This window comes from Poecilia reticulata, chromosome 2 (genome assembly GCF_904066995.2).
Source record: "Poecilia reticulata chromosome 2, P_reticulata-male-v2, whole genome shotgun sequence".
Classification (NCBI taxonomy): Eukaryota; Metazoa; Chordata; class Actinopteri; order Cyprinodontiformes; family Poeciliidae; genus Poecilia; species Poecilia reticulata.
The window spans coordinates 28,803,167-28,925,062 of NC_088831.1; the positions used below are offsets into that span (position 1 = coordinate 28,803,167).

Consider the following 121,896-nt stretch of genomic DNA (forward strand, 5'->3'; position numbering starts at 1 on the left):
GATACTGAATTCAAACACAGACACACACACACACACACACACACACACACACACACGCACACACGCACACACACATTTTTCACATTCTTATATGCAACAAATTCCAAAAATGATTAATCAGTTCCCCTCTGCTGTATATATGCAACACTTTGTGGCAGTATCATCAAATGACATAACAGCAAGATACACTGAAACTAGAGTTTGTGACACAGGAAATGGCAAAAGTCTCAAACTGTGAATACTTTTGGAAGCCGCTGTAAGCAAGTTCTTACCGCAGCTAAATATAATTTATTTTGTTAACTAACCCTTAACATTTAATGGCAGGACATGGTACTCCAAACAGAAAATATCCTGTTGCTTTTATTTCATTATGCCTTGATTTGACACAAGTTGAATCTGGATGAAAAAATTTTATGCATTGTTTCTCGGAATTGCATATTTGTTTAATTGTCTGCGCTGATTTTCTTTCAGGTGAAGCAATGAAATGTATAAGGGTGAAAACATCTCTCTCAAACGTCCTCTTACCTCAGCTACACAGTCAACCTTTTGTCTATTCAATGATGAGTTCAAAAAGATTTCTCCTGACCTTCTTCTCACTGTGAAAATAGTGGCCTTGTATGTGAGAAAATCTAAGTACAATCTGACATTTTCCCTTTTCTCTCACCACATTCAAAAACAATGCAGCTTTGAGCAAAGAAAGAGGGTGGATGCTAAAGAGACACACTGTTATTGCACATACAAACCACCCACTCAAAGCTAAAGAAACTGAGGGTTGACTGGCTGCTGAGCCTCCCTCTGTGACTGTTAGCAGGGTGGGGTGGGTAGGATTGCTGGCGACAAATGAGCTCTTATGCATTATAGTCAGTGTGAAAACTGACAAGAAAAGAAGAGAGGAAGACGGAGCCCTGAAGCCGGGCAGATATTTAAAGGGTTTCTGGCATATTGTTCCACTACTGTACCACTAGATGGCAATGTGGCCACAGATAAGTTTCAGATGTAGACTGTCTCCTCGTCTCTCTCTCTCCGTCTCTCTCACATAATATTTTCCAGGAGATGATCCAGACTTAATATGCAGCTATGGGGAATTTATCAGGGCAGATTTTCTTTTCTTGACTGAGGCAAACAGTCTTCAGACATAACACATTTTCAAAATCTCTCTTACACTTACTTTGTCAAATGCTTTCACGCAAATGCATGCACACACTTACTGCAGATTATGGAGGGATTTATCCAAGTTTAACAACCTAATTTGGAAGGGAAATATTAACTGATGGCGGTGCTCTCTGGGCTGATTTTAATTTCCTTATCGTCTCCCGAGGTGACCAACATCTCCATATGAATGACTTTTATCAGGGAGAGTGATAACTGCTTCCTTTGTTTTTTACAACAATGCCGTCACTCTCAGACAGCATGTAAATCTCTCTGCTTCTCATTCTGATCGTATCCAAAAGGGGCGAAGACACCAAAAGACAGCGGCCATATTTGCCCATAACCCCTCACAAACAGTGAGCCGGGAAGGTAGTAATGCAGCGTGACAAGTCACAAGGTTGTGAAAAGCGTTCCTACTGAACTCATCATTATCAGGCAATGAAAAAGCATTTGAAGTCTATCCGTTCGAAAGTATTTCCTGTAACTTCTTCAGAATCTTCTGTAAGCCTCCTGGCTGCTTCGCCAATAAATGCTGACCTTGCCTGGCCAGTCAGTTTGGGTCAGGGGTGTCCACAGTATGACCCTAAAACCATTTGCAGTCTCTGGACTGATTTTGTGCAATTCAAGAATGTTATAAATTTGTCCCCGCCAGCAAATGATGCAGATGGAGACCTTTTCATTTTATGAAGGGTAATTTTGAAATCTTACTGTGGAACAACGCAAAGTATTCATCTTTTAATCACCAATGATTTTTTTGCTTTCTATTTGATTTCATAGTAAATAGTACTACATTTATCCAAAGTACATTAATGCACCCACATTTCTTTTTATGCTATGTGTTACACATAAATAGAAAGGCCAAATCATATTTTATTTTTTCTCAATATTTTTCAGTCCAGTTCAAAGTAATTTGCAAACTAGATGCCTTTCGATGCCAAACTAGATGCAAGCCTCTCCTACAAAGTATTTGACATGCTTCATTTAATACATATATATTAATACTGCATGCTCTGATTATTGTATAGCAGATACAAAAAATTAAATAAATACAAATATGATTCGTTGCGATTTTAGCTCTCAAAAAGCTTCTTTTTTTTGCTCCTGTGAGTACTTTTAAATTGGCAATTTTTGTCCTATGTGACAAAATGTGACGCCTCTGTTCAGAAGTGGAGGTGTGCCGCTGTGTCAGATTTTCTGCCTTAACATGACGGACTCACGTAAGGTACTTAAAGCTTATAATGTAACCCAGTGTTAAAGTTCTCAGTAACGTAATTCCTGACCTCTCACATCTGTTGCTTAGTCTTCATAAAGCTATTTGTTCACCACTGTTTTTTCTCATGCAAACTTCTGAGGTTTTTCACAGAATAAATTGAATCCCATGTATCCTTTATCTTCATCATTATGTAAAATCGGCTGCACAGTGGAGCAGTTGGTAGAGCTGTTGCCTTGCAGCAAGAAGGTTCTGGGTTCGATTCCCGGCCCTGGTCTTTCTGCATGGAGTTTGCATGTTCTCCCTGTGCATGCGTGGGTTTTCTCCGGGTACTCCAGGTTCCTCCCACAGTCCAAAAACATGACTGTCAGGTTAGTTGACCTCTCCAGATTGCCCCTAGGTGTCAGTGTGTGTGTGTGCATGGTTGTTTGTCCTGTGTGTCTCTGTGTTGCCCTGCGACAGACTGGCGACCTGTCCAGGGTGTACCCTGCCTCTCGCCTGGAACGTTAGCTGGAGAGAGACACCAGCAACCCTCCCGACCCCACTGAGGGACAAGGGTGTAAAGCAAATGGATGGATGGATTATGTAAAATCCAGATGACCTAGACAGTATGTGTTAAAACAGGTGTTCTTTAGTAAACTACTGCAGACATTGTGAAATCCTGCATAGAAATTGGTTTCTTTTTCCTCAGTCTTACAAAGTACATGGGTTTTTGGAATCATAAAGAAAATGGAAACAGCTGCAGTGTTAATGTCTAGTTTAATCTACGTTTCTTACCAAGACACACCTAAGGCTTAGCACACTGAGAACTCAAATCACTGCCTGTTGTGGATAGAGGGAAGTCAGGGAGTCAAAATATAAACAATAGAACCGTTTTTATACAAAAAAAAGAGTAAAAGCCCATGAGAAACTTCTCCAGTCAAAACTAACACCACTGAGTTTGTCTCTCTGCAGAAAACAAAACTGTAACTTTACTGTAATCACAATTAGCCCTCTGTTTCTCCTGCTTGATAATACACACACTAGAAAATAGGAAGAGGGCTGTGGGATACCAGAAAATGTTTTACCTCTCCACAGATAAAATGATTTTGGCTGGGCTGGTGTTTCTACATTTTTTGTTATTTACTTAGAAAAAAAAATCCATAAGAAAAGTTGCCACATGCAAACAACACTGTTGGGAATTGCTGTCTATTTATCTTTGATAAAAATATAATCACAAGAGTGCTATTTTAAGCCACAATATAATGTATTCATGTCCTTAAATCTTTGCACATTTTTCATGTTACACCTTCAGTATGTTCAATGGCATTTTTTAGAAAAAGAAATACACAAATTTGGATGTCACTTAAAATGGCAGGAAAGAGATACTTAGTATTTTTTTGTTCATATTTTTTACATTGTATTTCGTTGATTGATGTATTTATTAGTCAGTCTACACTAGGCAGTTTGTCAACTGCTTTATTTATAACTATAGTTGAGGTGCTTTTATTGACTTGCTCGCCTTAGATTGTTTTTAAATTGGTCTGAAAATAAACTATGGCCTGATTTGACTGGAAGAGTGTGCTGTGCATTTATATTTAAACCCCTATTCTCTGAAACCCCAAATAAAATCTTGTGAGAAGAAATTGTGTTAGAAGTTGCCTGATTAATTATGGCACTCAAAAGTGGTATTTTCTGAGTTCACCATTGCAGAGCAGTACCTAGCCAAGGTTAGCATCAAGAATGGCTGCTGCACATGTACAATGTAGAAAATGAGGCCGATTATAGCTATTCATTAGGACTTCTGATGGTTAGTATCTCTTTAAAGGAGCAGCCCTCGTCGGTGCTTTAAGATATATGCCTGAACATGTTCCTTTTATGTTTTATGAAAGGAAATTGAGATGAAAGTTCTCGTGTTTTCTGATTAGAAGGCTCTGAACCACGCATGAGGTCTTTCTCACTTCTGAGACAAAATGAACTCAGCATTTGTTGACAGCAGATTCCACCTACACATAAAGAGTCTCAGAGAGGTCTCTGAAAAACATGAGTGAACAAGGAAGTCACATTTGAAAATGGTCTAGTCCATTATTAACCCAAATGACTTTGATGCCATAAATAAAAGCAGCACAATCTACTGTCACAAATAAACAGTCTGGCAAATACAGTCCATCTATGTGTAATTTAATTTCAATATTTCCCGTGAATATTGTTTATGGAACAAGAGTGAACAAAATGAAGACCAAGAAACACAGCGGACAGGTCAGAGATACGGTTGTATAAAGGTTTGGCACAGGGCTACATTAAACAGCCTTAACCCAGACTTTGAACATCTCACAGTACTGAAGTATTGAATCATATATTCTAGAAACAAATGGACGGCACACTTTTAAATTTTTCATTTGCCCAAAATTTGGATTTTCTTTCCGCTTCTACTTTTTAATTTTGTTATCACATAAAATCTTAACAAAATCCTGACATGCTTATAAGTGTGATGTGAGAAAGTTCACAAAGTACGTGCAGTGATTTAAAAATACTCATTGTCCAAAAAGACAAATTACATAACTTGTAACAATAAAGACAAAAAATATTGCTACACTACTTACTGGCATTGTGCTATATTTACTACGTACTAGACAGTTTGGTTAACTTCCACCATATCAAAGGGAAGATTTTGGACCAAAGTAAGATTGGCCTCCATCTTAAAAGTCTAGATTTAGATGTCACTGTAAGAAAAGATTGTAAAGTAATTCCGTCTGCTATTATGCTCAAGGGGGGCTGGGGGGCAGGAATGGCAAGTCTTTTGGTTGCTCAGGTCACCAACCCTTGACCTTTGTCCCCAACCCTTCAATCTCTGACATCTGTCCTGCTTTCCCGCCTTCCCTGCCCCTCCTTGTTCCGCAACAGGAATTCAGAAGTGTCAAAGGGTAGAAATGTGGCTTCCTGATGCCCCGCAGATATTTCAGAAAGATCAAACACCGTTGTTTAAATGATGGCTGCTCGGTGTGACAAATACATGTACACCATACATTATGAGAAAATCAAGGCGTTTGCAGCTGAAAATAGACCTCTTTGTTTGTGTAGTCTGCTTTGTCTGAAAAATAGGTCTTTAGGCTATGACATAACAGTGCGCCACAGAGAGCCTTCTGCTTTTCTAGCTGCTGTAGATGGCTGCAGAGGGGGAGGGGAGGGAGATAGTGGGGGAGGTGTTACATAGTGTACTCACACGCACAAAAGGCTTACTTATTTTCATCTGATTCCACAAGCTTTATTTACACACACAAAATCTCGCTGAAGCTTATTCTTCTTCTTCCTCTGGTCTGTAAGCTGCTGGTTTTACGGCAAAAAAAAAAAAAAAAAAGTAAAACCTAACACCAGACACTCCACTGTATATTCCCCTGCTGCAGAGTGATCTATCCCTGTGGTAAATGACACAACAAGAGGCGTGTGACTGCCAGCGCCCCTCCCCCACCCCTACATATTACCAATGCTTCTCAGTGCTGTCTAGAAAGGCCATGTGACCCTCATCAGCTTCCCCAGTCGGGGGAGGGGAGGCAGACTGAACCTGTTCTTTGTTAGGGAGGTCAGTCCCGGCTGTGTGGCAGGAAGCTACTCTACCGCACTGCATGTAATAGAAGGACAAGGAGACAAGAATGTTTTGGGGACTTAAAAAAAAATTCGAATATGTTGGGATTATTGATAGTATTAGACAGCAGAACGTTAAGTGCGTTTGCAGATGTGGTTCCAGTTGCGCCAGACAGTGATCTCAGACGTTTTTCAGTGGAGTGTGACAAGACTGGTATGCAGGGTTGGTATGAGGCTAGTGTGAAAGTGAGAACTTTTTTAAGTTCCAGAGAAAGGTTGCTTTCTAGAAAAAAATAAAATAAAAAAAATTGGTAGGGTGAAAAAGAAAAAAACTGCCACAAGTGGAAAACAATTCCCTGATCTTGCTGAGGCGTGAAGACAACTTGCAGCAGCAGGAACAGGTAGTAGCTGGAAACAGTTTGTGATAGACTGAAAAATTGTGAATCCAAGACGGAGGAGATGATTGCACACATCCCATCATATGCTTCAGAGAATCCATCTGACAGGAAACACTGGCTAACTGACATGTACATGTCACACTCTCTGTGTTTGTTTTCATTGTTTCTCCTGCAGCTGTCTTGGGAAAAAACTATCAAGACAAAATTGTAAAACATTTGCTAATCTTGAGCACAGAGGAATCATATAGAGATATGAGGATATTCTATATGGAATGTTTTTTTTAAGAGAATATCCAGTAGTGAATTTTTACTAACCTACTTTTGCTCAGAATAACAGCAAAAATGTATAACAAGCTGACAAACTAAATCTAATATCAGGTCAGTTGATCTTAGAGCTCGAGAATACCAAGTAAAGCATGAGATGTGCACTAAAGCTTCAGCTGAAATCTAGAAAGTCAAGAATCCCACATTTTGGGGGGAATAAAAACACTAAAACTGATAGATGACACAATACTTATTTTTAAGATCTATACTACGTTCATACCACTTGTGAATCTTTGCATGGCTTGTGCATCATGTGCACATATCTCGTGCTATTTTTGTCAGATCTGACTGAGAGTTAAGGCAACAATGACACAGCAGTATGCTGTAACACAAGTTCTTGATTTACGGTGTGACATTGCAATCTTATAAACTCTCTAAGGTGTCCGACCTGTGTTGTTGTGTATCAGATATCTTGCAGTGTGTAGGTAATCACTTCTATTTACATTTCTAGCCAATATTTTTTTTTGTCGTTTTATTCCTGCATCTATCTGCCTGAATCTAATTTGGAAAGGCTATCTCTTTATGCAACAGACTTTACTATTTGACATGACAAGTCAAACACACCATTTTACTTTACGTTTACTTACATTCTGCTTACTTGTGAATTTCTACAGAGTCATTACAGAGTCAGTTAAAAATACTTAGGTAAGACTTCTATTTGTATCATGATGACTGCAACTCTATGCAATGCACTGTCTGCATTGTGACTGGCGATAGTGAAGCAGAACAGGACAAACAATGAGCTTACAATGGAATGACACCGGAATGACACATGTACAGTTCATGCAAGTTCATGTTTAGTATCATCTGTTTTGTCTTTACTGAACCATTTTAAAAGAAAAAAACTAACTCTCTGGTTTCAAACATGATGCTCACAATGTTTTATTTGGTTACTAGCCTTGATAATCCTAACAGAAAGGCACAATTAATTTTAGGATGGCAGCAGTTTGGTACTGCAAACAACAGGGAGGAGTTTTGACCAAGTTTTTATAGTCTACATTCAAAACAGCTGCCTAAATGCTCTATTCTGGCCGTTCAACTAGGTTCGACCTGAGAGCAAACTGCAAAGTACTAAAAGATGTCTCCAAAGCTCATAAAATGTTATCACTCAACCTACTGAAGGGTCTTCTTGCTATTGTTGATGTGAGTGTACAAACAGAAATAAACTGCACAACTTTAACTTTCAAAAAGAAGGCTTGCAAAAAGAAGACCTTTACTCTCTAAGATAAAGATGAAGCGCAGGTTAAAGTTTGTCCAAAGAAACATAGATAAAGAGCAGAAATTCTGGAATGACTTTCCATAGCCAAATGAGTCCATTTTTGAGTTACTCAGACAATAAAACAGAGATCACATTCAGCTTAAACCAAATATAACATTCTTTATAAAGAACATCTCACCATAGCACAGATCTAGTGTTGTCAGGGTTTTGGGAGTACCATCAGTTTTACTATATATCAGAAGTAAATTCACCAATTCATGAAGGATAGGAAGTAAATCGAAAAACTGAAAGCACTGGGTTGAGGCACAACCAAGATCTTGAACTCATTGAAATTATTTTGTTTATTGAATAAATATAAAAATGTTAAGTAAAATGCCATTATTTATTTTTCAGAGATAAACAAAATTGCCTGGACGTCGATATGTGAAAAACTTATAACAAAGAACTGAATATGGAATGTGGTTTCGTCATATTTTTTGACTACAAAGGCTAAAATCCACATGTAATACTACACACTCTAAATGATTTGCTCTCACATTACTTTTGTAAGTGCATACCTATGCCACTGCAACAGTAGTGTGGACACTAATGAGTATTGAATTAACAATATTTACTTATTCACATGTTACACTATGCAAATGACCAATGTGCTCACAATACAGTTACACTTACAATAAAACATTTAAACAGAGAGCACATAAAAGGAAATGTTATTTAATATTATTTATTTATTTTTAGAAAGTTATTCTCAGTTAGTCCATTAATTTGCTTACTCACGCTTGGTTTGGCTTAGGCTACTCAAATAAAAGCTTGATACAAGCACAATATTGTGGCAGTAGCACAAAAATGTATTCTGCGCCGCTGCAGCGGTTTTTACGGTAACCGAAGGAATGTGTCACACTGATGTCAACTTGTTATTTACTTTCCAAATCTGAATGACTGAGCAAGGCGAAAGGAGAATTAATCAACCGCTGGTTGACCAGGCAGGCGAAAAATACCCGGGGACTGGGGGAGGGGAGCTCGCTGAAAGCAGGCCCAGATAGGCAACATGCAGAACTGTATTCTGCCTAAACTAAAATATATAATAATGATAAGCTGAAGAAATATTTTGATCAAAAAGCTTAATTTTATTTTAAACAGATGTCTTTATAGCTCAAATGTAATCTGTTTTCACATAACAGGGGCATAGTTTTAAATGTACTTGCTGTAAGGTGAGGTGAGGCTTTAAACTATGTTTTTACTTTAGGCATGTTAACAGAGATTAATTGATTTTATACCCTTAAAGGTGCTTTGAGTATTCAGGTTTAAGGTCAGGCAGCCCTCCTCCTCCCCCTTCCGCGGTGTCTACGTCTCCCCTGCTCGCTGCTTGCTGTCTCTGCGCTCCTGTTTCTCAGTGAACGGTGAAACTCCAGCGGAGCAGCCAGCCTGCAGCCACAGCCGCACTGAAACTCGGGCTTGTTCCAACTTTTACCGCCAGACGAAAGAAGCTTCCCGGTTCGCTCCCCTGCCGAACCGGCCGACTGTGACTGACTCTTAAGCGCGCTGAAATATGAGGGCAGGCGAAATGGGAGGAAAGTGTTTGCTCGCTTACTGAAGTTGTTGGAGGTTCTCCTTGTGGAAGAGGAAGAGAGAGGTGGCGGCGGACACCACGAGTTCACTCTCACAGTTAAAGGTGGGTAAAGGCTCAGGATGCGCTGACTGCTCGGCTCTTTCTGCCTGGCTTTTATAAAGACTCTTAGAAATAGATTATACGGCGTTCAAGCAGGAGCTTGCCGGTGTTTCTTAGCTTTTAGTCACCCCAGTCACTCCACACGTGTGTTGTGAAATTCCTGTTTGCGTCTTTTAATTATTATTGCTTATCCAAAACAAGCCAAATTCACGGCTCTGCATTTTTTGTGTTTTCATTCTCCATGATATCTTTCTTATTTGCAGTAAGTTTTAAGGATTAAAGGTTGTTTCATAATTTGCGACTAAATAACTACACCCCCAGAAAAGCCCTCCCCCATTTGAATGTACACTCTATTGTTTTATTAAAGACTCTATGTCAGTAGTTATAATATTATATTGGCATCCAGAGTTATGAAGCGCATGTGTGGGGGAGGGGAAGACTTTCAACTGTACAACGGACTGCCACCAGTTTGAAGGGACAGTTTGTGTTATTGTATAACTACAATCTAAAGCTGCAGCTGCCAACCTACTGAAGCGTGATTGACAGGTCTAAATTATATACCTTGGTTACCATCATTCTTGGAAGATGGACAGAAAGCAAACAAAATACACTATTAACATGTCTGACCTGGCATTAGACCGTAAAAGTGTTCATTAAGACATTTAGAACACCCTATGTGTGATGGCTTCAAGTCAGTGACCCAAATTTCAAACATCAAGCTAATTTTACAGTGATTGTTGTTACTTTGTCACGTATGGCCTGGTTACTTGTTGTCAGGTCCAAAAGTTGCGGGTTAAAATCTTCTAGAATTTATTGTCATGCCATTCCTACATCTTGGAGTCCTATTTTGAGATGTGAAAGTGACCAGAGATTTTATAAATGGTGTGAAGTGCATAGTAGTGCCACGTCTCCCCTCCCCCACATGTTGCTATGCACTGCCACTTAGCTGGCTTAATCCCCTCTAGATCATCGTGGCGAATTCACCTCAAATGCTCCCGACCTTAATGGAGCCGATGTGGTGCATGTGTGACGCTAATGCTGGCTAATGCATATTCCGCACGTTAAAAAGATCACACTGAAAAACACTTTGGTAATATTTGTGGTCAACAGGGACGACCATGGGTTGGAAGCATAATGAGTGTCACACGTCACTGTAGTCACTTTAATTCTAAAGGTGCTTTGGTACGAGCTGCGTGTTTGTAAAGCTCAAGCCTGCAGACTTTGCTACCAGAGCTGATAGCCTGAATAATAAACCCGCTTACATCAGCTTTTTAGACTTGTGCTGCTCTAGTCTATACAGAGCAGACCCCAAGTAGATAGATATAATATTCTGTGACATAGGGTTATAAAAACTTGTACTGAATTTAGCAAGTGTTTAGTGCGGTTTGGCTTGTGCCCGTGTATCAAGGTTAAAATATTACCATAATGCTATGTGTAATAATTGTATAGTCAATTCTTGTTTTACATTTCCTTGTCTGAGTTCAGTTAAGTTGTTTTCGTAACTAAAGGTCTTGAGAATTTCACTTAAGGCGTTTCATTAGAATTCCTTTATTGGGAGAGCACGGGTTGGAATAATACTTCTTTTATATTAAGTTTTCTTTTCTCCCTCTAATTCCTCTTTTATGGCTGTTGATTGTTACAGGATAAGGACTCACATTGTCTCTAATTTATATGACAAATGTTCAGCCATGTGTAGTTCTAGAGGGAATTTTGCCACCTAACATAAGAATCCCTAATTTAATGAATTCCACCCTCTTTAATAACGTTGCCAGTAGCATGTTTTTCCTCTTTATTTATCATGTTTGAAGTGTTATTGATGCCCCAGACACAAGGTTGACAATTAACACTTAAAGAAGCTGCATGCTTCACCACTTTGTTGTTTTTAGTAGCTGTGAGTGAAGGTTTCACACTTCTTTAAGAAAGCAGGGTTTATTTTAGATATGCATGTTATAATTTACAAATTCACCATGTTGTAAGCAATATTTATGTGTTCCTGTTATTTTATTTTTCACCATAATTTCTCATAACATTAAATATGAGAAAAGTTAACTGTTTAGCAATGGTAACCTGAATGAAATAACAACTTAAACTGCTGAATTGGTTACATTCAAGAGATTGCATGTAGATCTGGTCCTGTTTAAACTTGACTTTTGGTGACGTGAACAGAGATCTCAGTTGTCCCCCATCTTCTTTTATTTTATTGTAAAGTTGGTTAGAGTGAAATGCTTTATGGCGTTATAATGTGTGACATAACTACTTTCTTAAATGCAGGTTGAAATTGTCTGGGAATACCCAAAAACAATAGCGCAGTGTACACCCATGTCAACGTCAGCTTTTTCATACTTATTGCTTAATTGTGTACAACGCCTGCTTCAATGGAAGCAGATGAAATTTGTGGTTGAGATGACTGAGATGTCTGTCTAGGTGTCAGGTTTCAGTTGCTGCAAGACGGAGTGGGAGATGATGAATGCTTTTGCTACTCCTGAGTCATTTGACCCAGGTGTTATGTCGATAGTACCTTCATGTGTTAAAGTCAAATGGCCTTCAATAGGTCTGCTAGTAGGCCTTTAATCGAGTGTCAAAGAAGCTGTAGTAAGCGAGGTATTGCAGATAGTTTGAAAGTATCTTCTGGTTTATTGTTAAAGTAGCTAGTCTTCTGATCGTCTTGTTCAATGACAGTAATGCCATAAGGACACTGTTTTGATTTGAGTGAAATAAAGAACCAAAAACCTACTTTGCCTTGTCCTCCTTGTCGTGCCTTAAATCTATTTTGAAAAGCAAGATTCAAATCTGTTGAGTGTGAGGCAACAGAGCTGAGCCTCTGGGGTGGGTTGAGTTTAAAGCAGAAAGGCATCCTCTGCTAAAAAGTAGGGCAAGGAAGTCCCCGAGAAGAGCTTTGTCAGTCTTGTGGTGCAACACTTCTCTGTTTCGAGCTATCCAAATATTTCTGTAGCAGTATTTATTTATGATAGGCTGTGGGGGAAGGTAAGCCATTTTCTACCCCTAGAGAGACATGCAATGTTCACGGGCTACCAGCCAACTGGTTCACCAGTGGTTACTCTGAAATTATACCTAAAGCAATACGGCTGTATATATGTATTTGGTTAGATTTGAGATTTCTTTTGGCAATTTATTATTGTGTTAAGTTTTGTGTGCATCTTTGTAGGCATTTGATTTGAAATGGGTCCACATGTATGCTGTTAAAGCATTTTAATATTCAGCTATTTAAGAGTTAAACATGTCTGGCTCATTTGTGCCTTGCACTTTTTCCTCATATGTTTTATGTATTTAACATCTATCAAGACTGCAGGCATCTAAGCTGATGTGCCAAGTGTTTAAAAATAGATTTTCAGAAACGAAAAGGAGTGCACTGTAACTGATAATGCTTGTGGTAACTGTTCAGGAAAGAACATGCATGCCAGATTGAGAAACCTATTTAGTTATTGTTCATGTTGCGTTTTCAATGCTTTTTCATCTTTATACACACCGGTATAGATTCTGTCAATTTGGTTCACCTTGTATTGCTCTTAAGACGGATTAAACATATATACGGCTACAAACTGTACTGGCAATGGTAGGGTCACAAGTGGACATTACTGTGCTTCATATCTTTATTAAAACACTTATTGGATTTTTTTTTTACAGTTTTAAATAATAATAAAAAAAAAAATTAAATAACTTTCTTCTAATTATTTTCAAACCTCCAGATAACATCAGTGTTTAAACTTCTCTGTATACATTTCTGTTGCACCAACATTGACTTTGCCTTACAGGATTCTAAATTGCAGGTTTTCTTGAATTCACTTGACTCTTTATGAAACTTAGAAAGTGAGGATTTATATTCATAGTCCAATGAAGAATGTAGAGATGCAGGAACTGAGATGTTTGGACTGAGCAGACTGATGTGAATGGAGCAAAACATGTGTTGAAACTCGTTCTTATCTTGCTGAGCACTGTGAGATTACCATAAGATGAACAAGCTGGATGACTTCAGTGAGAAATTGACAGGACCGTCTTAATGGCAATGCTTCAAAGCGATGAGGCTAAAAGTGAATGCTTTGCTATCGGTGTGGACATGTTTCTGATGGTACAAACAAGACTGAAATAAATCTGAGAGAAAATGATGGGGTGATTTTCTTTTAATTTTGTTTAATAACAACCATTTGGAGGTGTTTTGACTTAGGTTGTTATAGTCATTTTAAAGAGGAGAAACATTTAAATGACATTCCAATAAAACAACACTGCAGCACATTCTTGCTTGAAGGCGGCTTGTTAGCACTAGAACTACCCAGTTTTTTCTTATGAATTGTTGCTATGTTAAAACTAAACAAGGTTGCTGTAACCTTATAGACTGCAGAGCATTGCTTGAGTAGATGTCACTTGTGGCATCTACTCAAGCATTAATACTGCAGCATTTGAAAAATTTGGCATGTAGTCTGAGAGCTGATCTTACTGAGAATGAGTTTTATTTCAGCGTTTCCATTTTACAACCCTGTTCTTGAAAGACACACAAGGCTGTTGACAATGAACGCAAATTGTTATCTGGTCTTGCCTCGTGTTGGAGTCTGTTCTCACCACCCTTAAGAGTGCCTATTTGAAACAAATATAAACATGCCTCGTGGGGTGTGGTTGGCTCTGAGGTCATCAGGTGACATTGGTAGAAATTAGTCACTGGTTGTGCTGCAACTGGTTTCCATTCATCTTTATTTTCTGTGTCAATTTGCAGACAAATTCTTTTACAGGTGCAAGTAGGAAATTATTTGGTTAGAAACTTGCCAATACTGATCTGCTTTTCACCAAAGAGTATATTTATTATTGCCTTTTTGCCACAAGAGGTCATTAATTATTTGTTTTGGAAGTGGAGGCAATGTCACAACACTGCTATATAGCAGTCACTGTAAAACAGTTTTATTAATATTTTAGAACAGACAAAGTGATCATGGAGACATTTTAAATGGTCTTTAGCATCTCTTAAGGGATTAATGTGGTTAGCATTTTCAGAACTGCTTAGATTTTATACAGTACAGTTTATAGCAGTATGTTTATTTTTTACTTACATTTTTAATCCTATACTCAGACATTTCCAAAAAGCTGACATTTCCACATCCAGTTAGTCAAAGTTTATTAGAGCTACGTTATGAAACGGTGCTTTTTTTGTTTTTATTTTTTGAACTTCATTCAGCCTCCAGATATCTGTAGAAGTCTTGCTCTCTCTTGCCCTTTTGCAACCTTTGTAATTTGGTGAGATGTTGCAAAATCCTGGAAAATACAGTTTTCTTTAGGTATGTTTTTACATCTCTGTGCTTCCTCTGACTTAATCTTATACCTCACTGATTGTGAAAGTAACTAATTTAGAGTTTTCTTTAAAAGCGTCTAAATAATGTCGTTGTCAGCATGACCCAGTAGCTCTTGGCAAATGATTGTAAAACGACTGGATTTTAAAGTTTGTTAGTCTCAGATACCAATTTTCTGATTAGGGGAACTTTTTGGACTGATAATTCAATTATGTTAACCCTTTTATTATTTTATCATTTAAATATAATTATTGGCATTAAAAGTGAAATCTGGTACAGGTTCATTGGTTAATAGTGTTAAATTTCACTGAAAAGGAGACTATTAAAAAAGATTTCAAAATTATCCCAACTCATGCATATGTCCCTAACATTTAAATAACACATTCTTGGTTAGTTTTAATGCATTTAATACACTTGGAGATAAATATAACTTCAGTATTTTAGTGATTGACCATATGTGTTAGTAGAACACCAATTATTTTAGGGACGTTTGAATCCATCTCCTTTGTGATGAAATATTGCAATCTACCACAGGTAAACATGGTGCCATCAATAATAAAAGGCTCAGATGGTTCAGTTTTTTATTATGAAATAATGCACACTACTGCGTGTTTGCTTTTATTCTATGCTTATTTGATATGGACTGGGAAGAGGTGAAACTGTGCCCTGTACAAAATATTTATAAGCGATGGGATGAGCTGTTGGTTTGAAACGTGGCTGAAATACGAACCCAGAGCAAGTTTTTCTTTATACTCTGTTTAGATGATGAGTAAATGAGAAGCTTGTGGCTACACCTTAATTGTCTAATTCCCACACATTAATAAACTATGGCCAGACTATTACTTGTATCTCGCATCCCTAATATATCTTAGTCCTATTCACACTGTGTAGATTATTAGCTCATTGAACCGCTTCATGTCTGAAATAGCTCATTCACTTTTTTTTTTTTATCATTCAGCATGACTGTAGCAACTTCGTGTAATTTTACCCTTTGAAGCAAGAAGTAAGATGTCAAACCTTCAAACATAAGTTAAATGTAACTTTTAGTCTTAATCTGCTCATTTGTTATCTGGATTGTGTCTTTTATTTTACTTATAGATTGCTGCTCTGAACACTACGTGCTAGAAAAAAAAAACGTTGATTATGGAAGTGGAAGTGAAAGTATTATGGTTACAGCTGCACCGGTTTTCTGTTTTCCTGAGTTGTTGGGTGTAGAAATACGAACAACTCACTTACTACACTGGAGAGCAATGCGTGAATGTAATCCAGGTGTTTTCAAGGTAGGCTTTGAAAGAGATTACCAAGGCAACTGTATTGGTTGACAATGAAGACACTTTTTTATTGACATGGGCTGTATTGGCCCAAAGCGGACTTCAAAATACAGTAATTGTTACATAGTATGCACACAGACACCCTTCTTTTAAGTGTAAAATAAAATTTAAAAAATCAATTTGTCTGTTTATAGCACATATGTCCACTGCGTATATTGCTTGTGGTATTTGTGCCACTCTGTGTAAATGCTGGCTGGAGACACGGCTATAGTGACTCAGAAACAGGATTGGTGTTTCGTCGCACTTGTCTGCCTTGTTTGTTTGACCCTGATGTCAGATGGAGGGAAAGCGCCAGGAGATGAGTGTGGGGTATTTAAGGTGGCATGAGCAGCTGTTGATGGAAAAGCAAGATTTTCTGCTCACCATAGCAACCGTTGTATTGCCCACACTGGTCTGACTGTGTGTACAGCTTATTTGTACAATTCTCATCTCATTATGAAAGGAAAAAAAAGAGCCTTGCTGAAAAACATTGTATTTTTTTTTATTCTTGCTGAATAAATGTAGAAATATACTTTTGATTCTCCAAAAAATATACATTTGGTCTTTTAGTATTCCACCTCCTACCTAAAGCTATCATTATTAGTTAATAGTTGCTAATATTAATAATACTGCTTATTATGAGAGCAAGCACAAGGTTTTAGATTAAATGTCACATCTGTGTAATAGTTCAAGCTAAGCCTGAAGCGATGACTGACACACAGAGCGGCTTGACAGTGTTTTCTCTTTACAAGAGCATCAAGAACGGCTGGTATATACCAGCCGCCCTTGACCTAAAAACCAGCCAAGTCATTTGGAGAAACCAGATAGAGACACAATGCCTGACAAAGTGTTGCCCCACAATAACCTGCTTGATCATTAAGCTTCTACATTTAGCTTTTTCATCAGTCAGATTAATTCCCCTTTGCCCGCAGTAGCTTTAATCTTACGCTAGTATCCTATTATTTAAGGAGGTGTAATAAATATTTCAAAAAGACAAAATGGTTCACTGCTTTGTACCCTCTATGCTGTCTCATGCAGTTTTTTTTTGTGGTGTTTGTTTTTAAGGTCATCTGATGTTGAGACCTGAAACACAAGGTTTTTCACTTTGATATAGGCAAGTTGCTTTACACACAGATAGAAAGAGCCCTCCAAGAACTGCAGTTTAAATAATACATGAAACCCGAGCCACCTAGAGTTAATGAATTTGTAGTGAGTTAGATGGATTGATTGTCCCCATCTCTGCGGTTCATCTTTGCCAGTAACTTTCCTTTAATGTAGAGTCTTGCAGAAATATTAGGTTTTTCACATTTTGTTTATCATGTCATGATAACAAACTTTTATTTTATTTATTAGAAATTTCCAATTTATTAGAAATTGTTGCATTATTTTACATTGCGGAGTTTCTGTGAACATTAGTTTGAGTTGATCTATCACATAAAAACCCAGTAACATTTTTTTGAAATTTGTATTTGTGGTGTGACAAAATAATAGAGTTAAAAAGGGAAAATATGTGGGGTGTATTGTCTGTAGTCAGAATAATATAAACTATGGGTTGATATCTTTATTTTGATAATGACACCCAGATGAAATATTTGTAATGTTTGCACAGTATCTGACAGCTGCTGTACTTCAGTTTCTACCTTAGCAACAATAGTCTGGAGGGAGTTGGTACTTTTATTTGAGGTCAGTGCGTTCAGCATGAGAACATGAGATGCTTGACGTTTGAAACATGTCATCTTCCCCTCTGAGATAAATATGCACTTCTTGGCATCTACTTTTATTGTATAATCTTACTAAATTGACATAAAACTGTGCAAGGATAGTTGTAAGTTAACTTGAAAAAAGCCTGTCTGATCCATTAGTCTCTTATATGTCTGCTCATGCTGGGATTGTTGTGATTCATTCATTTTATATTAAAGGTGCATGTAGGGTTGCAGTGCAGGAAGTCAGAAAACGGAAGCAGCTTTCTTGTGTAAAGGGTATTTCTGGCAAGGCAGAAATATCAGAGGTGTGACGTCTCAGTGTCATGTTTGCACACGACCTATCAACCGGCTGTTTCTCTGAAGACACAGTTTGCAGCTAACTAGCAGGAACCTGCGAAACGTCTGTGAGGAAATGTCTGCTCTCTATATTTGTATGCCTGTCTGGAAAAGCAGGGAATTTGCTTTTATCCGTTTCCAGGTCTGGATAAGTATGTGAAATGTCGTTATTGTCCTGACCTTTTACTGTCCGATTAGGTGTTTAGGACTATGACATGAGCCCACTGAAAAATGAATACTAAAATCCAAAAATCCCAGCAGTTTCATTTGTTTTGCGCAGCCTTGTTCTGGTACAAAATGGTGCCACCTACCCTGGGACGTTTTGAAATAACCACGCACCAATTTGAACTTGCCAGTCAAGGGTCTAGTGCCTGCTTTCACAACCAAAAATTGTCATAATCTCTTATTTTTTTATAGAGTGAACAGGCTCAAACAGCAGATGGAATCAAAACCGATCAAATAGATTAATACAAAGATTTTCAGATATTGATAGACTAGGGAATTAGCTTTATGTGACATGCCACGCTGCGTCACAGTGGTCGACCCCATTGACCTGGAGCTCTTTGTACCACAGCACCAAATCATAAAACAACTTGATCATTGTGTTGTTTCATTGTTTCAAGAGCATAAAAATAAAATAACCCCACCGCGTTTGTGCTTACGCGGCGATTTTTAGGAAACGGGACAGGAATTTGTGTGCAAAAAGTACGAGAAAACCGAGAAGGGTTAGGAACTGAGCTTTGTTTGACTGAACGCAGGGCAGCTCCTCAAACCACAAGACCTCTCCACATGCATAGCTTTTCGTTAGCTGTTGATAGAGCCAACAGATCGGGCCTGCAAGGTCCAGTTTTCTGCCATTCACTCGCCAGGTTTTCATTTCAGCGGATTAACTAAACGGGTAATTTCACGTCTGAGTTATTGTACTCTGAGAGGATATCGGTCTGTGGGTGGAGCTTTAGGTTGAAGTGGAAACCTGCATACTATTGTATCTGTGGGGCACAGCTTGTCTCTGCTGGTAAACACTAAGTGTTGCCACCCAAAGGAGCCGTGGGAGAAGTGTTTCCCCTCGCAACTGAAAAGGCTTCCCATCCCCCACCGCTCGCTGACCTACATTGACTGTCACTTACCGCCTCACCGACAAAGACGGAGGACAATACACAAATAGTTGTTGTGATTACCTGTGTGGAAATCATTATTTATCACCTCGACTCCCAATCCCACCTCCCACCCCCCACCCCACACACGCACTACCTCCCACCACTTATTCCCCTCCCCCACACTCACTCACTCACTCACACACACACACACTCACTCACTCACTCACTCACTCACTCACTCGTTCTGTCTCTTACACACACTTCCCTCCCTCCCCCTCAAGACTGCAGCCCAACCAGAGGCTTCAAAGGCGGGTTTTACTCAGCAGAGCAGTTCAAGAGAAAATGGCTGCTGTTTCCAGGTCTTGTTTGCACATCTGTCAGGAGGTGACCGTTCAGGAGAAAATGGGGTCTGTGGTATGCAGTTTTTTTTTTTATAACATCATTGTACTCAAAACTGCATGCGTAGGAGACGACGGTTTGGTTGGTTCTCCTTGCTTGTGTGATTTTTGCAGCCAAGTGTATGCAGAAGGAATTTTATTTGGATTCTTGTAAAGTGTAAATGCTTTCCATGATAACCCTGCTTATCGGCTTTTAAATCGTGTTTCGAGAATGTCAGGCTTACGGATTTGAGTTCTGAATCTAAAATTATCTTCGATGTATTAAATATGATTAGAAAAGCTGATGCTGTTCTCCTTTGTTTTGTTTACATTCTCTGAAATTCTTAAACCCAAATGCATGTTTAGATTACTTTATGCTCTGATCACCTAATTGGATGATTTTTTTTTAACATATTTTAATTTCTTTAGTCTACTCGATGTTGTAGTTTTCATGTACAGTTATACAAGTCTTCCTCTAAATGTCACACATAAGTACTTGATCTTAATTTACATGGTTTTTGTTATCCTCAGCCATCCCCTCTTGAGAATTGTTAATGGTAAATAACACAAAATGAATTTGTCATAAAACAACATTTTCTTAAAGTACAATGACTAGATGTTAAAAACTTAATTCATTTTATCACAGCTGGTATAATATGTCCCCTTAGTAAGTACTAATCCACACCGGGTTGGTTAAAAAGTTCACATAAGACATTCTTTTTTGAAAAAGAAAGATACGAAAAGACCAAAGTGACAAATGCCGAAGAGGTGGAATGACCTGCACCTGTTGCAATGCCCCTACACCTAACCTGCAAAGGTAGTTTAGAGCGTGACCAGTTTTACCCAAGTCATGCTGTGACCTTCAGGTCAAACTTGCTTTCCTCTTAAACTGCCTTCAGTTTGCAGGTTTAGTCCGTACCACTGCCAAGATTGCCGTGGAAATGCTTCTTTCTCTATTAAACACTGAATCTTCTTACATGGTGAGAGTAAAAGTCTTCCTAGGTCGCAATTGTGGTTTAAGGCCAAATAATATAATTCAAACTACTCTGCTATTGTCGAGTTTAGTTGTAAAAAAAAAAGGGAACCATGTAAGCTGAAGCACAGTCTCAGTCCCCATTAGCTGCATATTTTGGCCACAAATGGATTATGCTCTGACAAGATAACTGTTGCATGATTTTAACAATTGTTTTGCCTTTCAATCATACCAGATATTTCCTTTCTTTTTTTGTGTGAGTTAAAACATATAGTTACAGCCAAAGGCAACTGAAACCTCTCGGAAGATGAGCTTTGTAACCTAAGGAATCTCCAAGGTGTTGACATTAGTCTGGATTATGGAGGATGTGTTGAAATCTTTTCTCGTAAGAATTGCTGAATCAAATTATTTGGCTAGTTTAATATTATTGACTGGACAAGATCCCAGAACTACTTTGTGACTACCTCCCTTGATTGCTCAGAGATGCAACAGCGGTGGGTTAACTTTGACCTCCCCCCAGTCAGTATCGGTCATTGCGTAACATGCACAGATGTGTGCAGAACACGTCTAATTCCTGCCTTGAAAATGTTCTCCTGAAGTGGCTTCAAGTCTGAAAGCTGTTAGGCCTGGACAATGGTTATTTGTTATTTCCATTTGTATGTTTTGAACATTTGGCCAATTAAGATGTGTACTGAAAACCTAATGCAGTAAGATTTAGGAAATGATACACTAAGCATGACTAGGGCTAATTTGTTGAAAGTTGGCTTGGGCTGTGAGGCGCAAAAACAGCTGTGTATTAGAATAGAATAGAAATGTCATTTTTGTCCCACAAAAATTGCACTTGTGTTAACTTCTAATGCAAGATGCCAAAGACATATTAAAAACATCTGCCATATTAACAAATGGTTTTGATGTTGCCTGTGTTAACTGAAATAGATCACAACAGAGGTTTTATTGTTGCTCTGCTTTTATTAAATTTATTGAACAGGAGTTTGAATCATCTAATGTCGGTACCAGATGACAAAAACTTAATAGGAAAAAGATCAGACAGCTGGCAAAATACTGATTGATTCATCTCTTGTTTTTTCTCTAGACAACAATTTAAGCATGAAAAATGTAAACCTGAGAAAACATAGCTCTCAAACACATTATACGGTTGCAGTGACCTTAAAAGAGATCGTTGTCCGCTTTGAGTAAAAAAAAATTTTCGCATCGGAGCAAATCTAACCGCTTATCAGCAGCACCAAACAAAGCAAGGACAGCCCACATCCTAAATTGCTCCTCACATTTTAGACTGCCCCCAATTGGTTGTAACATGGGATTACATTTTGTTTGCAGCTGTGACCACTGAGCACACACACAAATATTTTACAGGGCCATTCTTTTTGTCCAGTGTTCCTGCAGAGAAGGGGCGGCCATTGTAAAGTAATTGCCATAAAAGTGCAATAAACCTCCTAATGAGCCCTATATTCCCAGCAGGCATTCTCATCATTGACCCATTAGGTGTTTTGTCAGTTCTGGCTATTGTCTTTCCATTCTGAGGGGGCCTTTATGTTAAGCAATATTAATACTATCATGAATATAGGGGTTTTATTTAGTCTTATGAAGTCTTGTGACATCATATGTCACTGCATAGAAGTAATTCTCATTACTGACTAAAAACAGGAGTCAATTTATTATTTTGTCCTAGATTTTAATCGCTTGGTGTTTAAAAATGTGTTGTTTGGAATTTATTTAAGGTCCATAATGTATAGTTTTGTTACTCTGTAATCTATGCCGGTTCTGTGCCTGTCTTAGTTGACTGAATGCAGTGAAGCTGCTTGATATTTTGAAGTTGTATGGCTTTGGATTTCTTTACCTGCTGTGTCTCGCACAATTCATATTGCTATAGCAACCCAAGCTTATGAGGATTATGTCTAATTCAGGCCATTCAGGTTGTCTGCCATATGCCCAATGCTCTTGATATTTAGACTGAAATGTTAATCCTTATTAACTTTATAACGACACCTCTTGTCAGTAGCAACTTTGCAAAAGTAATTCTTAATTCTTTCCCATGCTTTGTTGTCATAACAAGTTTCACTGCCATTAAAATAGCAAATTTGGCCACTTTAAGATCATTTGAAGAAACAAACAGGAAAGGAATATAATCTTGCCTCAAACATATTTTAAAAAGGGTAACAACAGTTTCGTGAGTCTTAAACTATTGGAAGGATTTTTGCTCAGTGTAGCGTTAGCATGTGCCAGTAAGTTTTTATTGGCATGGTAACCTTCAATAAAAATATAATAGTACCATAGTATTTGCATAGAAAATAAAAAAGATGTAATGTGAAAAGCTTACTTTTATCAAACCTGTTACTTCTACTTCTGTTAAGATAACATCATACATTATTACAGTTATAGTAATGTAGTTTATACTAATATACATTTTATGTTGAAACAGGAAAACAACAGCATCTGATTCAGGTTTGATTATGAAAGCATGCTAGATTTAGAACAATAAAATATTGCATACAGTCCAGAGTTATTTAATAATAATTAAATAATCTTTAGAGTTGGTACCGGTAGGGTGCCGTCAAGCAAACTCTGTTTTGTCAATTTTTTTTGTGCCCTCAACAGCTGATATTAGTCCAGTTGTGGAGTTGCCACAAAACATTTGAATTGTCTCCCTCTCTCTCTTTTCTATATTGCATACCCAAAAATACGTGCTGAAAAACAATCAAGACTTGGTGCAAACCTTTAAAATGCTTTTGTATTCATATCGCAAAGGATCGTTTAAAACTCAAGTGTCATGAACTTGCACTTTTTTTCTGTTGATGCAATATTTAGCGAGTTGGGCAGTCGTAACGGCAGCCGATGCTCACACCAGACACAAATAACACCACCAAAAATACCAAAAGTCAGAGTGATGGCAGCATAGATGAGAACAAGGGGAAAGTATACACATGTTGCACCTGATATTGTCATGGCAGTGGTTGTGCAATGGGTGGTGTCATCATGCATTCATCTGATAGTGATTATTTGCTGCTGTCCTGCACTGATGGGACCTGAGCCCCTTCAGGCTGCCTGTTAATTACATCTCCAGCTGTATGTTATGTAGCAGCAGCCGCCGCTTTAGCTTTGATGTGGCCAGCCTTCCCTATTCCCTTGTGTGAGCTAACTAACTAAAGAAGCAGCACTCGCTCTGGTTAGAACAATAACCGATGCCTTTTTTTTTTTAATTTCATTTTAAGTTTTGGAAATTGACTATTGTGGATGTTTCAGTTCTTACGCCGTGCCTTTTGTAAGCTTTTATCTACTGTTATCCTTCACATGGTTTTCATAGCGCAGTCAAGGTTAACTCCATTTGAAAGAACATACCAAGGTGAAAGAGTGAATAATTCATTATGTGCAACATGTTCAGCCCCTCTGGCTAAATGCCCACTGGTAATTGGGACAACACCGTTCCACGTCTATTTAGCTCGATCTCCCCTGTTGCTATGCTACCAGAGGAAACCTTGAGTGGGGCCTGTTTAGTGCTTGGAATGACAGCCATGTGGTTTTCATACCTGACACGAACCCTTTCTATCTCCATACTTCTTCTCTGCATAATAGCGTTGCCATTTGTTCCTAATGCGAGACGCAGGGAAACAGTTTTACACCTGCATGTCTCAACTCATTCTCCTGTCTCAGTTTTTGCTTTGTTCTTGGCAAGCCATTCTCAGCTGGATGTACATTTGGGTGTTTTTTTTCTTCTTCTTTTTGTAATTTTAATGTTTGCAGCAGCTCTCTATCTGTTGGGTGGGAAAAGAAAGGCTTGCCTTTATTATCCTGCTTGTGTTATAAGAGCTTTTTTCCCCCCTGCTGTATTTAACTAGGTCAATTAGAAGCAACTCTGGATTTACAAAGATTGTTAAATTAAAGCAGAAAATCTGCTCCGAGACAAGAACTGGAGCGAACATGTTGCATCACTGAGCACAAGTCAGGACAAGCTGCCCTCTGCAGAATGCGGTTACGTTTTATTTCGTTTTGATAGAGATTAGTTGCTTAATGCCACACAAGATAATATCTGAGCACTTCTGTAACCACCATTTGCCCATTCACATATTAAACTGTGTTTTCTTTCATTATTGTAGGAGTGAGCTCAGCCTTCCAACAAACCTCCCCCCTCTCGCTGGGCTAAGATGAGTATTACCAGTGACGAAGTGAATTTCTTGGTCTACAGATACCTCCAAGAGTCAGGTTTGTCTCATGAAAGTCTTGTTTACACAGTGAACTGTTTCTGCTGAAAACCTATTAATATATCTAATATTTCCATAGCAATAACCTGCAAGGTGTATATTCAGTAAAAAAAAAAAGTGCAGTTGAGACAAAGCACATAATCTGTTTACTGAGCATACTCTAAGAGATATTGGATAAATGATTGAAATCCTTGCTGATGTTTAATTGGTGTTTACAGTGACTGAGACCAAGCAGTTTTGTGCAAATATGTTCACATGCTATCAGTGAAAAAGAAATGTATGAATTCAACACCAGGTCTTTCAGGCCTCTTTTCTTTCCTAAATTACATAACATGTAAGTTCACATTTATGTTCAGTTAACGTGTTTGTCCTTGAGTCTTTGTGCTGTGTGTTTATCTTGTGTTTTTTTTCTTCTTTTTTTCCTTTTTAGGTTTTACCCATTCAGCATTCACCTTTGGCATTGAGAGCCACATAAGTCAGTCGAACATCAATGGAACACTAGTGCCCCCTGCAGCCCTCATCTCCATCCTGCAGAAAGGGCTTCAGTACGTTGAGGCAGAAATCAGCATTAATGAGGTGAGTGCAGGGACCTGGAATGTAACAGAATTGAAATGTTTTGTATATTTATGGTTATTGGAATTCAATAAAGGTCAATATTATCATGGTTTTGTGAACATTTATTGAAAATTGCGTACTAGCAGATTGCTGTTAGGAGCAATAGTGAAAGACTGGTCGTAGTATTTTTTCCATAACTTAAACTTGTCATGTCTTATTTTCTATCAGTTGTATTACAGCTATATTACATACCTGTGACATAGTAAATGTCTCTGTGTAAGGTTACCTTTAAATGCAGATAAAGCGTACGTTTTCAAAATTTGCACTTGCATCAAATAAACAGATTTGCACAAGAAGTGTGAGGAAAATCACATTGTCCATCAGCTACTGTATATTAAGGGCAAAAATGTAACTTCTGCCTGCTGAGCACTAATTATGCACACAGGACAACAGAAAATGTCTATTCTCCTCCAGAGTAAATGAATATAGTATTGAATGTCTTTTTCTTCCTGACAGGATGGTACCGTCTTTGACGGTCGGCCGATCGAGTCCCTGTCGCTTATCGATGCGGTGATGCCCGACGTGGTGCAGACGCGGCAGCAGGCCTTCCGTGACAAGCTCGCCCAGCAACACGCCACCTGCGCCGTCTCTGCTTCGACCTCAGGAAACCAGTCTATTGCACCAAAGAACGGAGAAGCCACCGTTAATGGAGAGGAGAACGGCACTCACACCATGAGTAAGTCGAATCAAAGAATTAGGTGATTGGATGGTTCTGTGTGTATGCCAAACTGTGAAAGCCCATAAAGACTAATCAGGAATAAAAATTGCATCCTCGTGTTATTTAGTCATCTGTTGTTTGTCCTAACAAAAAAGGATAAACATTTTAGCTCGTCATAGATCGCGTTAATGATAAGTAGTTTCTGTTTAGTTCTTTTGTGAGGGAAATCAGACAGTTGGAGATCAGGTGGACAAGTGGAATAAGAAGATAATGTTTGGATCCCCTTGGAAATTAATTTGCAGGTGTTGATAGGAACACAACTGTGTTGTGACTAATGTTACACTTGTGGCCAGAAGAGGCTCCAGTGTCGTTCAGGGCTTTTAATTAGTTGTGTGAAGGATGGGATCATTTTACAACACGTTGCTTAACAGGTTTTACTGTGGAGCTTTTTTTTTTTAATTCACTCAGGTCCAAAATTATACACACAAGCTCAAATGCATGCATACTATTTATACATAATTATATAATCTATATTGATGAGATAATAAAAATTTGAAGTTCCTCGCTTTATGTATTCTTATAACTTTAGCGATGGAACTTTATTTTAACTCAAACCGACCCTTATTTGGTGCTACCTCTTTTTTTCAAACAAATTTAGCACAATTCAGACTTGTTCACATTGTGATGGGTCTCTTTGGAGTTTCTATGCAAATTGAGTTCTATAGTAATATCGATTATAGTATATGTGTGTGTATCTGATCGCATTTTCTGCTCGCCTGGTCTTGCCAGATAACCACAGTGAGCCCATGGAGGTGGACGGGGACGTTGAGATACCAGTCAGTAAGTCCACAGTTCTCCGAGGCCACGAGTCCGAAGTGTTCATCTGTGCCTGGAACCCTGTCAGTGACCTGCTGGCTTCAGGGTAAGCCAGCACATTTCTCCTGACGTGGATCCCGAGCGGAGCTGGGACAGATTAGTCCACAGTGGTGCATGCACCACCTTGTGTTTATAAAATGCCCATCTTACCATTGAACTGTCTGGGTGTGTGTGTGCGTGTGTGTCCTGTTCAGCTCGGGCGACTCCACAGCTCGGATCTGGAACCTGAACGAGAACAACAGCTCCAGCTCCACCCAGTTGGTTCTCCGCCACTGCATCCGAGAAGGCGGCCAGGATGTCCCCAGCAACAAAGACGTCACTTCACTGGACTGGAATGTAGGTTTCAGATCGGCTATCCTCATCGTCTCTCTTGCTTCCCTGCCATATGCTACACAGACGAGTTAACAGTTGTTTTCTGTCTGTCCAACAGAGCGAGGGGACCCTCCTGGCGACTGGCTCGTATGATGGATTTGCCAGGATATGGACAAAGGACGGTGCGTCCTCCATCACTGTCACACATTGTGTTTCTCTGGACTTTAGGTTTATTGGATCATTTTTGTGAACAATCCAGTTTCAGACATTTTAAAGGTACCTTTTATCCTGCAGGAAATCTGGCCAGCACCTTGGGGCAGCACAAAGGGCCCATATTTGCACTCAAATGGAACAAGAAGGGGAACTGTATTCTCAGTGCTGGCGTAGATAAGGTACTTTTAAAAATCCCACAGCAGTTGTTTGAGCTTTTTTAGCAACGGGAGCCTTCCAAAATTTGTGGTTCACTTCTGTTTTACATATATTCTGCTCTACAAATACTTGCACAAAGTTGAGTTTAGATAATAAAACCCGATGCATTTTACGACTGCACACATTTTTAAGTTTATAAACGGACGTGGTTAGTCACTCAAGTCCGAGATCTAGCAATAAATCTGTGTCGAGTTGGACAACAAGTCAATTTTCTGTCTAATTCGAAAGAATTTGTTGCTGTAGATTTCCTTCCCCCCCCCCTAACTTTTAAATTCGATCTTTACTTTTTCAGACGACAATCATTTGGGATGCAAACACAGGAGAAGCCAAGCAGCAGTTTCCTTTTCACTCAGGTCAGTGTGGGCAATTCAAAACATTTAAAGTCTTTCCAACAAAAATAATACAAATCCATCTGATTACAGGAGTAGATTCAAGTATTTTAACTAAAAAAAATGGTATAGCCTCAGTACACTCAGATTTATATACAGAAATGCTATTTTATGTCAACATAACATTTAAAGTCAACAGTCTGACTTGTCCAGCAGACAGGTTTTGACACCCTTCACAAAAAAGTCACAGCTTAAGTAGCTTGCTGTTATCCAAGCACATCACTGGGAAGCTAAGTGGAAGGACAAAGTGAGGCTAATGACAGGGGGCACAAGCAACAAGAATAACCACAGGCTTGGGGGAGATTGACAAGTAAACTCCACTGAAATGTTTGAGGGAGATTCATAAGGCGCGGTTGGAGTCAGTGCTTTATGAGTTAACCAAAGCAAACACTTAAATATTTCAGTCCGAGTGTCATATACCTGAATTTAATTACTGAAAGAAACTTAACTTTTCACTGATTTCACTCGGGTTTTATAGCGATGTGCCTGTGGGCAAGATGCAAACTGTTCCGCACTCTGCCATGGTGTGAGATCACCAACATGCCAACCTCTAACGATTATGCTCGCAAATGCTTCACAGCCCCTGCGCTGGATGTCGACTGGCAGAACAACACCACGTTTGCCTCTTGCAGCACAGACATGTGCATCCACGTGTGTCGCCTCGGCAGCGACCGGCCTCTCAAGACCTTCCAGGGTCACTCGGTGAGCAGCGTTTCCCCGTGTTGCTTTCCTGACCTTATCTCCATCTTTCCTAACGAGCGTTTTGTTTCCCCGCAGAATGAGGTCAACGCCATTAAGTGGGATCCATCAGGTATGCTGCTTGCCTCCTGCTCAGATGACATGACCTTAAAGGTAAATCCAGTTTTCCCATGTTAGTAGCTGCAGGCAACAAACGTGAGAGATAATTTGCATTCATACGTTGTTTGCTGTTGCACACAGATCTGGAGTATGAAGCAGGAGTCCTGCGTCCACGACCTCCAAGCTCACAGTAAAGAAATCTACACAATCAAGTGGAGCCCCACCGGGCCGGGCACAAATAACCCCAACTCCAACATCATGCTTGCCAGGTAACAAAGAACACCTGCACATATGCATATATATTTATATACATATTTTATTTTATTTTTTTGTAGGAGTTCAACATATTGAAGCTGTAGCACAATCTACAGCCTCTCTGCATTGGATTTATAAAATTGTCAGGAAAATTAAACGTCAAAGGCCAAAAATTGAGGTGTTGTCACAAGAAAAATGAAGAAGCTTTAATGCTGCTCTCAGACGTTTATGTTTTATTCTCTCCCCCACACAGTGCATCTTTTGACTCAACAGTGCGACTCTGGGACGTGGAGCGAGGGGCTTGTATACACACCCTGACCAAGCACCAGGAGCCTGTCTACAGCGTGGCCTTCAGCCCTGATGGCAAACACCTCGCCAGCGGCTCCTTCGACAAGTGCGTCCACATTTGGAACACCACGGTAAGTCGGAGTGTGGTAAGACGGCAGCTGAAACTAGCTTTTTTTTTCTCAGACCGGTTTGTTCTTATTCGTGATGCTTCTGTTTCAGACTGGAGCCTTGGTCCACAGCTACAGGGGAACCGGTGGCATTTTTGAGGTGTGCTGGAACAGCACCGGAGATAAAGTTGGAGCCAGCGCATCAGACGGCTCGGTAAGCTTTGGTTTTATTTGAAGGGGGCGTGTCAATAAATTTCAGTGTTATTGGAGCCTTAATTTGTCAGTAGTTCAATTCATAAGTTAAACTGATGCAACATTCATTACACAATGAATTTTGCATCACAAAGTTCATTTTTTAGTGTCAGAAAACGAATACATCGCCTGAGTGCAATACAGAGAAATGTTGTGTTTCTGCCTTTTTATGACCTACACACTTCTTTGTATGCTGCCTAGCACACATTCACCAACACCCTCCACAAGAAGGTTAAAATCTAACAGGTAATTGCAAAAGTGGATTGCTTTATCTAAGCAAGATTAAAGGAACATTAATTGAAAGGAAAAAGGTACAAAAATGTGATTACATTTCATCACTGTGTATAACAAAATATCCTTTTAGGCACCCATCCAGGCTTTGGTTCGCTCTTTGTAAATAAAATATTTCCTCAACGCCGTTTTCATTGTACCCGATTCTTCCCCCTCTTCAGGTTTGTGTTCTCGATCTCCGAAAATAGCCCTCCTACTGGGACGACGAATCCCGGAAACCGCTGAGATTTGCCTTCTTCGGACATCAGCAAACGCACTCTCCTCGCTCAAGAAGGGCTGTAAAGGTGGACTGAAATGAACCCCTCACAGGACCTTAACCAGACGACAGCAGCAGCAGCTCAAACACCAACTAAATTCGTTGCACCTTAATGTTTGTTGATGCGTGTTTTTTTCCGATGAGCCTGAGAGAGGATGGAAACTGGCTTAGGAAGCCCTCAACGTGGATCTGACTCCCTACCGGGTGAATCCATATATTAAAAGGTTTCTAACGAGGACGTGCTGGGGTCCCTGCAGGCTGGGTGGAAACACAAAGATGAGTCAAGTTTTCTACAAAAAGAAGGGAAAATGAGAGACAGGTGTTTGGGCTGGGAGAAGCAACAAAATGCGAAGGGAAGGCGTTGGGCTAACAATTCCTTTTAGGAAATATAACTCTATGTCCAGATAATCGAGCAGGCAAGAAGGATGACAGTTACCGATTATCATCACTGCAATGCTGCCACTGTCAGGTGATGGGGATGCATAACTTCTCCTCTCGGAGGAGGAAGTTTCCACAGCACCCGTTGCTTGTTTGACATTATCCACAAGACGGACGTTTGAGAGTCAGATTGAATGTGCAGTTACGAGGTAGATCCTAGTTCGTTTTTAACAGCAGGTCAACAAGAGGAAAACTTGCCAAGTAATCATCCTGACGCCCTAAAACGGCCTGTTCTCTTGAAATGAATAGATTTGCATTTTGTTTAAAAAAGAAGAAAAAAAAAAGATGTGAAAATTGTGGTTTACAAAGAGAATCTTTCTCCCTTTTTGGATGTAAATTTCAAGAATGTAAAGATGTGTAAATCAGATGAAAACACAGACTTATATACTGTGTATATATGTTTATATACAGTACACTTTATCGTTCTCTACAGGGGCTCTTCTTTATCGGCGAGAGCCGTCGCATCTTCGCTCTCAGTTTGTGACAACAAAGTGCATGTCGGCCTCTTTTATTACGGTCTTTCTCAACACGGTCAGCTATATATAACGACTTCCTTTTTTAATGAGGTGGAAATTGATATGGTGAGATATATGAATTATCCTAATCTGTCTTTTGCTGGTTGCCTTCAGAGGTTTTAGCTTGTCCGAAATAAGGGAGGGAACAGTCACCAGTCTCCTTTGCTGATTCAGCTTATTTGACACCTTACTGCCAATAAATCCAACTAGTTAGAGAATCAACCTGACCTAAATGAGTTATGACGGCTTGATTGGCATCATCACAGTTCCTCAGTGGCACTTTAAAGCGAATTTAGCAACTGACTATTTGGACAACATTTCCACCAGATATAGTAGAGTACATGGGGTTGGGAGTCCTGCTGGAAACAAAAGAGCCTTTTTATTATCGTTATTTTACACCTGGTTAAGTTTGGTCATTTGAAATTCCTGTGACGTGGATGGCGATTCGATACCGCAGAATATTCCTCTTCTTTTTGCCTTCTTGTTATTGATCTTTCACATTGTTAGCATTTTCTGCTACATCGACATGAAGTGCACTTTTTGTGATGGTGGATTCGGCAACTGCTTGGCTTTGGTTGAAAGTGCTCCGGTGTTTATTTTCTTTTTTCATTTTAATGTCTTTAATGACTGGATTGTACAAGGTGTTGCAAAGCTTTTTTCTTTTTTTTGTTTTGTTTCTGAGAGCCATTATTGTCTGTGTCAGACTGAGAAAGGGGCTGTGTCTGTGGGGGGGGAGAGTGATCATTATTGGCATGCCAAGAAGCCCCAAAACATTGGGGTGACAGCTATTTTCTCTCTCTTGTACCTCGATCAAGGGTGCTGCTGTCACCTGTTTCCAAGACAAAACTTTGAAGTCATTCATTGTTTCAAATAAATTACTATATTTTGATATTTGACAACATGCCTGTGTCTTTTTGTCTTCTAACTTATGAAGGTTGTAGTGCACACAAACACATTTTTGACACTTCACCTACGAGAACTGCTCCCCTCCCAGGCCCCCTCAAGTTTCTTCAAATAGTTTCTGTCAGACCACTTGTGTAGTTTGTCCCCAGTTTCAAATTATTATACATATATTTATTTTCATACTTTGTAGTTGGTTCTAAATAAACCTTGACCGTGGGAAATGTGCGGAAACTCGATGGAAAGGTCGAGGGTCCATCCTTCAGGTTGGTTTTTGATTTGTTTACAAACTAATATAATTAAATGTTCAGCTCGTCTACAATGCAGTCTTTCACAACCACTCATAGCAAACAACAAATCTACAAGGTATTTAATACGACATAGATTTGTGCAAAAATACATAGACTGATGGTGTGAAATACAATAGCCTTTATAAAAAAAAAACACTGATAAGCTTAAAGAATTTGTAGTGTCTTTTTAGCTTATTGATGGGATCCATTTTACAAGATCAGTGCATTGAACTGAAAGAATTTGCCCGTTGGAAAAAAAGAAAATCTTCCAGCACTAAAGGTCAATCTGTAACTAGATAACAAAACAAATGTCAGTTTGTTTTGCAAGTTTTACAGCTACAAGAAAAAAAAAATATTGCTGGGGCTGTTCAGCTGATCGGCAAAAAAAATAAAAACCCTATAAATACTGCTGAAGGTTTAACATGTTTAGAGGTAAAAAATAAAATAAAGGTCTTAAAAACAGAAAACGGAATCTACTGTGTCAGAGCAGCTTTTTCAAAAGCAGTTGCCATCATAACACTTGACTAAAACTACGAAGGTCTAACTTCTAAAAACTAATACGTTGTAAAAGGGGAGGGAGTTGGAGTGTGGATGAGGCCAGCTAGTGTCTCTCAGAGTTCTCCAAGGACTCTCCGTCAGCGTCTACGTCCCCTTGTAGCTCGCTGGAAATGTGGATTTCAACTGTACTAGACTCTGAACCTAGCAAGACAAAACAGGGGCAGATTACTCGTTGCTGCAGAAAACACTTAAAACGTATTACACAATATAAACCCTGCATGAAACGTAGTTAAAATTCAAGTATTGTTTGTTTTTATTATTACTGCATTGGATGTTTAGCAAATGAATGAAAACCATAAGTCCTTCAGAAGAATAACTTTTATTTTTCAAAAAGATGTCAGAGGTGCTAGTGACAAGACAAGGCGCACACACAGAACTGTAGTGTTGGAGTGAAAATAGCATAGTTTTCAGTAGACTCACACGTACATACACTACAGTGGAAGTTCACAAGGCACACCTACAGCTAAAACTGATGCAGTCCAGTACAACAAACATGCCTGAATGTGGTAGGTAACAGTTTATACCACTTAAATGTCAGTCAGATTTTGCATCGCATCCTCCGCTGGAGGATTTTTTTCTCTTTTTTTTAACCGATCAGAAAGTTAACAATACAAGCTTGACAAATATTTATCACAGGATTGTTGCATTAGACCGCATTAGTTCCAGATATGGGAATTTTTTTTCCTGCTTATGTGCATATTTACCATTGCTCTCTGCTAATCATCTGATTATCTGTAAATAATGATGCTTAGCAACCCTGAATGGAAAGTCACAAAGTCACTGATTAAATTACACAATAAACAAACACGTCTCTCAGCTGTGTATCCACATACCAAATAGACCGTTAATGTTTCATCCACTTCAGATCATTATTTACAGACAATCCATAAAATCCCCGAGGAGTGTAGTTTCACGCTACAGCTGCTCTACGTTGAGGTCAAAAATAAGACGTTGCATAACAGAGGTCACCAACAACACTGATGATGTAAAAATGAAAAAAATAAAATGAACTACTGTCTCTTGTTCTGGTGAGGATCGCTAAAGTGTAACCGTTTACGTTCTCTAAGCGAGGATGTCTGTGGTAGAAGTGCGTGTCGTGAAGCTGCGTGCACACGATGCGCATCACCAGCCCTGATATACTGGCGAGCTGCTTGCGCCACTGGCGAGCCAATTACCTTCAGAGAGGACACTGATGGCGTCCGAGTGCTGCTGTCCGTTTCCTATCGTGTTCTTTTGCACTTCCTGAACGTGACTCTGGTACAGCAGAGTCGTTCCCACCACCGGGTTTTGTCCGGCCGCGTTCGGCACCGAGGTGGAGCCCGAGTCCCAGGCCAGCTCCCTGCTCCGCTGCGGGTTGAGGTCCACGTCCCAACCCGTCCAGCCGTGGAAGGCCAGGGTGTTGAGGAAAGCCTGCATCGGGTTCAGAATGCCCTGAAAAAAGTATGATGCAAAAATGAATAAAAGTCATTAAATGGTCATAGAAACGGCGTCTGGCGTTGCCGTTCAACCAACCATGATGAACCATGTGGTGAGGGCTGCGTTCCTGATGTTTCTCAGACTGTTGTCGGTGATATTTGGCTGCATCTCCAGGTAGAAGAGGAGGCACTCATTGATGATATTTGGAGCCCAGCTAAAATAATAAAAAAAAAAAATTGCACCAACGTGAACGAAGATCCAATCTTACAAAGAGCCATTCGACATAAAACAAATAACCAACAAATATTATGGAACGTGTTCTAATCAACTTAACAATTATAATGCTAATTATGTCAGATAATAATAACCACGCTAATACTGACTGTAATTATTCCCACTTATATGCTTTAAAACACTAAAGGAACATGATTACAAAGCAAGACTGTATCTTTGGGTCAATATAATGCTAACTGCTGACAGGAAAACAAACTATTCATCCCTTCTAATTGGGAAAGTTGGATTTGGAATGGATGTTATTGGACCTGAATGTAACTGGGTAACTGGATTGCATTAGGGTGGGCAGGGGTATCTCAAGATAACCGTACAATGTTCATTTAGACATACAGAGGTGAAAATCAGAGTGGAGCCGTAACTTACCAAACAAAGAACACGAGCATTATTTTAAAGAAGCGGATTTTAATCTCGTTAGCCAGCCGTCTCTCATTTTCAGTGTAGATTCCTTGTCGTCCTTTCAGTAAAGATGTCACTGCGGAGAGATCAGAAGGTCGCCTTTATTTGTATTTATTTTTTTTCTTGCAAACATATGCCGCGATGCACTGCCACTTGTGCGAGAGTGAATTGGCAGAGGTGAACCGACCTGCAGAGACGGTCCGGCTAAAGAACACGGGGTTGGCTATGAGGACGAGCAGCATGGGGGCGTATGTGGTGATGTAGTGGGGAACAGCGTGCTGGAGGCCTTGTTCACAGCTGCACCAGGAGAGGGAACATGATTTATTCAGCAGTGGGATAAATAATTCGTTTTGACAAGTTGCATTTAATCTGACGAGCTGCTTCCAGAACAATAAAACGTTGTACACAGCAAAACACAAATTGAAAAATAAAATATCAATACAAAAAGAAAAAAATAATATAAAAATCGGAATAAAATGACTCCAGTGACATTCTGGTAAGAAGAAGTGGACAAAAACCACATATCAAATGCAATAGAAATGCAATGTGCTGTAGAAATATATACGATTCTAACTCAAGGCTGTACAGTCTAGTCAGTCTATAGTTGATTTGTTAGAAGAGGTAAAAACCATGATATTAATCCAATAATAAAAAAAATTATTATTTCTAGTAATCCACTAATTTGTCCCCAGAAATATTCCCTAAATGATGAGAGTGATTCCAAATCGGCTATTTGAGATGAAGTGACAGCAAGCGGTCAAACATATGACCGGGTTTCAAAAGAACTGCCTAAAAGAAAAACTGAGATGTTCTTGATTTACAAGAATCTTATTATTAGGGCAATAATCTAATCTAATAGAGGTATGTAAGCCTAATTTCATTCAGGCCCTGTCAAATTTAGATTTAGAATTTGTTTTATTTCATCAGGCATCTCTCAAAGATAATAAAATAATGTGAAAAGAAAATATCTGGGAAATTCCCCAGTTTATCCCTCAGGCAACTGAACGTTTTTCAAAAAGGCTCCTTCAGAAATCCTGCATGAATGAGATTCTACACTAGTTTTATTTTGGAAAGAAGAAGAAAAATCTGGTTTTATTTACATTTTATTGGAAAACGGCAGGCCAAAATGTTTTTTGGTTTTCTATTCCTCAACAATCAGTAGAAAAATATTTATTGACATTTCGGGAATTCACTTTTTCTGTAATTACTGAGCCGAATTGTGCATTCTTCCACTGATGATTTATCTTTTGCGACAAACATCAAGTCTTCAAGGTTGGAAGGCCTTCTTGCCGTCATCCTAAATTTTAGCTCCATTTTTAGATCCTATGATGTCAGTCACTAAAAAACAAAAACAAAAACAAAAAAAACCATCACCAGTCAGATTTAAATCTGTTAGTTGGGACGCTCTGATCAACTGGAGAAATCCAATAAAACCGGAGCTGTGAAATCTTTCCCTTGTGCTACCATCAGAATGTCACTGCCGTCATTTTATGCAAAGCAGTTCGTGTGGGAAAAAAAAAAAAAAGATTAGAAAAAAACATCCTGGATCATTCAATCAGTAACTTTATTGTTCTCCAGGACAGAAAGATTGCTTGATAAACGATTCTCATGGCTTTCAGCTGCGACACTGAAAGGGGATTTTGATTTATCTTCGGGAAAACGGAAAAGTATCTTACTCAGAGATGGATGGGTAGTAGAGCATGGCCACTCCTTCAACACACAGCAGCATGGCCAGACCCCACGTAATCATGTGGTAGAGGACAATGGTGCTGAGGGGGGTGGGGAGGAGGAGAGAAAGTCATGAGACTCGCACTCACAGCAGCACAAGCTGAAAATCTGTTTCTTGTGGATGGTATTTCTTTTTCCTCTCTTCTCATAGAAAAAAAAAAACAAAAAACAAACATGCCGCTTTGACAGGAAGAGTAGAGGAACATGAACAGCTATTATTGTGTCATCAAACAGCTCCTCACTCAGAGCCAGGAGTGAGAAAAAGGGACAAAATCTTCACATAGAGCTGAAACTAAATGGGTTCTTCTCAGTTTTGAATTTTTTATTTTTTGCTTTGTCCTGTCTTCTACAGGAGGAAGGTTTGAGGTAATAATGAACTGCGAAGGAGAAGAAGCGAAGCTCAAAAGAACCTGATCCCAGCAGAGGTTTTCACCACCAGGAAGACGTCCACGGCGTAGCAGAAGGTCCACCAAAACGAAGCGCTGAAGAACAGCTGGATCCACATCTGCAGCACAATGAAATGGACGATTACCAGCAAAATTTGTGGTTTACGAAGCACAAAATCTATTGTATTTGGTGGCAACTGGCCATAAACAAAGCAGGCCTGAGCATGCCAATGTTTAAAAAAGGTACTGATAAAGCTGCCACTCATAAAGGTCATGAGGTTTAGTCTGCTTTTTTTCTCTAGATGTTCGAAGCATAGAGAAACACAACACTGCCCCACCCCCACTTGTTGCTTACACATTTTTTTTCCCCCTTGTGCCCAAGAGAGAAATATTTGGTTGTTTGGAAACACTTCCCATTCTGGAAATTTAGACATTCTCTGCCTGGAAGCTAAAACAGAACAGCAGATGCTGTCAAGCTAACACTGCTAGCATGTCTGCCACACAGTTGACTGCTGAATGGCCACCAGTGCAGATCGACCAAACAATTAACCACCTCCGATTTGACTTTTCATCTCAGTGCTCCTCTCCAGCTCCCATCAGACTTTAGATCTAGCCGAACAAATTTCCACAGTTGAAGTCCCAGTGTCTCCCACACTTGAGTGTTTTTATAACCTCAACCAATTGATCATGTTATTTGGTTCATTTAGAAATTTTTAAATAATCCACCATTGACCAGATCTTGAAATATAAAGTTTAAACCAGTCTTTTATCGAGTGAAATGATTACAGTTTTACATCTTTGAATGTGAAAATCCCAGCATAAAGAAACGACTCTTGCCTTGTGAGATAGTTTTGGAGTTTAGAGAGGTTTCTGAGTCGAAATGAATCGCTTTAGAAAAAAAGTACAATGCATTTTTTTTCAACTGGCCGTATCTTAATAAGACAGATCTCTCATGCTTCTCAGTTCAGTTCCTGGCGCTGGTATCTTTTTCTCTCCACTCTGAGATTAAAGTGGATATTAGGAGTCAAAACTGGGTTCAAAACCCAAATTCCTTTAGGCATTCAAAATAACCTCATAAGCTCCTGGTAATTCTTAGATTAATCGTTATAATTAATACTTTTAATCCCAAATTGAAATTTCCCCTTTTAATTAGTGTGTAAAGCAGTGTTGGTGTGGTATCTTTGTTTTTTTTTAAATTATTATTTAGTCATCAGAGAATTATTTTTGGTAAATGTATCCTGAATTTAATATTTTTGTGCCATTGATTACTAGCAGTTTTTTTTCATAAATCTGATGCTTTCTTGCTCTTAAATACCTTATAATGTTGATAAAATCTCAGATATCTCATTATTTCTTTAAATACACAACAGAGAGTTCTCATCAGAACGACAAGAATCCACCCTGCTGATTGATTTTGATAGATTATACCGTTTTGTACATTTTGTGTAAACACTTTAAAACGGTGATGTGTTCACTCGAGATAATCATACCACAAGAGTCACATGGAAGCTGGAAACCGAGACACAATTTTCCCCCCACCTACTCTGATTCGAGCAAATGACCTCCCGTGACATCTACATTTTCCAGAATCATGCGTGATTATAAAAAGAAAAAAACAAACAAACAAACAAAAAAAACCCCTTCCTTGTAATCTTTCAAGCATAAACCAAAGACAAGATGTGTGGCTTGCAGTGTAACTGAGCTGCTTGACCACATGAAGCTGTTCAAAGGAGCATCTTTTACACTTACTGCGCTGCCAACACAGAAGGCCTCTGGCAACACGTCCGTGTTGTTGGTCACAGAGATGCCTTCGACGATGCTCGGCAGACCCAGCCACACAGAGGACCTGACAATGATCCCTGAAACAGAGAGACTCACACTGAATCTTAAACTGGAGGAGGAAAGAGGAGTAAACACAAAGGGCCCATGTGGAAATTACCTGGCTTCAATTAACGTTTCAACACGTGTTTGCTTTTCTTAGCTGTTTTGGTTCACTGCTTGAATGAATTACTGTCAGTCAGGGAGTCCTTTTAATAGCTTGACATCATGGAAATATGAGCTTTCTAGCGGATGTATTTTATTGGGGGTGTTTCCATTTCCTTTGCAAAACTGGAAAAAAATAAATAAATAAGGAGGACTCCTGGAACTTCCACGCAACGCAGAATGCATGCGGCTCCGTGTTTCGTCTGTGTGCAGCTCTAATTCCACAGCGGTGACTGGATCTAGCCGGACGTGGAAACACATGACTTCACCTGCTCGTCTTCTTGCCAGGAAAAGTGATGAATGAACAGTTCAGGTGTCAGAGAGCTGTGCTTCCTCTGCATGCTGAGCAACAGCTTGGACCGGAGACATGAGCGTCGGAGTCTCCTGGTGTGATAAGCTTTTAGTAAAAATCAAGGTATTAGCACTGATATTTGAAATCCTAAATGATTCCAGGATAGGGCTGAATTAAAAAAAAAAAAAAAAAAAAAAAGCAAGTATAATTAATCATTTTATTGCTCACGTGAGAGAATGATGACTTTTGCATGAAAGCATTGGATTGAGAGCTTTTTTTCCCTCTTTAGGAAGCCTAAAAAATTGATTGTTACACGCATTTTTGTGTGGAAAAGAAATCTAAAATAACATGGGTGCTTAGGTTGGAATTGGGCTTAATTTGGTTTAAAAAATTTATATTCAGGATCTCTAAATACAGTTAACTTTATCCAGGATTTCACCAGGTCTGAAACAGGCAAAACCACATGAGGGATTTGATCTCAAGATCCAGCATGAATGACTAGTTGTGAACGTCCCTAACTTTCTGATACAGACTCACAGTTTGCAGTCCGGATCGGTCCTGGTCACAAAAATCCAGGACAGACATGGTACAGAAATGAAAGCAGTGTCACCCATCACTTTTATAAAAGTAAAGCTACGTTAAGCAGCAAACTCCTTAACGTAGCATCTGCTCTGCTCTGCAAGCAGAGCAGATGATCCAGCTTATTAACCAGCCAATATCAACTTGCTATACTAAAGAGACGGATGGACAAAAATTGTCATATTTGAGAAAATAGAGTTAAATGTAGTTTGGTTAAGTCTTTGTTAGAAAGCAATACATAAAATCTGTAATAAAATTGCAGCAACATTTTTTTTTAAACATATATTTGCGACTGAACATGATTTGCTGTTTAGAAGTTCATTGCTTGTGTCTAAAGCAAAAAGAAAATTTGATTTGGAAAGAAAATATATAAATATCTAGGATGGAATTGGTCAAAATTTGCCTGTCTTCATTGCTCCCTCTTTATTTACAAGTTAAATTTAATTGCCTCTTCATTTTGTCAACATTTCCAAAGGGATTCTGGTGAAACACAGCATTAACTTTAACTGTTTTACTTATTTATATATTTTCTGCTGGGTTTTGCAATCTGCAGCTCCTCAGCCACTCTGCAGGGACTCGCCGTAAATCTGACCTCATGGAAATCTAATAATGCTTATGTCTATGATGGCAATAGGAAAGCCGAGTTTTACTGCTTTTCCAGCTTCATCCAATATGTGAACGGAGTTTCCACAACAGGTACTCATAATACAGAGGGAGCAGCAGGTGGGTTTGGCTGCCTGTAAAAGAAATGATTAACAGACGTATATAAACTACTACAAAAACACGGAGTTCACAGCCTCCCAGCACTAAATGAGAGGATATTTCATTTTTATAACTGCCGAACAGAGATACGGGTTCAGGATCAGATTATTTATTCCTGAAGGAAGTGATATTGTTACACTTGCTCAGTTTTAAATGCACGTTGGAAACACATTTCCGTCCTCCTGGCAGGCAGCGTACCCTAAGTGTGAAATCCAGCAGAAATCTAAACATTTTGAACGTATTAGTGGCAAATCCCCGTTGTAAAAAAAAAAAAAAAGCACTAAAATAAAAGCTGTGACTCATTCAAAGAGCATTTACAGCAATAAACACTGATATATTAAGTTATACCAGATCAGTTTGCTGTCTACCCTACAGGGCCTGTGGCAAGTGGAATGTTATTATATATAGTATTAATTTTTAACAAATGTTGCCAAATTGTCTCCAGAGGAAAAAATAGTCTTTGCTGATTTAACACATTGAAATAGTGTCAGAATGCATTTATGCTGAGTTTATTTGCAACTTTTATCATTTTTACAAGCATGGCGAGAAGATTATTATTATTATTATTATTATTATTATTATTATTATTATTATTATTATTATTATTATTATTATTTCTCATAAGTTGCTCATCTTACACTTTTTTTTTGTTGGATTTTAAGCAGACTAGAATTCAGAAATGAACAAACAAATAGAAACCATTTTATTTGATCATTGTTTCAGAATATAACATTTACAAATATAAGTCGCTTTACTGGTTTGTCATCAAAAAGGATGATGAGCCCGAGTTGGAATCCTCTTAATATCTAAATAAGATGTTCTTAAATGAAACCAATCTCTAATTGCTTCATGTTCTGAAATCCTGCACACCCTAATTTGTGTATGGAGTATATCTGGTGAGGGGGATTTTCAAAATCAAAGTCTTAAAAACCGCTAAATCCTTTCTAAATACTTTACTTAACAAGTGTGCTCCTAAGAAAATGTATTGGAAACTCAAACATGTAGGTAGTACAGCGCTATTGAAGTGTTTGTATAAAACAGCGCCTCCTACTGGCATATATGATGGTTGACAAATATGGTACCAATTTTGGAATAAATGCATTTTTTTAAATATACTTTGCTGCAAACAAATATTTTCTACATATTTCTTTTAGAATAATAAAAAGAGGCAAAAAAACCTAACTTTTTAAAAAAATATAATTTACTTAATCAGTTTTTGACCAAACAAAAAAACAGCGGTTTTAATTACAATTTTTCTTTTGTTCTGTTGTTTTTCTTTACTTTCTTACTTTACTTTCTTTTTTTTTTTTTTTTTTTTTTTTTTGCTCAGTTTATTTTCGATAAACTAGCGACCTATCCAGGGTGTTTCCCCGCCTCTCTCCTGTTGATTGTCCAGTTTTTCCACAACTTATTTCTGATGAGGAAAATGCTAAAAGTAAATATCCTCAGACCCTCTGGGCTGCGACTAATTAGCCAAAATTTCAACTTAATTCCAGACGTTTTCAAGTCCTCTGTCTTTTTGTTGAGCAACAAAGGGGTTAAAAGAAACTATTCATGTGCGTAATCAAACCCAGAACCACGCTGTGAAAAAAAAAACAACTCCTTCACCCCCCCCCCCCCTTTTTTTTCTTTTTTCTTCCTTTGACTAAATTAGGAGAAAAAAAAAGATACATAAAAAGTAAAGCAAACTAAATCGGCTGCTTTTGACGATTGATTTGTTTACCTGTGCATCCCAGTATGTCACATATACTGATGATGAACAATATTCTGGAGGAGGAGGCGGGCCTCGGCAGAGGGTACTGTCCCAGTCTCCTGTATCCTTTGCGCTTCGGCAGAACCTGCAGAACAGCGAACACGAGGCTCAGAGCGGCGCTGCCCAGACTCAGAGCCCCGAACAGGACGGGCTGGAAGGAGACCGCGAACTCCGTGGCAGCGTCCCGGTTCGGGCAGCAGAACGTCTCCAGCCGCGGGGAAGCCATCAGGGACTGCGGGGGCGATGCAGAGGAGGAGAAGGAGGGAGAGGAGGAGACGGTGTTCGGAGGAGGAAGAAGGGGAAAGGAAAAGAAAAAGGAAATGACTGAGTCCATGAGGCAGCTCTCCTCCACAAATCACGGGGTTGAATCATCATGTGCTTCTGTTTAATCCCTGAAGTTGTAGCTTAAGTCTGCCGCACAATGCAAGGCGCCGACAAAGGGCTGTTGTATGAAAGAGACTGATTATGTCAGCCGGCAGAAGCAGACTTAGAGCGTTCTTTTTAATTCTTCGTTTCACCCCCCCCACCACCACTATTTGGGGGGGTCAAATAATAACATAGAGTAAAATAGAGTAAAACAGTCACAAAAGTGAAACCCAACTTTCTCAGTGCACGCATTAAAAACATAAATAAGTCACAAGAATCTGCACGGTGTCCTTTAAATTCTGAATTTTCTCCAGGCGGGCCGCACTTTGACTGGGCCATTCTAACACGTGATCTAAACAGTTTGGTTGTATTCACGGCTGAATGTTTAGTACCAACCTGCTGAGAGGTAAACACGGCTCAGACCAAAATCTCAAGTCTTTAGTTTCTCCCCTCCCTTTTAAAGTAAAGGCATCTACCCAGCATTATACTGCCACCACCATGTTTCACTGGTCATGTGCAATGGTATGGCCTCATGTTGTATTGTACCAGATAAGTTTGCTGTGCACCCTGCATGGCTTGTGGGGCATCTGACTACTTGTTCTCCATGCTAAGGTTGTCAGTTTAAGTGGACGACCGTTGATTAGTAGATCTGCAGCTGTGCTAAACAATCATCAGATGAGGACTTGAACATCGCTCCTGAAAACGTTCTAGTTTATATTTTAGATTAGATTAGATTAAATTTCACACAAATGCACTCTTCAACAATTAAGTGAGTTCTAATTTAAGTGCAATTAGAGTTAAAAGAGCTGAATGTGATGACACATTTTTAGAGGATTTTAAGATGAAAACCGTGTATTGTTTAGTGGATATAAATACTTTTGTGGGAAGACGTACATTTGAACCGAATGCCTTCCTCACCTATGCTTCATAAAGGCTCATGTATTCTGTGTCGTCTTGTAGTGTTTGGCTAAATAAAGCATGTCTGGTATCTGACAACTGCACATTTCAAGCCCAGACATGAGCCTGCAACATTTCCTGTTGGGAACTGAATGTTTTTTTGTTAATACACTCTAAAAATTGCTGGTCTAAAAACGAATAAGGTTCCAGATCTAGGTTGGTTTAACACAAAAAGTTTGGTTTATGGGTTTGACGCAGCATACTGAGTTAGATTAAAGAAATATTGGGTCATATTTCTGACCCAATATTTGCTTTAAGACAGGATGGGATGTCGTTGTTGTCACTATCATTCTAATTGAGTAACAACAACAATTATGCAATTTGGCTCAGTAAAACATACAATAAATTCAGAATTTAATAGTTAGATGTAAACTGAAAAAAAAAACTCTATGTAGCCAATCAGTTTCTCTGCCTTCCTCTCTGGGGCTGGGAAGCTGCTGAACCATGCAGTAAGTCAGGGCACTCTCAATGGAGTGTGGTAGAAGGCTAAGAGCAGCTTTTGTGGAACATGTTTTTTTTTTTCCCATGAAGACCCTCAAGAAGTAAAGTCTCTACTCTTTGTTTTTCTGCAGCTGCTTGGTATCCCCCCCACACCCCAGAGCCGATCATCCTCCAGTTCCAGAAAACCGAAGACTGAGAGAACCCCTCCACCCTGGCAGACCCTGTTGATCACAACCGGATGGATGTCCACTTTCCCCAACTCGAAGTAAATAACCAGCTCCTTTGTTTCGAAGCAGAGCGCTTCCTCTGTTGCACTCAGAAAGCCGTTTGGTAGCTTTGTTTAGTTTTGTCCCAGCAGCATAAACCCAGCATTCGGGTCAAAGAAATAACCCAGCAGTTTTTAGAGTGCGGCGGAGAATTAATCTGCTTCAGTGTCTGCATGCCCAAGCATGGGCCCATCGTTTTTTTTTTTTTTTTTTCTGTTTGTGTGGTTTCCATTTTTAAAAAGAAAAGCAAAACCTGTGAAATGAGAATATCACAAAAGATTTGAGGTGACAGACAAGCTGTAGATGTAGAAAGTGTTGTTCTGCCGTCTTAAACTTACTGTCTGTTCGCTTTTCTCCACATACGGAAAGCCATTTTGTTTTGAAACATTAATATTCGTGATGTAAAAAGTTAGAAATAAGATGGCACTCCCTTCATCAGAGTAGTTAAAATAAGGGCCACTTTGTAGATTCATGCTTAAAATTGGATAAGAACTGGGCTGACACATGATCACTTTGCGTGGGGATTTGTGGTCATGTGAATGTGTCATATGTGCAGCAAAATCATGTGCACATGCAGGGCTCTGGCCTATACATAAATGCAGCCAAAACACTATTCATAAGTTTTGTCATCCTCATGTCACTCAAGATCAATAGTTCTATAAACTTTATTTTGACTACGTTTAGAAGAAACAACGGAAATCTATAGCGGGGAAAAAAAAAAAGTAAATAAACCCAAAATGAACCTTAACATGACCTGAGATATGCATCGTCCCTCAAAGAAAAAATATTAGAAATCCTTACAAACTACAGGCTTAAATTATTTTAAAAGATTGCAAGGATTTGTTTCATCAACATGAGCACATGAGAAAAGTAAGGATGAATCTAGACTTTTGCATAGTGCTGAATATAACTTATTTTGAGAAGTAGGAGCTTAAAAAAAGTCTATAACTTGACAGGAAGTTGTAAGTAAACTACTACTGCAAAAAAAAAAAAAAAAAAACCAGCAGTAAACAGTAGTTCATGTAGTATGTGATACTCTCAAAATGAAAAACACATGTAATGTTGACCAGAATAATAATAATAAAAAACAACAAAACATAAAGCTAAATTAGGTTCTTCTGTTGTAAGGGTGAACATTGGCTGCATCCTGCCTGCTAAGGTCAGCTTACCCCTGCATGTGTGCATCAGGCAACCTCACACCCTGACCCGATCCAACAGAAGTCAGATGTGCTCACTTGGCTGGAGAACTGCAACAAAGCAACAAGGACCTTCAAAGATTCGGTAAAACAGAGAGGGCATTCATACACTTGGTACGATTTTATTCTAATCCATACCTTCCCTGACACGCCACAGAGTTAATTGTGTGTCTGGCTTTGCAGCCTGCTGCCGGGGATTAACAAACCCCCCGGGGGTAACGCAGTTAGACTTTTGACTTAATCTGAACATTTGCTCTCTGTGGCTGCCCTCTGCTGGCCTGCATGCACTGCAATGTTACAGAGGCACTAAAGAACTCTTGAGTGCAGAACGCAAGGCAATAATGGTGAGAATATTTTACATACAGCTAGAACAAATGAAACAGAGTCTGCAGTCTGCTGCGTCTTCAACTGGAGGAACTCTGGCAGTTTTTATTTTTTCGTGTAGAGCACAGAAAAAAATAAATCAACGTATCGCATTTAATTAACATCAAGATTTATGTTTGTTGGACTGCTAACAAACATAAATGAAATATTATTACAGAATAATTATACATTTTGTATATTTCTTTTGTTAAACTAAAAATGAAGACTCTGTCAACGTCTTGTACAGCCAAATTTGGACTCAGAACTCAGAGATAAAAAAGAAAGTATGGAAGACATTTCCAAAAATGCAAGTAAAGTAGTTTGAGTGTAATCTAGGACATGTTACTAAAATCCTGTAGCTATTGAACAAATTCAACCAAAACAATCAAATGACCAGATGCGCCTCCATTTTGGAAATTATATGATGACATCACAAACTCAGATAATTTTGTTATGACTGCATGGATGGTTGAATAGACGTTCAATTGGGTTATAAATTGTTAAAAAAAAATATTCCCCACCATTAAAGGTTAATGTTAAACTAGCGTCAGTGTGGGTCTTAATCAGTAACTACTAAGTACTAACCTAGCCATTACTGCTAAGTCAGTCATGGTTCCCTTATCAAAACAATGATGAGGGAATCAGAATCACTGGTTTCTGCTGATCACTAAATATGTTGTGTTTCAACTTGAAGTGTCAGAACGCTAAAGCAAGTTACTCAAAGTAAAAAAAGACAATAGAGAACTGAAATTTCTGTACAGGAAATGACTTTAAAATCAGAAAACAAACGTACAAAAACTAAAAAACAACACTATAGTTTAACATTTTTACTTACCTAAACTGATCCAGTTTACCTAAATTTAAAATCTTCAGTCAAATACAACAGACAAAATAGTCACGTTACTTGCAAGAGATAATGGGTGTGGATGTGCGGTGTCAAATTTCAACAAAAAAAAATATTACCAACAGGCTTAACTCGCTTCTCCTTCTCCATCTGCCCTCCCATTGGTCAGAGCTGAGTCATTACAGTCCTTCCTCCAGGAAGGAAATGGCATGAAAACATCAAGAAGTGCTCTCAAAATAGGACAAAAACATATTCCAGTCTGACAAAAGGGCAACTCGAACATGAAAACAGGTGAAGAATGTCTGCTGGAAATAGAGAGACACAGAAAGAAACAGCATGTCCAGGAGCAGCAGCTCCTTATTTCTCCAACCCTTTGATGAGTGGTGAGTTTAACACTTTAAATATGTTATTACAGTAGACATGTCTATCACTTCAAAGTCTGAGCAACGTTTTGCTTTTCACACCAAGATGTCGAAGCCGACTGGTCTCCGATTCACGACGCAGCCTTCAATGGAAACGTTCTTTGTCTCAAACGACTCATCGCTCAGGTAAAGTTTAACTTCTGGAGTTAAAAAGTTAAAATTCTAATCAGGTTCTGCTGCATGAGATTCTTAACAGGACACACGTTCCTATTTCAAACGTTAGTTTGTGATGATGCTGTGTGAAGCTTTAATGTTTTTCACTAGTTAGAGTGCCTTGAAGTGCATTCTTATCTTTGATCTTTTGCATAATTTTTCATGTTACAGTCAGAAATAACAGTGGGGACTTACAGAAACTAGTGCTATTTTTCTATTTAACATTTCTATTTAAAAAAACAAACAAAACAAAGGCATGCATTTTTTTTTTTATCCAATGTTTTGTGATGGACTAACGCAAAACATTCCAATAAGATAAATTGACTATTGTTGTGTTAATGTGCCAAAAGTAGCATGAATACTTTTGCAAGGCACGGTCAGTGCAGCCACTGTTCGGGAGTGAATTTGCGTGTCCTGGTGTGTTCACAGGGAATGTGTGTAAATCTAAACACACTGGACCAAGTCTCTCCCCTTCATGCAGCGTGCCAGCAAGGCCACACAAACTGTGCCAAGCTTCTGGTGGAAAACGGAGCAAATGTAAGTGATTTACAGCCCACAGAAATGAAAAAGAATTAAACAGAAAGCACCGTCAATTTAAAACTTCATGACTTTATTTTGGGGGGTGGGGTTAGAATTTCTTTAATAAAGCCTGTAATTCTTGCATGTTAACAGCAATACATAATCACTGAAAACGACTGAAATGAGTGAGAAATTAACCAAAAATACACATAGCAGCACGCAGGCAATGTAGCTTTTAGCAAGCAAAATGCACAATGCAAAGCAGAGGTCAGGTGTACTGTTCAAAGTTTTCAGGTGTTGCTGTTTTTTTTCCCCCCAACTTCAGGTTAACCACACAACTGTGGACGGACACACTGCATTAACAGAAGCTTCTGCCAGGGGCCATGTGACCTGCGTCTCTCTGCTTCTCAAGCGTGGAGCGACCCCCCCGGGGGAATCCGGCCCGTCCAGTCCTCCAATCCACTCAGCTGCAGCCAGGGGCGGAACTACTGGGGTGGCAGATGCCACCCCAAATGAGAGTCTTCCACCTTCGTTGCCAAACCAGCTGGCACTATGAATTTAATAAATAGTTATGGTGTTCTGACTATCAGTTGCTACCTCATCAGATTTTCCTACCGTAGCACGGATAGATAGCCAAGTCTATCTGTGAGTGCTATGCGTCCAAAACTGCTACCGTTATGTTTTTACAAACAGAAAACTATAGCGGGTTATGTTAATGTCAAATGGATAACATTATTTGAGTGATGGGACTGAAGTGGAAGCTTAGGATGCTTAGCATAGCATTGGAACAATTTGTATACACAACGAAACCACAAGAAGATCACTTCCTTTATCTGAATATACTACCCGTTTAAAATGAAAAGCTATAGATGTATGCGCTAATACTTTTACTAGAATATCCTGTTAAAAATATATATTTTAAATACAAAGGTATTTGTAAGAATAAAACAGTATCAGACAGGGGAAACACGTTTTTATTGGAATTAAATTAAACGCAGACAAATACAGATCACTGCAACTCTTTTTTGCGCATGAATACGTTGTATGTCTGTTATCAGATGCAGCGCAGCCACAATGTGTCCACCGAACTGCGCAGGTTACTGTCCTCCTGAAATGATAAGATATGATACACTAATAATACACCGCTATTACACAGCTTCAATCCCACATAACATCTGTACCAATATCCATTTAGCAAGGTTTAATAATAAAAAAAGAGTGTAATTAAACTAAAATATTTTCAAATGTAGGGACAAAATAGCCCACAAAACAACGTATTTTGTCCTGATTAACCGCCAAACAATGACTTGTTTACAGTAGTAACGACATTGCAGACGGCAAACTAAAGCTGTCTGTCATGTAAACTAAAAACATAAAGTAATACAGCAGCTTAATGAAAGCCAGGTATAAACTAAATTAAATAAAGCTTAACATAATCTTTGATGAAATAAAACACATGAAACGATACTTCCACGACTAGTAGGACGCATTTATAAGAAATACAAGGTGGGATTGATTTACGGATAGTACACATAAACAGAACACCAATACCTATTTCAAGGAGTAATCAATAATCCGATTACAGTTACTTTTTCAAAGTATCTATGCCATCACACACAGAGCAAGAAAAAGCAGAATGGGTTCTTTGCACGTACGGCGCTGATGTCACATCCCCATGAGCGAAATGCGGCTTTCTTGTTTCCGCTTTGACTTACCATTATAACTAGAAAAGATAAAGTCGTATTTCATACGCAAATAAAGCAATACTATGAACATTGTTGTCTTCCTAATATGATGGGTGTTTAAGTTTTCATGGATTTCCAAACGATACTGAATTAAGAAGACGGTGGCTTGTAAATATTCGCCGCTACCAGTTAAAGCTAACTCAGCAAAGTTTGCAGCCTTCTCTTCACTCCGGATCAGCTTCAGCCTAAAACTACCGGGGGAGACGGATGGTAAATAAAGGAGCCGTTCCTGTGTTATTTCCATGGAATCACTTCTGTATTCAGCCCGAAAGAAAGAGTATATGGGAACGAGTAAGCAGACCAGAGCCAGACAGCCGAGCAACTGATCCGCCTTTACATTGCTGTAAACACCGTCCTATTTGACCTCTTCACAAGAAGCATGCAAAAGTAACAAAATGAAATAACACGGAGACCTTAAAGAACACGGTCATATTTTTCTAAAAGCAACAACTTTGAACCTGAACAGCCAGCTGAACTCGAACTCTGACACCAGAGCTGCCATACTGTTAGGCTATGGGGCTTGTTGAACTTCCTCATGCCTCGGAAGCAAAAAGTCCGAACTGTAACCTCCCTCTGTTTCACACTAACGACAATAAACACGTAATATACTTGAAAATAAGTACAAAATAAGATAAAAACATTGTCCGTTAGAATGGATTAAAATGTTTAGATACTTAAATAGCACATTTTTACAAGAAAAATGTCTGAGAATAAAAGGTGAGAAAAACTCACCTTCGTATCTGTGAATGTTTAACGAGGCGTACATCTTAAAACCTTTCTCCAGCTTACTTGTTGGGGCTTCGGATCGATGTTCATCATTAATTGTTACCTTGGCCAAGCCTTGCAAGCACCTAGTGTTAAATACCATTCTCAATAGACCGGAAACGACCGAGCCGCTTTTCCCCAAACACGGAAGCTGACGTGCAAAGAGCCATTGTACCTCTATTGTGATGCACTGCAGCTGCTGCATTTCCTAAAAGTTAAACAAGCGACAAAAACTGACCTAATTCCCTCCTTTATTCGTAAAACGTGGTGATATTTATAACAATCATCAAACTACGGCTCCTGCAGCATATTTAAAATGAAACGATTTACCAATATAAGAAAAATTAGCCCTTTCTTGCATCTTGGCAGGATTAAAAGAAACCAAACTGTTTATAGATTTATATCAGGGTGAACTTATGTAGCACACATCAGTTTTCTCAGCTTTATTTTAAATGGTATTTAATAGATATATCTGATTATATATGATGGCGCTACTAATATTTTCGTGAGATTTCTGCTCGTTCTGCATTGGAACTGAATAGTTTTCTGACACAACTCAATGCATCATATAATTGTCCAGTCCAGTAACGCATATCAATTAGCAGCAGTATGAAAGACGTAAAAATAATCAACTATACTACATTAAGAAATTATATTTAATCCTCAGCGCTACATGAAGCTTATTTTGAAACAATGCAAGTTAAAAACAATATTTTGCAACAAGTAAGTCAAGTAAATTAAGTCCAATGTTAGGTCTTTGTAAGCTAAACATGAGAAACGAGACATTATGCTGCCACCTGTAAAAAAATCCTTGCCCCCCTCTTGCTACCCCATAGATATTTTTCTAGCTCCGCCCCGGGCTTCAGCTAAGGGTTAGAGGTCACATTCCATAGCATGTGCTAGCATAATCTCTGCTGAGCTTAGTCAGTGCTAGCAGAAATAGAAAGAGAGAGAGAAATGTATGAACGCAGGAGTGTCAAACATATTTGGAAAACTGATGGTCTCAGTTCTCGTTTTAGTGACTGTTTCTCTCCCCAGGTCACCCTGAGAGCATTGAAGCGCTTGTTCAGTGCAGAGCAGACGTGGATCAGGATATTGACTCGTTAGGGTCTCCTCTTCATGTTGCTTGCTCCAATCAGCAACTGAGCTCAGTGAAGAAACTCCTTCAGCTCGGTGAGGAGGCGTCGGGTTTCAGCTTTTATCCTCACAAAGATTCATTATGGCTTTAGACTGATGATGGACCGAAATAATCAAATTCAAACTTGTAAACTTGCAATGAGGCAGAAAGTTTCTCTTTTTGTTTTTTTGTTTTGCATTTGAATTAGAAGGTTTCAAAATGACTCTGAATGATCTCTTTCAAAGTTATCAAGTAACTTTCACTTAATTTCCATCAGACATGTAACCATCAATGAACAATTACTCTCCCTAAACAGAACGAAAAGTTTAAGTGAAATGGACAGTATCAAAAGCGCAGTGTGCATTTACATCCAGCCCCACAAGATAGGAGAAATTGCACTGTATAAAAATTGTAAACGTGTGGGAAAAAAAAAATAAATCAAAATGCTACAAATGGAAAGCAGCGAATTATTTTAAACTCCTTTCCTCTCTCACTACAGGTGCCGATGTTAACAAGAGGGCTTCAGGCGACTCTCCCCTGCACATCGCTGCACGTCTGTCCAGCCCTGAGTTAGTTTCTGCCCTCCTCCACCACGGAGTGGACCGGCTCATGGTGAACTCGGAGGGCAAGCGGCCTCTGGACCTGGTTCCTCCTGACAGCCCAGTGGGGCGACTGCTGAGAGAGACAGGAGGTATTCAGTTCACAGTTACAGAGTGAGCTAAGAGAGATGGGTGGGCGTCCAACGCCCTTTGTATTGCGATGCTGGAACTGTAAGCACATAATCAAACCCTCTCTCTCTGACGACCCCGGCAGAGTCTCCTTTAAAGCAGCTGTGCCGGATATGCATCAGGAAAACTGTGGGGAAGCAGAGGCTGGGTGGGATTCCTGACCTTCACCTCCCCACAAGGCTGATGCCATATCTGCTCTACCAATCAGAGCAGAGGGATGCTCACAAACACTGCAATCACTTCCATCTTTCAATCCCAAACTCTGAGCACTTTCACATTCAGGCCAGCAGGGGGAGAACTTGCACAACCTGGCAGGATAATTCCACTAGGAGAGCCTCAAGATAAGCGTGAGCTGATTTATTATGCAAATAAAGAAACTTCTTGTTGGAAGATGCTTTCATAAAATATTCATTAGCAATAACACATATCAAATGAAAATAAAATCAAAGCACACAGACCTCTGAAAGACTAGCTTTAACACAACATATGAATCCTCATTAATGGTGCATTTCTTTCCATGTTGTAAATAAAAGCTGGGTCATATAGACGTATTAAAATACACGAGACAAATGTTTCTACCAATTTATTTTCCAGTTAAAAAAGAAAAAAAAACAAATCTAACAATTAAACCAGAATACACAGAATACCTTAAATAAAAGTTCCCATGTCTTGGGTGGTTTCATCTGGGTTGGAGAAAAAAATTATTTAAAATCTTTAATGTTTTATTTATTGTCATTGCTGCTTGAATTGAACTACTTGAAAGCAATGTTTCCAATTCTGTTCTCTTTTAATTTGTAGTGCTTGTTTCCAATGTGTTTATTTTTCCATTTCAACCATTAATAAGACATGACTTGTTTTGCAAAGTGTTTCAAGATGACATTTGTTGTGAATTGGCATTATGCAAATAAATTGAATTGAAGATTCATCTACTGCTGATAAAAAAATATCGCCTTTAACACACAAAATGCACCTTTGGCACAGTGCTGCAAGGCTACACACACTGATTACGCAAGGCAACGGAATAATCTCGTTTTTATTGCATTGTAAAAATGAAAGCGTTTAGGTTGTATGTTTTTATCTCGCAAGATAATGTACTACAGCAAATCAATGTACAAAACGACAGAAAACAGCTTTAAACAGGATTGAGATAGTACTGTGCACCTGCTATTTTACGTTATTCAGTGTGGCTCTCAGTAATGGGATTCAATGAGTTATTCTGGTGTCCGTGTTATCTTCATTTCCCAAAACGCAGCATTGTGGAGTTATCATTTACTGTAATATACAAGGAAATAATATTTTGATTTGACGAAGTCTTCTTTAGCTTGTAACAAAATCCTTCCTCCTCACTGACCTCTGATCAGAGTTTGTCATAATACCAGAGGGACTGAAAGTAGAAAGCAAGTTTATAATTTGACTGAAAGAAAACACCCAGGCTTAGCAGCATAGCAGATGCTGTCACTGGAATAAACTGGGTTTTAAGGTGCTCCTTCAACTTTTTCACATTTTGCTATATTATAGCCAGTAACTGAAGTTTTGTTGGCATTTTATGCAATAGACCAACAATCAGATCAATTTCTGTCTCAATACTAAGGTCTGATCACCATCAGACCTGTAGAATCAAGAAACTCTTCTAAAGAAAATCTGACCTGGAGCAGGCTGAAAGGTCTCAAAAAGCAACACACCATGGCCTGATCAAAAGAATCTCACAAGCGGATGGGAAACAAATCACTGACATCTAATACTTTGTGATATCAGTGGTCGGAAAAGCACTGTACAAGTTCAGTCTATTTACTGTTTATCATTTATCAGTCTGGAAGGATTAAGCTCAGTGTTGAGAATGTAGCAATAAGGAACTCTATGGGGGAATTTTAAGAAAACAAATGAATGACTGCTGACCAAAGAGAACACAAAGGTCAAGCTTCATATTCCTCCCCCCCCAAAAAAAACCATCTTGATAACTTTTGGGAAAACATACTGTAATAATAAAGACACACAATTAATTGGAAAAAAGTGGCGCATAATGAAATGTGTGTTCTGTTACATCTGCTGTTTTACCAACAGCATTTCAGAGAAGACTATTTTATTGAGAGTGAAACAGTGGTTGTAGTGTGATAGTCTGGGGTTGAGTTGCTGTAACTGATGGAATCATAAAATCTGCTCTTAACCAGAAAATTCAGGAGAAGGATGTGCAGGCAGACGTTGGTGACCTTAAACTCAAGCAGATTTGGGTCGTACACCCGGGCAGTGATCGGGATGACAAGCTGGACTTGCTTTTTCACATATGAACCAGGGTTATTTGGATAGCCATCCATGAATCCATCCATCCATCCATCCATCCACCATTTTCTTCCGCTTATCCGGGATCGGGTCGCAGGGGCAGCAGCTTCTGAAGGGAGGCCCAGACTTCCCTCTCCCCAGCCACTTCTTCCAGCTCCTCCGGGGGAACCCCAAGGCATTCCCAGGTCAGCCGAGAGACACGCTGGAGGGACACGCTGGAGGGACACGCTGGGTCTTCCCCGGGGTCTCATCCTGGTGGATAGCCTACCTTAAAAGCTAAATGCATCTTTTTGAAACTTCATTTAAATTAATCTAGTTAATTCTGTCTAAAATGTACATTCGTTTGATTGACATTGAGTCTGAGTGGACCATGTTCCGTGCCTCCATTGCCGAGGCGGCTTATCTGAGCTGCGGCCGCAAAGTTGTTGGTGCCTGTCGCGGAGGCAAATCCTCGAACCCATTGGTGGACACCTTCGGTGAGGGATGCTGTCAAGCTGAAGAAGGAGTCCTACCGGGCCTTTTTGGCTTGTGGGACTCCGGAAGCAGCTGATGGGTACCGGCGGGCGAAGCAGCATGCGGCTCGGGTGGTCGCTGAGGCAAAAACTCGGGCGTGGGAGGAGTTTGGAGAGGCCATGGAGAAAAACTTCCGTACGGCTTCGAGGCGATTCTGGTCCACCACCCGGCGTCTCAGGAGGGGGAAGCAGTGCAGCACCAACACTGTTTATAGTGGGGATGGTGTGCTGCTGACCTCAACTCGGGACCTTGTGGGCCGGTGGGCGGAATACTTCGAAGACCTCCTCAATCCCACCAACATGCCTTCTGTTGAGGAAGCTGAGCCTGGGGACTCTGAGTTGGGCTCTCCAATCTCTGGGGACGAGGTCGCCGAGGTGGTCAAAAAGCTCCTCGGTGGCAGGGACCCGGGGGTGGATGAGATCCGCCCAGAGATACGGGCTGTCAGGTCCCTGTATGACCGGTGTCAGAGTCTGGTCCGCATTGCCGGCACTAAGTCGGGCTCGTTTCTGGTGAGAGTTGGACTCCGCCAAGGCTGCCCTTTCTCACCGATTCTGTTCCATCACTTTCATGGACAGAATTTCTAGGCGCAGCCGAGGTGTTGAGGGGATCCGTTTTGGTGGCCTTAGGATCGCATCTCTGCTTTTTGCGGATGATGTGGTCCTGTTGGCTTCATCAGATCGTGATCTGCAGCTCTCGCTGGCGCGGTTCGCGGCTGAGTGTGAAGCGGCCAGGATGAGGCTCAGTACCTACAAATCCGAGGCCATGGTCTTGAGCCGCAAAAGGGTAGAGTGCCTTCTCCAAGTCAGGTGGGTCGTCCTGCCTCAAGTGGAGGAGTTTAAGTATCTGGGGTCTTGTTCACGAATGAGGGAAGAAGGGAGCGGGCGATCGACAGGCGGATTGGGGCAGCGTCTGCCGTGAAATGGGCCCTGTACCGGTCCGTCGTGGTGAAGAGAGAGCTGAGTCAAAAAGCGAAGCTCTCGATTTACCGGTCGATCTACGTTCCCACCCTCATCTATGGTCATGAGCTTTGGGTCATGGCTGAAAGAACAAGATCACAGATACAAGCGGCTGAAATGGGTTTCCTCCGCAGGGTGGCTGGGCTCTCCCTTAGAGATAGGGTGAGAAGCTCGGTCATCCGGGAGGGACTCAGAGTAGAGCCGCCGCTCCTCCACGTCGAGAGGAACCAGTTGAGGTGGCTCGGGTATCTGGTAAGGATGCCTCCTGGCAACCAGGTGTTCTGGGCACGTACCACCGGGAGGGGAAGACCCAGGACACGCTGGAGGGACTATGTCTCTCGGCTGGCCTGGGAACGCCTTGGGGTTCCCCCGGAGGAGCTGGAACAAGTGACTGGGGAGAGGGAAGTCTGGGCCTCCATTCTGAAGCTGCTGCCCCCGCGACCCGACTCCGGATGAAGCGGAAGAAAATGGATGGATGGATGGATGATTGGCTGAAATGTGAAATAAGTTTCACAGCATTTTTTCTTTTTTTAATAAAAATCTGGAGAAGTTGTGTAAACAACTTTTAACATTTACCACATATTCCCAATGGGATTTGGGTCTAGAATTTGATTGGCCCATTCACATATGTTTGATCTAAACCATTTCATTATATCTGGGTATATTATAAGTGTTGAACCTTCTCTCAAATCTCAGTTCCTATAAATCCTCTTAATAGTTTCCTTCCAGCATTTCTCTCTATTTGGCTCCATTTCTGACCAGCTTCCCCAGTACCGCTAAAGAAAAGCATCCCCACAGGATGATGCTGTCACTGCTTTTTACAGTCAGAATGGTGTAATCAGGGTTTTGTTTTTTGCCCTGAACTCACTGCAGCACTTTCTTCTGCCACTGAATGGCATCTGGCAAACTGAAAATGTGACTTCCTCTCATACGTCCTCTCGTAAATTCTTCCTCTCACGATTTGAAAGGATAAATTTAACTAGGTTGCGCATTGTAAGCATCGATCTAACTAGTTCATTCACAGTGATGTGTATGGAGCGAGCTCCTCCATGGAGATTAACATCCTTCCACATGGCGACCAAAGCGAAAGTCACTCAGCTCGCCCACGTCCGCCTAGTTAAATGCAGCTCTCATTATGTTTGCATTGATCCCTTTGTTCCAATTTGCCGACCAAACTAAATCATCCCCTGCTTTCCAAATGCAGCACAAGTGCCCAGGAGTCAGAAACACACTGTGGCATGTTTCGATTTAACCGGTTGTTTAATGTAAAAATCAATTTCCGTGGAGAAGCCTCTGACTCCTGCAGCTGCAGGGAAATGCATATTGTAAACACTGCTCAGTAGTTAGTTGGATAGTGACAAATCGGCAGGAGGACCCTGTCAGGGAATGGCGGTCACGTGTCCATTTGAAGAACAATCCACTTCAGTCACGATTGCATTTCCGACGGAGGGTGCTCCTCGTCCTCGCAGTGCAGCCTGATGTTTTCCTACATTTAGCCAGGTACGCCGCAGCACTCAGCTGCACTTAAAATCAGCCTATGTATGTGTGATACCAAAGCTTTTACTAGTATTCTCCAGAGGAACACACTCCATTAACCCCCCCATCATTTTCCTTCCTTCCTTCCCGTTTCTCTATATACAGTGGCACTTTCTACTCCCCAAAAAATTTCCAAATGGCCATTTTCGTGAGGAATTGAGGAGAAACTTGCACACAAAAGGGCAAGTTTGCATCTAGTGAAAGCGTGTTTGTCATACGCTCATCATCTTTCTTTGACAAACTACAGGAGAACTAGAATACGAAGATAAGGAGGCCGCTTGCATACACAGAAACAACAATGCTTACAGAGGCCTTCACATCCTGTCAACTATTTTGCATTACAAACTTTAATGCATTTTAATGAAAATTTGTAGTCATCCCACCTGAATTAATGCTTTGTAGAACCAGCCGTCACTTTAACTACAGCTACAAGTTTTTGGGTGTTTTTTTTTTCCACACTAACTTCATACATAGAAACTGGATATTTTGTCCTTCTTTGCAATATATCCTAACCTCAGTCAGACTGGATGGAGAGCATCACTTTTCAGCATAGATGTTTAATTGCTGCCACCGATTCTCAATTGGATTTTGACCTGGACTTTGCTTGGGGAATTGTTCAACTCACGCTATCATCTAAATCTTCTTCCTGTTGCCCCGGCTATGGGTTTCTGGTGGTCGTGCTGCTGAAAAGTGAACTTGTGAATCAGTCTTAGAACCTGCTTCCACATCCCTGTTAAACACATTGCCATATCATGATGATGCCTCCACCATGTTTCAGTGGGGATAATCAGGGTGGAGTGCAGTGCGAGTTTTCCTCTACACAGAGAGTGCCCCTTACGTTTGCAGTTACCCATAAATGGCTTATGGCAAACTGCAAATTCAAGTTGACTTTCATTCAACCAGGGCTTTGCTCTCATCTCTTTCCAAATTTTAATTAAGGCTTGGATCTTTACAGCTCCTATGGAGTTACCACTGGTCTCTTGCTTGCTTTGCAAAAATTCTGCCCTCTTGTCCTTAAGCGAATTAAGGGGAAGCGAGTAAAGGGGGCTAAATATAATTGCACACCACACTTTTCAGATTTTTACAACCAAAAAAGTTGAAAACCGAGCAGCATTTCTTCCCACTTCAGTTACGCAACAACTTCAAGTTGTTCAGTTACATAAAATCCTAACGAATAAACTGATGTTTGCGGCTGTAAAAGGGGTCTGAATACTTTTTCAACGTACTGTAGCCTGAAACCTTCAAGAGTCAAACATTCAGTGGTATCCAACGATAAAGTAGAATGGATTTTTTTAACAATCAAAGCAGGATTAGCTTTCTCACGTTAAGCGAATCACTCCAAGTGGCAACCACCCACCGCAAACAAACGGCGGTTGTTGATTCCAGTCATCTCTCGGGTGTGCAAACATCTAATAACGAGCTCACTCCTCACACCCCGACTTGCGTCCTGATTGCTCCGAGCTGGATCTTGTTACCGATATCAGCGCTTCCCACTAAGATACAAGTGGGTTGTGCCACGTCCTTGTGCTCTGCCAGTAATTGCTTTGGTATTTTTAGTTGAGTTTAGTGTTGGGGTAATTAAAATAAAATGAGGTGGTGGAGACGCAGTTCTCTCCTGGGCTCCCGGGTCTGAGCGTGGAGAAGTTTAGTAAGGTCATTCGCTGCAATGTTTTCAATTACAAAGCTCCGTTTTAATGGGAGCTTATTAAAGAGAGGGAATAATTTTGCATAACCGGGCAACTTTAGTGGCTGAAACAGCTAGAGCTGAAGAATAAGGCGGGTATTTAAATGCCATCTTTAGATTCATAACAAAGACTTGACCAAAAAATACAAACAAACTAAAAAAAACAGTAAAGGTTGAATAAAAAGGGTTTATTTTATAATATGTTGGTTTAAATAGAATTTTTGTAGATTCAGACATTATATATATATATATATATATATGAATATATATATATAAAGCTCTACATAAACCTTATTATGACTAATCTTTCAAACAAATTCTAATAAATGTTATTAATTTAAATTATGTTTTCATGATCAGCCACAACAGAACCTATCAATCCGTTACATTAACCTAGCAGGCAGCAGAACAATCTCTTAGCTCCGCATGGACCGACACGTCTCGATAGTCAGCTCTGCTGCTCTTCAAGACGGCAGCCAGTGGGACCTGGGCGGGTGGAGCAGAGGACCGGCGTCCCATCACGCGGTCAACTGTGGCCCGGCCAGAGCCGTCAGCGCCTCCCGGAGGGCTGACAGACGCAGGTGGAGGTGCCGGCGGCAGGTCAGCTCGGCTGCTGAGCCGTACCCAGCAGGTAGAGACACAGCAGGTTCAGCGCTAGCAGGACCAGCACCAGCCCAGTGAGAACCTTCTGCACCCACAGACACGAGTTCATTTTCTGCTCCAGTCGAGAGTTGCAGGCCATCACTCGCATAAGCTGGTAAAAAAAAACAAAAAAAAAAAACAGCTGGAGTTAGGGTTGGGACTGCGTTATCACAAATTTATCAGCAAAAAAAAAATATTGCTTGCATATGAGTCGTAATGCATTTGTGCTTTGTATGCAGGTGGTGTTTGTTAGAGGAAATTAAAGCGTTCTGCTGAAGTCATAAAGAGTCTGTGCTGCCATGCAACCAGGAGGTTTTACTGCCACCATACCAGCTGAACCATGTCTGTTCTTTCAGGCAGGAAGTCTGCCGATAACAGGAAGTCTACAGCAAAGTCTCGGTTTAATCCAACTGAGCTCGTGCTGAATTCAGAAAATTTGGCAGCATCAAAACATTAGAGTTAAGGTGAAAATCTACATTATGCGGTGAATTAACCCTTATATTAATACAGATGATGCTAAAGTCCGTCAAATGTCTATACAGTTTGTCTCGATAGTAACCAGAATTTTTTCTTTTCCCCTCAATATAAATAATTGACTGCCTCTGTCAGGAAAAGGCTAGAAAAGTAAACATTTTAAATGATTATGACAGAACAGGCTGCAGGCGTTTCGTTTGATCAAATGTGACTTACTTCTGGGATGAAACAAACAGCAGGCTGACGTCATGCAACCTTTGACTGTACTTGGCATTAATAACTTTGAGCGTCATCTGAATGAGCTGGAGCCTAAGTCTGTATGTGTTCTTGGTAAACTGCAACGGTAATGGCACCTATGCTTTTAGCTTACGCCCAGTGATGCACGCATAACGGCAAAGTGGTGACATTCTGAAAATCCTGGCATCAGAACTCACCGCCGTGCTTAACTCCTGCTGCCCGTTGGTCGATGTCTCCCCCAGGCTGTCCCTATGAGGGACGGCTGCCGACTTAACACTGTCCAGAACATGACAACGCAATCTGCAAGGAGGTCAGAGTCCAATGAGCAGATGTGCAAAACCAGCCCCACTTGATCATAAAGGCAGTTAGAGATCGACATGAAAACATGTGTTAAATGGAAGTTCCTCTCGAGGAGAAAGGAGCAGTAAGTAGAAATTTGGATTCAAATCAACTCTCATATATAGACTTAGTATGATTCATTCCTACTGAATTAGTCAACTCTGACATGCAAATACAGCTTAGTAAATTAGAAAATGATCAAAAAGTTAATTTATTAAAGGAATTCACAATGGACAAGGTCATGCTGCTCATTTATGGATGGATGGAAAGCATACATGTATTAACTGTTTTCATTTTCATGTTGGTTGGTGTTTTACAATGATGTAATTGTCCTTCACTGTCTACTTCGCATTTTATCAACAAGAGAAATAACGGAGAAATAACGGATACACACCGGTGCTCCATCACTTTGTTTTTTTGGACATCCTTCCAGAATTGAGTGAGTTCCTGTGATCCAGTGTTTTCCATTTCTGCAGCCATGATCAAAAATCTATCTTGTGGCGAGGCCTGGGAACCTGCACAAAGCCCATCCATAAAACTATTACAGTAAACTATTATGGTTGATTTCGTAAAAAGTTGTGGGAGCGGATCTTGAATATCATGATTTTTGCTGGTAATATAACTTTTAACAAACCAAAGATATCCATGAATTGTACTGTGACATTAAATGTGAGAATTACCTGGAAAGTAATATAGATCAGTGGCAATAAAACTGACAAATTACTGTTTGAAAAACCTTTGTAAGGAAAAGAAGAAAAACAAAAAAAAATCTCAAGACAGCATAAAAACCAAGGTAACAGCCAGGTTTGCTGATTCACCAAGATATGCTCAGCACATCAAACCTCAAACTGACGTGTCGGTGTTTGAAGGCTGCACTTTGGTTCAACTCTCTGTCAGCTACCTGACTGTTTTGTTTTGGGAGGGGGAGATTCTTTTATCTCACCTGAAATATGCATGTCGGGCAAAGAAAAAGTGACTGCCTGCACTTTGGGGAAGGTAAAGCAAGGCAGCGTTTGATTATTCTAAAGCTCAGCTGCTGCGCATAGCGTGCAGAGTGTTAAGTGCTGTACCTCCATGCAAGGACACCACTATGTCCACCGAGGCCCCCGGTTCACAGCTGCTGCTGCTGGGCTTCACCCGGTACTTCTCAGGCGCCGTGGTGCGAACCTGCGCACGCAGAGGCACGGGGCTCGTTAATTAGATTAAACGTTTTAATACGTTACCAAACGCGATGGTGTGATGACTCTCTCATGACGCCAGAGTGAAATGATTTTGCAATTACCTTAAAAGCCACCTGATTTTTGGTGACGTTGCTCAGAATAATAAGGCATTTCTTCTCGTTCTCACCGGAACCAAAGCTGAGCTCCTCAGAAGGACTGAAGGAGAAAAGAGATGGAGAAAAACAAAAGGGGTTTTGTTACAACTACAGCACAAAAACCCCCCACAAAAAACATTTGAATCAAAACCAGAGGCTCACATCTTAGAAAATGTGGCAAAAAAAAAAAAAAAAAGCATCGGTTTTCATTTGTCACTCCACACGCTTTGTTATTAAATCTTATTACATTCCGTTCTGGTGCATTTCTCTTTCCTTGGCGTCTGTGAGGTCTAATTATCTGGGGATATGAAGCTTTTCCTACTAACCACCATGCCTTCCCTAAGGGACAGTTTCTGTGGAAATGTGCTATAAAGAATAAAAATGGAATTTTTGTTTATATATTGGCTACAAACTATATTTTTTTCCCTCCCTGTGGAGGGAGGGAAAAAAATTAATGGATCCTGACTATTGATGTGTCATTCAACATTCAACAAATAAAGACGTGAAGAAAAAAAAAATCCTGAATCTTAAACTGGTATGGTATTTATAGCACCCTCCATATGTATTGGCCCCATGGCTGACGTGTTCGAAAAGTGGTACAGTCAATTTATTTTTTATTAGAGCAACATAATTCTACACTAAAAATGTTGTAAAAATGTCACCCTTTGCTAATTGGACCAAAGACATCCAAAGACTATCATACAAAAAAGAAACACTTGAGCACAACCCATTTATTATACTTGGACAAATAAAGCAAATGATTTGTTTAAAAAAATGGTTTATATTCTTTAAGAGTTTTTCTCTTATATTCTTAAGAGAAAAACTGAAGCAAAACAGAAAATATTTAACCATACCCAAGGTAAAGTGTCTTTCAACATATTCATCTTCTTCTCGCCAGAAACAAACTCAATGGTGAACTTGGTTTTTCACTGCAGAATTTTTTCACCACTCAAATTACAATACTGAATTTTTCAGTGTGCGACTATACTACCGTGATAAAATAATTAACTCACCTTAAAGCTGTTTTTGTTTCACAAAAAAAAAAAAAAAGAAAAGATAATTCAAAACAAGACTGCTGGGTATAAGATAAGTCCATGAGCTTTTTCTAGTGCTGCACTTAGGTTATTGGTTGTTGAGCCGTGGTCCAGTTTAAATTAACAGGAAAAAAAATAACTATGTGGGTTTTGAAAAAGTTCACCAACAAAATTAAGTTATACATCAAAATAAATTACATAAGTGATGCAACTTCCATGAAAAAAACAACAAAGAAACACACACAAAAGTAAATGTTCCCATTTTAATTTCTGAACTTGTCCCAATGGAGAGTTTATTAACAGATGGGTATTTTTGTTTATTGGAGCAGAAAATCAAAATTTGGTATGAGATGACCTGCCAACAAAATAGAGCAACAAATTTTATAGCCAAAAGGAGATAAAAAACCCCAAAAAGCACAGTGGTTTATAATTTAGGCATGACGTTCTTTTTTGCTTTCCTTGTGATGAGGAGCACCTAATTTGTCCTCCAATCAAGTTTACAGCAGTCCAATTTGCAGGGCATGTGATTAGACCGACTTGGCTTCAGTGCACAGTGAACACCGGGGACCTAAGCTTTGCAAACAAGAAAACCAGTATAGATTTTAATATTTTATTTAAATGCAGCCTAGTTATGTTCCATGGCCTAAAACTGCCAAGAATAAAGCCTTTTTCCCCTCTCTTCTTAATGGCCTTGTGTATTCTTTTCTCCCTTCAAACAGCTGTAGAAACAGGCTCAGAGCGAGCCTAGGAACCTCTGGCAAACACAAGATCAAAGACCACTACTCTCTTCTGAAGCCCCCAGCCTTGAATTAAAAGCTAACAGAGCTCCGAAGTATAACTGCATTTAAGGCTCGGTTTAATCGGTTTATCTCTATAATTCACAGCTCAGAGCAGTCAGAAATCCTCACTTCAAAAGACGCCACACAGTGGAAACAGAACTCGGCTGACATTATTCTTGAAAATGACATCATACAGTACGAGGTAAAAAAAAAAAAAAAAAGTTGCAGCACTTGAAACAAACTGATCTGAATGCGAATGAATATTGGATTCAAATTCCTATGAAAATGCTCCGTTTTTTTAATGTTTTTGCAATATTACATGTTGTTGCAACACAAGTTGCTCATTATTGTGAAATGGTAGAGTGCTTTTATTAAAATATGTTTTTATTAAAACAAACAAAAAAAAATATTATTTTGAAATCAGAATAATTTTCCTCCACTTGACAATCGCAAATAAGACATATTAAAGTTTGTGGTTGTACTGTGAAAAAATGTTTCAAAAGGTCAAAGGGTAAGCAGACTTCTGCAAGGCTTTTTATGAAGGACTGTGTGCCGTGAAGGAAAAGAGGATCCTGGCTCCCCTGTTGAGTGGTAATTAATTGCTTGCCTGTGTTTCTCAGTAGAATGGGTTTCAGTGTTTGATTTACAACACAAACTCATTTTTAATCAATGAAAGATCGACTGGAAACATCCTGGATTCCTGCTCACGTCTTACAAGATCAATCAGGGCAAAAAGGCAGAAAAACATCAATAATGACCTGAAGCGTCAAGTCGATGTGTGAAAAACAAAACTTTTTGCAACCAAAAGAGAGAGAAAAAAAAAGAAGAAAAGTGCAATTATTTTTTTTGTGTACTGATTCAAATTACAACTATTTTACTCCATCTACGTATTCTATAAGGCACCAGTATATCAATTTTATTATAAACATTTCCTTCAAAAAGTTTTAGAATGATAATATTTGGCTACTGGGAATTTCTTCTTCACATGTTGTGAACAAAGAACAAAAAACAAAAACTACTAACGTAATAATTAGCACGGGGATAATAGAATAAAACAATCACATGGTAACTAAGATGGCTACCCTGGCTTCAGGTCTTACAAATGAGTTTTAAATCCAGCATAGAAGCACATTACAACACAAGCTGGTTACAGCTGGAGATAAGATCCAGATAGGTGCTATCATGCCTAACCGTTAGTGCTGCTAGGTAAAAGCAAACCGATACGTTCTGCCCTATTTGCGCTGAAATGAAGCTGCGAGGAGAAATTCTGCAGGGGCCAGAACAAACACTCAGAAATAGGTTAAAACTCACAAAGGGATTGTGCAGTAATTGTGCGCTCAGCATGTACCGTTTCAGGTTTAGGTTTAGGCATGTGAGCCCGTTTGTTCAGATCATCTTCTGAAAGATTTTTCAGAAGACGACTACAACATGGTCAGATTGGATAAATTAATATGTCCCGGTCATATTTTTTTAAATGTGGACAAAGCTCAATTATAATTCCAGCTGACTCACACAGTTAAAATCAACATCACCAAAGCTATGCAGAAGTGTGGACGTTTTTTTTTTCTTTTTTTTTTTTTCTTTTAAACAAACAAAGCACTTCCCCTTTTGTTCTTTTTCACTCTCCAGTTCTTTCATACCTCCTGCTACAATTACTGTCATATTCATCTACAATGAGCACAGTCATTTTCATATACGACCTTCATTTGTATAGCAACGGCGGGAAATTTCCGTGACAGTTTTGATATCGTCATGCTCAAACGCGGACGAAAAAATGGTCTTTGTGAGACTTCCTGCTTTAGTTGGTGTGATGAAAACAGTTTGATGTGTCGATAGTTGTGCACACGGAGTCACGAGTAAAGCTGGCTTGGCCGCAAATATAAATGGAGCAGCTTTTCTACGTCATTTACATGTGCAGCAGATATGAAAAGTGTAACGACTGTTGAAAGGTCAGATCTTAGGGACTCATAAAGGACAAGGACACCAGAGGGAATTATTTCAAAGCTTCTTTGTCTTCAATGTAACATCTATCTGGTAAATAAATACTGATGCTAAAAAAAAATCTAACAAATCTATCAGGAGGGAAAAAAAAATAAGTGTAGTAACTGGTTGCAAAAGTGTTTGCATCCTTTATCAATACTCCAATTAACTATTCATTCAGTTTCAGCAATCAGAATATTTTATATCCACTGTATAGAAATATGGATTAATATGCTGGATTGACCAGCTGGAAAACTAGCAGCAGCATATTTATATTCCCACATGGGTCCATAGCTTGATGATTCAGAGTGACAGACAGCTACGCTCTCTGATCCATCAGTTTCTTGTCAGTCTGCATGACTTCACACTTACTCCTAAAGGACTGTTTGTTAAAAGGAAGGGCAAAGACGGAAAGGACACAAGCTAAAAAAAGAGAAAACAAACAAACTGGTTTTTCTTAGGTAAAGACCAGATAAACTAATCTTGAAGTAAGCATCCAAAACACAACACTTTGCAGCACTTTAGACTATTAGAAGTTGATGAAAATTACAACATTAAAACAATAAAAATTCACCAAGAACAAGGTTTAGCCCATCTTTAAAGATCTAAACTTAAAAGTAAAGCAAGAAGACAAAAAAAAGCTGCAGTTCGTCCCATTTGGTCTGGGTTTTTATCCATTTAAAATATTTATACACATCTATGGCACGCAACCATTAACCACCCTTGATAACTGATGTTTTCAAGGCTAAGAAACCCAATACCTTAAATGAAAGTCTTTCGACCAACTGATTTCCTGAATTTTGGGAGATTGATACTTACATGTGAATTTGATCTTATCCCCTGATCTTGGCTACCTCAAAATAAAATCCTAAAGAGGGAGGTTTGACTGACAGACTGGCCCACCGGGGCATGTCTGCATGTTTGCAGTTAACAATAGTCACCCCACTGTTGCCAACTTGGCGACATTCTTGTCTTGTCTAGTTAGCAACATAAAAAACCCCCCAAAAAAAACAATCGGTATCGACCAAAACTGGAATCTGAAGGTCAGGCTTTTTAAAGATTGGTAATCGGCGATCAGCCAGAAAACTACATCGGTGCACCACTAGTGATTACACATGGATTATATCCGCTGGTCATAAAGAAAAGATTATATCCAATCAATTTACAGTTAAGATATTGTTTGTTTAAGACAGGGGTGTCCAAAGTCGGTCCTCGAGGGCTGGCATCCTGCATGTTTTAGTTCTCTCTTTAGTTGCTGAGAGAGAACTGACTTGCTGAGGAGGTTGTAGTAACAACCTCCTCAGCAAGTCAATGTTCTCCTTTGGCCTTCTAACGAGCCATCGTTTGATGCAGGTGTGTTAAACCAGGGAGAGAACTAAAACATGCAGGATGCCGGAAGCTCGAGGACCGACTTTGGACATCCCTGGTTTAAGATATTAAAAAGGGGTAGTTCTAGTTCTAGAGGCCTCACAAAAATATTTACACCACTGGTGCCAGGTTTCTTCATGCTCCAACCACAAACTCAAGTGTATTTTATATGTCCTCCCAACTCCCAAGGGACAACCCTGTATTTAGTTGAACTCATCTCCCAATCAACTCTGACCAGTCCTCGTTTCCCTCCTGAGGAAAAGCCAAGATGCTGCCTCCTCCGTGTTTCAAGGTGGAGAGGACGTGTTCAAGTTGATGTCCTCTCTTAAGTTTCCCTTGCTATTTATCCTATGGGAGACTAATAAACTATCTTATAAATAATATACACAGAAAGTGAGGAGATAAAGTGGGGCCTACCTAACATCTAGCAGAAGACCTTTGAAGGTGGTGAGCGGCTTCCTGACTCCTTTCACTCTCACGGTCGCGTCTCTTTCACCGTCCTCCGATCTTAAGCTTTCTTCCAGAAAATTCACCTGAAACGGAAAAGGACCACATAGTTAGAAAACACACAAAGACAAAGAATGTTATCATCGAAACTTCGCCTAGCACCCCATCTTATAATGAAACGTTTGACCTTTGGCCTCCAAGTAGAGGTCGCTATGAGTTAGCACAAGAAATCACAGTCAACTTTAATTAATAAGCTACTCTGTTAAAAAAAATGATGAAATGTCATCGTTACCAGAATGAAATCCTAATAGAGAAACTTTATTTTTATTTTGTGGATGTACTCTCAATCCGACTCCTGAACTTTGTTCCTGGCAGCATCCAGAGGGAATGGAAAAATAAAACCAAGCATATCCATAAAAATAAAGAACTAGCGTAACCCTGCAATCTCATGACTTTTGACATAAAAAAAACAAAAAAAAAAAACCCTCATGAACCAAAGTAGGTTATTCGGGATAGAGTCATGAGATACCTCACACGGGGGAGCAGCAAAAGGCTCACGAACTTTGACCCAAATCCTTCCCAGACAGAGCACAGACCACACAAAGGCTGACTGGACAGGCAGACGTGTTACATGACTGGGTAAGCATTTAAATATATGGATGCTTGAGCCACAAGGAATGTACAGTGGATGGGACAGTGAAAACATCAGGAGACGGTAAACGAGTGTAAAGGAAGGAGCCAGTTGGGGGAAATACGTGAGCAAACACTGCTGACTCAAGGGGGAAGTGTGTATTCCCAATTCATAAGCTAAAAAATGTGCAAAGTTGTGTCTCCCTTTCTTGCAACTGCATAAAAAAAGACATCAGGAGATTGTCAGCTTCCAGTTTGATTATTTATTGAATTTCAAGAGAAAACTCAACACAATTATGTAAGAATCACATGTAAAGTGATTTGAAAAGTATAACAACTTCAAACTATAGGGAAAAGTAAATGCTTAAAAGGAGATTGCACTTTATTACAGATACTGGAATTAAAAGTACATTGTAGTGATGAGAACAATCATTGGCCCCATTTCTGACTCCTGTAATACAATTTCAAAAATCCATTATAGATTAATAGGGAACAAAAAAATAGAGGGCAATCTAATACGAGAAACAAATTAAGAGGCTATAGCAGAATGAAGAAATTAAAGATCATTATAAAAGAAAGACATTTAAAATGTTCTTTCCATACATTGCACAATATATGAAATGAAAAGACAACCGACTTGTATTTGAAATGCACTTGGTCAAATATCCATCTTTGTGCAATACGAATTAAGGCACACTGCAAACATTGTCAACACTGTTAAAAACTTTCAAGTTTCAGACTTGGCTAGAGATAATATCAGTTTGTAAGGCACACAAGGCTTACATTAAAAAAGCAGCTTCAAATGGCAGGTTTGATTAAGGATTAAGTGCTAGGGGTTAATAAGTTGGTCTACTGTAATAAAACAGTAATTATCTTAGTAGTTATTAATCGGGAGGTTAGATGAGACAAATAATGTGAAATATTTATGGACATCAGGGAGTGTGCTGACCTTTTATAAGAGCTAATTAAACCGTGAAATGTGCGTCTCGCTTACATCAGCGTTTCCGAGGCGTGCAAAAAAAACAAAAAAACAAAACAAAAAAAAAAACAGCCTATTAAAAAAGGCATCATCCGGTAATCACAAAGACGCAAATTTGTTGGGGCCAAATTGGAAATGTGAGGTCCATGATGGGCGAAGGAATGGACTCGTGTAGGAGTGGTGGTGGCAACTTGGGTCGACCTTAGCGGGAGGCGTACTCATGTCACATGAGCACAACCTGCCTCTCCAGCCTGCAGAGATCTTCCAGACATGGAGCTTCTGCTGTGGTTGTGATCCTAAAATCGCTTTACCACAGCCACCCCTTGTTTCCGCAACCAGAAAGGAAAAAACAAACAAGAAAAAACAAAAAGGAAAGACAGAAAATTAGCTTAAAGAAGCTATCAGCTCAGTGCTTCTGGACCTCAGAGGACTTTGGGGGCAGACAGATGGCTGATGTGGGGAAGATGGAGGAGTGTCTGAAAGAGACTTTTATTCATTTAGATAAGATGGATAAGAAGGAAAAGAATTAAATGCTGTGCGGAACGTGCTCAGACCGGCAGCCTGTTGTAACAACACAGAACCACATGTTTAGTCACACTTAGGGCAAGAAATACAAAAAACAACAAAAAATCCCCCGACACTCTACATTAATACTTTTATGCTAAAAAAAAAAAGACCAACTAAAACCCTAACCTGTCAGTCAGTCAGCATTCCTATTCCTTCACCAATCTTTCATTTCAACCTTATCTGATCATCCTTGTTTTAAATCAGGGGTGCTCAATACGTCGATCGCGGAAAGGTTTTGAGTCGATCTCGGCAGGTGACAAACTGAACGCCGCCAGGACGCTGAGTCCAGCACTTCCTCTTCCGATAGGCTTATCAAAAATATTCACTAAGATCCTAAACGTTTGTAGCTTCATTAAAAAAGAATAATTATAAAAAGTCAACGAAACATGTTCAAATTAATAATCTCAGTAATTATTGTTTCAACAAGGTGTTGCGCAATTCTGTGCGTTTCGGTTCCATTAACAGAAAAAACAAAACAAAAACAAAAGCGACTCAAAGACCGACTGACGAACAGAGCAGGAGTTTAAATTAGCTACTCAACCACCGCTGTGTTCATGAGGCTTATTAATAATCGAGAAATAAACATCAAGCCTGGAAACCTGATATGTAATGGACTGAATGTTGTGTTTTTAATGTAATCTTTGCTTGGCTTGCGGGGGTGCAGGCGGTTGCCACGGCAATCGGTGTGCTTAAACGACAAAGAGACCGAGAGTAAAAAGGTAGGAGATGTTTTCAGTTGATCGTCTGTTCGGGTTGTTTAACCTTTGTTTACCTTTGCTGTGGCTCATTACACCTGCTGTAGTTTCTGAATATTCAATAAACGACAAACTTGGACTAATTACCTCGTTCTTTGTGAGCATACGTCACAACAAACATCAAATAGGACAAATATATTTCATTAAGTTTTAACAAATTCTACCGCGATAATTATGTGAAATTAAATTAATTATATCCCGACTTCAGAAGATTTGCCTTTACCTATATTGGGCTCTTTGGTTCCTCCCATCAGTCTGTCTTTTCTCATACTGAGATCATCAAATCAAATTTCAGATCTACCATGACTGACTGACACCTGCCGGCGTCAGGTTTGCAACCAGCTTCTGACTGAGAAACCAGTAACCAGCTCCCAGTATCAGAATCTCACTGAGGAAGAAACTGGATTAGGTTTTCTGTCACTTTGTTATTTCTGTTATAACTGATGTATGTTCGCATATAAAATAAGTCAATAGAGTTTAATTTGCTATTTTCATGTCTTTGTGTCATGAGGTGGATCTCCAGCGGCTGGAGAGAGAAAAGTAGATCTTGCTCTCAAAAAGTTTGGGCACCCCTGTTTTAAATACTTATATCACTTATAAAATATGGGTTTAGGTATGACCCTACAAAGTACCAGTCACGCAGCACCGCCCCACTGCCGCTGCCAACTGCCAGTCAGCTGACTGAAAGAGGCTTCTGCACTTTCCTCTTGTTTTTCCTGCCTGTCTGGAAAAACTCCCAGTATTGAAAAATGCACAGAATCCTGTTGTGGAAACTAAAGAAGAACCTTCTCTACTATTGGAGCTAAAGCCGTTTTAAAGCTACTGTTGCAAGTAATGAACAGCACATAAGTTCTAAACGAGTAGATGTATTAATTAACAAGCTATTATTAGCTTGCTTTACTTCTATTAAGCGCAAGGACAAAATGCATACGATTCTCCAGAATAAAAAAAACTGAAAGCTTTAGATAATACTGCAGCTATAACTGAGGACGCTTTCCGCCAAGAGGAGGTTGTTAATAACTGGGTGGCCGTAATTTGGTGATGGAAGCAGCTCAGACTACTACTGTAAATGGTTCCAGTTTCTCAGGCAAGCTGCTCAGTGACTTTTCACCCTGAATATTCAGGAAATGTTTATTAGATCATCTGACAGCCTTATTTATAGCCTTCCTTCTGACATGCACTCGGGAACTTTGTTTCTGAGGAGTTTCCTAAGAGTGATTGTGTAACTATATTTTGACAAGCTAGCGAGAAAAACATCTTCCTCTTCCTGGCATGGTTGACTTAAATAGTCTTATGCGTGGAGGACTATTGTGCTTTTACATAAAATAATTAGTTCAAAATAGCCTTCTGTCAAGTTGTACTCCTATTGTGTACCCATGTACTCAACAGTTGCTTTTTGGTTTATGTCTCTTGGTAGTCTGATAATTCTGATAAATTATGGAGATAAATGGTCATAAAAAAGACTGAAATCTCATGTACTATTTAATAATACTGTGTGCATTCTTTGTCAAATGTTTTCCATCCCATTTTCTTTAAATGCGGTTCTGATTCCTGTTTGGATCAGTCAACTTATGAAATGTTAGAGATTAACTCTGAGGAATCTCCTGCTGGCAGAAATTATTCAATGGAGTCAAATAACTCGGTTGTCAAATCAAGCATGAAAAGTACAAAATGAGAAACAAACGGGGTTTCATAATCCATGTGAAACGTCTCGCGGGAGACAGAGACTTTCTGGACCAAAAAGCCAGGAAACAATACTGTGAAAGTAGAAAATGGCACTGATAACTCAAATAAAATGATAATAAAAAATTATTTAAAGACAGCAATGTAACTTTTAAGACAAATAGGATATTTTCCTCTACAAAGAGCACAACATCAGCTTGAACCTCAGCCTGTAGATTACACCTGGGCTGACAAGTAAATGATGTGGCTTGCTTTAAAAATCTTAATCTCTTGTGAATAATCAGTGGCAGCTTTTCAACAATCGGATCATTGTTTGTTCAGTAAAGCTTTGTGGGAGTAGCTCTGGCTAATGCGGTTCGTCTCATGTAGACTGCAGCTCAACCTGCTGCTTGTCCACATATTTGTGGACATATTACAAAGCCCGACTCTCCCTTTGTAATTTGAATCCTCTAAGAAGCTGGATATAGCAGTCAAAAACTTACAGAAAAATGAAAGAAGTTTAAGTTAAACCTTTTTCAATTACTACAGCGTTGTAGTACTCGCTTGTGTGTTGCAATTCTAGATTATTCCAGACTTGATTTTCCAGAGTTCCTTGCAATTTTAGCCAATTTTTTAAGTGTAAATACTTTCCATACGAGTTTATGGATACACATAGATAGATGAATAGTAAAAATGGTTGGACAAAATGATAATTAGAAAGAGGAATGATAAACGATAGAGTGATGGGCGGACAAATGGATGGTTGGATAAAAGATCACTAGAGAAACATACAGACTGATGCATGAACACAAATCTTAAGAGAATGAGGGAGAAAAAGAGAAAAAGTCTGGAAACAATGTTTTTTTCCCCTATACTCTCATTATACTTATTCCACATTAATCCAAAATTGGAAAAATCAGAATCATATTCCAGAGTTTTACAGCTTGTGTAGAAACCCTGTAAATGTGTCCACCTTATCTTGTTTATTAATTTACGGTTTGTTTTCATAAAGCATCTTTGAAGGAGAAAACCGCAAAAGGAAGCGTAAAAATATCATGACAGAAAATCTGGGTAATCCTGACGGGGAGTCAGAAGAGAATTTGTGACATACATGACACGAGCTGCAGGCTGTCTACATCCAGGGTGTAGCACTGAGAAACCATACTGAGAGGGAGGCGACAGCAGCTTTAACATTTCCAGGCTGCAAGCCGTCTCAGTGATGGCGCTTCATGATGCGGGGAGGAGGAATCTTTTGACAGCATGGAAGAGCTTAAGTAACAGACCCTCTGTGGACACCATGAGGAACTGAAGAGCAGCAGCGTGCCTGTGAAGGCTTAGCTGGATTTAATGAAAGCCAACCCCCCCCCCCAAAGAACAAACTCAACAGACACCATGAAAAACAGCTTACTGATAATCACATAGCCGGCCTGATTACACTCTGAAATCTGGAGGTACTAACTAAAAACAGCACAAGGGGAGTTTAAAATGTGCAAAGTCACAACCTGGTCACCTCTGTCTGAAATGAGTCAGTCTAAAAAAAATTAAGCCGGGTGCTGCTAAATGTGTTAGAGTCAAATAAATCACACTTCGTTCTCAATCATATAAGACAATAAAACTCGGACTCATCCAAAATGTAATTCATGAGGTCCAAAGCATAATTCTAGAAAACACATGGTGCGACTGAGTCTCATAAGTATACTTTTGCAAGAAAGTAAAATAATTTCTTTTTATCATCATTTTGGGTTTTCATAGCAAAAAATAAAAAGATTTATTCGATGTATTCACAAAACAATTTACCTTTTTGGGCTTTGCCACGATCTCGGAGTTGAAGCTGGACTCGAGGGTGTCTCGGCTCTCCATTTCACCCTCTTTGCTCTCGGCGTCGTCCTCGCCGGCCATCGGCCCGTTCTCGCACAGCGGGGTTTGGAAGTCATCGTCCGGAAGAGGCGGGTACGTGTACTTGAAGGGGTCCTGGAAGAAAGGGGGCACATTGTCTTGCTTACTGCAAATCTGGCATGGAAAGTGCAACTGATGGGTTCCAATTTATAATTATAATATGTTATGTCTAATTAAAACAGAAAGTTATTAACTTTAAAAGTTAATAACTTAATAAGGATAAAAAAATTCAAAGGGAAGAGGTTTTATGGTGTAATGAGGTTAATAGATTCACAAAAACTACATGACCCATAATTTTTGTCATTTTAAAGAAAAATACAAACTATCAGTTTTTAGCAATTCCTAAAATATTTTATCATAGAAAAACATACAGAACCTCACATCACTAGTTGTAGTTATTGAATTGTTGGTACTTTTTCTCACATTAAGACCACAAACCTACACAAACCTCTTTTTGTGCGATTGCATACATCAGAGCAACATGAAGCAGGACAAACCTCAGCCTGTAGATTACACCTGGGCTGACAAGTATGGTTTTCATGGTTTTCCATGGACAAAAATATGCCATGCAGTTGTTTTTTAATTGTATGTCATTTCATCTCAGTATAAAAGAAGCCATTCTGTGAAAAACCTCAGAGGTTTGTTAGAAAACATCAGAGAACAATTAGCAATATGAAAACTAAGGAGCACAGCAGACAGGTCAGATGTAGAAATTATTCAATGGACTCAAATAATTTGGTTGTCAAATCAAGCATAAAAAGTACAAAATGAGAAATAAACGGGTTTCATAATGTATGTGAAATGTCTCGAGGGACGTTTCACACCGAAACGTCAGGGAGAGAGTTGAGAAAGTTCAAAGCAGAGTTGAATTACAAAACAATATTCACTGAGCACTGTTCAATCCATCATCCAAAAGCGAAAAGGATGATGCACATCTGCCAACCCAATGACAAGTAGAAAACAAGCTATCCTGACAGGACAGGCAGGTTATTATTATTAACCAGAATAGCAGCGAACCAGAACAACCAAAACATACAGCCAAAGATGCAACCGAATGTTTAGAAAGCACATTAAAATGGCCTAGTCAAAGGTCAAACCAAAATGGCCTAGTCAAAAATGGCCTAGTCAAAGGTCAAACCAAAATCCAATTGAATATCTGTATATATGTATACAAAATAAATTCAGTGTCTATATGTGCAGCAGTAATTGCAGCAAAAAATTCTACAGGATATAAATTTGACATATTAGTAAAAATGTAAAACCCTTGTATCATTTTCCATCCACATCCCACCAAAATACATTAAGGTTTGTTTTTGTGACACATTTAAAAATGTGAAAAGGTTTAAGAAGTAAAAATACTTTTGAAAGGCTAATTAATAGTCATTTGATATAATGGAGTTTCTCCAAAATATAAAAAAAATATTAGCCGATTCTAACATTTATTTTCTAAATGAAACAAATCCGAGAATTTAGCACATCGAAAGGGTGAAGAAAAACATACCGATCCACCCAGATGAGGCGGCAGGTGCTCTGCACCAATATATGTGTGAACCTCAGCTTTGGTTGCAAATTTCAGCTTTGCAATGGCTTCTGGTCCCAACCAGGACTTTATAATCTTCCATGCAGCTGTAACCAGGACAAATGTTTAAAAATCATGTTTTTAATGAAGTCACAGTGCAGCAAAAATCATCAATCAGACTTATTCTCACCGTTCATGATCCAAGGCATTTCCACTATGATCATTTTAGCTGAAAAAAAAAAAAGTTCCTTGATAAAACTACTGTAGCTGCAAAGATCACAAGCAATCCGTAATTGGAATATAATATCCTTGGTATGTCATAATATCTTTTAGTGTTATGTTACTTACATAAAAACTTTGGATAGTATACTTTGAAGCAATTGATGACATACTTCACAAAGTCCATGTCCTAAAACAAACAAAAAAATATATAAATTAAGAGACTCACAAAGGAAACAACCTCAAAAGTCTTAGTATAAAGTAGCACAAAAATATGCATAAGAAAATTATTTTGACAAGAGGATGTTTGTTCTCATTTGATCGCCTCTAGATCTGAAGTTACTCACTAAGGATTAAATAAAAATTAATCGCAAGTCCTTTTGAACAATTTTCAATACTTTCCAACACTGATAAAAGAAGAAGTCTCGGGTCTCTGCTGTTTATTGAACTATATTAAAAAAAATAATTTAAAGATTTCTTCTGCAGCTTGGCAAGTTTCATGTGGTGGTTCTTCTTCTACTGTCTATATTAACTGAGTTGATCAGACAGGCTGTCCAAAAGGCCTACAGGATGGATCTTTAGGCCTTGGCCAGGCTCCATAATAGGCTTGAAGCCTCACTCATTTGCAGTGGACTCACTCCTAAGCCCTAATTAGATCACACTGACTGGCTCTAGTGCAGCTCATCGTGGGCTTCGAAAGAACCCCACCTCAAGTCTCTCTCATCTGGTCTTCTAAACAAATAACAGTATGGTATGTCATGTGTCTATAGTTGCTTGTGTTGGGTAATGACAGATTTAACAGTCCTTTCTCTAGCAGGGGCGTCACTGACTGACAGAAAGTGAGCGAAAGGATTAGACGGTCAACTCGAATTGACCGTCAGGATTTAAAGGCTACTTTAATCTTCAACGTGTTAAAAACCACTGAAGAGCTCGCCGCCTTGCTACATCCCCTCATAAATGCCAGGAGATATGACCATATGAGATGTTCTTTTTCATAACAAAACTCCAGCTGAGCTGAAAAACAATAAAATTTTTTTTTTTTTAAAAAACACACAAGGCTGGACTTACAATATTGCTAAGGCCGGACTCCGTCATATCAAACACCACGGTGAGCGGCATCCCGGGTTCCTTCTTTGCGTATCGCTCCAGCCAGAAGGCGACGTACTTCTTCTTGTCCACGACCGTTTTTGCATCCTTGGTGTGCAGCTTCACCTTAAACCAGACTGTATGCAAAGAACAGGATCTGTTGTATTTCTTAAAACAAGTCAGAAATGCTCATAGATGTCTTTCATGAAAACATGATGGCTGAGCCGTCAGGGCACTAGGCATGTGTTGGCAACCAAGATTTTAAAAAGCTACAGTCTCTAAATGCTTTCCAGCAAAGTGTGCCATGATTTTAATTCCTTTTCATGAGATGCAAGAGGAAGTGGAAGTGCAACAGAGACCAAAGTTTTTTTTCTTAACGGTATGTAGCATACAGCTAAGTAATTTAGTAATTTAATTAATTTGGTAGAGAAATTAACATTTCTGTAAATGCGCCAGAATTAGCCAAAAGGCTATTTTGCATCTATCGTCTCTGGACAACAAACCACCTGTTGCTGTGCACTGGCGGTTAGAGTTGTTGGTTAAAAGTAACATGCTGCCATTTTCCTTTACTTGCAACAAAGACAAGGTTAGATGTTTGAAAGTGTTCTAAAAGTAAAATATTGGCAGGTATGGGATTGAAACTAAAGGACCACCACCTGTCACTCTCAATAAGGCAACACCATATTAATCTAACAACAACACTAATATAATATGAAACAAAATTCTTAGTAATAAAAATGTCTATGTAAAAACTACTATTACATTTATTCCAGCTTATTGCTCAAGACAAAAATAACTAAAATTAAGAGATAACCATGTCTTAAGTGTAAATATGTTGGAATATTTTATCTATAATAGGAATAATTGTTGCTATTCTATTAAAAACAAATTAAGATATTGATGTATTTTTTTTATTTAAAATAATAAAAAAATATATAATATAATATTATGGCATAAATAAACAGCTTTTGTGACATAGCATAAATACCATGGGACTTCTACTCAAAAATTACAATGGGAAAATTCAAATCGTTCCAGTGTGTGTGGGACAGGCTGTAATAGAACGTGTGCGTACAGAGTTTGTTGCCTTCTCTGTCGTAGCCATGGAGGAAGACGGCACCGCTCTCAAACATCCACCTGGGAATGGTGCCCTCGCTCACGTCTGCAATGAAGACAAACAAATGACTTATGATGGGGCAATTATCAAACAGAGATACAGGAGACATGACAAGCAAGCAGCAGAGGCAGTCCGGATGGTGTTGGTTCCTCAAAAATTCAGATTTAGGGTCATAGAAAGTTCATTAGTTTTTTTTCCTGGATGTACTAAATATAAAGAAAATTTAAATAAAAATTAAAAAAATGCTCCCTACACTCCTCGCAACATCCCGGGGACATAAAGCTGCACATTTATCAGCTCTTTTTAAAAGTTGAAGCAGAGAACTAACAGCATGCCATGAGTCCTGCATCCACATCCCAGTGGCCTGAGACACTAATGACTCAAATAAATCACATTTCCTAAAACAACTCGGAGAAAAATAGAATTTGCTGGATTAAAAGGCCAGCAAACAACAAGTCTTTCAAATTTCTCCGGAGAAACAGAGTGCATTGTTCTCTGTGGTAACTTATGCATGGAGATATGGCTGTTTAACACACAAAGAGACTCTGTTTTTCCGAGATAAGCACAAGGGCAACCACAGATTTGTGTTAGGAGCTTGCAACACATATGCCAATGTCAACATTTCTACTTTGAGCAAAGCTGGATGTTGAACTTCAGTACGTTTGAGCGCTAGCATGAATGCCGTCTACCACAACCTGCCTTTATTGTTCCTTTTCTCCTTCATTTAATTTCCTCTAGAGTTTCTACATTTATACTTTACGTCAGGAAGCTGTGATTTATTGAATGAAATTTCAGATTCCATGCTTTTGCACACACTCTTGGTCAATGAAGCTGATTCTGCTGGCTATTTCTGTGAGCATTATTAATGTCAGATCTGTAATACTAAATTTAGCATCTCCAGATTTGGGTCCAGTTTCTTTTTAGAGAAAAACTTCCGTAGTGCTCAAAAGTGGGTTGCTTAGAACAAAGAACTTGTACATTGCTCAAACTTTAAACACTACAGAAGTGCCAGAAACAAACTTTGTTCCATTTCAATAGAAAACTAAAAAGTGAGTTTGAGTTTTCTGGCTTTAGCACCAAGCAAAAAGTTTGGCATTTGTTTATTGGTACAGATAGGAGGTAAAAAAAAAAAATAGGTAAAAAATGAAATTATCCAATGGCAAAATAGAAAGACTTTGAAGTCAAGTAAATTTCTTTTTACTTTTTAATTATTCTGGCTTTGTGTTTTTTTTTTTTTTGTTTTTTTGTTTTTGCAAAGCAAGTAAAACAAGGGATGTAAGTTACCACTAAATTTAAGCTTTTAGAATGACGTTGCAGTTTTAAATTTTAACATGCCTGCCTAACTGACCTGTGCATCATTTCAAAAGCATTGCAATGCCCATTAAAATAAAAATGACGTTTCTTTTGACATGAAACTCTTTTGACGATTAAAACAGTTATTCCAGCATCTTACCATTTATCCCAAACTCTTTTCTCCAGAGTAGACTTTCGTCTATCATCTTCAAGGCGTCATCAACAACATACATTCTCCATGTGAGGTAGGCTTCCACCAGAGCATCCTCCTGCTCAATCCTCTCCACATCCCTGGAGTCATACTTATCTGTTGAGTCTACAAACAAATACTCAATCACATGACGTTCAAGCAGGTCAAGCAGCAGGTTTCACTTTCAAACACTCACTGACTTTAACTGTTTTAAAGCTTTAATTGTTCATGGGAATCCATAATAAACCATATTAAAGTCCCACGGGAGGTCGGAAATGCTGTATATCTGGGGTGTGCAGAACTGGGTTCCAATTAGAATTTAGCAACTTTGTTAAATTCTAATTGGAGCCCTTCACGTCCTTGTTGAAGCTTAGCTGAGCTCTTACTGCTAAAGCAAATAAGCAAAAATACGAATAAGTGCAAACAAAAGTAACAATGGGACAGACCCAAAAAAAAAAAAAAATCGTCTGAATGTTGAGTGAGTGAGTTAATATCCGCTTATCCACAATAACCGTATTACCTTTGAGTAACTCATTCTTGAATCTCTGCCTGATCTCCACTATTTTCTTCTCAAGGTCCTGTCAAAACAGAGTTTGTTCGGGTTAGATTCGGGTTTGACTGTTGCGGAATAAACGGTTAACGGTCATCAACTACCTGCTCTCCTTGATGCGGTTCATGCTCTGCCATATTCAGCTGTCCCTCCGCGGCTCTGTGGAAGTTCCGCGTTGTTGGTTTCTTTTGTTGTTGTTCAGGCTGCTAAGTTAGCAAATTAGCTGCTCTGAAGAATCACTGCTAAAAGTGTGAAGCTGGGATCCGGATGGAGCCATTTTGGCTCCATTCGTGGCCACGCCTCCGAGGGTTGTTTCATTTATGCGTGCGGAAAAGAGTTTTAGAATGGACAGTTCTCACTCTCTTCGCTGACATTACAAATATTTCCGATAAAGGATGAAGCATAGCTAACAATTATATCATATTGTCGCAAATTTTGCTTTATCTTGTGTTTACAGAAGCTTACCCACAATGCACTAGCATTGACAGGAAGTTTAGTTCCACCGACCGGGGTGACGCTGAAGTCAGCTTCCGAATGGAAATTGGTCAAAGGGCAATTACAAATTTGTTGATTTGACAAGCTAATTTTAAACATGGTTTTTATCCACAAAAATATTTTAGTATCCATGATTTCTAAAACCTCTCATCTACAAATGACATTAAAAATAGCTAAAAAGCCCTTTACAGACTGCTAAATCTAACGACAAATCGGAAGCTAACTTCAGTGTGAATATGGCGCGCTATTTTGATATGATAGGCCATTGTTGACTGTACTTCTAACGCCGGTGTGAAAAGTTAAGTTGCGTCTCTGTTCTCTTTACACTGATACATTCAGCATACAGTTATCGCTTTATTTTCAGCAGCTCTGCCACGAAAGCAACCGGCTCCAAGCTGAAGGGAGCGAAACCGACAGGAATCTTCACATAATGGAGAAGTTGCCATCGGATGATTCGAATCGAAATGTCCACGGCCTCTCACACGGTGGCAAGATAATCCTATTCACCTGCAAACGTGATCCAGCCGTGAATGTAAGCGAAAGAAGCGGCCTGACGTTCCGTAGTTTCTACTTTGAACGTGAAGGCAACGCGTTCCTGAACGCAACAGAGGGAGCAACTGCAATCAGTAGGAAACTATCAGCTCATATTGACATTGTGACGTGTAAATGCGCAGTAGATGTTCAGAAAAGGGTTAAAACTGCGTTCGTTTTGGTAACAAAGAAGAGTGAGAAGGGAAGCAGCTTTAAGTACAGCCTACTCGCACTGAGAAGCTCACACCGGCTGGAGCCCTGCATTGAGTTCAAGCTCCCCTACCAAATGAAGGGTAAGGTGTCCATCCTTCAGGGCCCCACAGTGATGTGGAGCCATGACAACAGTGTGTCTTATACATCACCTCTGGCAGAAGGCGTGCGAAAAATCCCCATTCAAATGTCAAAATGCCTTTTTGGAGAACTTCCCATTCAGAAAGGACAACTTTTTGCTCTTGGACTTTCAGAACCACCTTTAGATAACCATTCCCCAACACTTGGCTATTTGTTTGAGGGTGGACAAGCGTTTGATGGCTCTCTGGTTTTACCACATCCCTACATTTGCATCACACAGTGCATGCGGGTTCTCACAGCTGACAGAGTGGATGGCGTGCTGAGATGTGCTGTTATTGCAGCAACTTCAAATCAGCAGCTTGTGCTTTTTGAAAACGGGACAGTAAAAGACACATGCGAGGTTCCCTTTGGGCAGGCTGAGGACATTCAGATGGTTGACACGGGAAGAAACGGATATCTGTTTGTTGTATCCTTTAAACAGGGCCATGTTTGTGCCATATGGAAGGAAACATTTCAGGTATGTATAAACTGGAGTCTGCATTGTTCCACAAAATGATTCACGTCCCTTTTTAAATTTTTCACATTTTATCAAAAAAAAAAAAAAGTTTAAGCTATATCAATTGAATGTTGTGTGATCAACAAAAAACATTGGTTAACTGTAAAGTGGAAATTTGGTTTCAAATTAGCTTACAAATAAAAATCTGAAAAGTGTGGCCTGCATATTATGTATTCAGCCCATTTTGATCTATTAATCTCTAGAAATCCATTATTATTAAATAAGATCAAATCTTTTCCAGATAGCCTCCTGTTGGTCAGATGTCGACTCCGCACACGTGGATGATTTCCTTGGATGTGGAACAGAACAGATTCTGTTGATCTTTAGAAATAAAGGAATGTCCAGCGGGCCACTGAAAAAATTTATCATCACTGACCTTTGTGGTATTTCTTACTCTGTAAGGCTTCTGCAGTTACTTCAAGCTATATTAATAAAGTTCCCTGTTATGGATAATGCAGTGTCTAATAAAATAAATAAATACATGTTTTAGTGTGGTCAAGGCTCTGAAGTACTGAAGGCAAGCCCACCTCCTCAGGAAAACTCACTCCTCACTCTTCAGGCTTTGGAATCCAGATTACAGGTGAGACTGAAACACGTTTTAGAAGAACACCCAAAAAACTAGTATTTGTGTTAACAACCTGACAGTACCACTCAAATGTCTGCATATTAGATGCATAATTCATAGGAAATTACTGTGTATACACTGCCTGATAATCGTGTGGATACTGCTTGAATTTTGCTGGTTTACCACATAAAATCCCAATGCAAATACTCTTAACATGCGGTGTTGTAACATAATAATATGTGAAAAATTCAAGGAGTATTTTCTTTTTTAATTAATTTAAAAGCCATTTCTAGGTTCTGTGTACTGAAAAATAGAGTGCATCATATTCATGTTAGGGTATGTCTGTGAGGTTTGAATATCTTGACATTGACCTCTGTTCATTCATTCGGTGGTTCATTATGCATGCTGCTTGTAAGGATTTCTCTCAGTCAAATATTATTTGTAATTTAGAGTGGATTGATCGTCCTTCAAGAGCTTGGAAGAGAAGTGAGAGTGAAGGACAGAGTTCTGCAGCAATCAATCCAAGTCCTCACTGATGTGCTTTCAGGGAGGGAGACTGTTCTCAGCCAGCCTGAGGAGGTACTGTTCACGCACTTGATAAACTTTTAAAAACTGGCTGATTGCACAGGCTCGCTAACTAGCAGTCATCTAATTAACAGCTATTTGTGTATTCATGTTATACTACGCATGATGTCACTTAGGAATAATGCACTCTGTAAAATGCTCTCAGAATGACAACTGACCAAAACAAGTAGCTTTTTGTAATACTGTTTAATTTCCACATTATTGTGAAGCTGTATTGATGAAAATGTATATAAAAAATGACATTACAGTCACAGTAACTGACACCTCTAGTAATCCCTAAAGATTAACTGTAACTGGATGAATCATGTCATAGATACTTAGCAATGCTGAGTTGATTTTAATTTGGAATCCAGGATTTCATTTGTTTCTCGAGGTGTAAATGTGTATAAATTATGCAAGATGAAGGGCCGTGTCTTTGAGGCTCTCTTCTAAACGGGAATGACAAGAAACATGCTATTTAAGAAAGGCCCACATGTCTTGATCTTAAGGCGGAGTTCCTGTGAAGACTGGAAAAGTGCAATTTGGAATATGTGATCATGTCGGTGTATAATGTGTACCTGTGGAACAATATTGATATATTGCAATCATGATACACCTGCAATATGTTATGCAGCTCTGACTTCATTTCATTTTTCCTTCCTTTTTCTTGTTTGTTTGCTTGCTTTCTTTTATGCCCTTCCTAATGCTTGTCCGTCCGTTTGTCCGTCCATCTACCCCATTCATTAAACCTAAAATTAAAAATAAAGCTGCTTTTTATTTTTAGTCAATTATCTTTAGCTAAATTTAAAATTAATCTGATCAAAAACACATATGTGTGACAAACAAAAAGCAAACAGAAGAAATCTGCAGGGGTGTGAAAACTATTTTTCACAGCACTGTATAACACCAAAGGCCTAAAATGTGGGAGCAGTTTCTTGTTTTTGTTCATCTGGCCTTTCTTAAAAACACAGAATGGGCTCTGTAAATTTGGAGATGCATGTAAAGCATAATACAACTTTGCTTTTATTATTGTGGAGAACATGTATTTAGGTGTAAATATATTTAAGTATCAACATAGCTGAATAAATCTTAACATGGGAAAATAGTGGCTTAGTTGTAGGGTTAAGGAAATTTGGAAATTTTGCAAGGGCCACAAACGTAAAGTAAAAAAAACAAGTGAAAAAAAAATCACATTTGAATAGTATGTAATAAATAGGTTGTTATGCCGGAAGAGGTTCCTTTGAATAAAGCAAAGTCGAAACAAGAAAACCTCAAATATTTTACAATTGCAGTAAAATTTATTCAGTTAAATGTCTTCAAACAATTTTTTTTTTTTTGTGCAGTCTTTATCTTAATATTTCCAAACTTTTGCCCCATCCTCATTCAGGCCCAGTTTCAAGAATAAATCTGCTTTTAGTTGAAGGAGGATGTTTTATGTATGCGATGCAATGTTGTAGAGTTATGAGGACAGTGTCAGTTTCTAGACAGGAGTGGTGAGAAAAATATCTTTTTTATATCCTGCACATTGTTTTTTGGACAGCTTCCCCACCCTATGAGACTGGCATTTCTTCTTGGGGTGCAAAGCCTTGAAGGGAGAGTAGTTTTTGAACAACCAGTCTTCCAGCCCAACCCTTATGTGTAATTCATGTAATGTCATGTTCATGTTATGAGCTGACAAAGATGTAAGATGGTCTTAAATTTCAGATACATTTCTTATGTTGCCTTTTTTTATTTTTATTTTTATTTTTTTGGGATATTTTTGCAGTCAGGAAATAGAATTAATTCATTTTTAAAAGGTCCACTATTATATGATTATTCTCTAAGCAATGTACTCTGACAGATATTTGTTCTGCACTGGGTGACAGGTAGTTGAAATTGAATTAAAACTTGTCTGAACAAGTACTTTCTGTCACTTGTCCACCCTGTTCAATGAACAAAGGAAAACGGTGTTACTGAAACAAAGAGCTGGCAAACGGTTTTGTTCCCTTCAACCAGAATGTTTTAGTGCAATTAGCTTGACTGGCTGAATTAAAGGGATAATCTGGATATTCCGAAGCCGTATTCAGGGCAGCTGTAGAACGGAGTAGAAGTCTGCAGCGGTTAACTTGACTCTCCAGTGATCATCCAGAGTTGTACATATTGCAGACTGCTCCGAGGTTCTCCTCAGAACACTATTCCAGAAGACCTAACTGTAGTAAGGATGTCGTTACCCACCTTTGTCTTTGCACAATTGTCAAACTATAGTATATATACTCGAGGACCAGCGTCCTTCAACTTTTAGGTGTGTTTCTTTGTCAACACGCCTGAAACACATAATTTGGTAATTAGCATGGCTGTCTAATCTTACATGAGAAGGTAATTTAGTCCTTTGAATCAGGTGTGTTGGACTTGGAAACATCTAAAAGCTACAGGACGCCACCCCTCAAGATTGCCCTCCTAGATTGAGTTAGAAGTAGAAGTAAAGGTAACTTAGCAGGCTACATATTTAACCTATCTTCTTGTATTAAAAATGGCAAAGCTCACTTAATTTAGTACTTTTCCAGGGTTTAAAGGATTATTTAGAATTGTTTAATAGGGTTTAGATTAGGACCTTTCCAGCAGCTTAGCAGTATCCCGCTTTGACCATTCTAAAATCTGTTAATGTGTGTTTGGAATCATTTTACTGGTGGATCATCTAGCTGGATCATCTAGTTTCCGTCGGATGGCTATTTATTTGAGGTCAAGATGAATAATCCGCAAGGTAGTTCTTCTTCTTTGATCTATTTTTTTGCAAAATGCACCAATAACAAATTGCCCCTCTGCAAAGAGACACCTTGACTCCCTCCAACCTATTTCTTGTCATTGTTTTCAATGTGGACAATGTTTTTCTCAATCATTGTCTCGTCTGACCATAAAACATTTCTCCTGACGACATTCAGGTTGTTTGTACCTTCGGTTTCAAGTTTTAGTTGATATTCTAGGTGTTTATTTTTGGAGGAGGAGCTTCTTTCTTGTTGATGTTAAACTCCCTTTACAGTAAAAAGATGCATAGTTGGTTCCAGCAGTTACTGGTTCCTGCGTCGTTACTGATTCACCTAACCAATTTCCTTTTATCTGAGGCTGGCAGTTTGGGTCAGATGCCTGAAACTTTTACATAAACAATATTATGATCTGCGTCAGGAGAAGAACCAAGATTTCTAACACATGGTGATGTCAGAGTTTTTTTTTTTTTTTAATCATTGCTGAAGCAGGAGTTCACAACAGCAGATACATGACATGTTTGGCTGATGCTGAAAGTAGCATGAAGTTCTTAAACTTTGCTGGTCAGCTCAGAGGGTTTTCCCAGAATATGCACTGTTACACCGACATATTCAAAGGTGTTAACCATTTAGCATTTCCCAATAGATACTCATCAACATAAAACCTAATTAGTAAAAAAATAAAAAAAGTCAAAATTAACTGATAGAAAAAACATTGTAGTATTACATTGTTTCAGTTTTGCAGCATTACTCTTTAATTTCATATAGGGTTGAGAAACGTTTACTGCGATTGTACCTAAAAAGCTAACTGAAATGTTTGACATGAATTGCTGCTGCTAGTTGTGTCACCCATCTGTCATTCTTGGTTACGGTCTCTGTGCTCTCTGTCTAGGAAGGCCTTGTTGCCCTGTGGGACAGTGATGAAGAGTCCAATGATGAGACTCTGGATGACAAGTTGCATGAAACGCCAGCCCTGTCTTCCAGACCTAAAATTGACAAGCTGTGGCATCGGATCACTGAGGAGCAGCTGGTTGTTGGACTGATACTAACCGCTGACAGTGCCATGTAAATATGATTTTCTTTTTTTCATGATGTTGTACATCGTGTAGATTTGTCTGTGGCTGGAAGAGTATAAATGTACAAAGCACTGACTGGATTATAATTTCCTCTAACCTGTAGTTGCATAGCATTTTCTGGGTTGACTGTTTTTCCCAGCATCCTGTCAGATTAAAGTTGGCAGGGCGATTGTCATCATCTTGTGTGGAAACGAGAAACTCTCTGATACCTTCGTCCACGTGTTCTTGCGTTACTTTGAGAAGATGTGAAGAAAAGCTCCCCTTGGCGCGACTGCCTCCGGCGCTCGTGCAGTTTTGTTTTTAATCGCCAGTCTTTGCAGCTGATGCAACCTCACCAGCTTGTTGGTGTTTAATCAGTCCACCAGCTGCGCTACATTCCCAAACATGCACACACACACACACACACACACACACCGACTCCAACTTTGTGTTTAATTTCCAGTTTGATTGTGGGCTATCTGTGTGATATCTGATTGTTCATGATGGTGTTATTTTTGTTCCAGACCAGCGAGCGGTGTGAGCTTATCCCTCCTGACAGAGCCGGGCCAGAATTCGACGCCTGCGGTAATCCAGACCCGGAGCCAAGTGTTCTGGCTGCCTGCGCGCGTCCCCTCAACGCCGACGCTCACCTCCCCATCGTCTGGATTTGCGTTCTCTGAGCCCGCAGCCAAAAGAAGCAGGCAGCACATCGCCAGCGATGATTTCAGTGCGGGCAGACTGGCTGTGACTGCAGTGACCAAGCTGGCACCTCTGCTGACCTCTGGCTGTGTCAAGTGCCGTGCCATGCTTCATTTCGCGGAGAAAGCGGAGGCTGTTTTCCCTGGGAGCGGCCCAACAACAGCTGTACTCCACTGTGGGGAAGTTTCATTAGACATTCGTGATCTTTGCCAGAAGCCGCTTCTGCAAAACCCTCAAATCAAAACAGGTAAACTCCAAAAAACTCGCAAACTCAATCTTTTAATCATAAAACATTTATTGCTTATCATTTTCTCCTTTTTATTTTCAGATGAGGTTAGAGAAGACCTTCTGAGTCTGTTGACAGTTCTGGATAACTCGGTTTTGCGCATAGACTCTCCAGATTACAGCCTGGGTGACATAGATGGCTGGATCAGGAGGAAAGAGGGTTTTAAAAAGATAGACGTGAGTCCCGAGTATCTGCTTTTAGATTCTCCAGGATCTTCAGCTCCACTGCTGCTGCGCTGGCATCAGATAAGCCCTTTCCAAGGGGATTTATCCATCCACGGCAGGTAAACCATTTCAACTGATTGATACAATCAAGAAAGCCAAATTGCTGCCCTCAGGACAATGCACACACTGTAGCATTGTCGTGCTGGAACGTTAACCTTTGCCCCATTCCCAGGTCTTCTATCACCTATTGTCCCAGGATTGGCCTGTATTTAACTCCATCCATCTTATAGTAAACTTTGACCAGTTTTAATCATTATATTCTCTTTATTTGCTAATTCTGAGCTACTTTGTTTTTGTCTATCACGTTATATCCAGTGAAGCATGTCGTACCATAAAAAAGCTAAACGTTATATAATACAAACAGAAAATTAAGAGAAATTGCATTTTCAGAATATCCATTGGTCTAAAATACCAAAATCCTGCTAATGTGATTTAAAGCTATAAAATATCCAGAGTAGAGATTTCTTGTTCAGTTGTCGGCTGCAGTATCTCTACTGTGAGTATTAAATTATGCCGTTTTAGTGGATGGATACAGAAAGGTAGTTCTGCTGAATTTCCATAAACACGTTCCAAGTTGACAAGCCTTTGAAGTTGGCTAAGGCGTACGTATGTGTGATATTCTCTCGAATATCAAAGAGATTTTGGTGCTCCTGCAAGCAGTGCTCTTAAAATTACAAATCCCACTAATGAATACTAGGTAGGTCTCTGGGAATCAGCTGACACGTGACGAAAAATGATAAAAAGGCTGTATCACTTTTTTTTTTTTTTAATCCATCGCTGTGAGTATATTGTTGTAACATGCAAAATCTGTTTCTATCCCTCTTTTGCAGCCAATTACAAATGCTCCAGTTTTTGGACTCCATGCTGTCGTACCTCCCTGATTCCTGCTTCGTCCAACCTGTCAAGCGCGCGAGAAGTCAGAGCACGGCTCAAAAATTAGCTTCTGCTCTGGAGAAAGAGGTGCTGTCACTCAGAGAGGGCTTATCCTCACTTCTGTGTGTCAAAGATGAAGAAGAGAGAAACGAGGGGCGCGCTGGACATGGTGAAACCCCTGACTCTGGTTCTGCTGAGGATCTCGTTAGGTGTTGTAGGGAGGCGTGGCAGCAGAACGTGGAGAAGAGCCGGTTGCGGCTGAACCCCGTGGTGGACGCCGGGAGGTATCGTGAGATGGTCAAAAGCATTTCACAAGTCAAGATGGATTCAGATTTGGCCGCTCTGTGGGAGCTGAATCAATCATAGGGACGGTTTCTGGCCTTTTGTTACCTGTTTTGTCCCCTTCAAAACTCTAATAAACACAGATATAATAGATGTTTTTGTGTTTGAACTGGCCATTAAACAAAAAGGAGATGATGCTTCAGAGCTACTGTGAATCTTCACTGATATTTTGACTACTTGATTCATGTGATAAGTTCCAAGTCTTTAAGGCTGGAAAGCCTCCGTCCCATCACCCTCATCTTCTGCTCTCTCCACTGATTCTTAAGTTGGGACCTAGGCTGAACTACTCCAAAAGGTTAACGTCAACCCAGTCGGAAAAAAAAAACCAAATGCGTTGGTAAAAATGCAACATTAATTTCAACCTAAATGTAGAAGGAATGTAAATTGTTTTAGGCTTAACTGTAGGCCTGCACTGTATCTCAAATCTATATTTTTACTCCACTTCTCTAATTATTTTCTGCGTAGTTCCTCTCATTCATTTCCTGTTTGTATTCCCTTCCTTTATTGACTCGACTGCTCTTGTGAGTCAATTGGACATGAACTACTGTGCCTTTAAATTCAGTTATGCAACAAGGAGAATTCCTCTTTTCATAAGGCATATGTTTCACACACATTAAGGCAACCAGAGCCACCAAAAACTACTTGTAAATAAAAAATAAAACACTAAATTGTGAAATAAGTTTACTCGGATTCTTTAGGTTTTCATTTGTCATTCTCTTTGGCCGGGTGTTCAGTCCTCGTCTGTTGGATCACCTCATGGGACTCGCAGCCCTAATCGGATACTGTCGTGATTCTGTTCCCTTCTTATTCGTTGCACATCCCTTTAGGCCGTCCGTGTTAAAAAGGCTTCTTTAATATCTGTAGCTGCTGCCTCTGCTGTGTGCTACTCTGCAGGGAATAAAGACTAAAGTTAGGGACAGCAGGTCGTGGCAGGGAAAATCTTTATTTTCTGGCTGGTTGTATTTGTCCAAAAGCTTTTAGTGGTACTTTACCCCCATGGTCAAAGTATTTCACTCTTCACTGATTTAATAAAAAAAAAACAGTTTTTCTTTTGATGTCGTGCAGACCATCCTAACCGCAGTAATATTCAACTCAAAACAGGAGTTGGATACATAAGGTCAGTGTCAGCTTGACCAGTTTGGCTTTAAAGGATGAACGTTTTTTCTTTTTTTTTTTTTTTTTTGAAGTTTGCATTTGCCTTTAATATAATTTCCATTGTTGTTTTGTAAGATACATATTTTATTGCTGTTATAATTTGTCAGATCTGGATTAGTATGGGGAAAAGAAAAAAGAAGTAAGGAAAAAACACAAATAGCTTTCAGATTTCTTTTTCTGAATCTGTGAATGTCTTTTTTTCCTTAATAAAGTGCTCTGACATTCTTAGATTTTTTTCCCCACATAACCACTTCAAAATTAGTTCAACTCATTGATTATTCAGTTTTTTATTTACTGACGGAAAACCCAAGAATAATTTCATTAACTCATATTAAAAAAGAAAAAGGTTTAGCTGCCAAACAGCATTGAAACTGCAGTTTTCACACACTTTGCTTTAAAGAAAGCTCTGTACTTACTTACCATCCAGATTTAATGATTTTACATTTTACAGACTTGATGTAGAACTAGTCCATAATTTACTGGTCCACATCGTCTCTATGTGGATGCTTTCTTTTTCTCCTTTTATCCCACGTATGAATAACACACTCGCAGCTCTCTTTGGTGTGATAGTCACCTCTGTCACTTCACACAACAAAGGACAGAGTTGAAATTTAGCAGTAAACAAAACCAAGAAATATCCCGGGGGGAAATGGATCTCATGTGGAGAAGAAATTTGGTCTGAATCTGTGCTCCCTTTATGTCTTGACTGCCATCCAAATGAAATATTTGCTTTGTTTTCTGATTATCGTCTGTTAACGTGTATTCAGTCTGAATGGTAGGAGGATGCTGCAGGGTTTTCACCTGCTGAAACCTCCCCACCTGCCGGAGTCTTTGATTGTTTTGTACGACTCATGGGAGTTGTTGCAAGCGGTCAGTATCTTACCTGTAACAAATAGCCCTCTGGATGACCATCACTTCTCTGGCCAGAGACTTAACCTGGTCAGAGTAGGGCATATTGCCACATTACAAGAACAATTCTGCAGCAGTTAATGTTAATGATGATATTTTATTTTTTGACATATGTGGTTCCTAAATCCCAACTTTGTTTTAAAGTATTGGTTATAAAGTATATGCAAAGTATTGTACTTTGCATTTTGCCCTGTCCGTCTTCCTGCCAACTCTGACCCGTTTCCCTGTCTCTGCTTAAGAAACTCATCACCACAGCATAATGCTGCCACCACTACTTTTAACCATGTGGCTTGAATATTTATGGTGACATGCAGAATTAGTTCCTACCCCTATCTAGAGTGTTACATGTACACCATAAAGTTACATTTTGGTCAAATCTGTTTGGAGCGTTTTCTTCCGTATGACTTGTTTCAAACTTCAAACTGAGCTTTCAGTCGCTTTCATTCAGCAACGACTTGCTGAAAGGAGGCAAATCATTGTTCAGTGCTAATGGAAGAGGAGGACAAAAAATTAAAACTGGTGCATTTACATGAAGGCACTAAACGGCAATGGACATCTTCTTTCTTAAATACTACGCCATAATTTCATTCAGTCAGCTCTACATTTCAACTACAATTTCAAACTTCAGATCTTCTCCCTGAAATTTAAAATCGGTTGGTTTTTTTTTTTTTAATTGTTGCGTTGGAGAGACTTATCAGTTCTTATCCAACACACATACAGTATATATCCTATAAAAATATCTTTGCACATTCACCAGGATTTAATTAGGATGTTAAGATAAACTGAACAGAGCAGTCAGAGCCCATTAATTAAAATGCTATGCAGTGAAACGGTCAGTTTCTTTGTTCTTTACTTGCTGTCTGGTATTGATCTAGATCACATGGTTTCCACTCCTGTTGACCCTGGATCTCACTGTGTCGGTCAAATAGAAACAGAATTCATTGATTATACCTACTACATATCGCTGATGCTCAACAAGGCTGTGTATGGGATTCTATGAGCACAGAGCTCCCATGAGACAGAAATACTAGTGCTTCTATACTGTCAACAGTGTTTCATCTATACTAGACATTCGGATTTAGCTATCTTCATGTTTAATGCAAAATAATAAAGATGTTTTCATTTTTATTTTGTATCATTACAGACAACAAACAGCACATAAAAGATTAATAATGCTACTTTGATATGCCAGGCAGCCATTTTCTGGTCCACAGTTTCCATAGATGTGCTTGAACCCAGGTTACCAGAAGCTTCCGGCCTTATATTTCAGTTAGTCGTTGGAGCTTAAACAAAGCCAAAAAAATAAATAAATAAGTAAATAACTCTGCAGAAATCTAGTGAACAGTTTTCCACTTTGTCCACTGTATGACATACTGTACAAGTTTTCTTTCCTCCAGTTTAGAAGTTGAAGGAATGTCCCTCAATGAATCATAATGTATTCAATCAGTGGCAAAGGGATTTAATATAGTTCAATATTTATGTCTAACCATCAGAGCTAGTTCTAGTGAAGCCGTGCACAAAGTGCTCTTAACGACATTAATTTCCAGCATTTCTCTCCCACCAGTCTAATCATCAAACGTGCAGCTACCATGGCAACCTTCATTTCCAGCTTCTCCGACACCTCAAAAAGCACTCTTAATAAACCTTATGAATGAGGATAAACAGGATTCACGTTAAACGGAGTTAAAATGCGGAGGTGCAAGTAATTTCTTTCTCCTCTAAAATGCTTAGGCTGTTAAATTAAGCCTTGCATTTAAAAGGCCTATAACTGGCATCGAAAGGTTGGTGTAGAGTGAGACTGCAAGCATGACGATTGTTTCAAGTGACATGCTAACACTAAGTTACTCATTTTTAAGTCTTGCATCTTGAGAATTAAAATAGCAGCTGCATAATGCTGCCAGTACCTTGCTTCGCAGGGAGAATGTTGTGTTCAGGGAGTGTGTTTAGTGTTATTGTCCTGCTTTAAGGCAAACCTTTCCTCCTTACAGCTTCCCAACAATCAGGAATTGCTTCCCTGTCCCTGCTGAGTAAGAGAATGTTCACAGCATGATACTGCTACCACCTTGCTTCACATGGTAACTTTCACTTTCTGAGCTTTGGACCTCTGCAGCTTTTCCTCTTGGACCTGCTGGCTGCTTCTTTGTCTTTATTGGAGAACTCCAACGTTCTCTAATAAATCTCTGATGTTTTCTATTCACAGGACAGTTTCCTTTATACTAAAATTAAGCATCCCATAGGTGGAAGTAGGCTTCTTCTGAAGGCAATTTAGATGCACCAGCCTTTATTTTAGGAGTAATATGAAAAGAAAGGTCTGCTGTCCTTCAGTGATCTTCTGGGTCTTAACCTTGCAGAGTCCTTAGAGCTGTTTGGTTTGGATGCATCTATTATCCGGGAACAGATGACAGAAACTTCACTCACATTTGCTGGGTCGTAGAATCCATTGAAGAAGTGAATAAGGTGACAAAAGTATTTAGGTTTGTGGAATTTATACCAGAAAACAGAACTTTGGTCACCATTGCTCAATGCTCTGGGTGCTTCTGCATCAGTGCAGCATGCAATAAAAAAAAAAAAAACAACAACAAAAAAACAGTAAAGCTGCTCTTCCTGAGATAGCTGCGAAGGTCAGTTCATAAAGTGATCAGGCTGTTGGAAATAATTGCACATTGACAGCTATGTTGAGTAGAAAATTACCATGATTTGCTGTGCAGCCGCCTCTAATTACAAAGGTGAGCGCACATTTGAGTGTTAATCTGAGGAGACTCATCATCACCTGTCTACACAGATGTACTAGAGTGACATGGTCAGAGAAGTCATCCTGTAGCTTGTTGCTCACAAGGGAGCAGGGACAGGTAGCCTGAACTCTAACCCTGTGGCTGTCGGAGCATAATGCTCTGATCCTGGGAATCAGACATTTTGGAAACGATCTCCATCAGAATGACTCCAACAAAGGAAACCCAATTCAATATGTTTCATATTGAATTGATGCAATGCTTTCATCCTTGTACGGTGCCTTGCAAAAAGTATTCATGCTCCTTTTTCACAACCAACCAATTTGATGTACTATATTGGGGCTTGATTTAATGCTCTCCAGGTACTCTGACTTCACAGTCCAAAATCATGACTGCTGGGTTAAGTTGTTTCTCTACATTGCTCTTAGGTGCTAGCGTGCGTGTGCATCGTTGTTTGGCTTGTCCTACAATGAGATGAAATGTAAAGCGATTTGACTACTTTTGCAAGACACTGTAAATAAAATAAGGATCTTTATGATTGTTTTATGATGTTTACCCCCCCACACAGGATAAGTAAAGCACAATGCATATTTACTCTTTGTTTAGTAATTCACCACATTTATGAGTCTCGGTTGAATTATTCCACACCCTTCAAATCGAGCAAACGCCTTTCCTGAACACATGGTATGGGTACTATGAATCATTGAGGGCATTTCTCCATTGTTTCCTCTTCTCGATTTGCCAGTCAGGCAGCAGTCAAACACAAAGTGACAGAATCTTTAAACTGCAGTGTGAAGTCCATTATCGTTACACGTTCTTTGGATACCCGCTGTCAGATCGCATCTTCGTCACCCGAGGCCACCCAGTGATCCATCACTCACGTCGTCACCCTGACTTATTGGCCCGGAGATGAGAGGAAAGCCTTTCCCATATTCCATGATATGATTCTCTACCTTGCCTTTATGACCAAACATTAATAATTATTAAACTTGTTCGTAATTTTTAAAGTTTAGTAGTTGATGATTCACATGCCATATAAATCTCCCAGCATTTTCATTTGGCCCCTACAGGCTGGAAACAACAGACTAAAATGACTAAAGTTCTACCATCTTAAAACAACTCCGGTCTCTACACTTATGGCCGTTTATGCTAATATTTTTAAGTGAATGTTTGCTGTTTGCTTTGGGCAGTTATTTACACTGAAATGGACTAGGATAGGAGGCAGTGCACCTCTACTGATCTTCCTTTATAAATAGACATAGTTAATTTAATTGTAAGAAACTTACAATTAATTATTTGATTAACCAGGGGATCAAATAATTATTTCTGAGTATGTTGGCGATTTTTGCTTTGATATTTTGTACTTTTTTATTTTTGATTGCTTTGCAATTGACTTTTTACGTACAAAATGGGGAAATCTATCGATGGACCTTTAATAATAACACTACATCAGATTGTACTGTTCTGCACCCACTTTGCCAACTGTTTATTTACAGTGATTTTCTATATCCTTGTCATAGTCTTCTGTAAGAAAATATGGCATATGTCTGCAACAAATAGCAGCTACTATCGGGGGTCACTTTGATCCACTTTGAGTGCTAATATGTCAACTTGTTCAAACTGGTATTTTAACTGAAATCAAAAGAGAGCGAGTGTAGCACCAGTGCCTACCTCCAGCTGTCATTGGGCGAGAGGTAGTGTGCACCCACCCTGGACATGTCACCAGTCCATCATAGGGCGACACAGAGAGACACAGCAAAAACAACCATGCATACCCACATTCATACTTAAGGGCAACTGACCTAAAAATTATGTTTTTAGACTGTGATAGGAAGCTGGAGTACCCAGAGAGAACCCATGCATGCGGAGAACATGCAAACCCCATGCACAAAGATTCAAGGTCTGGATTCAAACAGGACCTTCTTGCTACAAGCCAACAGTGCTACCAACTGGCCACATTTAACAGAACCTCACGTTCAAAATTTTGAACTACTCTACTACTTTCTTATACATTTCAGGAGAGGATAAGATAAACATGATGCACAGTCAGTTTTATTGATATACAAGCCAGTAAATCATCTTTCTTCATGAATAACGTTTAAGAAAAGATATTTCCCAGGAGTGCAATTGCCATTAGCTGCTCTGTACTATGAATGTTGAATGAAGACTTGTTCTTCACTGCTGATTGCATCCATGAATACTCAAAGTGAAGGAAATAGTCTGCAGTGGAAGCTGAATAGGTTTACACAAAGATATCAATTTTATAAACATAACCTTTGAGTCGTTACAATAAATATTTCATTTAGCTAAATCTACAAAACAGAGTACGAAATATACCTGGAGTAATTGCCTGGGGTATAAATAAATATGCATATGACAACACAGAATAATGTACAATCAGAGTTTGCTTGCCCAGTTATACATTTGTTTAAAAGTCAGTCTGTGACAGCTTATTTAGTAAATCACTTCAAAAATGGAAGGCAGAAATTAAAAACACGTGAACAAATTTCACAACTTTGTGTGACATCAGTTATCCGTGAATACTTGTTAGATAGAAGCGTGAAAAAAATACAAGAGCATAGCACTTCATCCAAACCAAATCAAATATCTAAGGCTTCAGGTATTTCATAAAAATGGAATCTCCAGGCTCCTTCCCCAGATTTCCATCTCCTTCCTTCACAGCCGTACCTGAGACATGTGCAGCTCCTTAATATTTAATACATCTATACATGCTCTGCTTGCTTAGAACTTATTTTAGACAGAGAGGAAGAAGTGCCAAAAAACAATACTACACTATAAAACAGTTTGAACATCCTCAATAAGAAATTTTGCATCAAAAAGGTCTTTGAAGGTCTAAGCTAGCTACAGTCACAAACCCATGGAATGTTTCCTTCGTTGTAGAGATGCCAGGGCTGGGCGATTCAAGGGGGTTTTGGTCCATCTTCTCCAGCAGCGAACTAAGTCTGCATCAGATATTATGCAGCAGTACAAGAACAAACAAAGCATCTTTTTTCTCAAGAACCTTCACCTCACCAGATACAATAGCATTTGATCTTTATGACGCATGAACATTGTACATTATCCCTGAAAAAGCATCTCCATTGTCACCGTGGTGCCTCTCGGCACACGGTTTCCCGAGCATTTCTCAATTTGAGAAATGGGAAGATAAAACTTTATCAGCAGAGGGTTAAGTCATTACTGTTTGTGAACGTCTTCGTGTCGGATGATTTTATATGTGATCCAGTAGAAGACGTTGAAGATCAGAAAAGCCAGCGGGAAGGCCGCCCTGGAGATTGTGTCTATCCGCTTGGCTCTGTCCACAAACTTTTTCCTCATAGCGTCTATGTCCTTTGGAGTTGAAGGCTGGGGGTTCGTGGCGGGAACCGCATTCTTAACAGCCGAGCCATCCTTTGTTGGCATGCACTGGCTCATGTTGTACCCAGTTAAATTAAATCGGCCTTCATCTTCCTGAAAAACAAGGGAATATGTGGATGATGGCTGTATGTACGGCTCAAGTGTCGCGCTTTGCGTTTCAGTGGCCAGAGGCATGCATTTCTGTAATACAGTGATTATACATGAATGTTAATCACAAGATGTTACAAACTCTTCTAAATTAATTAGAATTCACAGGATAACCAGATGCACTTTAATGAAAAAGCAATGGTATGACTGCTGCAGGGGTTGAATCTTAATTTCAACCAAACAATATTAGCGCAACGCATCTCCCATTTCACATTTACCTGCAACTTTCTACAGTTGTACTAAAGCGAAGAATGGAGGCTGAAGGGCATGTCAGTAGCTTTCTAATAATTGCATATGCTCAGTGTTTATTTTAATGCCTTCGGTAAACACAACCCTCTTTCATAGAGAAATTAAAAGTTTTATGATGTCATTTTGATTAATATTTGAACGTCTGTGTGAACTATACACACTCACAATAAAGACACTGATTTTAATTTATCACTTACTTGACAAGTTTTGAATGCTGCATAAGGGTGTATAGAAGGGTATAGAGTTCACAGTGATGCTTCATTACAGCAAAGTAAACTTTGACATAACTCTCCCTTTTCCCTTATTTATGCTTAATAATGCCTAGCTATCTTGGGCTAAATGTCATAACCTCTCTGGTATAGGAGTGTATTTAAGTGTTTAAATAGTTCTTAGCTAAATTAAAGTCAGTTTAAGTTTATTTTGCAGGAAGCTCTTTAAAATGTCTGAGGCTTAGAAGTTTCCAACTTTCTAACTCTAAAAGTTTGATGTTGCTTTTGCTTATATTTATTTCCTGTTATTAGCGCCCCCTATTGCTCAGCCTTTACCTAACCTTGCAAAACGCTTTGTATTTACTTCACAAAGAAAAACATTCAATTTCAAGCACAATTTACTCAAGGTGTATTAAAGCAAATAATTACTTTTTGTCACAGAATTCTAAAAATATTCCCCCAGTGGAAAAACACTACATCAGGAAAAATCTAAATGCATGCGTTAATTCCAATAATATGAAAGATTTCACAGAAAAAGCCAAATAAAGAAGGATGACAGATCTAAAGTTGGTTGTGCTAACTGAACTAAAGCTAAAACTGCTATCTTAAGTTACAAACTTCTGATTAGAGTGGCAGGCTTCAAGATAAACTGTTAATTAGACAAACAAAGGTGTAGCCTTATTCAAGGATTATGTTTTTAAAAATAAACAACAAGGTGCTTTTGTGATTTATTCAAAAGGTCTTATTAAGTTCTGTACATAAATCACATTTTTGGGCCATTCATTTCCATGTAGCGTCGTCAGGGTGCTAACCTGATTTTTGGTATATTGTCTGGTAAATTTGTACCTTTTTGTGCTACGTAAACCTCTTCTTTTTGTAGCAAAATGGGATTGGCCTGCTCTTTCAGGTGCAAATACAAAACCTGCAGTCGTGTTGTAGCTGCTTTCGAAATACTTTTTCTTACTTTTTGAAGGTGATTTTGGTATGTAGATGGAAAAAAAAAACTGAGCCACAAAGTCAAACTGGTGTGCTCTAAAAGTGTCCTATGCAAACAGCAGCCTTGTGAAATCTTTGAAACCTTACCTTGTGATTCCTTCTTTGTCTTCGCCTCAGGCGGAGGAACTCTTTCTGTTGCCTGGAGACAAAATTAACCCCAGCATATTCTAGCAATGCAGCAAATACAAAGAGCAGACACACAGCCATCCAGATATCAATGGCTTTCACGTACGAGACCTGAGAGACAAAACAGATTTTCTTTGTTAGTCCCAACAAGGTGACAGCATCAACTCACAAATCAAATGCAGCATGAATTTTTGATTTCACTTCAAACTGTGATCCAGCTATGAAACTTAAATCAGAGTTTAATTTATATATTCACTTCATGCGCTGCAAAGTTTATTACAGATTTTGTTGGCTAAATGTGTCATTCAAATAAAAATAACTAAGCGTAGATATCTTAAGTGCTAGCTTGGAAGGTTTGCCTGGTTGCTGTTAATGTCAGTGTTAGACTGGCACATAACAATAGAAAAATAATCAGATATACCTCTAAATGCTGGTTTTGATCTGTAATTTTTGGAAAGTCTAGCATGACGTTTGCAGTTTTTCCTTCCCATCCCTGAGACCTCGCCTGTTCATCACGCTGAACGGCTTGTTCAGAAAGCAACTCAGAAATCCAAGGACCCTTAAAGGCACACTGAGTTATTGTTTCCACGAGTCAAAGCTCTCAAAAGCTCCTCTTGAAATGCTTATCAGCACGTCTGTGTTTTTCATGTCTTTCATGACGCCGGCTGTAGCCTTTGATAATGATGAGATTGATTGATCGCTGAGATCCAACTCAGTGTGCCAGAGGACTCTTCACAGTGAGTGTGTTGCCTGTTTTCCATAATTGAAAGTAGGCATTTGCAGTGTTGCTCTGCTGTTTGTAATGCATACATGGTCTCTGTGACAATCATCCAAAACCAATTATGATGTTGACTTCAGGGTACATTGAATGAGGAGTACAATCATTATAGTCTTGTTTCTGATTAACGATAGCCGTGTCATTTAAATAGAATATACATTTATTTGTTTTTTTATTGTGTCATTGTGATTGTATTTGCGTTTGTGTTTGAGTTGAGTTAGAGCATCTCTTCTGAAACATTGCTGCCATAGTTTTAAGTGTCATCAATATTCACTTAAATCAAGACAAAATGTGGTGAGTGCAACTGATCTATGCATTACAGACTTAAGTTCACATGCAGCAACTCCATGTTTTTTTTTTTTTTTTTTTGTTGAACCCTTTAGTGAGGTTTGTCTTGAAAGGTACTATATAAAAAAATGTTTACTTACTCACATATTTTTTGTAAAAACAGAACACTCATAAAACATGAGTGTTGCTTGATTGGTAAAATTCAGTGATCTGACATAAACACCCTGGAAAGGTTTCCATACGCTTATCACGACCACGACTGTCACATTCCTTTGACTTTTCAGTGATCAAAACATCAATGATCTTCAATTATTTTTTAAGCACATGGACTGACGGTACAAATTAGACTTTCACTTCTTCAATTTTCCTTCTCTCTTCTTTTAGACAAACCATTATTTCATGATGTGTTCAAATCTTTCCACGATGCTATGTAATCAGCTTATTCTATTGACAAGTCAGACAAGGAGAGAAGTTAATCAGACAAGCAAACAAAAGGCCAACTCTGGAAGAGCTGCAAAAAATCCTCAGAGGGGCAAGTGTGGGGGTTAGAAATCAGTTCATATACAACTATTGCTTGTGAAGTGTACAAAATTGGCTTTTGCAGAGAAGTGGTAAAAAGAAAGCAAGAAGAAGTCCGCCTCTGCCACAAGCTACGTAGGGAGGACAGCAAGCAAGTAGAACGTGCGCTAGTCGAAAGACATCCAAACGCAACCTTTTGGCCTTAAATGTGACAAAATGTAAACACTGTCCATTAACTTGAACACATTATTCCCACCATGAAACATAGTGATGGCAGTAGCATGCTACAGGAATGCTTTTCTTGAGATGAATGGATCTAAACACAAGGTAAGGAGTTTCAGGAGTATGAAAGGAAGACGATGTACTACAGCCACATGTTCTACTGGAAACCTTTATGTACCCCTGAATGACATTTTGCACTAAAATAAAAGATCTGCCACCCTGCATATTACTTGTGATGGTCAAAGAGAAAAATATAATTGTACCTTTGGAAGAGAAGCTCGAGAGCCAGAGCTTTGAGTGGTCATCGTAAGCACAGTGGTGATGCCCAATGCCACTCTTGCAGGAGCAGCATCCATATTTATCCAAAAAGACACCCATGAGAGGATGACGATGAGAAGTGAAGGAATGTACATCTGGATCAGGTAGTAGCCCATCTGTCGTTCCAGGTGAAATTTTACTTCGATGCAGGTGAATTTACCTGCAGCGTGGGAACAAATGTAATTCGATTAGACAAATGCAATTCAGAGAGGCTAGGTTAATTAGACAAGGTGTGCTTAGTTGCTTTCTGACCAGTGTTGTAATGCTTAGTGCAGTAGCCCAGCTCTTTCTCCTCCTTCATAATGAACTGAGGCAGGGTGAGTCCCTCTGACACCTGCACCGCGCCGTTCTCCAGCCACTCAAAAATCAGGTCATTCATGGTGTAGCCAACTGAAGGTAATAAATGATGGGAGGAGTTAAGATAAAGAGCAGATTTTTCATCAGAAGAGTCCAGAAAAAAAACAAAAAAAAAAACATAAGAAAAACATCAAATGCTCACAACTTTCCAGCTGCATCGTACAAGTTTGAACGTCCATGGGAAAGTTTTTCAGATCCATCGGACAGGACAGAATGAGAGTCAACCTGTGATATAAGAGAGGGACGTATTATAAAACAAGGTGGGTCCGGCCGAATATGTTTATGAAACCTTGAACTGGGGCCTCAACACATGATTTGACAATAGATTGAAGAATCACATTACTGTCCGTACATTTTTTTTTTTTTTTTGCAATCTCTGTATTGGGTCCGGTGAGAACCTCCGTTGTATCTCGTAAGATTCCCTTCAACGGGTTCCCATCACACTTTCATTACTGCAACTTATTGTTTCAGTGATGCATTGTGGTCGGCAGTCTGCCCACTCTGTCATTTCTCTCCTCTCCCCCCCAACTGAAGAGTGTGGTTAACCACCTTTCATTTCTCTCATTCACCTACTCTACCGCTGCACCTGTGCACCACGCAGCGCCGAGCTGCTCGCCAAATGGACTCAAAATTGATCCATGTTCCATTGCATCTCTGCTGAAAGAAATTGAATGGTGCATGTGACAGAGGTTGTATTGAAATAAGAGGTAACCTGTTTTCAAGTCTTGTACCTGGACTATGTTTACAGTTAAAGCCGAGAGACCCTATAAATGTCACACACACACACAGTGTAGTCTCTAAGCTTTTCTGTGCATACAGGCAAAAATAAAGGGGAAAAAACGTCTTTCTTTTCTTTTCTTTTAGATTTCCATCCAAAGCCCCTGACATGAGCTTGCCTTTTTCAATCTGAGCTCTTTTCAATGAAAGAATAATATGAATAAAAACAGCCTTAGAAATCCACTGATGTTCAACATATTTCAAAGAAGTGAACATAACAGATAAGATCAATTTAAAATGACATGCTTTACATCTTAGAGTCTTTGAAGTCTGAGGAAATTTAAGAAAAGCAGTAACTGAATGTCTTCTGGTGGAATGCACGCTGTGGAGGTTTTGGTTTATAAGGGATTGGATCATTCATTATTTCACTCAGAACTCTGAAACTCCAGCTAAAACTTAAATTAGTTGTAACTGCTAACAGTTCATCAGCTCTTAGGAATAAGAGGTTAAAATATGCAGAAATCTGTAATAATGTCTGAATAAAACAGCTATATACTTTAACTCACTAGATTCTCTTCTAAGGTGGAGGGGGCTTCATGTGGCCTGCAGGTTTTCATATTCTTTAATCTTTTCCACATTTTGTTACATTCAAACCACAAACTTCAATGCTATTTGTTGGTATTTTATGATTATGATTGCCCACATGAAGTGTATTATAAATATCCAATGGAAGAAACATGTATAATGACTTCTATGTTTTTCATAAATACAAATCGAAAATATATATATTTTTTTTATTTACATTTAGGCTCCCTCTCTACATCCGACTTTCCGATCAGTTCAACTTGCAAGCTTATATTGTTTCTAGCTCTGCACATTCAGAAACATCTTCCTTTGCAAAATAACTCCAGCCTTTCAAAGTTAATAGAGAGAGTCTGTGAACATCAGTGTTTATGTCTTGCCACACATTATTTGGATGATGACTGAGCTATTCTCCAGTCTCAAGTCTTGAGTTGGTTGATTTATCACATAAAATCCAAATAAAACTCACTGAAGTGTAAACACAGCAAAATATGAAAAGTCAAGGTGTGTGTGTACATGTGTAAAGCAATGCAGAGTACCTTTTTACAGCTCTGATATTTAAAATTGCTCAACTTCACCTGATGCTGTAAAGCACAGTTCCATCCTTGAAGATGCGCAGCAGCTTGTTGTCCGTGGTGACGTCGTGGAAGTTGGCCCCCTTCTCGTTGGCAAAGAAAAGATCTGGCTTCCATATGGAGTCCAGCATGGAAGGGTCGAGGTCGAGCGAGGAGTCTGGGTATTTACTATACGCCAGCCGTGGGTCATTCCACTTCTGCCGCAGGAAGATGTTCACTCTGTAATCCTGCAGAGACCACAAGCAGCTTTGCATATTTGCTGCGGAGCGATTTGGGGCTGAGAGAAATGCATGCTGGCGGTGGAAATACCAGTCGCACATTATCTTGTTTTTAATGTGCCTCTTTTTCAGCTAGAAAAATTATAATAATGATAATAACATAATAGTAGTTACAGTAATTCTGTTTTCAGATGCATAAAAATTTGTTTCTATCACTGATAAATAAGGGAATTTATCAAGAAAGCAGAACATTGTACCAAAGATTATGCATTACTTAAACTATGTAATATGTAGATTAACACACTCTGTCCACATTTACATCACAAACTCAAGAGCTTAATTTAAAATGTACACATACTCAAAACATACTTCAATATATTGTTTGAAAGTTTACATGCTATGATAGAAAATTATCTATTTGGATCATTTTCCAGGGTGGAATCATTTTTGTGAAACATGATGTTTGGGTTCACAAGTTTAGATTTACAAGTTATTTTCTCTAATCTACCCAAGTTAAATATTTTTAAATATATATGTACATTCACTGAATCATTTATTTAGTTAGTGACCACGATTGGAAGCCGCAGATATTTCCTCACTAGTACAATAAAAAATACTGGTTAGTCCAATGAAAATAACAAATGGGAAAATCTACGGAAGTGGTAGCTTAATTATGAAGGAACATTGGAAATTTAGAAATTCTTTTTGGAAGCTGTTTGTAATTTGGATATGCCATTTGGATGTACCAAGCTGAATCAAGTCCGAAAAATTACCCAAATATTAAACAAATTTGTTGAGGTGTTGTGGAATAACTCATGAACCAAAATGGATCAAATGTTTTAATCCACCGTAGACAAAACAGATGCGTTCCGAAAAAAACAACATTTTTGGGTCAAATGAGAGGCTGGTTTGCTTAAAGTGAAACTAGTTCGTCATTCAATGTGAATAGAATAGGAAAGAAGGAAAATTATCTCCAGATTCCTCAACTAGACTTTAAATGAACAGCCAGATGGTTGAACTTTGGACATCAGGAGGTATTTTAACAAGACAGTGGTCCCAAACTAACATGTTTGTGAAAAGGACTAGCAATATAATTGAGGAATAGCCAGAACTTCTATCTTTTTTATCAATTTGCAGATGATGCTTAAAACCTTATTCTGTGCCACAAAATCAACCAAAAATAAATTAGGTACAACATTTCTACTAGAAAGACCGGTCCTCCTGACTGCAGTTTAATCTTCAAGAATATTCAAAGATACAGATAAAATAATACAAGCTTGTTGATGGCAACAATACTCTTGTTGTTGAGGGGCAATAATTTACCAGATATTAACAGCAGTGTGTATTTATGTTTCAGTCTGCCATATATGGCTTAGACAAAGCCTTCAATAAATTCAACTTGTGAACCCATGGATAATGATCCCAGCCAGAATAAAGAACAGGTTGAACATTTCACTGAAAGCTCAATATTATCATAAGATTCATGCAAAGTTGGCAGATGTCATCATTTATCATTCATCATCAAGCAACAAAATAAATAATAAAATAGATAATTTCCACATTAACAAGCACACGTTTTAATTTAGTGAAGCTTAGAAACTTACAGTATTTGCCTCTCATCAAACACAGTTTTGCAACATCGCAACACAACACTGGACAATTAATGGAAAGGTCGATGAGTGAGCATAACTCTAAAAACATGTTTTGCATCAGAACATCCATCATCGAGGTGCCCATAGAGTCTTAATCATCCAAACATGTCTTCTCTTGATCAGATAGTGTTACAATTTGACCTAAACTGACCTTTTTCCATTGGTTTCTTGTCAGAATTAGCATTTATAGAAGGTAAATAAATGATGGATTAGTACAGCTGGATGAGGGGAGCTCTGATACTACAGTAAGTAGTATGAACTGTCAGAAAGCTCAGTTGCTCAGAGTAATTGATATGTCATGATGATGAAAAGCCCTTATGTTGTTTGACATTTCATCAGCATATTGGCGGTTCCAAGTATTTGCCATGCCTGTCTGAGGCTGTGTAATTCCCTGGCAGTTGCGCGTCTTCCCGCTCCCTGCACAAATTAACATTTTCCATTTATTATCTAAGTGGTTATTATCTCTCATTATGCGTCCTTTGATCTTGATTAGTTTGCATGTTCTCATAGATGCTATGTTTTTTGTTTTTTTCTCCCCCCATTTGACAAACGGATGCTTTAGTGCAAAGTTTAAAATTCCCTCTACCTCCTGCTGCTACTTATTGACTACGCTCAAACTAAATTACTTGTTTCAGTTTGTTGGAGTTCAGACGTGAGCAAACATGTTTACAAAGGGCCACATGGGGACAGAAATCAATACTTAACCCGCCAATTGAGTCGGTGATGATCATAAAAGATGCATGAATTAAATAAAGTAGGAAACAAAAGAGCACTGGGCAAAAACAGAATGATTCAATCTGGATTCCAGAGAAGAGGTCAGGGCTTCGCACAACACGCCACTCACCATAGTAGTTTCTGCTATTGAACCAAAGCTGTTGATAAATATGTTGCAGGTAACATTAACTGGTGGACCTGCAGGTTGAGGAATAAATAACACATTCACAAATCGGACAGGGAAGACGTCAATATAAAATCCAGAAGAACTCACCATCGTCGTCTCTGTGACAGAGCCGAAGCTGTTGATAAAAATATTGCATGTAACGTTTACAGGAGGACCTGTGAAATGGAATGACAATGACATGACAGGGGGAAACAAAGCCTTTAACCACATGTTTAAGCAGGGCCTTTGAGGTGAGAGTGAATTTCGGGCTGCTGCTTTGCCGTGTATTCAAACATGCATCAATACAACAAGCAGGCTTCTGTATGTCATCGGGGCGGTGGTAAGAGTTGTATGTGAAACTACTGCATCTGCTTTTTGGCCTCAATGCTTGACAAGAGCAATTAAAATGAAACTTAACATTATGATTGGTTATTAGCATTGGCTTAATGATGTTTGAAATGATGTCTAATGGAGGTAATCCTTTAGGGGTAATTTGTCGGTAACACATTGAATAGAGGATTCATGCACAGAGTCAAAGACATGCAAACACACAGAGTGGTGTGTCAGCTGAGGAATGAATTATCTGAGCAGCAAAATTTCCATGGACACCAAAAAGAAGCTGTTCTTATAATACAGAGGCTTGCAGTAGTATTCACACCCTTATCACATTTTGTCACATTATAACCACAAACATCAATGTATTTTGTTGGGATTTTACGTAGTGGATCAATACATAGATGTGACGTGAAAGGAAATTGATACATGGTCGTCCACTTGATGTTTCTATGAAAACACAATACTGTCCCTTTGAAGTGGTGTGCAGAGACAATTTTGTATCACACATACATGTAATATACATGTAGGCCACAGAGTTCAGTGTTGGTCTCATCTCACAAGCAAACCCTCTTCCAAACATTTGTTTGTCCACTTTATTGGCTTGTAAAAAATAATAATAATAAAAAAATACTTCAAAGGGACTTCTAAGGACTTTTTTTAAACAACGTATTTCTTCTTGCCTGTCCTCCGTCAGGCCCAGATTTGCTGAGAGCATGATTAGCAGCTGCCTTGTTGACAGAATTTCCCTCCTGAGCTGTGGATCTCTGCAGCTCCTCCACAATTACAGTGGATCACATGGCTGCTTCTCTGAATAATGCTTCACTTGTTGGGCTTGTCCAACAAATGGAGATGAAAATGCAAACAGGTGGACTCTGTCTGCTGATGAGATGGCTTCTGAAGGCAATTGAATGTAGAGGATGTTATATTATCAGAGGAAAGGGGGCTTAATAAGAATACACACCAGATTTTTATTTTTATTTTCTTTTTAGATTTATGCAACACATTTTGAACTATGAACTAGTTTTCTTTCCGACATGCTGTCACGTTATATCCAGATGAATTGTATCCAGTTTGTGGTTATAGCATGAAAAAAGAATACTTGAGGTACTCCTTGGTGCTGCAAATATAAGTTGGGGTTATGATCAGTAAAAAAAAAATCATCAAATATATCAAAATCACCATAAAATGTTCATTTGTAGTAAATTAACAAAGCAAATGCATTTGATAGTGAAAGGTCATGCTTCAATTCTAAACCATCAAATAAACATATTCTCTACAACAGAATAAGGAAATCTATCCTATATACTCCAATAGGGAAGGTAGTTTTTCTCTGAAACTCCCTGAACTAAAATATCTTTGCAAGACTTGCATTACGAGTCACAGCAAATCTTTCTCCCCAAGCTGATAAGTGAAGTTGTAAGCTCTTCCTACTGCCTTTCCCCTGTGTTTTTCACATCAATATTTCATGGTTCTCTGTATTAATATTTGCCTCTGTTTGTTGTCAAGTTTCCACATTTTTACAGCAGAAAGAGGTAACTGGCAGCAGCTCCTCATAACAAACTCGGCATTGGAAATCTAGGTCAGCCTCTTTAGAAACACGGTTCGACACTCTTCAAAGTACGTCTAGCAGTTTCATGAGCAAAAACTAACTGTTTACAGCACAGCCGCTTAATGTGGATTTGTTGGTTTTCTGACTGCAACATGTGAAGCTCTATGTGTTTAAAACAGAGAGAGAACCCCGCTCTCACGTCCATGCATCTTCTAGCATTACAACAACCAGGTTAAAATCAGCAAAATTGATGTTTTATGTATCAATACTACCTAAAAATATAACAATTCTTCTTATCGTCTCATATGTGTCACAGAAATCTTGACATGTGCCAGATTCCCCTGAGAGACAAAGAATATATGGCATACAGGAATTAAATATTCATACCCTCTTTCATGTTTTTTTTTTCAGTTAAAAACTTTGACTCTTTTTATTCAGAGTTTATGTCATACACAAACACAGTGCAGTGGATAAAAGTCAAGAAGAGAAACAAACAAGTAAAAATCTGAAAACGTGTGATATCATTTAGTGAGTGCTTAGCTAGCCTGAGTTATTACTTGGCAAGACCAACTCACTGCATTTACAACTGCATATGTTCTGTTGTACCACCAACAAATCGGAACATGTTTCCACCATATTCAGAGCAGAATAGCTAAGGCTCAGTTAGTGTTATCAACAAATTTTAAGAGATTCTCTATTAGAAGTAAATCTGGACTTTGAGTAGCCATATTAAAAAGCTTTTATTTAAACTAGTCCATTGTAGCTCTTAAAGCTTGCAGCTGTGAACTTCTTCACAGTTTTATCCCTGAGCAGTCGGATATATTCCTTGTTCTTCATGATGCTGGTTGCTCACAAATGTTCTCTGCTTGACCTCTGAGGTCTTCACAAAACAGCTGCATCCATGCTGAGATTAAATTGCATGCAGGTGGGCTCTATTTACTATAGTCGGTTGAACTGAATTGTGTTAAGTAGCTTTGGATTAAACGGAAATAATTTTTTTTTTAAAAAGAGGACCACACTATGTGGATTGTATAATTTTAGTTTCACCTCAATAATGTGCTACTATATGTTTGTCTGTGACGTAAAAATTCCAAGAAAAATGTGAGGTTCTATATTGTTGTGACCCTGTGAAGGGCTGGTGACCATGTCTACACCACCTCTTGCCCTATGACTGCTGGAGATAAACACCAGTCCCCTGTGACCTTGCAAGAAAACCGAGGTACAGACAATGGATTGTGCTTTTCCCCTTCCTGTATTTTCAAGCTGCTTTACCTACTGGAGTCCATGGACTGTAACAAACAACATCCCAGGTGACCCCAGAAGCTAAGAGTGGGCCTTAGCCCCCCCCCCCTTAAGTGAAAACTTTGCTCACTCAAAACCATTCCAATGACAGAAACTGTGTGTGTCCTCAGCATCAAAGCAACAACAGCAGCAGAGCCTGCAGTCTAGCCACTGGGGCACCATCAATCGTCTAGCCAGCATCCCTGTCTGAAGTGAGAATGTGTCTTATTTCTGTGTTGCTGGGATATTTCCAGCTCCTGATTCTGATCTCACATTTAATAAAGGTGGATATTGAATTTTAGACAGCTTTCAGATAAGAAAACCATCATTGAGTGGCACAGTGTGGACTGTGATTAAATCTAAGCAGGGTCCTCGCTGTTACTGTTAATTGAAGTGATTGATTGTTGCCTCCGAGTTGCTTGAAGCCCAGTTCCTTGGCAACAGATAGTATCCAGTACGTAACTGGTTAAAAAGATTAGTGTTTACACTTACAGTGGCATTTCTGTGGCTATTTATAGTTCTCAAAATGTGGGAAGTGAAATGTGTGTGCGTGTATGGGTGTGTGGGGGTGTGTGTGTGTGTGTGTGTGTGTGTGTGTGTGTGTGTGTGTGTGTGTGTGTGTGTGTGTGTGTGTGTGTGTGTGTGTGCGTGCGTGCTTGTGTGTGTGTGTGTGCGTGTGCGTGGAGACTCATTTGGTTGCGAACAAACCTTTGAAATTGGGTCTAATTCGTGCATCATACCCGGACGTGCGACCCATTAAGGAGTCCAGAAAGTCTGATGGAGACATGTTGGAGGAGGACCTGGAATCGTACTCCTTGGCGACCACAGCTCTGGAAAGCACACATGGTGAAGGGGAGGGGAGGAAAAAAAAAAACACTTGATCAGAAAGAAGTCGCAGCTCAGAAAGCAGGTGTTAAACCTTATCGGTGTAGCCCAGGAGCTGCCTGGGAGTCAGAGGCGCTCACAGAAAACGTGTGAGTTGCAGACACACACGCACACAGACGTATATTAAGCTATCAGATGTGATTTCCCTTCCGAAACAGGACTAATCTGTTCATAACACGAGATTCCCACAGAGATGCATAAACGTGCAGGTGGAAGCGGCAAGAAATTTGCAGCGATGGCTCAGCAATTAATACAAGCACAAAAAACAATTCTAAATATTTTAAAATTTAAAATCAAATTAAACAAAAATAACACTATTTTATGCTTTATCATTTTTAGTTCGTCAAATAGTTGAGTTAAATTGGGTTAAAGAAATAAATGAGTCTAAATATTTCAAATAATTACTGCCTTTTTTTTTTTACTTCAAAATAACAATAACAATAAAACTCACTCGCAGTGAAAAACAAACAAACAAACAAACACACACACACACAAAAAATCTAATTTCTTACCTGAAGTTGCTCATCTCCAGGAAGTATGTGAAGATAGCTGCTAAAACCTTAAAGAAGGATTGTTTCATTCCCGGTGGTTTCCCCATGTGCTTCACTTTTCTATTCTATTTCTTCCATATGGTTCACATCAGTCAAACACATAATCCAGACGGGAACAGCGGCGTTCTCCTCCTGACCAAGTCGTTGGCGTTTGGGCTGTCTCGGGTCACGCAGAAACGCGGGAGACATTCCTCAAAACGGCCAAAGATCATAGTTCAGTTTCACAGAAAAACTCCAGCACACAAAATCAAACTGCTCGAAGCAAACGCGGGGAGAAACATCAGTCCTTGGGGTGGGAGGGGAAACAAAAAAAATAAAAATAAAAAAATAAAATAACCGTCGAAATTATGTTAACTCCAAGACGCGTCAACTTGCAGCTCCTCTTCAGGCGGCGGATTGAGATCTAAAAAAGCTTCGACCTGCTTCCAGGCTTGCTGGCATCTATGAAGTGAAACCGTTTTCAGGTGAGAGGGGCTGCCAAGGAATGAGACAGGAACGCCTCGTTTTTTCCTTCTTCTTTTTCTTCTTTCAGTTCAGCACTTGGACAGCTCCCGGATTCTTTACGCGCAGGCGCAAGGCATTTAAAAGTGACGAACGTGAGTTGAGTTCGGATAAATCTAATAAAGGAGCGAGGTAATCACCAGGAATATATGGGAACTTGCCTCCAGCGTGTGTTTCACGGTGATTGACGCTCGCACTTTTAAATGCTGAGTTCCCCCCCCTCCTCGTGTGATTGCTTTGAAAGGGAAACTCCCAGTGCGCGCAACCGCGTATCAGAACTGAACGTCTTTCTGAGGGAATATTTCGCGTTTTCAGGTCAAAGTAAAGATACGAATTTTTGCCGATTCTGAGTGGGGATTCTGTCGATTTCATTTACAGTGTTTGTATTTCAAAGGTGCAGAGATTGAATGGTGAGTTATTGCTCCCAGGGGGGTTTCACTGTAACAGAGGATTGACTGGCCGCGCTCTGACTCCGTCCTTGACTGTGTTTTCTACAAACCGTGCATGTTCCCCCCCGCCCCCTCCTATATTGGAGTGTTCAGAGATTGCAAAAGGTTTCACAGAATTTCACTTGGGAGCCCACTCCCATCTTCACTCCGCACACTGACATTGATCGAGATTTATCTCATTAAACTTGAAAATGATTGAAAACTAACATTACATTCAACAAATAGAACTCAGATTATGTAGATTCATTGCACACGGGTGATATATGTAGTTCCTTTAAGTTAGATTGTCAGAGTTTACAGCTAATGAAAGCAAAGAATTCATATTATCAGAATATTTTACATTACATAAAACATTCATAGAAACGATTTCATACACAGAAATGCTAACACTGTATGTCCTTGTATCTTACTGTACGGAATATGCACTCACAATCAATTATAGTTAATTCATGATTTATTATAAGGGGCAATAACTTTTCTACATTGGGGCACGTTGTTCTGGGTAGCATCAATAGATGCAAATAATTCAAAACTATTGTTTGTATTTGATCAGATTGGCTTTTCTTTATGTGATATTACAATTTACTTGATAGTCAAAAACATGTAAGGGTCTCAAAACAATAAAAGGAGAGATCTTCAGTGTAAATTCACGCAGAAGTCTCACCCAACCCCTCACAGACAAAGTTAAGACCAAAATTATTCATACCTCTGGCAGATTTAAGGATAAAGTGATCTTGTAATAGAACCAACATGTTACATGTTTGAGTTTTCATAATTGACTTTTTAAACTTAAAATGTTTAAGTTTATATCTTGCATATCTTGCATATATCTTATGCAAGATATAGGATTTTGACATAAAGTCAATTCATTCATTCATTCATTCATTCATTCATTCATTCATTCATTCATTCATTCATTCATTCATTCATTCATTCAGATTTAGCTCCTTTCCTTTGACTGATAATTTTTTAAATTAGTTAATGAATTTATAATAGTTCTATTTCATCCTTCATGGAAATATGCATTTGTCTTGGCTTGTGGCCCTTTTGTGCTATGATTCAAGGCATCCTCACAGATCTATATACATGTGGTATAAACAAAGAACACACCAGTGAGAAGCCACTCTGAGAGTATTTGCTACTCCAGTTGCCCTGGAAACAGATTTCCAACGCACATCGCTGAAAATGCTAAAAGGTTGGCCTCCCAGAGTGAGACGGCGGAGAGCCGACTGGCTGTCACTGATGCAGACGACAGGAAATATGCAGAAGCCTCAGGCTGGAGGAGCTCAGGTTTAGTGGGCCACCATCACAGAGACTCAGTAATTTTTAGTCCTAGTTTGTATGCATGCCAACCTGACGTATCAATACAGAGGTTGGGGTGGGAGAGCTGACAGTTTTCAGAATATGAGTGGGTTTCAGAGGCTTCTTGGACCACGGGCGTGAATGAGTCACTCCACACAAACGCGTATGTGCTGTGGAGGAAGCAGCTAAAGTTACACACACAATGACGGCTTGGTTATTTCTTCAGCCCAAATTCTAGGTTGATGTTCGGCTGAAGCTGTCTGGACAGGTGTTGGGTATTTTAGACCAAATACTCAGTGTTATCAGTTTTCAAAAAAAAAAAAAAAAAAGAAAAATCTTTCAGCTTAGTAGCAACTATTAGCTAAAGGATTGGGTCAGTATAAAATTTCACAAAATTTCACAACATCATAACATTCAGTAAATATGCCATATTTTTAAAAAAATGTACAACTTTATGTTCTTTCTTGTGTCTCATTCTCAGTGCGTTTTGGTTTAGACTTTTAAGTTTAAACCAAAATGCGCTTTTAAGTCTGAAAGACTTAAAAGTATTTCAGACTTTTAAGTCTTAAATAGTTTTTTCTGAAATAGTTTGACGTGTTTCTGTTCAACCTCTCCTATTAGTCATCCTTCCCTCTGATTCCTGCTTTCTCCTCCAGCTGCTCTGCGTTGTGTTGACTGTTCTCACCTGGTTTCTCTGCCTATTATCACTCCTCCCACCTACTTGATCTCCATGGTTTCATTGCTCATCGCTGCATTCTGCTTTTGTTCTCAGCATTGTTTCTGTTTGTTTAACCTTTGGTTCTGTAACTTCCTCAATGTCTCCACAATCACACAGGCCACAGGCCTCTGTCTTGCTGAGTCTGCAACATGTAAAATGTTGATTGACTCAATTGATCCATTTGACTAGTCTTTAAATTTGCTAGCGTTTATAGGTTTTTTAAATCGTGGATGAAAGATTGACTTTTTTTATTTTGTTATTCTCTCATCAAAAACATACCTGGAGTGTTGCTTTGATTCTTTCATGCTTGTTTGAGAAATCATTGAATCTCCCTTGGCAATCTGAATGGTTGCCAAGGGAGACCTGAAACGCTTGCTGTCACAAAACTCCTCCTTGGCGCTTCAGTCTCCAGCCGAGCTTTCACCTCACAGAGCATCTCTCTGCCACACGTTCGCCAGTCAGCTCCTTCAGACTAGCAGCAGCAACAATTACCAAACACCTGGTGGAACTGTGAGCTTACATTAGGAACTGTACTTCTTAAGAAGAAGTATAGTAAATCAAGAATAAATTGTTCTTAAGAACGATTTAAAGGGTTTAATAGGGAAACATTTTTGCACTACAAATACAATTGTTCATAATAAGTTAGCTAAAAATAATGAAAAAATTTTGTGGAGGTGTAGTTACAGTTCTTGGCACACATACAGAGAGACTCTCCTACAAGAACACAGAAGATATAGAAGATGTAACAATGAATATTATTTGCTTATGAGTTCTTGTTTTCATACCATTTTCTGCTTGATTTAATGTTAGTCCCTTTAACCTACCTTTTAGTATTAAAAAATAAAACACTGAGCTTAAACAGATGTTGAAACAACTCAGGAAACAACATAACCCAAGTTGAATTGTTTTTAACCTGGCAGTTTATAGAGAGAACTGAGGGGGAAAAAAAAATAAAAAAATCATAATTTCATTCATAACTACCCATCCACAAGCATTGTGCTGTGAGACTCCTCTTGACACCTCTCATGCTTCACCGCTGCCACATGCCCCAGGGCAACATTACGTTTCAGCCTGATTCTTGGTTATTGTCCAGTTAGCAGATCATCCCTGCCTGAGGTGAAGTAATCGTCCTCTCTCTGACAGAATTACAAGTGTCAGAATCGCTCTCATGCTTGAAAATGTTGGATTTTTTTTCACCTGATCTGGGGATATAACATCTGTGTGTCAACAGAAGCTGTGTGCATTGCTCCTTCTAAGGCATGTTCCCGAGCATAAATGCTTAATGCCGAAGTTAATTATTCAACAAATTCTTTGCTTTTGATTAAAAAAACAAACCTTATTTTGCCAGTTATGTGGGGCAGCACCGTCACCATCTTCTCGTGCGGACGGCTCAAATGTCACGGTGTCGGGACGGTGGCAAAAATAACATATTTAAAACCAGAAATCTTCTCTAATGAGTACATTTCTAGCTGATAAGAGACAGTCATCTTTGCACCGAAGTGCCTTATTCTCCTTTCTAAGACAGCTGCAGTTGGCACATCTTTGTGTCATGACAGCCCACCGGCGCTTCAATTGGCCATTAGTTTCCATGAGGAAAGACTTCAGGCCAGGTGGGTCAAATAATTAAAGAAGAACAAGTTGAATCTGTGTGTTAATGAGGGCAGAGATGGATGCTTGCCTTCCTATTTCTTTGTGAAAGAAGGGAATAAAAGCACAACTATTCTTTCAACTGGAAGTGCTTGTCTGTTCTCACACAGCTATTAAAATCTTAGCATGTTATGGAGCTGCCCACACGCCACAAAAAAAAAAAAAAAAAAGGATCGGTAATTTGGCCACACAATGCGGTGGCTTGGTAAAAGTGCTCAGGCGTTGAGAACTTTTTGTTTAAGTTACAACCTCAAACTTCAGTGTATTTTTAGAGTTTATGCAATAGGCCAACACAAAGTTGTGCATGATTGTGAAACAGGAGCAAAATGACTAAAATCTGAAATTTGTGACAACTTGTGTTCAACCCCTTTACTCAAAACTCAAAGCTGCCAGAAGTCCCCTAGTTGAACAGGAAACATAAAAGTGTAACTTAACTTTATTATTCATGATGTGACGTAACAAGATCAATTAACCAGAGAAGCAACCCAGAGGTCTATGGTAACACTGGAGGAGCTTCTGAGAGCCGCAGCTCAGGTGGAAGAACTAATCCATCAACTAATCCGCAAATTAGTCGATGGATACAAAGTAATGTATTAATATTTCAAAACATTGGTAAAAATAAAAAAAACAAAAAGCAGAAAAAGAATGAATGCTTAAGACGCTGCACAAAACATGTTTGTTGCAATAGAGTGTTACTATCACAAAAAAGTAGTTTCAAAAGTTACATTTTAGAGGTTTTGTTCTAAACGTTTAAAATTCACATTTTGAATGCCAATAGCATAGTTCACCTGTTGCATTTAGTCTGAATGCAGCAGATTCTCACACCTGAACAGAGCTAAGATACTAAACGTGGCAGGACATTACAGTTGTAATTGTAGTGACGTAAGGAAAAAAAAAAAAAAAAGTATTTCTCACAGCAGAAATCATCCCAGCAGCTCCTTTTTGAAGAAAATTTATCATGTGCTGTACGTACAAAACAGCTGAGCAGTCATCGATCCCTGCTCAGTTTCTGGGAGGTTGTTGATGGACCGCAGAGCTCACCTGGAAACAATAAGCAGGCTTTAACACCCTGATGCTCCTGTGCACTGGACTGGAGACAATTGAAAGCTGCAGAGAATCCATTGCTCCATCGATTCCTTGTATCTTTATCCTACTTAATGAATTTTTTTTTTTTTGCTCTATAACTCAACTCGTGGAACTGGTCCTAGGCCTAGCAGGGATACAGAGCAGTAACACGTGGCGGAGGTGGAATGGATGAATGTGCTGGATTTAATGAAGGAATTTTTAAAGAGTCGGGGAGGATTTGAGAATCCTCCAGCGCCAAAACCCCCAATGCAATTATCATAAGCTCTCTGTCGAGGCAAAAATGAAGCTATTTTCAGGCACACAGGAGAACGATAAACTCAGTTAGATTGTACGGCTCTTACATCATAGCTGCACCAGAGACGTATGTTCAATATTTTTTGATTGTTTTCTAGATGCAGCACTGAAGCAGTGAGGTCGTGGAGAGCACAAGGTGTACGCACACCCAATAAGCTTATGGGGATGCTGGTGCTTTTTTTCCCCACTGTGTTCCTCCTGGAGGCTAAGTGGATGGGAGCAGTGGTGGTCTTCACTGTGGCTCATCTGCCAATCACAGCTCTCCCTTATCAGTGGGAGCGCTCTGACAGTCACAGAGCCTTTCCTCATCACCGAGCACTGAAAAACCGCTGATCCTCTGTCTAGACCTCCCATACATCCTGCACACCCACCCAGTCTCTGCACATTCCTGCAGCTTAAAAAAACATAAGCAATGCCAAAACAAATGCAAAAAAATAAATAAAAATGCCTTATACACTAGACGATTTTGTCCAGCTTTTTAAGCAATTACTGTTCGAGCGACAGCAAACTTGTCACGTTTCTTCATGTTGGGACGTCTCCCCTGCTGCCGTGTCTGTGCAGTCGCCCAAACCCCAAAAGAAGCACAAATACACATCATTTTTTTCATATCCAGCCAGCGTCTGCTTCCATGTTGACACTGGCTAACAGTTTATCTATTTGTAGCTTGCAGGCTTGTCTCGCTGTGCAGCTGTCAAAGTGATGCAGGAATACATTGAAGACTGAATGCAATTCAATTGCTTAACTGGTTTCCATCAATTTATTTTGCCCCTTTCAGAGGAGCTTAGATGTGTGTTTTGGGACCAATTACTCGCAAGAGGGACACTAGCTGTGCAGCATTTAAAAAAAAAAAAAAGTACATATATTAATGGAAAAACTAATCTCCAGAATGCAGAGTGCGCTGGTAAATATTTATAATTGTTGAATTTACGCATCTATATTACTGTGGTGAGGAAAATCATCTCACGAGTAAAACTTTCAAATATAAATGGTTCCTTAGCCAACGAGCTGTGTAAAAACAAGCTGATGGACATCATGGTTCATATCATCCAGTGGAGTTTGTGCAGGTTGAACATATGATATGTTATGTTTGCATGAAATTATCTAGAGTGCTGCTTGTCTAATGAAGGAACACATTAAAGCTGGCTATAGCAATCAAATGAAGCTGGTTTAATTTAAGAAAGCAGCTGATCTATTCATACAGAAAGTGGCTTGGTATCCATCTTAGACACATTTAATTCATTAAACATTTTAAATGGCATCTTTCAGCTTTCTGGCTGAGATGTGGTAAATATCTGTGTCTCGTGACTAAATATGTGGCATGGATCAACTCTAAAATAGTTCACACATTTTTATGCCCTTCTATGCTAAATGCATTTGGGTTAAAGGATATTATTTTGTTGCCTTTTCTTTTTATAAAGTGATGTATTTAAAAAAAGAATAGGAACACTGACAGTGAAAAAAACTGACATTATTCTACCGTGTAATCACAGAGTTTAGCCACCCAAAGTTGCTCATATTCTGCTAAAACTAGTATTAGTATTATCAGACTTCCACAAGAAAGTATTATTATTATGTCCTATGAATAAATATTTATATAATTACTATGGAGGTATAAGTCATGACACACATATTTCTTCCAGCTTTGCATTTCTATCTAAAGTCTAATTTCTCCTCAATTCTTCTTTGTAAAAGAGATTAAGTTCCATAATTTTGGACAGAGAGCAGATATGAACCAATGCTTACTGGACTTTGACTGGGCCAGTCTAGCAAATCATCTAGTGTGATTCTGGCTGTATGTTAAAGGTTGTTGGAAGGTGAACAGTCTCAAGTCAGGATCCAACAGTTTTTAAATAGTATCAACCTATATTGAGCTTCAACTACCTTTCTTTTTACTCTGATCAGTTTCCCTGCTCACGCCAAAGAAGAGCATCCTCACAGTGTGATGCTTCTACCACCATATGTCACTTTCAGGGCGGTCGGTCATGGTAGTTTTCTGCCACTCACAGCATTTCGCACGAAGGCCCAGAAGCTCAATTTTTGCCCTACATTGTCAATGCTGTGACTTTCTTCAACATGTTTGTTTTGTCAGCAGAACCTCTTATAGTTTCCCTTTAACAGTGACTTTCTTTTTACCACCATACCAGTCGTTAAAAACTAAGTCTTTCTGTTAACAGGTTCTCCCACTTGGGACTCTCCTCAAACACATAACCTCTTGTTTGCTTCTGTGATTAATATTCTCCTTACCCGGTCAGTCAGTCTGCAGATGGCCATGTACTGCATGGTTTTCAGTCTTTCCGTTTTCACGTGGCATGTTGAAAAGTGCTCTGTGGGATGTACAAAACTGACTTTTTCAGGCAATTGATTGCACCAGATTTTATTTCCTTTACTGTTTGAATTAAAGGGAGCTAAATACATATGCATGTCACATTTTTTTCAGATCTAAGAACGTTTGTAAACCACACATGTTTCTTTCTATTTCATTAATTGTGCGCTATTGTATAGTCTATTGCATGCAAACCCTACAAAGTCCAAGCAAAATACATTAAATATGTTGCAATGTGAGGTAACGTAAAGCCTCTCAAAGTTCATGAATACTTTTGCAAAGCACAGTAAAAATGTAATTATGTACCAGTCATCAATACCCCTAAATGTCATCATCTGCCCTTTAACTTTGACCCAAATAAAGTTAAATGGTAGAAAAGTCTAGTTTTCACCTTTAAAGTCATCTGTAGAAAAATGTAGAGTATGTACTGTAAAACTTTTAAATTGCCTTTTTATTTAACAGCTGCCATACCTGTTGTATTCTTTCCTCTTTAGGTCGGGGCTTTAATTGACATAATTTAAAATTAAACAGCCCCATCTTTTCTCTTATTGAAAACAAAAGCATTATAATCTTATTATAATCTAAACATGTTTTGCTTTGTGACTAATAAAACATCAAAGAGTAACATAATCCAGAACCAAATGATACCAAATGATAAGAGCTATTAAAAAAATAATCAAACTTTCTTTTTTTAAGAGTTCAAATTAATATTATTCAATAAATTTAGCCCAAAGGCCATTTCCATGGGAACATGGGAAACTGTGTCATCTATGAACTCATTACTGAATTACACTTGCATGATTTACACATATTTGTTTGTATTGCTGAAAAAGCAGATGTACTTAAAAAGTCCAAACACATTTAACACATCGTTTTCTTAGTCATTTAGTAAAGATGATTACAGGATCAAAAAAGGAAACACACATAAAGCATTTTCTTGTTCAAGACAATTTTTTTTTTTAAAGGAAGACGTTAGCTGACTTTTTTTTTATTCCATTATTTAGACTTCATACTGAGCATAGGCTGACATGAGGTCAATCTCATTTTCGATTTGCAATTTGTAGTCCTAGCTTGCGCTCATCCGCTAACAAAGCCTATTGAGCCAAGTTCACAATAAGATTTATAAAGTGGAGTGGGAAAGATATTTCTAGTGGACTAATTTCTTAAACCCTTTACAAAATTAGTTGGACTGCAATCAGGAAATAATTCTGAGTCTAAATAATGCGAGTAAAAACTCTTGTTTAACAAAGACAACGTGCAGTGGTTTAGTGCTGTCAAAGTGTCAGTCATTGTCACCGTTCATCACATCTCTCTGCTCCTGTCTTCTCGCTAGCTCTCTTATCATTTTTGGAACCATTTTTAGAACACTGTGGGGCAGTAAACACAGTTTCCATGGGAACATCACAGAGACACACATTGATAAGCGGATTGGAGCAGCTGTATTTCTCTGATGACGAACGAAACCTCAAAAGCTGAGAGCGTTTCGGCTGGCGAACACAATTAAATCGGCTATATGTTGAGGAAACAGGGAGCCACATAAGCTGAGGAATCAGTTTGATTTTTCTTTATGAGGGAGATAACAAATGACTTATCTGGTTTTTTGCCACGAGCACTCTCTGGCTCCGCTGTGTCAGTCGCTGGTTCTGCTCGTGTGTCTGAGTTCAGATGCAAATGGCAACAATTTCCAATTAGAATTTACCTTACAAATGGACGTATTGATTGGCTGGAGCTATTCTCATCAAGCTGCAGAGCAGCAATCAGGAGCAGTTTCCTTTGGCTCGAGTCAATAATCTAAAGCCAGCCAGGATCTGGCAGGTCTCAAAGGAGGATAATCTCCAAAATGCACAATGTCAGGCGATGTACAGCAGCACTGTATTAAAATGTCAACCAGGAAAGAAAGGATTTTACTCTGTTTTATTTTGAGGGCTGTCCTCTTGCAGGTAGATGCATATGTAGTGGGCTTGAAATGTCCAACTATGCAGGTTTGAACAAAGTCAATTAAAATAGTGATACAGCTGACAAAGTCAAGAAAAAAAAGACAAGACCAAAAAGAGAGCATTTTGTTCCCACGTCTTTTACATTTTTCCTCTTCATTCTACTTAATATCTTTAAAAAAAAACATGATGTCATAAACAAGTACATACCTTTTCTCTTTTCATATTTAAAATGTTTTTC

At 39.1% G+C, this 121,896-nt stretch overlaps 6 protein-coding genes across 13 annotated transcripts; 3 read left to right on the forward strand and 3 right to left on the reverse strand.

Moving 5' to 3' along the window:
• The first annotated feature begins 8,861 nt into the window (after positions 1-8,861).
• tbl1x (transducin beta like 1 X-linked) lies at positions 8,862-32,215 on the forward strand. Of its 2 annotated transcripts, none has more exons than XM_008400732.2 (15): positions 8,862-9,533; positions 24,733-24,838; positions 25,268-25,413; positions 25,909-26,128; positions 26,900-27,032; positions 27,181-27,322; positions 27,417-27,480; positions 27,593-27,690; positions 28,020-28,080; positions 28,697-28,818; positions 28,894-28,968; positions 29,056-29,183; positions 29,423-29,588; positions 29,677-29,778; positions 30,269-32,215. In XM_008400732.2, the coding sequence occupies exons 2-15, from the start codon at positions 24,781-24,783 to the stop codon at positions 30,293-30,295; spliced, it is 1,542 nt and encodes a 513-aa protein (XP_008398954.1). In that variant the 5' UTR covers positions 8,862-9,533; positions 24,733-24,780; the 3' UTR covers positions 30,296-32,215. The 2 variants fall into 2 exon arrangements, with proteins under 2 accessions (XP_008398954.1, XP_017158379.1); XM_017302890.2 differs by lacking the exon at positions 8,862-9,533 and adding an exon at positions 19,573-19,684.
• A 356-nt stretch (positions 32,216-32,571) lies between these two features.
• gpr143 (G protein-coupled receptor 143) lies at positions 32,572-47,218 on the reverse strand. 2 transcript variants are annotated; one of them, XM_008400754.3, is made up of 11 exons: positions 47,078-47,218; positions 45,853-45,930; positions 42,624-42,885; positions 39,034-39,143; positions 37,309-37,403; positions 36,847-36,939; positions 35,358-35,467; positions 35,138-35,246; positions 34,577-34,694; positions 34,240-34,495; positions 32,572-33,205 (listed from the first exon to the last, which is right to left on the reverse strand). In XM_008400754.3, exons 3-11 carry the CDS (start codon positions 42,877-42,879, stop codon positions 33,108-33,110), a joined length of 1,245 nt encoding a protein of 414 aa, XP_008398976.2. In that variant the 5' UTR covers positions 42,880-42,885; positions 45,853-45,930; positions 47,078-47,218; the 3' UTR covers positions 32,572-33,107. The 2 variants fall into 2 exon arrangements, with proteins under 2 accessions (XP_008398976.2, XP_008398968.2); XM_008400746.3 differs by lacking the exons at positions 45,853-45,930; positions 47,078-47,218 and having other exon boundaries at positions 42,624-43,121.
• A 24-nt stretch (positions 47,219-47,242) lies between these two features.
• Positions 47,243-53,460, forward strand: LOC103459293 (ankyrin repeat and SOCS box protein 9). Its single transcript, XM_017302893.2, has 7 exons — positions 47,243-47,469; positions 47,555-47,634; positions 48,091-48,198; positions 48,506-48,659; positions 51,729-51,863; positions 52,307-52,498; positions 52,621-53,460. Exons 1-7 carry the CDS (start codon positions 47,385-47,387, stop codon positions 52,878-52,880), a joined length of 1,014 nt encoding a protein of 337 aa, XP_017158382.2. The 5' UTR covers positions 47,243-47,384; the 3' UTR covers positions 52,881-53,460.
• A 6,214-nt stretch (positions 53,461-59,674) lies between these two features.
• Positions 59,675-80,888, reverse strand: mospd2 (motile sperm domain containing 2). Its single transcript, XM_008400706.3, has 15 exons — positions 80,684-80,888; positions 80,550-80,607; positions 80,000-80,155; positions 78,505-78,591; positions 77,412-77,566; positions 76,473-76,533; positions 76,315-76,353; positions 76,107-76,231; positions 74,507-74,680; positions 68,087-68,202; positions 62,476-62,569; positions 62,264-62,360; positions 61,588-61,708; positions 61,052-61,154; positions 59,675-60,255 (listed from the first exon to the last, which is right to left on the reverse strand). Exons 1-15 carry the CDS (start codon positions 80,714-80,716, stop codon positions 60,103-60,105), a joined length of 1,572 nt encoding a protein of 523 aa, XP_008398928.1. The 5' UTR covers positions 80,717-80,888; the 3' UTR covers positions 59,675-60,102.
• A 233-nt stretch (positions 80,889-81,121) lies between these two features.
• Positions 81,122-89,891, forward strand: fancb (FA complementation group B). The gene is made up of 8 exons (XM_008400720.3): positions 81,122-82,413; positions 82,694-82,849; positions 82,943-83,032; positions 83,468-83,596; positions 87,212-87,384; positions 87,899-88,320; positions 88,402-88,642; positions 89,414-89,891. Exons 1-8 carry the CDS (start codon positions 81,505-81,507, stop codon positions 89,820-89,822), a joined length of 2,529 nt encoding a protein of 842 aa, XP_008398942.2. The 5' UTR covers positions 81,122-81,504; the 3' UTR covers positions 89,823-89,891.
• Positions 89,892-96,625: 6,734 nt separating this feature from the next.
• On the reverse strand, positions 96,626-113,003 carry glra2 (glycine receptor, alpha 2). Of its 6 annotated transcripts, none has more exons than XM_017302931.2 (9): positions 111,363-112,813; positions 110,674-110,795; positions 106,764-106,975; positions 104,053-104,276; positions 102,318-102,400; positions 102,071-102,208; positions 101,764-101,978; positions 99,655-99,804; positions 96,626-98,059 (listed from the first exon to the last, which is right to left on the reverse strand). In XM_017302931.2, exons 1-9 carry the CDS (start codon positions 111,446-111,448, stop codon positions 97,787-97,789), a joined length of 1,503 nt encoding a protein of 500 aa, XP_017158420.2. In that variant the 5' UTR covers positions 111,449-112,813; the 3' UTR covers positions 96,626-97,786. The 6 variants fall into 6 exon arrangements, with proteins under 6 accessions (XP_017158420.2, XP_081458883.1, XP_008398898.2 ...); XM_081602757.1 differs by having other exon boundaries at positions 106,908-106,975; positions 111,363-112,812; XM_008400676.3 differs by having other exon boundaries at positions 106,764-106,831; positions 111,363-112,810.
• Positions 113,004-121,896: the final 8,893 nt, after the last annotated feature.

What these genes read in the sequence shown, in the direction of transcription:
- mospd2 (XM_008400706.3), bottom strand. Translation starts at nt 80,716, where the DNA reads ATGGCAGAGCATGAACCGCATCAAGGAGAGCAG. An exon ending in AGTCCGGCCTTAGCAATATT is followed by an intron (nt 76,534 to 77,411) that starts GTAAGTCCAGCC and finishes TGTTTGTTTTAG; the next exon opens with GACATGGACTTTGTGAAGTA. An exon ending in GGTCTTCTGCTAGATGTTAG is followed by an intron (nt 62,570 to 68,086) that starts GTAGGCCCCACT and finishes TTTCTCCTTCAG; the next exon opens with TCCTTCTGAGGAGCTCAGCT.
- glra2 (XM_017302931.2), bottom strand. Translation starts at nt 111,448, where the DNA reads ATGGGGAAACCACCGGGAATGAAACAATCCTTCTTTAAGGTTTTAGCA. An exon ending in CAATAGCAGAAACTACTATG is followed by an intron (nt 104,277 to 106,763) that starts GTGAGTGGCGTG and finishes TGGTCTCTGCAG; the next exon opens with GATTACAGAGTGAACATCTT. An exon ending in CTCGAGCTTCTCTTCCAAAG is followed by an intron (nt 99,805 to 101,763) that starts GTACAATTATAT and finishes TTTGTCTCTCAG; the next exon opens with GTCTCGTACGTGAAAGCCAT.
- tbl1x (XM_008400732.2), top strand. Translation starts at nt 24,781, where the DNA reads ATGAGTATTACCAGTGACGAAGTGAATTTCTTGGTCTACAGATACCTC. An exon ending in CAGAAATCAGCATTAATGAG is followed by an intron (nt 25,414 to 25,908) that starts GTGAGTGCAGGG and finishes TCTTCCTGACAG; the next exon opens with GATGGTACCGTCTTTGACGG. An exon ending in TCCACATTTGGAACACCACG is followed by an intron (nt 29,589 to 29,676) that starts GTAAGTCGGAGT and finishes CTTCTGTTTCAG; the next exon opens with ACTGGAGCCTTGGTCCACAG.
- gpr143 (XM_008400746.3), bottom strand. Translation starts at nt 42,987, where the DNA reads ATGGACTCAGTCATTTCCTTTTTCTTTTCCTTTCCCCTTCTTCCTCCT. An exon ending in TAGCCGGACCGTCTCTGCAG is followed by an intron (nt 35,247 to 35,357) that starts GTCGGTTCACCT and finishes ATCTCTCCGCAG; the next exon opens with TGACATCTTTACTGAAAGGA. An exon ending in TCACCACATGGTTCATCATG is followed by an intron (nt 34,496 to 34,576) that starts GTTGGTTGAACG and finishes TACTTTTTTCAG; the next exon opens with GGCATTCTGAACCCGATGCA.
- fancb (XM_008400720.3), top strand. Translation starts at nt 81,505, where the DNA reads ATGGAGAAGTTGCCATCGGATGATTCGAATCGAAATGTCCACGGCCTC. An exon ending in TTTGTGGTATTTCTTACTCT is followed by an intron (nt 82,850 to 82,942) that starts GTAAGGCTTCTG and finishes TACATGTTTTAG; the next exon opens with TGTGGTCAAGGCTCTGAAGT. An exon ending in CTTTGGAATCCAGATTACAG is followed by an intron (nt 83,033 to 83,467) that starts GTGAGACTGAAA and finishes TTTGTAATTTAG; the next exon opens with AGTGGATTGATCGTCCTTCA.
- LOC103459293 (XM_017302893.2), top strand. Translation starts at nt 47,385, where the DNA reads ATGTCTGCTGGAAATAGAGAGACACAGAAAGAAACAGCATGTCCAGGA. An exon ending in TGGTGGAAAACGGAGCAAAT is followed by an intron (nt 48,199 to 48,505) that starts GTAAGTGATTTA and finishes CCCCAACTTCAG; the next exon opens with GTTAACCACACAACTGTGGA. An exon ending in ACTGCTGAGAGAGACAGGAG is followed by an intron (nt 52,499 to 52,620) that starts GTATTCAGTTCA and finishes CGACCCCGGCAG; the next exon opens with AGTCTCCTTTAAAGCAGCTG.